Source organism: Anopheles marshallii, chromosome 3, assembly GCF_943734725.1.
Source record: "Anopheles marshallii chromosome 3, idAnoMarsDA_429_01, whole genome shotgun sequence".
NCBI lineage: Eukaryota > Metazoa > Arthropoda > Insecta > Diptera > Culicidae > Anopheles > Anopheles marshallii.
The window spans coordinates 83,661,312-83,804,521 of record NC_071327.1 but is presented as its reverse complement, the minus strand read 5'-3'; the positions used below and the strand labels follow the sequence as shown (position 1 = coordinate 83,804,521).

General features: G+C 47.3%; 8 protein-coding genes across 10 annotated transcripts; 5 read left to right on the top strand and 3 right to left on the bottom strand.

Moving 5' to 3' along the window:
* The first annotated feature begins 20,331 nt into the window (after window positions 1-20,331).
* LOC128712194 (uncharacterized) lies at window positions 20,332-22,187 on the top strand. The gene is made up of 4 exons (XM_053807090.1): window positions 20,332-20,370; window positions 20,551-21,294; window positions 21,370-21,661; window positions 21,742-22,187. Exons 1-4 carry the CDS (start codon window positions 20,332-20,334, stop codon window positions 22,185-22,187), a joined length of 1,521 nt encoding a protein of 506 aa, XP_053663065.1.
* Window positions 22,188-31,368: 9,181 nt separating this feature from the next.
* On the top strand, window positions 31,369-46,064 carry LOC128711304 (multiple C2 and transmembrane domain-containing protein). Its single transcript, XM_053806171.1, has 15 exons — window positions 31,369-31,516; window positions 41,162-41,364; window positions 41,423-41,942; window positions 42,009-42,151; window positions 42,222-42,413; window positions 42,752-42,900; window positions 42,979-43,297; window positions 43,369-43,565; window positions 43,665-43,845; window positions 43,961-44,139; window positions 45,000-45,119; window positions 45,340-45,439; window positions 45,523-45,629; window positions 45,704-45,911; window positions 45,984-46,064. The coding sequence occupies exons 1-15, from the start codon at window positions 31,369-31,371 to the stop codon at window positions 46,062-46,064; spliced, it is 2,847 nt and encodes a 948-aa protein (XP_053662146.1).
* Window positions 46,065-74,089: 28,025 nt separating this feature from the next.
* On the top strand, window positions 74,090-79,725 carry LOC128714350 (mucin-12). Its single transcript, XM_053809224.1, has 4 exons — window positions 74,090-77,926; window positions 78,010-78,183; window positions 78,249-78,577; window positions 78,651-79,725. The coding sequence occupies exons 1-4, from the start codon at window positions 74,090-74,092 to the stop codon at window positions 79,723-79,725; spliced, it is 5,415 nt and encodes a 1,804-aa protein (XP_053665199.1).
* A 292-nt stretch (window positions 79,726-80,017) lies between these two features.
* On the bottom strand, window positions 80,018-80,935 carry LOC128713969 (mRNA turnover protein 4 homolog). The gene is made up of 2 exons (XM_053808843.1): window positions 80,908-80,935; window positions 80,018-80,838 (listed from the first exon to the last, which is right to left on the bottom strand). The coding sequence occupies exons 1-2, from the start codon at window positions 80,933-80,935 to the stop codon at window positions 80,018-80,020; spliced, it is 849 nt and encodes a 282-aa protein (XP_053664818.1).
* A 13,142-nt stretch (window positions 80,936-94,077) lies between these two features.
* On the top strand, window positions 94,078-97,418 carry LOC128711311 (14-3-3 protein zeta). Of its 2 annotated transcripts, none has more exons than XM_053806179.1 (6): window positions 94,078-94,139; window positions 94,224-94,337; window positions 94,426-94,552; window positions 94,627-94,750; window positions 96,050-96,213; window positions 97,218-97,418. In XM_053806179.1, the coding sequence occupies exons 1-6, from the start codon at window positions 94,078-94,080 to the stop codon at window positions 97,371-97,373; spliced, it is 747 nt and encodes a 248-aa protein (XP_053662154.1). In that variant the 3' UTR covers window positions 97,374-97,418. The 2 variants fall into 2 exon arrangements, with proteins under 2 accessions (XP_053662154.1, XP_053662153.1); XM_053806178.1 differs by lacking the exon at window positions 96,050-96,213 and adding an exon at window positions 95,169-95,332.
* Window positions 97,419-104,634: 7,216 nt separating this feature from the next.
* Window positions 104,635-111,858, top strand: LOC128715671 (ATP-dependent 6-phosphofructokinase). Of its 2 annotated transcripts, none has more exons than XM_053810582.1 (6): window positions 104,635-104,781; window positions 106,163-106,659; window positions 108,794-108,902; window positions 110,113-110,301; window positions 110,367-111,652; window positions 111,717-111,858. In XM_053810582.1, exons 1-6 carry the CDS (start codon window positions 104,635-104,637, stop codon window positions 111,856-111,858), a joined length of 2,370 nt encoding a protein of 789 aa, XP_053666557.1. The 2 variants fall into 2 exon arrangements, with proteins under 2 accessions (XP_053666557.1, XP_053666556.1); XM_053810581.1 differs by lacking the exon at window positions 108,794-108,902 and adding an exon at window positions 107,798-107,906.
* A 912-nt stretch (window positions 111,859-112,770) lies between these two features.
* On the bottom strand, window positions 112,771-113,375 carry LOC128715073 (uncharacterized). The gene is made up of 2 exons (XM_053809956.1): window positions 113,184-113,375; window positions 112,771-113,109 (listed from the first exon to the last, which is right to left on the bottom strand). The coding sequence occupies exons 1-2, from the start codon at window positions 113,367-113,369 to the stop codon at window positions 112,771-112,773; spliced, it is 525 nt and encodes a 174-aa protein (XP_053665931.1). The 5' UTR covers window positions 113,370-113,375.
* A 3,395-nt stretch (window positions 113,376-116,770) lies between these two features.
* On the bottom strand, window positions 116,771-129,903 carry LOC128713284 (uncharacterized). The gene is made up of 8 exons (XM_053808143.1): window positions 129,884-129,903; window positions 129,112-129,218; window positions 124,773-126,420; window positions 124,180-124,309; window positions 123,882-124,112; window positions 120,046-123,812; window positions 119,745-119,968; window positions 116,771-119,658 (listed from the first exon to the last, which is right to left on the bottom strand). Exons 1-8 carry the CDS (start codon window positions 129,901-129,903, stop codon window positions 116,771-116,773), a joined length of 9,015 nt encoding a protein of 3,004 aa, XP_053664118.1.
* Between the last annotated feature and the right edge of the window lie 13,307 nt (window positions 129,904-143,210).

Genomic DNA, 143,210 nt, shown 5'->3' with positions numbered 1-143,210 from the left:
ATGATGCTCTTCAGTTCAGTCAAAGGAAGGAAGAAAAAAACAGGTGATTCGAGCTCAAAATGAATACAAATAAGAGTGTGAAGTGAGTGTACAAGTGTTTAAAAGCAAGAAGATTAAAAAAAAACACCAACATAGTTTTATCGTGTACATAATAAAAGGGTTTTGATAAAAAAAATCTGAAAAAATTACTCGCACGCCAATGTTATAGCCCTTCAGCTTAATTTTTCTCTCGTGCCCGGATGGATTTCGCAAAACAGTTTGCGGACCCACCGGTGTGTAAGATGCTGATAACCAACCAGCACAAGTGGGCTAATGTGGTTTCCGTGTCTTTTCGGTCGTGTTCTCGGGGAGCTTAAACGTTTGCCGTTTCCCTTCGCACTGGGCTAGTGGATCTATCCCCTTCACTCGGGTGGTGTCTACCGTTGGGCATAATCCTGCAAGGCAGGCAAGCACCACAACGAACCGCCTAACGCTCGCAAACATTAAATTATTTTCTTATTTAGCATTTCCCGCTCGCAGCCAGCCGGGAGACTCTCGCCCGGGACGTTTCCGCTTTTCCCTCACCTCCGCGTGGGCCAGATAGAGGGTGAGATGACAGTGAAATATTGATGCCTGGCAGCGAGAACACTTGGCACAAAGACGACCGGGCTACGTGTATGAGAATCGAGCGAAAGAGACGCACGAGAAGGATGAGTGCATCGTGTAGGAAAAATCAGGAAAACCACAAACCACCCAACAACTTATGCAAGCCGGGGCCAACAGTTTGGATGAAAAGGAAATCCCCTTTGCGAGCGGAAACGAAGAGGAACCCAGAACGGTGACAAAGAAACAGTATCAAATTAAAACACCGACACATACACAGCAGTGAAGGCGAAAAAAAAACCGACCACATCCCACAAAAAGCTCAAAACCTCGCTTTGACACTTCCGGTGTTTACTTTAGACGTCTTTTTTGTTGGTTTGCTCTCTAGCGTTTCGTTTGCTAGTGTGAAGTGTAAGCAACGGGACGGGAAATTCATTCATTCTGCTACTCGTCCATCAATCCACTGTCCTGTGTTTTGTTGTCGTACCACACACCGCACTCTACCCCGAAGGTCTGTGTTTGGGAGGAAATTTAACCAATCAAATAAAACTGAAGATAAACTTCATCAAAGCATGCCGATGAGGTTGAGGCAAGTCCAGGCAGGCAGATCGAAATAAAACAGTTAAACACACTAACAATCAATACAATCGGCTCGGTAAGTTCTTGGTGATGGTCCAGCAATACCCCGAGGAACGGCGTGGACGTGTGGACAAACTAACATGTTTCGTACACAAAAACTGGGAGCTTAACGAGCGTTCGTAGTTTGACATCAAAACGACCCTTCCGAAGGGGAACAATCGCCAAACAACGAAAACTGTTAGATCTTCCACTCTCCGTTTGTCAAATCATCTAAAGAAAGGACGCCAGCCAGAAAGGTCCCGCGTGTGGTGTCACGTGTCTGTATGCGTCCTTAGCTTCTAGCACAAAAATCTCACCACCACTAACAACCTCCAACCCAAAACACCGACTCCGGGAACGGCACAGCCGTAGTCGTAGTGACGCTTTCTCCCCCCTCAAAAAAAAACCATACTCAATTTTCCAATGAATGAAATGAAAACTCGCCCCTAGCAGAACTCGCCCAGCATGGATTTGGCAGTGTACTCCACGTGAAGCCATCAGGAAAAAAAAAATCCTTAGGGTGAGCTCAACACACAAAAGAAGGAACGCGTTCTGGTGAGGCACATGCGCACAGGAGACACCGTGCCAAAACTGAACCACTTGAAACCCATAACCAGAATGTTGCGCGCGTGTTTCCGAAATGTTTACGTCCTTGATAAGGGGGAAATTCCTATTACGAATTTTCCCGCTCGGAAAACTCGGAAAGTCCACCTCCACCAATGCGAAGTTCGCGACATGCGTTCAAATTTCCCAATGGGAAATAGCTGAGAGGTATTTTCCGGTGTCCTTGCGGCAGTTTTAAAGGGTCCCCCTATTACATCCCTTACTTTATTTTGTGTGTCTGGACGTTGTGTCTCCCGGCAAAGCGAACCAGTCCCCGAGGAGCTCTGGGCGAATCGTTTACGATTAAAAAAAAACGCAACGCGTTTCACTAGAAAATACTGTACTACATGTATCTCCCATTGTACTCTTTTCAGCTACAGCAGGCCATGGAAAAATCACCAAGACACCAAGAAACGTCGAACCGTAACCCAGCTCGGTTACGGTTTCGAAATCCATTCCATCAGATTAAATATTCCCCCAATTTTAATATCGGCACCAAACAGTAAACGGATCGGGCAGCAGTCGTAAAACCTCCCACCAAACCTTATGTACAGCGCTCCCATCTGTTAATCACCTTTTATAGCTCACGGTAGCACACGTACAGCACACGGTACAGTACGGATGGACCTAAGCGTCCCTTTTTCCATCCCATTTTCAACCAACTTTCCAGGGTCGTCACAGCTTGTGCCGACGGCTATGTGTCATCGGATCGGATTGAACTCCTCGGCGGGACTTTTCCGAACGACCAGCCATCGTGCGTTAACTTTGATAAATTCGGCAAAGGTTTGGAGTCGATGTTGGAGGACTGAAATGCCGGGAGGCACCAGTTTGCTTACCCTTTTGCTGTCCTAAAAGCGGTATATTTCCCTTGTTTTTTTTTTTGGGGGGAAGGTTGGGTTGAAATTAAATTTTAAACAGTATGTCGCAATGAATGAACCAGCCCCGGGGTAAACACAACACAACCTGTTGGGACCGAAACAAGATAACGCATGTTTCGGTGTACAAGTGTAGTTGCAAAGTGTAATAGCAATTAGTGAGCGCATGAATATAACAAAATATTCTACAACAAATATTGACCGTAGTTCTTCGGCTATTTCCATAAATTAAGTTTTATTAGCCTTTAGGCAAAGAGTTCCTCTACGGTGAGCGAAATCTTGGCAAACGCAAACGACATACATTAGAGCGTCTTTTCCCAGTGATAGCGATCGTCCATACCCAAACAAACCCTTTATTATTGCGTTGGATTTTATTACTTTCGGTCTGATTCCTATCATCTTTCTTCCAGATGCAAACGAGAGAATTTAGTTTGCCTCCAGTTATGAAGAATATCTCACAGAAGATCCACCGGAAATCCCACCAGAATGCCCCAAACACATAATACAGTGGCTTAGAAACGTTTAGCTCTAGCGCTGCGCTGCTATTGCAATGTTTGCCCGTTCCCGTTCGTCATCTTCCCACTTTCGGAACCGAAACCCCAAAACGGAAAATCAACGCCACCCAAGCGGGCCGAGTGTGGCAAACGCGCAAAGAGAATATTTATTTGGCGCCCGGCCAATGATAGCCGCCGCTGAGCCGTGGAGATACGTTTTACAACAATTGCGTTTTTCTTACGGTTACGGGAAAAATTTATTGCACCCCGGTGGAACGCTGATGATCGTAACAGTGCCACAAGCTGGACAGCCGGTGGTGCTGCTGACAGCGCGACACGAGACCACGGCAGCTCGGTGTGTCTGTCTAATTAAAAAACATTGTACCTATCGTACCTTTCATGTACCACCGACCGATTCCATAGATTTGTGCCCGTCCACGAACGTCGCAAAACGTCCAATCCGTGGCACGCAGCGTCGGACGACGAGTGGCTTGAGTAATAGCCCACGTTCGACAGCTAAACACCGAACCCGAACCAATCCCAACTGCTGACAGACACCTAGTTTTTTGTTTTTGGTTTCATGGCGATGTGATTGGGAGCAAAAGTGGTGAGAAAACTGCCAGTCGCGGTTTCCGTTTTCCATCACCCACGGTAAGGGATGAGCCGGGGACGCGCTCGTTCGGGGAGGCGAGCAGAGCAGAGGTTTGAGGTTTTGCTTTGATTTTTGTTTGGCAACTGCTTTTCGCCGGTGTGTACCTCGGTGGTGGTCATTGTTGCTGACCGCAAACGTACCATTTCTCGGTTTTCCACTTTGCTTTCCTTCTTTCTTTTGGCGTTGTTTTTTTTGCACTTTCCCACCGACGGTGGTTTCACGATCTGCCCCGATGGACGCACAACACGCAAGCGGGATGGCATTTTTAGGGTCCCAGGACGGTGCTTCGGTTGCCCTCGAAGTACTCGGTTCCGAGAAGTAGTAGCATTCATTTACGCGCTTTTGCGTCTTCGTGGAGCGAAGATGTAACGAGAATGGACGAATGTTGTTGGCGCGATGGTTCTCAAGTTAAAGGGGGAAATCGAGAAATTAACGCGTGCTAAAAGCCGTGAAAAGCGAGAAAAATTGACGAACCGTTTTGGACAGCATCATAAGTATAGCGCTCATTCCGGAATCGTGTAATAGATTGCTACAAAACAGCAGTCGCTCTGTAATTTCGGGGGGCAAATAAGCTTGCGAAATAGACAGCAGCAGAACCGATAACAAAGGATCGAACAGATCGCGTGGAAGACTGTAGCATTATGATGTAGCAAAGCTGCAAAGAACTGCCGTTTATCCGGTATATTTTATTCGCAAAAACTCCCTACCCACTGAAACGCTGTATGCAAGAACTATTCTCTTCCAAACACTGCGTTTCCCCGCCACGACACACCGGATGACCGGTGCAGGAAATCTTGTGGTGCACTTTTGCACTACAATTGGCGCATTCCAAAGAAACCCTCAAGCAAGACAGCTCGCCCCGGAATGCGCTCCACATCCTTCAAACTGCGCTCGTTTGTTCTTTGACGGCTTGGCAACGCTTCTCATGACGCCGCCATCACCGCACCGTACAAGCGCACCCAATCGTCCTCCGTTCTTCGCATCGTTATGGGGTGTTTTTTTTTTCGCTTTGCGCAACTCCCCACACTGCCAGGTCCTTTCTTTCCGGTCAACCAGTTCACTCGGAATGCGCGTCCGTTTATCGGACAATTTGGAGCTCCTCTTCGTCCGTTATAAATTGCGCCTGCGCGATCAACTTTACCCCATGGAGATCCTGCACCACCACTGCCCGAACTCCGGAGGGTTAGTTCCTGACCGAGTGGGGTGGGATGGAGGTATGGAGGTAGCCAGGAAGGAGGAAGGTTCACGGGGCAGGAAGTTTTAAAGCATAGTAAGACGAATGTAACGCATCAACGCATCGACATGGTTAAGCATGAAAGACCACTCTCACGGGATGCTCTCACTCGGGGCTCCACCCGGGTTGGTGAATGTTTCATCACGTACTTTCATCTCTTCTGCTGACCTTCTTACCCACAAGTCAGACCAACCTTGCTCCGAGTGTCCCGAGTTTGCCGCCCGTTCGTGTCCATCAGCCCAACATACACACACACAGCAACCTCAACTGGCAAGTAAAATAATAATTGTAATAGCTTTGACCCGAGTGTAGGTCGGTTGCTTTTGCGTTCGAAAATGGCTCCCAACTACGGTGGACACAGCTCTACTGCATTCAGCTTTTGTTCCGCAAATCAACAAATCGTTCCACCAAAAGATGATCTCCACTCAAGTATAACTTCAATTTGGTCCATCAAGCAGCAAATATTTCATATATTTTACAATAATTTTCCTCGCTGCTTGTTCTTTCTTCATTGCCACATACTCGGGGGACTGACGTAGCAAAGCAAAGGGAAAGAAGATAAATAAAGCTAATTGTCCAAAGTCCAGCATGTGCCCGTGGTCTGGACGTGATGACAACTGGCTGGAATGTTGGAAGGCCTCGTTGCACGGCCAAGACCCGGAGACGGAGGAGTCCCCGATTCGCATCGCCGATTTGTCGTTGCCGTTGTTTCGGCCGCCGCTAAATCGGCCGCTCCAAAATCAGTCGAATTAAGAAGATTCCAGCGCGTCTATGGTCCACTCTTTCTCCTGCTGGTTCGAAGAAGATTAACGTGTCGTACAAATGAAGGCCGATGCTGCGTGTCGAATGGACTGTCGTTGGATGTTTCGTTATTATTCGACGTTAACGCATTCGGAGCCGCATACATTGGACGTTTGGAGCTTCGGAAGGTAATTTTTTGCGCTGTGGGAATATGCTCGGATGTTAAACGATGCCCGAAATCCACGGGACCTTGGACGGGGACGGAATTATTCGATCGTTTAATTATTTCTACTCCCTTGCTGGACGATCATGTCTTCGCCTTCATCCGACCGAAAATGATTGCTGCAGCGAGGAAAATTGTGCGTCTTTAATTCGCCATGACGGATGGATTGGACCGGAGTTTGGAAGGAAGTCGTGCCGTACATGAAGTCGTGCGGCGACCTGGCGGGAAAATACGATTTTCATGCACGATTTTTACCTCGCCGTTGTACGATCCCTTCCCATCCCGTGCCAGCAACGGTTCTGCCCAGAAGAAGTGTCCCTCTTCCAGTAGCTTCCGTTCTTGTTCTGACGTCTTTTCGAAAGGCGCAATCCACGAGATGTTGCCCCCATGTTTCGGTGTGCCCACAGCGACTGGCCGCGGTTGGGGAAACGAAAACGATGAAAATTATCATTCATCATAGCACCATTTCTGCGGAGCGTAAAGACCCTTACAACAACAACAAAAACCTCGGAACCGAGAAGATCATCACAAGAACCCTAAAAGTCCGTCATGCCGCAGCATCATTTACCGTAGCAAAAGACAGTTATTACGGGAGCTCTCTATCGCTGGCACGATGTACGTTGGGTGGGGGGTGGGTAGTTCTTGAAGGTGTGAGTGTATATGCGTGGTTGTACTTGTACGTGATCGACGATCGTTCCCGGTGGAATGACTGCTTTCCGAGCCGTCCAGAATAATAATCACGGGTAATGGCAGCAAGCGTCAATCACGGCATAATTCGGGCTCGATGATGCGCGAGACGCCGTTTACATGATTTTTTTCTGTTCTTCTATTTCGCTTCATTCAAACGAATACGTTGCGCTCGAGCTTCTGAACCGGTGAGTCTCGTCACAACGCGCGCGAGCAGCATAAATTGATGCCTATCGACATGACCGAACCAAACCACTCCCAAACCGACCGTCTGCCGGGCCCGCGTATCAATCGGCCGTGTTCATAAATCTATCTATTAAAGTCGATGGCGTGGTAAACGCAGCGAGACAAAGCGTTCCTAATAGAGACGGCAGCAGTTAACTGTTGCGCTGGATGGCAAAGGACAAACCCCCCGAGGAGCGAATTGGGGGGGGTTGAAGAAATTTTCAACCAAACAGCCACAGGTTCTACTTGACCTTTTTCCAGCCCAGATCTGCCGTCGCTGTGGCGGTGACGTCTGCGTTGGGTTTAGGAAAATTTCTTCGAAGCAACAGCAATTTGTTCAATGAGCTTCATCCGCTCAATTGTAGCCTAATTTTTGGATGGCTCATTTTTCTTTTCACCAGCCAATGGGCAAGCCACCTGGGTCGGAATGCGTCGCACTGGACGGGTTTAGTTTTCACACCTTTTTCACCCGATGCAGCGCAGATGGTTATTTCCCACGTAATAAAGACGAGTTTACGTAAATACAATTTCAGCGATGGAATGCGATTCCCTCCACTAATGACAGAGAGGAATTGTAATTTGAATGGAGTTTATTGTTTATTACTGATTCAGGGGATGTTTGGAAAAAGGAAAAAATACTTGGGCATGAAAAAAGGTGTCAAAAGCATCTTCAAATAGAGGTTGATTAGCAGTCGAGTGCCAAAGTGTTTTTGATCAAAAGTGTTCACTGAACCAAGTCTTATCCATCTCCAGCTGAATCAATTCCTAATTTTCCAACCAAATCTAATTATCAGTCACTAAAAATAGTTAATACCATTTTCTTTAGGTTGTGGGATTTCCTATTTATTTTCTCCAACTCAAACAATGATTGTAGGATAACACCACTGCATTTGGCAGTAGGTTAATTATATTATCAGTCAGCAATCAGTGGTTAAATTTAAATAGTAGCTTCACGACTCATTCCCACGTCGTCACACGACAGTCCCAAGAATGATGTTTTTCACATTTCCAAACCATCAACCGAAGATGGATCGGTCCAGTACACAAACACGCGGTTTCATGCATGATCACTTCTTTTGTTTTGCCATGCTGCCGAAACCACCGAAAAAACATTCTCAGCCCGTGTGATCGCACGTGATCGTAAAGCTAAACACTAATTACCCAGTGCCTGTGCCGATAGTCGGCATGCCGGTGTGGATAAATTGAATCATTAGCGCATTAATGTGTGGCATCTCCCGTGTGGCGTTGGGAGAATTACGCATCACCCGTGTTTGTGCGGTGGAGCCCGGAACAGAACGAGCCCCGGGGTGCTGTGGAGCCACCGGAGAAAACCCCGAAGAACGTTCCGCCTTCGTTTCTGCGCCGGCGCCTAGGCGCGTTATTAATTGTCTGTTCGCCGTTGTTTATCGTTTATCGGGGCTCATTTGGGAAGCACCCCTGCCGGGTCGCACGGAATGATACCTGTTTTTCTTTTAGGTGGTGCGTGTGCTTACCCCAGGAAGACACGCGGGGTCCTGCGAAGGGCCACGGAACCATCGGTTCCACTCAAATATATACCTTTGGAGGTAATTTTCGCTCCCGTGTCGAACGTTTCGGTGGTCCATTTCTATCGCCGCCTTCCTTCCGGCAACCCGAAATTCATAATCACAGTGGACGAATCAAACGATCTTCGCGTGGATTGGAACGCCTTCCTCACGCGGTTCATCGTCCTGGGTGGTTTTGTCACCGAATGTTCCCGAAATTAGTTCGACCTTCTTTTTTTTGTTGTTGTTTGTTTCCCTCCTTTCTTGCATTCCATACTTTTCGATGCTCGAAGTTCAAAACATTCCACCGTTGCCGTTGAAATTCGATCGTCTTAAAATCGGTACGCTCGAATGAGATTTGAGATGCTGCGTTTTACGATCAGCTTGACAGTGGAAGAAATATTCACCCGAAAAGCAATAAAGACGGATAAGCAGCGAGTCAATTCCCCGTGCAAGCGCATGACCATAGCCTGATAATTATTTTATGTGGAAATATTATGAACTTTTCCGACCTTCGATTGTGCTCCGGATCGGTAACGAATCATCAGCTTTTGATAGACCTTTAAATATTGATCCTACGTTTAATAAGGCTGAAGAATTTCTGGGATTTTGTGGAGATTGTTTTTTTCTTGGTATACGTTTTGGGCAAATATTCATGGACCATGGGGACGTTAAAGCTTATTTATGAGCGTTTTGAGAATCATAAAGATATGAAGAAATAGGTATGGGAAATGAAATCAATATTCATCTCGCGTAGCGAATCTAATCCGCTCCCAACGTTATTGCTGATAAAATGCTCAGTTTTTTTGAGACCTTTTGGTAGCCGAACGAAACAGGTTGTCAAGCAATGTTTCCCAACGCCAAGTCCCCAAAGCAAATAAAAAATCCCAACCATAACGTTTCTGAAGACAAACGACTAAAGCGTTGCAACCTTGTTGCACAAGAGACTCGCATGCAAAAAAACAAAAACCTGCTCCACGCTCATTATTCCAATTCTCCGGCTCATTATCGCAAACGCCGGTGGAGTAAAAATGATCGACGGTGTCGAATGGTTTGTCCATTTTTTTAAGTGCATTCCCATAAACCATTCCAAGGTTCCAAGTACACTTCACAGCTCTATGTGCGCGGGGGTCGAGTGAAGGACAGTTTTTGCCCTCCGCTTCAATCCGATAGCTTCTGCCGAGGTCTTTCAAGAGGTCCATCTTGCAGAGGACCAAAAAACGTCAGCAACGACAGCAACAATAGTCGATCAGGTCTCGCTGTGTCTCTTGCTTATATTTGTTGTTTATAATTCTTCGCAAACTTCCATGCCATTTTATCCAAATCCCCATTGTGCAGCGGCACTCCGTCGTCCCCAAAGTGTCCTCTGTCCTGGCAACGAGTGCGAACTGTTGCACGGCCTCATGCTCATCAACGCACGCGAAGGAATTCCGCATCATTATTGCGCCATCGCAAAAGGAAACTGGACCGGAGAGCGGTTTTGCAGGCTTCACGCTGGAAGCACTTGTTGCAAAGCTCACAGAATGAGGCATAACTATCTTTATGTAGCAAAAAAAAACAAGCGTATAGCGTGGAAAACATTAAGTTGACTTACCTTTTTCTTGCTGCGTTGTCGTGTGTGGAACTGGCAGGAACAGGTCACAGGATCGTTCTGCAGTATCCTTGCTCCAGCTGCAACGGGTTTGGTTCTTGCACTACATCGACACACAACTGCTTCGGACAGGAACAAATTCACAACCGCAATCTATTCTGTGTTGATTTACACTTCGGAATAATGTGATCTTTTCGCTTTTTGCTTTACGCTTCCACGCTTCCCCTTCACAAGCCACTCACACTAGATACGCACTGGTAAACACTTTTTGCCTTGGTGCAACACTAGCCGCTCCGCATCACCACTCTGAGGCCGCGTACACCGCGCACCAACAACTTCTAATATCATTTGTACACCGAATGCACCAGATCGCTAGGCATTTTTTCTTTCTGCCCGCGGTGCTCTCTTGCTCACTTCCCACCCACTGCTACTGCCACCGCTGTGCACCTCAATGCATTGCAGTGCACCAAGTGCACCGGCGTACTCGCACTCCACCAATTGAACCTGCCGCGGCTGCGCCGGAACACGCCAGGGCAGGGTTACCGAACTCGCGATCGCGATGCTGCACGATCCTTCGCTGCGTCGTGATCGACCAAGTTTTCGAGTTGATCGAGAATTTATTGCCTTATCCCGCACGCGCCGGAATTCGCTGCCCCGTACTGTTCAAACACCACCAAAACCCGACCGTTTCCTGTGGAAAAGGTAGAAAAATGGAAATTAAATACAAACTAACGCCGGGTTTTTGTTTAGAACGAAGCGAACCGCACACAACCGCTTCACTTTCTTTCCATCGGCCGCAAACGAGTACATTTGGCTGTTTTCTGCTTTCTCTCCACGTCTGGAGGAAACATCAAAGAGGGAGTTGCGTTCTGGGGGCCTTTCTTCAACGACAACTAAACAACAAACGACACGTGCACTTCAGCGGTTCACCATCGCCATCGTTTTATATTTATCCTGTACGGGTTTTTCGGGGCTAAGTGGACCGTTTTTCCATCTTCCTGATCAGCACACGCGAACACGCAGATGATGGATGACGAAATGGAAACTCGACGATTGATGAGCGCGCCGTGTAATTACGCATGTGGAAGCGGTTGAGAGCAAACAAACGAACAAAAAAAACAACAACAACGACAGACGCGTGCATAACGACGATTACGATGATAGAGCAATTTCTGCGCCGATGTCCATTTCTGGAGAAGGCGGAAGTTTCACGGCGGTTTTTTTTTTGCTTCGCAATGAAACGCTTGCCATTGTTTTTGGCGCTTTCATTTATGATCATTTTCACACATTTTCTATTAGTATTAATAGCCGCTAAAACACAAAAACACACACACATTCGTAACTGCATGCGTCGATTGGAGAATGATATGTTAATGACATCAAAATCTTGGAACTCTTTACCGTCATGTCGCATTCAGCCCCTAAATCGGTTGACAGTTTCAGTCCAAGGATAGCCTCAAGCGACCAACCTCCATCAGCCAGAACGGAACAACTCCCCGTGCAACATTTACGTTGACATTTGAAGCCCGCGTATGCATGTGACAACAAAACGTTCGAGGAGCATCGGCCTACCCACCCGACCGATCGATCGATGCTCCGGCCGGCTGATTAATCGATTGATCTCCCATCGTTCGCGTCGAAGCTTTCGCTGGGGAGTTGCATCGGGGAAGTGCCGGGGCCCACCGAAGGACGACGCAAAACTTGTTCGCCGGGTGCGAACTGTACCAACACATGCACCGCATCACCGTTGGCGGGACTTAACCTTTCCGCGCGCGGACTGGGAACAGAAGAAGAAGGACGTGGCAGGTGCTGCAGTGGCGGTGGATGATTCGCTGCGGTGTTGTTTGCAGGCTGGAGAGAGAAAACAACCCTCGGGACCGAGTTTTTTCCCTTCCCTGATCCGATTCGGATGAAAGATCGAATTTTCCACCCGGCCGTTGCGTGGCGAGAAGAAAAGCTCTCTCGCTCGCTCGACCAACTTTACAAATCAATCCATCAACGCGCGCAAAAGCAGGCAAGACCGCAACGACCCAACACGGCCGGGCTCATCGAGCGAACGCTTTTTTTGTATCGGTTTTGTTTCAATAAAATTCATCAATATATTGGCCTGTTCCATCGCTTCTTTTCCTTCTGTGCAGGTAAGTGTATGAGTGGTTCGATTCCTCCGCCGTGTGTTCCATCATCACGTCTAAAGGAGGAGAGGGGGGGGTAGGGGGGAATTTTTTTGTTGTCCATACTGTTGTACGCTTCACTTTGCTGGCGGAAAATGCCGTCTGAAAGCGGCACAGGACGGGAGCGCCGACAACTTGTGCGGGGTTTTTTTGCTTTCTGCCCGTTTGCCTCCTTTTTATCGTACTTTATTGTGGCTTTTAATTCATGACCGATCATCATCGGCTTATAGTGAGAGCGCGAACCGTTTCCAACTGACGATGCCCACCGGGACGACCGTTGGAACGTCAAAATTCAAACACTTTGCACCAAACCGGGTGGTTGACAAACTTCAGGACAACTCTCTGTGTTTTCATAGAATCTTCTTTGAAGATATGGATATGCCTACGGATAATTGTTCGGCAATAAAAAATAGTTGTTTTACTGTTATTTCGAATTAAAATATGTACAGATTTAAAAAATTTCCACATCAAAATTGGAAAAAGGGCAGTTGAGTAGATCAGAAAATCCTGAAACCCAAAGAAGCAACTAACGCAAGCTTGCAACGAAAAAGATCATGTTATTATCTTGCGAGACTATTGCATGATGACTTGATATAGACCTAACCTAACTCTCTTCACATCTCTCGGCGTGTAATACGATCCGAGGTGCAATCCGTTAGCAAGGTAGTTCTTCTGGTTTTGTTTGCCAATCTGTCTGCGTAGAGCATGTCGCACGAACGGGAACGGGAACCATGCACATTACCTCCCACGTGGCACCGAGAGCGAACAGTGTGACCAACCGGAATGTGTGTGTTTTAATATGGAGCGCGTAAGACCGATTGGTCATCGTGTGTGATGAGCCCAACCGTCTAGAACGCAAAGATCCAATCATCATCTCGCTTGTCAATCGGTGTCAATGTAATTCGCGAAAGAAGCATAGCATCTCACGAGCACGTGCATGGAACCACCCTGTAACTGAGCCCTGTTCCGGGACGCCTCCATTCCGTGATTGATTTTCGGTACATCGCTTGCGATAAAATAAACCCTTAATGTTTGTTATTAAAGGAAAAATATATCAGTCACCGTTATTAGCCGTTCACTCTGCAAGCAGGCGGGCAGCAGAAACAGAAACATTAGGACAAAAGATTCACTCTGCAACGGGTGGAAAAAGGTAAATCAAAACGGCTACACACAGCACAACGAGCGAAGGGAAGAAAAAAAAAAACACCACGCTGGATGAAATAATACTCGGGCATGACCGGCTCCGGTTTTGCGGTTTCCTTCTTTCCTGCGCTCCGACCGACACAAAGCGCTGAAGGATGAGATGATGGAGCGCATCGTCTCCAACCCTCCAGCCAGCGAGCGCTCCTGTCCACCCTGGGAGTACCGTGCAAGCGATCGCGTTTCATCGACAGTCCCGACGACGGCGTAAGAAGCAAGGGGTTGGCGATGCGCAAAAACCGGCACACGCGCACTCGTCAGCCAAGAATGGTGCGCGCTGTGTGCCGCTGTATGCGTTAACCCTGGCACTCCAGCATCTCTTTATCGTCCACAGGCCAGCACCGGGTTGTGTGTGTGTGTGTGTGCGTTCCGTCTCGGTGGTGGTGGTGGAAATTCCTTCTAAATAAATCATGTTTGTATTGAGTACCGTATGTTGACTTTACGGACTATAATTAGATTATTATAACCCGAGCGCCAATTGCGGCATTTGTTGGTTTGGCTGTTTTACTTGGTCGAGAGACGGGCCTCGATCGTGGCCTTAACACGGACCGCGGCAGTGGAAAAAGGACAGCAACACAGAACCTTCCCGGCCATACGGTGGAGGGAAATTTATTCGTACGCGGGTGGCGCACCGATTCGTCTGTGGCGGAGGCTTAGGAAAGCGGGGGTGGTGGGAGGTGAGGGTTGCAGACATTAAGTACAAACTCCGGGTCGGTTCGGTGAAACCAACGGAGCATTCACCGTCCATCGCCGATCTGTTCCCCCAGCGTTTCGGGAAGGCTTTTCTGCTCTCGCTCACCATCCGGAAGGTTCACTGATCGGTGAACTTTTCCGTTCGGTTTGGAATAATTTACGGTTTCGGTTCGGCTTCGGGTATCCACGGCTTCACTTACGGTCGATTCTTCTGGACCGATAACTTCAGCCCGGGCGCGCGATTCCCTGCGACTTACATGCACGTCTTCCAATTTTCCACACCATGACCCGCAAACCATCCCGTTTTTGCCCTGTTTTTCAACCCGCTGAGCACGACCGGCCGGACATGTCTCAATCAATAAGCCTCCGGGATCCGATAATTAGTCCGCATCGATGTTAATTTTTTTTTTTCCACTGATGAGGCTTTGGAGAGATTTTCCGCACTCGACATGAAACATTCATCACGGTTGGTGATTCCCTCCCAAAATTCCCCCCCTTGCAAAGTAAAACATTGACCCGAGTGTATTGAGCGGGGCTCCGTTTCTTGCTTGCCCTCCCGTTGAAGTCGTTCGTACGGTGCGACGTACGGACAGCAAAATTCCTGTGCCCAGATTGGTCCTACACCGACCGAGACAATGCATTCAGATCGGTGACTTTCTCTGCATGTTGTGCCAACATTCGTGCCATATTTGTGCCTGATTGCGTTTACTTTCCTTTTCCAATTCCCTGCACAATGTCCTCGCCAGAGAAGCAAACGAGATACCCATCGCGCCACACCATTCTATTGCCATTTTCAATCACAATCGATCGTCCAAGGGGTCGTTTTGTTTGATTCCGCTTTGGATGTAAGATAGCTCCCACGCTTTGTGTGTTTTCTTGTTGCGGGGTGTATTTTTAGGACCCTCCCAACGAAGGAGGCGTTGCGTTGAAGTGATTTACTTTTTCGTGCCTTTGTTTTTTTTTTTGTGTGGTGCCCATAAAACCACTTCTCATTCCGGGGTGTGTTCGCCGATCGAGCTTTCCGTTCATGAGATGAAAGCAACTGACAGGAGGGCGGAATCGGGATTCAAGATTGACGAAAATTGCTCCGAAACCAATCGATTTCCAATCGACTCCAACGCCACCAACACACGCAAACACCCCGCAATACGCACTTCACGCTGGTGATGGATATCCACTTCAGATAATGACCCTCCCCGCGCCTGGTTCCACAACCCATCGAACCCTGGCGAGTGTGTTACGTGAAATTGGGGTGTATGGGTGCACCGAACAGAAGCACAAGAAAACAACATACAAAATACAAAAATAAAACAAAAGCTTTCTGCTGGAAGTAACAATTTTGCCTGTTTCGAGAGGGGAGGAGGGAGGCGAAAAACTCAACATTTGACGCAGCATCCGAAACCCGGCAATGACGATGAGCGTGATGATGGCGATGATGATGATGATGATGATGATGAGCTGCCAGTAATTGACCAACAATCACCACATTACTGGAATCTTGCGTCTTCCAACAACTACTATTAACGAAGAGTGCTCTCCCCACACCACACTCACACATAGCGCGCACACACATACACGAACACCTTCTTGTTGGAATTGTTTCAGCGCTACACGCACGCAATCGCACACCAGACGCCGGAGGTAACGTCTTAAAAACCGCACCAAAGTAAGCACTGCCCATGCGCGGCTATTCATCCATTTTACCATAATCCCATCGATCACAGTAGGCACGCAGCCGTTGTCTCGACAGTGGAAGAAGAAATTATGATAATGATAGCGTTGCGGGTGCGATCTTTCAATTTCCACTCCGTCCTGATAAGCCGTCCGAAGGAAGTACAAAGAGGGTTCGATTCTATGACTCGTTTTTGGTACTTTCCGCATACATTAAGTTGCTTTCGATTTCGGACTAGTGCGGGCGAGCAGTTTTTTTTTGCTGTCGTTTGGATATTCAAGATTTCACTCCATGCTCCTTTTATGTGGAGAAGTGAACAACCTCGTGATTTTTGTTGACAACATGTTGCGTTTTACAGCCGCTAGTGCGGTGATTGCTTTCGCTACTAGGTTGTTAGGCCGCTAGGCCTTCTCCTTCTCCCGTCGCCGTAACTCAGCTGCGTAATACGGAGCTGAGCATTCACACACACACACACGCACACACGTGGGCCCCACTCGTGGAAAGAGTCGCAAAAGGCGCAATGAGCTCAGAGAATGTGTGACTCTTTACTTCTGTTTTGCACTCTCCACGGTCTCCACGGGCGCAGCAAACTTGCTTTCGAGAAGGACAACCACCCCACACCATTCCCCACCACCCAGCATCTACCGCGCGGCTATAGATGCGGGTGTGGGGAAAGGAGAACGACGGATGCTGCATCATGCTTGGAAACTGGACACACGAGCAAAACTGGATATTGTACTGTACACGGACGATGAAGTAATGCACATACACACACGCGCGCTCGCACTAGTAATGTTGCTCATTTCATTAGCAGGCAAATTAAAGCAAAACACTGCTCAGCACACAGACATTACGCTGACAGACCGAACGGGGTTTGGACCGGGTGGATGCCTGAGGACCACGGAATTGACCGTACAAGGACGGACACACATGTGAAGAATAGATCGCGCGCCCTGTTGCGCGAAACGAGAACAACAAACCGCCTCGAACTCGGACACACGCAAATGTCACCCATGTGGTACGCGTGGTTTCTCATCCTCCGCTGGTGGACGCGATCTCGGCGAGCACAGAACACGAACCCGAAATTCCTCCCCCAGCGCAGTACGGCGGGGACCGGAAGCTGTTAGATGTTGGTTTTAAAAAAGCAAAAACCCCACCGTCAGCGAAACGACCTTTCCTGTGTTGGTGCTCTGGACGCGGACCGAAAACTCAACCCCGATCGATCGCAGACACTTGACCAAATCAGGTTTGAGCAGAACAGCCGAAAGGGTCGCCCAGCGCCCGGGCGGGATGAGATGGATAAAACGAAACGGAACGGTGCAGCAAAAAGGAGAGTGTGCAAATAGATACACACAGTTGGCCACGGCACGAAAAGCGAACAGAAAACAAACGACAACCGTCTTCTTGAAAGGGTCAGTAGCGCTGCTCTTTTGCCGTATTCCTTCACAGAAGTCACACACAAAGCGCCAGGTGATTGCAATAAAATACCGATAGGGAACGCGCTGCTGGTCCCGATCAACGGTTGTAGCAAGGACTGCAGACTTCACCGCAACCTGCCGAAGTCAAACCGTTAAGGATCAGCGAGTGAGTCATCTACACAGGTCACTGGAGTGAAGCATTGTCACGTGGAATCTCCCCTCGTTTGAGCACTTTGTACGGTGTTTCTCTGCATACGGTTAATCATCAAACGTACCAGTGCTATAATTTTAACTCACTTTTCTCACTACTGACTATTTCCACATCTGCACTGTTCGATTGTTTTGAAGAGTTATTCGGTTTTACGGAAAAAATAACTCTACAGCGACCTCCCACTTTCGTTGTTCGCTTCGAGATGTGAAAGAGAGAACTGAATTTAATGTCGACAGGCTACGCACGGTTATGCTACGCGTTCCCTATGCTTTGCAGGGGTTTTCTGTCATAAAGCAGGCGTTACGAGAGGTTTCATAATTAGTTTGTAAGTGAATAAATTGATTGAATACATAAAAAATTAAATTATACTCTATTGCTTTTACACTTGATGGTTTTTTGTGCTCTCACTCATTTGCATGTCTCGTACTAATTTCGGAAAAAAATATTTCATTTCAGCAAACATCATTCGCGCAGTCGAAAACCCCTGCAGCTTGTAATACTCACACATTTACGATAGAAACGCGAGAGAATCAGTGAGAAGCATCATGTGCGCTAAAGGTAACCGCACACGACTTTCTTTCTCGATTCGGATTTTCGAGCCGTGCTTGTAAAAAAAGGTAAATTTCTTAGGAATTTAGGAAATGGTTTATTATAAAACAATATTCTAATATGTCAATAAACATTATATTTCAACGAAACCCGAGCAGTCCCATTGATTTCAATTATTGAAATGGAAACAGTGTAAAACCGTGGCTAGCGTTATACGTTAGTGTTACCATGTTACACCACGTGCGATGACTTGTGCAGCGCCATCTGTTTGTCAAACCTTTGAAGCTACTGATATTTCAGTACCACCATCGTTTCCGCAGGAAATTCACGGTGAAATTTGAATTTGAATTTATAAAGTGACCGTTGATTGCCACACAAATTCAAACTCCTTCTTCCTGTTGGATTATACTGTCTGCCTCAAAAGGGTTGTTGGTAATGACAACTAACGCAAAATATTAAAGAAATTAAAGAAAACAAAAATCGCATACTAACTTACGTGCTCAACACGTACTTTTCATAGCCTTTCATACCCTGGATCGTTGGAATCTGACACACTTCGGACAGACTGTTTACTGGAAGAGAAATACGTCGCAAACTCCGATAACCATTGGGCTACCATTTCGTGAAACGACGCACGAACAATTATCGCACACAATTCATTAACCATCGCAAATGGAAAACATCTACAGTGTCGAACTCCCCCTTCCGGCCGAAGCGCAGAGCTCACAACACTTCCCTAGCACCTTTTTTTGCATTCGCGACTGCACTGCCCAAGCGCTATCGATCACCGAATGCATCCAGTTGCGAGAGGAGGCCGTATATTTACAAACGTTCTGCCTTGGAGCACTGGCTGCAGCCATCGCCGCACCCCAACAAAACTTCGTACACGATCGTGAATGTGGGGATAAGCTGTCTTAACAGGGCGCACGCGTACGAAGGGTGTCAAGAGGGATGATATTTTTGCAAACACCAAAACACACAAACCGCGACCCCAAGATTACCTCCGTTCGAAGGATGCATTCGTTTCAGTTTACTTCGTCAATTCACTGCAGGTGCACAGTCGGAACGGTGGCTGCTGGTGCTGCTACTGCCCTTTAAACCTGTCGAAGCTTTGTACTGTTACGGTCGTCAGGATCAAACCGAGAAGCGTAACCGGGCGATCGCATTTGATCGTTCAATGTGCTTCGTCGATTTTAAAAGTGATTAGTTTACGGTTAAACAGGTGGTAATACTGCACAAGTTCAAAGACTTAACGAAAAGCCAGAAGAAAAGGAAGAGCTCAATCAAAGAAAGAAACAGAGCCCGCCAGTAGGTCAGGAAATGTAACTACATTATTTGTCACCCACGTCTGATCGAGTGCAGAACGACTCCAAAAAAAAAGGCAGTCGCTTGCCTGTGCGACCTATAAGTGCACTCGGACTGTGTGTTATCAGCGGTGCGCCTGTGATGACCGGAGCCCGTTTCTGTGATCTTTCCTGATCATTCCTCGTTCTAGTGTGCATCCCTGTTTGTATGCGTGAGTGCTTTTATTGTGCGGGTGATCGTTAGTGTTAGTCGGCGCAAGTTGTCTTCTATCTACTAGTTGCCGTCCGGAGAAAGCAACGCGTTATCATTCCTAGCGCTTCCATCCGAGCAGTCGCTTCCCGCGGGAAGCTGTGAAGGTGTCGTAACCAAAGGTAAGACAACATCATCAACGGCCCCGGGAGAAGCCCCCGGTGGCCAGACTGTGTGCCCCAGTGTGCCGCGCTTCGGGTGTTTATACAGGCTCTACTATTTAATAAACCCAGCCGACATGCGATAATCTCTGAACTCTCACTCGCTCAACATGCACGCGGTCTTTGATAGTGGTCAGGAATGGAATTTTGCTTCTGAATGATAGCAACGACTGAAAGTCAAAAAACGAAATAAACCATTCCAAACCCAATATTTATGAACTCACCACACTTTGACGAATGACCCCCCAGTAGCGATTAGGTCAGTTTTGGAAGTGATTTATTATTTTTTTTACAACCCAATCAATTTGTAGAACAAAGATTTAGGAGCCATGCTGCCGCTTGCTCTACCTGTTGCGTCGTCTTGTGTAGTGGTGAGCATCAGCTCGCTTTGCCGGTTTGGTTGGTAGTAGTAAAAACTTACAGCACCGTAAGCTATTAGCCATCGAATTAGTATGATGGCGCCCTCCTCCACACACGTCTTTGCTCGCCTACATACGCTGGGAGCGAACTCTAACCTCACTTATCATCTCAAACCCCGCAACCACAGATTTGATCGATACGATCAACGGGCAACCTATTGTTTGTACCTTTGGGATCGACCACTGAGTCAGGGTGTGACCAGCAGCCGCAGCAGCAACACCTACCATAGAAGTCATGGGAAAGACCACGGCGATCAGTACGGCCGACGAGCAGGTAAGGACACAGGGGCATGGAAGGTGGCAGTGCCAAGTGACAACACATAGCTAGCTTGCAACTGTAGTTCCGCCGGTAGACATGTTTTGATTGGTCACCCTGATAACACACCGATCACTTTGTGATTCTTTGCATTTACGCTTCCCATTTCTGCTGGACTTTCGATCCCGCATCCCGCAGGAGATTGCCGAAGCACGCGGTACGACCGTTCCGGACATGCTTTACGATGTGGTGGCCCGCGCTGCAACAACATCCGTCGGCCAGTTCATATACAAACGCGTCGATAACTTACTGTGGACGATAGAGAAAACGGCGCGATGGTCGCTTCCACAACCTTCGCCAGCTGCGGTAAGCTCCAAAACGTCAGCAGCCGACGAGAGCGAAGACGTTGGCGGTAACATTTCCGGCCCACCGTTGATACGGCCGCTGCCATGGTTACTCTTCCTACCGGCACTGATCGCGCTGCGGATAGTTCGTAGTGCGCTTTCCATGGGTGCTCGCTTCGTTGGCCGGGGTCCCGTGCTACCCTCGTCCGTGGTGGGGTTTTTGCAAAACAAGCGACGGAAGCTTCGTGCCCTTAAGTACCGTGGTCAGCGATTGCAGAGAATCGCCAAAGTCGAGCAGGAGGCGGATCCCAAACAGGTGACTTGGCTGCAGCGCATCATTCTACCGCTGCGGATGGTTATCTGCACGCGCCCCTACAGTACCTTCGACGCCAACTCGGACGTAGCCCATGCCGTCATATTCCGCAACGATCGTCCGTCGAGCGCTGGACAGAAGCGTGTTGCCTCGAAGAAGCGAAATCTTAACCAGCGCGAAGCGGAAAGTGCCGAAGAGGAGGCAAGTGATGAGGACTCGTTCGAGGATGCGGGATGCAAGGAACTGCTGGACAAGTACGCACACGAGGAAGATTCGAGTTTTAACGTAAGTATCCTCGCGAAAACCGTAAGCATTGTCTTCAAACGATACCTTGTGTTTTGTTGCCCATTCCATGCTCAGATGGAGGATGCTTCGTCCGTCAGCTCTGACGGTACCGATAGTTCCCTTTCCGAAGCTGATCCGTCGCCCAAGAAACCTACGCTCGAGAGTGACAATATCTCACGGCAGCAACAGCAGCACTCTCAACCGAAACAAAACGGGGGCCAGCAACCATCGTCTAAGGCCGATACTTTGAAGCGCTCGTCAAGTGAAAATAAGAATGGCGTCGATTCGCAACCTACGGCCCCAAAGTCTTCCACCACACAAAAGAATATCAATGCTGGCAATCGATCCAAATCAGCCGCTGATTTGGGTAAGATTTTTTTTCTCCATATTATCAGCTGATAAACCATTCTCTGACTTGAATTTTACTTGCTAATTTCACCGTTGTAGAAAATGGAAACGTTCCCTCCTCTCACACATCTGCTCCGGACGGCAAGAATGCTGGAACCACCAGCATGTCCATCAATACTACACCTTCGAAGAGCATCCCAAATCTTTCCAGTTCGCCCGAAAACAATGAAAACAAACCGATCAATCAGAACGTGTCTGGAGGGCCAACCGCATCCGTTGCTGCTGCTGCTGCTGCTTCTCAGATAAAATCACCCTCACCGACGGTTCTTAAGGCTACGGGGGCCAAGCAGTCCCCAACCATGAGCGAGGTTCGCACTAACTTTCACCAGCAGAAACAGGCGAGTCAAAAGCTCCTCGCTTCATCCGGTTCGGCCGCTCAGCATCAGCAACAGTCGCAGCAATCTGCACCACAACAGCAGCAGCAGTACGTCAGCAATGGCGCCAAATCTCGCAACAAGAAAGGACCCACTCAGCCCGTTGCTTAGGAACCCAAGTTGATGGGGTACACTACCTTCCGTTACATGCTCGTTTCTCTGTTGCGCTGGATATGTTATAATATTGTTGTAATATGTAATTTGTCTTGTTTATGTTTGAATAATGTTTGGAATGGGTCTGTTTTGATTCTTCGTTGTTTTACTGTAGTTTCGCTGTAGCGATCGTTAATAAATTTTGCCCACAAGCGTCTTGTTTCATACTCTATTCAACGTCGTTTCATTTCAAACTGGTCTTAGTAGAAGAAAATATAGCGTTTCAATCAGAAGTTATCCTAAGAGAAAATTTTGTTTGCCGGCACAACGGAACTACAAAAGCATAGCCAACAACAAACAAAGCTGCGGTGTGTTTTTCTTTTATCGCAAGAAGCATTTCCCCAAACGGTGAACCTTCAAAACGCAGTGTGAGTGAGTGTCGTTTCGATTGCGCATGAAAACTGGCAACAGCAACTCATGCCAGCATAACAAGAGACAACAACCATTTCTCGTCTAACGCAGAGCGTACAGTTCGTTTGTCAACCTCAACGGCACAACATTGTTTCGTTCCGGTTCGCGTTCGTCATGGGGCGCTATCGTTGAATGCATTTCGGTGCATGTATTCCCCCGTGTAGGTTTGTTAATTGTGACACAATGCCAGTGATAGCGTGTTGTGCTATGTTAGATCTCGTGGCTAATCGCCGTCTTTTCAAAACAGTTTTCCCAGCGATAATTGACACAGACGACGACAGACAGGCAAGAGAAATTACCTGTTTCTCACCCATCTTCCTAGTCAATGTGTCAAGATTACGCTGATGAGTGATTCTTCGATCGTCGTTCATTGTGATGGTGTTTAGTGGTGGTTCATTCGCATGTTGTACTATTGCACTCACTGCTCCCGACGCGCCTTGGTCTCCTCCCCTTTACCAACTAGCAATCAACGATTTATCAATGAAAAATGCATTTTAAGAGAACTACTATGATAGTAATGCGGCGGTACTCAAACAGATAGCACCCATAGCATTTTTAACGACCTACGACCTGTGCTTTCGATGTTCGATATGGAATTAAAATTAATTCCAAATGTGTTGGAACTTGTAAAGCTAACGAAATACAACGGTTAACTGCAATGATTACAACAGTGCACATCATCTGTACAACACAACACGCATACATTATGCACAAAACCGTGTTCATTTTGGATGCACTTGGCTGTGCATGCTAATAGTGGTGATTGCAGACGCAGTCAGTCGACCGCTGGCCGTTTACTGCGACGCGAGATACGAGATATACCCTCATCTGCTCCCAGCGTTACACACAGTACACCTCATGTGAAATGAAGCATGTAACGCATCAGTAACGGGTTTCCCCCTTTCTGCGGAGGCTCGCATAGTTCCGTGCAGCTAGTTTGCATGACTTGTTGGCATACTGGGATTCCCCGTGCCCGTACCATCCTTCGCCCTCGTTTCCTTAGAACAAGCTAAAGCATCTGTGTGAGTGAGTAACGCGCACGCGTTTCCAACGTGGTTGTTCGATTGCTCTGCCGCTGCGAGCTTCGCGAAATATGGTTCTCTCGATCAGGTTTTGCCTCCCCAAGTATTTTTAATGGAGAGCACAACAAACCAAAACACGGTTCGGAAGCTTTGTGTGCAAGTGTTTGTTTATTTTTTTTATTTCGCTTGGATTTCCTATCTTCCCTTGCGAATGCGTGTCTCGGGGATCGGACACGCTGTCCACGGAAGGCCTCCCCTTGCAATGTACGCGGAGAGCCGAGAAGTTCTGCGCTAGTCGTGAGTTCCCCAACAGAGAGCGTGCTCTTTCAGTTGAGATCAAAACCGGGAACTGTGCGGAACGCGTATGGTGCGTTCGTGGCCTCATCCGCTGTTTGGCCGTCCAAATCTTCCCTTTAGCTGTCAAAAACGCTTGTTTTGCTTGAGGAGACCCAACCAAAACTTCAAAAACCATTCAACGTTTCGCTGCTTGGAGGTTAGTTGGTTTTCAAGTGTTTGCTGTTCAACAGACGCGCATTTACGTTGAGTCATTTCGCGACGGTCATCAGTGCATCTTCGGTGAGAATCTTGAAGAACGGATTCGCCTAACAAATCGTGCGTCTTTGAACGAACGCTCGCAACTGAGCATTCGTTCCGCAGAGTGTGCCTTCCAGGTGAATCACAGCAGCAGAGCAACGTGATTAGCGAGAAGGCTGGGTTTTGTGTGATGTTTTTTTTTATGTGATTTGTTCACCCGGCTTGACCCTGTTGGGTCGATGCTAACCAACACACAATCAAGTGTATTGTGTCGACAAACGCAAAGCCGTTTGCCGAGTGTTCCAGTGGGCAGTGAATGATTTTTCACACGATTGATGGTACACGATGGTGAGGAAGTTTTGGCGTCCAACGCGGTGAGCAGTAGATGTACAACGATTCGACGTATGTGAGAAGCTAGGCCCACTCAGTACCAAATACATCAAAGATATTGGGCCAGGCCTTTCTGATGGGGAAAACCCCTCCTGATACTTCTACTACCCACCGTGTGCTTCGTTGGCGAGCTGCTACTAATTCAAGCTAGTTCTCCCCAGTAATCGAGCCCAGTTACGGGTGAAAACACAATAATTCATTGCGAAAAGCAGGCTGCAAAGTGTAGTGTAGGCCCGTTTTTTTTTCGTCGACAGCAGTCGCACCCCTCAATTAGTTTAAGGTCCCGTTTCGCCTTGATGTGACGAGAGTGAGCGCAAAGTGTTTCGTGAGTGCGTGAGTGATTCTTGCGTGACAGTACACCACGCGGTATCATGTGTCGTTATCGTTGGGGAGTCATAAGGATACGACCATGCGTTCGTTAAGCAAAGGACACCCTTTGGCCCATTCATTTACTGCGCGCTGTTGTGTGTTGGTGTGTGGTTTTATTCTATTCTTTATCTTTAGAAAGTGATTACTTTAGTTTGGTATCCTTTGTGTGGCCGTGAACAAATCTGTAAGGCAGATAGCTGCGGTGGTAGTTGTTAGTTGTGTTACACTTTTCTATAAAAACAAAGGTGAAGATGTAGAATAGAGCCAACGAACCGAACAAGCATCCGAAACAGACAGAATGCTAATCAGTTTAAGTGGGAATTAATGTATTCTCCACCGGCTTTACTTTTGTTGTTCTCGACAATAAGTCACAGGTAAGAAAGAAACATACAATTTTACATTCTGTTGGGTACAATCTGCACACATACAAACACCAAACGAATCCCTATTCGGAATGGTAAACCATGCAACACCGTAAGAAGAAAAACTCAACTCTCGCTTGCGTGTCCTGCGGTGAAAAAGCAGACCTGCACCGTGTTGATGCGAAATTAATTGGAATTCGTTGGGTTGCCCAAGCTTCTGCCACGGGCTCGTGTCTTCGGTCTCGCGGGAAATCCCAAACCACCGAAACCGGAACCACACGAAGAGACTCACGGGTTTCCGTTCCACCGTTTTGTTTGCTGTAAGGTTGACAAAATAATTACTTTCCATGCTCCTCCGACTTCCGACGAAACGACCCCTGCAGTTCCGGCACGCACGGGTGGCGGGAACGCAGGAAGGTTAGGATGTCCTTCTGGCGCCACCGAGGTGCTAGTTGGTCATAAAATTTGCGAAAACGCTAGCGCGCGTAGACGATACACCAATACCCCCCCCCCCTCTCGGCGACTCAACCGGAATGTTCGAATATTCAGGCGCGTGGTATTCGTGTCTAAGAGCATACGCTGTTGCACATTTCCCATACCTAGTAACCACAGGAATCTTGTGTGCGTGTGTATGTGTGGGCCGGCGGGTGAATTTATGCAGTGAAACATTACACCAATCTGCTCGAGAACTACCTGCGAAGCATGGTTTTTCAAGGGGTGAGAATGCGTGACTAACGTGCAAAATCCCTCGGGACCTAATCGCGACGGTCTAAGATTGCCACATGGTCCAGTGAGCTCATTTAAACCCTTCACACAACCGGACGCAGTACACGCACGCAGCCATTGCCGTGTGGCATGCAATGAAAGGAGAAACAGAGCTGAGAAGCATAAAATCTAACCCTCATGTTTTTTTTCCACTCCCCCCCCCCAAAAACCATGGAACCACTCCAATCGGACACAGCCCCAAAACGGTCGCATAATTAATCAGCAAAACATTGATTTTTGGCCCACTCCCCTTCTCCTCCAGCAGTGTCAAGGACTGGCGGGTTGATTCCTTTTCTCGTCCCTAACGGGGACCAACGATATGGGTTTATACTTGATGGTTGATCATTCGGGGTTCTTGCTTTCGTGCCAGTATGTGCAAGACCCCATCATGTCCATGCCCATTGCATCGACTAGAACGGGGCCACACAAATCGCATGTTGGACGCCGTTTGTGCTGCTGGCTCGTGTTGTGAATTTCCTCTCGGCCGTCGTACACAGCACCATAATTATCTCCGGCCACCACTAGCCAAGCGGGATCGTTAGCTCTGGGTACAAGATTTCGATTTTTATATACCATGTTCTTTCCATTTTGGCTCACTCGGCCGTGCCAGTGGAAGACTTGTTTTGTTTGTGAACATAATATCCATTAAAGCAGCAGCACGTTATTTATTGTTTTTCATCGGTTGGTATTGAGAGAGGACAAAAAAAAAGAAACAATAATTAGACATCAGATTCAAAATTGCAATTAATACACCCATTATGGGACGATTGTCAATATTGCGTTACGTCAGCTTGCACACGTATTTGAAATGTGCATTTGATAGAAATATATAACGTGGAACTTGATGCAACCCTAGAATACCTAGAAATATCTCGAATGCTTCTCGATATAGCTGATTGAGTAGACGCGTATCATGCGATAAGCGATCTAATCCATATCACAGTCAAATACTTTTCTTCAACCTTCGCCGACACCGTGCTAGTGACACATTCGCTTTCGTTTTCACACTTTACTAACGAGCATCACGTATCAAACAGGCCACGTACACCATGCCACGTGAACATTTTCCATTTCCAGGCATCGTGTACGGGCGCACTCCTTAGGAGTCGACTCTGCCTGGGTTCGGCGGTTTGCGATTACATGAGCCTATTATTATTGCACACCGATTATGCTTCACTTCACGCAGCTACGATCCTACCTGCGGGCAAAGCGAAGAAGCAAACCCCAAAATTAGACACCAAAAGGATGAACAACATGTACGTGAAGATGTTCGTTCCGTGATTTGTCCAGGATTTGCTTTTATATGCATTTAATCCCATCGTGGTTTCTTTTCGTCAAGCTCCACACAAAGCGACAACCATGACGATGCTCTGATGATGTTGATGATGGTAATGATGAGAAAGGCGACGATGATGCCTGGTGATGAAATATCATCCGTCTCGAATCGAAACGCTCTGTGTGGTCGTCAGGCAAAAGGCCGCCTATCGCTTCGGCCGGATACTCATCCTTTCCCGAAGCCACGTTGTTACTAACTCGATTTATGATTCGATTTGTTGGAACGAGCCACTTTCCAGAACCCCCACCCTCCCTCCCCCCGTCCGCCATTATGCTCCCCCTTTTGGTGGAGGTTGTGTATCACTTAGCACAAGACCTTTCCAGTTCGGGTGGGACAAATTTCTTCAATTCTCCATAATGTCTCGTGCCGAAGCAGTTCAAGTAAAGGACGTGAAGTCGCTTGCCATTTGGATCATTTACAGGGCATGATCTTTTTATCTCTTTCAAATGGCCTATCCTCACTGCTTTGACCCCTGCCTCCCTCGGATTACGTTTTCTCGTCAGCCTCTTTACGGAGTGACGCACGTGACGCCAACAGTCACCAGTTTGGATTGCGGTGGACAATACTGTTGATGCGCCCCCGGTGGACTTGCGATCGTACAGCGAATCGCGATTAATGGCCACCGATTTGTTGCTATTTATTCGTAGCAAATTCAAGCGCCCCATTTTGACGAGTCTGTGGCGCGCTGCACAGCCACAGTGGAACAGCCGAAGCATGCCGTCTTGCTGTCAGAGAACGTTAAGTTTTCAATTTACAATTCAAATTACCAGCAGAGCAGCAGCAGCAAGCGAAAGTAAACCCGCTACATGGTGCGCAGTAAGAGTTCACGGGGAAAATGAAACAAACCTTGCCAGACTTGGTGATGATAGGAGGACGGAGCCTATCATGCGACCGTTTCATCCTTTCAGGGTTGTCGCCGACATGTCCTCGAGCTATTTTTCACTGCTTGAGAACTGACTGGTGGTTAGAACTGCGCGATTGTACTGCTTCTAGAGCTCTTGGTCTTACAACTGCTCGGTCGCCTGACGATGGCTACGTTTGACTGCGGAAAGTCACTGAGGAGCTACTCGTGCTGTCCGCATTCTGCTCTAGTCTTGTATTTCGATTTTTTATTCACCCATCCCTGCTCACCACTACTGCAGCGACACGTGGTACGCAATCTAACGAGAGTTCGGTTAAATGTCGCCCAAAAATTAAATTTCTTTCTTTTATTCCATTTCTAGCCGTCGCTGATGACGTAGGCGGGGCCGGGGACATAGCACATACAGGCACTCGTCTCGGAAACTTAATGACGATTGGCCCAATGCCAACCAAAAACAATTGCTGCTGCATTGTGTCCGGAGGGGAAGGGGGGGTTTTCACTGCTATAATGGTCGGCGTGTTTGCTTTCCGTTGATCGATTATGCCGTTCCGTTGGGATGGGACTTGGAGGGAAAAAAAGGAAAGTGAAAAACGTCACCCAACATCAAGACTCACCCGATGCCCAGTGTCGGCGATGGGGCGGCGAGTTTTATTTCCTGCGCTGGTCCGCTTACAACGGAACAGGTGTTAGCTGGTCATGTGGTTGTTTGACGCGCTCGGTAAAACAAATTCCAATAAAGTTCAACGGACGATCCGGACGATGATCGTTGCTGAGGAGCATTTCTGCTTTACTACAGCCTGGTAGAATGGGGTCGTAAAATGTTTATTTGTTAAGACCAACACCACACGTGTGGGACATTTGATTTCGTTTTCAGACAGCACACTCTAAAGGATTTGCTGGGAAAAGTTCATTATCTCTACCGTCTGAAACGTACAATTTATGTTCGTTCTGAGTGACAAGAGGTGTCACTTAAGTTTTTATGCAATAGTTGTTTTTTTTTTTGTTTTTGTTGCAACAACCCCAATATTGACAAGCTAAGAAAGCAAATGGCTCATAATTCAATGGGAAATGGGAGTGGAAAACAAAATGATTCATTTAAAAGCAGGTTGATATTGATCGTTTTCAATTTATCTCTTCATTCTCCCGCACTTCTATTTCGGTTACTTTAAAACCAACACCGACAACTCCCAATTGAAAGAGCTACGAGGCTCAAACCAGCGTAAAATTATACCAGACAGGTGGTACAAACACTTCCATTTCCACGTCGTGTATCGTATAAAAATGCGCCGAAGGTACAATACTGCCTGGGCTCTATAAATTGGTGCATGCAACACGAATAGGCACGCAAAAAGCCACCTAATAAAAAGAACTAGTTGCAAATCAACAAACGCCAGTACCTGCGCCCGTATGTTTTCCCCATGCTGGCGGCCACTTCGGCTTTTTCGGTTGGTTGAGTCTGACAAATATGTTCACCTTTTTACGGACACGGGTTGAAAAATGGTGTCAATAAACCAAATTTGCAACTGGTTACACTCGAAGCCACCCTCGCTTATGACGACAACTCGACATGAGCGCTCGAACTTACTCGAGGAGTTGTCGGTCGAATTATTAACCCTTTGGATGGAAGCGGGAAATTATAAGTATCATTAAAAAATTTATATTATCAAAGTAAACTCCAATAGCATGGACGAAGTACCAAACCCTCCACTAACAAAGCTTCTTTCTTGTCACATTCTCTCCAGTTTACAGAATAAAATCTCCTTCGTCAAACAGCTCCCATTCTCACGCCAACCATCATCAGTTGACAACTTCAATCAATTTGCAGCTCGCGAAGGATAACATTCGCGGCATGAAGAAGAAACCGGCAGGCCTGTAAACGCGAGAGCCACGACAATGACAAAGGAAAGATAAAAAATCGAAACACGGAAACACAGCAACAAAACACAATTCGCCAACGGAAGTCGAACAAAACGCTTCCGCATTGTCTCACACCGCGGTGGTGGAAAACCGTCGCCGTCCCACAAGTCGCCCCGGGAAAGAATTTGCAATCATCAAAAAAGGAAAAGCCGAACTGTGCAACACCTTTTGCCGCGGGCAGGGGACTAACAAACCAGCGCCGAACAACATCACCAGCAGCAGCAGCACAGTTTGGAGCACATTTCCCGTGAAGTTGGAAAGAAAAATGTGTCTCACCGTAACGAATCCTTCGCCGCCTTTTGCTCCTTCTGCGCAACGGCCCATCCTGTTTGGCCTTTCTTCAACGGTGCTTCCGAGCGGTGTGGCTCGCTCGCGGACCGTGCAACAGTGCCAACCGAACCAGTCACTTTGCAGTTAGTGTTCGCGATGGTGTGTGAGCTCATCGATTCCTTCCTCTAGGCCTTTTCTGTCCGCCTTTTTAACACGTTCTTTATCCACTCGTGAAGGGCGTGAAGCGCAAACAGAAAGAACTCCTTCGCTCACTTAAGCTTTCGGGGGTTGAGTTATACCCATCCCTGGTGACTCATTTGCTCCTCCCACCCGTCTCTTCTCCCCTTTTTTCCTCCTGAGCTAAACGAAAACGATGCGTGCAAAATGAAGTGTGTCCGCGCTCGGGCCGGCAAAATGTAGGTGAGCGTTGTAAAAAAAAAGGACACGAAGACTGTCGGGGTTTAGATTTAACGCGGCAGAATTCTCACGAAGAGCTGCTAAATGTCATAGCGTAGGAACAACCCGCGTTCGACAACCGCGTGTATGTGTCTTTGTGTGATTGTGTATGTTTATCTTGACAAAAAAACGGACGAAGAACAACCCTTAAGTGACTGCAGGACCGAATCTCCGCGCGCGTAGACCAATGCAAACAGTGCTCAATATCCATCCTCGAAAGCACGCGATCGTCCGCCACGTGGAACAGGGCGCGGAATAGCTCAAACCGGTAGACAAACAAGCGTTGGTTGGGTGTTGACGGTAGAGAAGCACTGGGAAAAATCACAAAAACAAAACACATCGAAGAGATAAGAGCGCTCGCCAACATCTGTTCTGGCCTCGCTTATCAGCCACAAAAAAAGGGAAGGCGAGTTGAGCGTCATCGTTTAAGCAGATACAAGCAGTAATGGCGGCAACCGCATGTTCCACATCGGTCACACCTGGGGCAGGAAGTAGCAGCCTCGGTGGTGGAGGAGGAGGTGGAGGAATGACAAGCATCAGCACTGGAGGTGGAATGGGTGGTAGTGGAGGCGGCAGTAGTAGCAGCGGAAGCAGTAAGTATCGCACTCTTTCTCGTTTGCTGTTTGATGTCGTTGCTCTTTGCTTTCTGCTTAGTGTGTCCTTGCTAGATGCTAGCGCCATGGTTTGTGCCTTCGCTAGCGCATAACTTGACGTGATACACTGATAGTCCACCGAGTCCGCGTGTGCGTGTCTCCCTCGGCTGTAGACGCTAACAGGCCCGGGTAGTCGCCTGAAGGCCCCAAATTGATAATTAATATTTCACGAATGTTAAATGACTCCGGGCTATTCAGGTTCGAACTAGATGCTTTCGCTGCTTGCTCACCATTCGGCCGAGACATTCCCCTGGTGGGAAGAAAATTCATTGGGGAGGATAAATATAGGTTCTACAGAGTTATGGTCCGTGGTCCGTAGAACCCCATACTGCTTGATGGACGACATTTGATCCAACGACACTCTCTAGTCCCCTTTGATCTACACGATAGTGCTAAGGAAAGGCCAGCGTTAAACCGCAATTAATTTTAAAGTGAAAACAATGCTGCACGTGAAGGTGTTGCAGCAAAAAAAACACCTCATGAAATAGTTGATCAACTCGCATACTGAATGGAGTTTCAGGTGTTTTTTAAGCAAGCATTATAGGAGTAACACAAGTACTTTGAGGGATTTTTTTTCACGGTTACGACCTATACACCAAGAAATTCAAGGTCGAGTGTCTGCAAACCCAAAAAAAATACACCTTATTTCCAGACGTACGTACGAAAGATACAACCTAACGGACAGTCTCAAATTAAATTTTAAATAACGCCCATGAAGCGTGGATGTAGCTAGAGCAAACATAAATAGCATAACATAATAATCATCCCAATAAAAAGTAAAATAAAATCAGCCATCCCTAATCCAACGAGGGTAATGAGACACTTCCACTGGGAGAGACATTCGGTTTTATACCACTTGCGGGACCTAAATTTAGCAACTTTAGATATTAGCAAACCGTCTGAACGGTGCCCTCCATCGCCTGGAAGTTTGTATTTTGTATGCTTTTAGACTGAAGCACCATAGTTAACGGCCCTATGAACCTTGTGTACACATGCCATGGAGTGTGACCCGCAGGGAATCATTATTCACAATTATTTTACACTTCCGTCGGGCTAAATGTGGGCTCTAGATAGTGTGCTGCGGCTAAACAATAGTATTTTCTTGCCCTGCACCACGAGCTGCTCTATTGCAGCTATTGAAAACTATGCTGGCATAATTAAGCAGCGTTCGATGCAACACGTCGCCTTCAATTGAACCCGCCGAGTATTAGTACTTGCCCGACCCTAACCCCCCGTTTCCCATTGGGACCCAACATCCAGGGCGCATAAGCTATTGATTGCTCCACAATTACCACAAGCTGATTAGGAAAAGTCGATCCGACGGAATCGATGGAGCTGGCGTGCTGAATAATAGATTAGTAATAAGCTTATGGAGGCGTAGGGACGCACATTGATGTTGTATGGTCGAAAGGAAGCGTGGAACTGCAATGAAACCAATATTGTACAATATGTCTACCTCTGGTGGACTAATCAATGCACAGAAGCCATTAGATGGAGTAGTAACAGGTGTTAGATTATAAGAGATTAAAAGCCATCTTCACTACATTTTTATGGTGATTAGAATGGTATAATCTTCCTTTAGTAACTCTTCGTAATGATTTGTTAAAATCCTATTTCTACAACGGTACATCTAACTACTACCGGTTCTATTTGCACGCACTGTTGAGTCACCGACTCTCATTTATAATTCGACACTCTAATCGCAAATTCGGCATCAGTCGCCGGACGGTCACACATGAGATCATACATTATTCAACGTTTTATGACACCCGAAGCACACCCGGTCGCCATGCCGGAGAGGACGAGGATGTTTGGAATGTGCCGTAGCCCAGCCCTTTAGCACGTGGATTTGACTCGCGTGCGTGTCATGATGGTCGGCTGGAAAATACGCTACGCTTCGCCAAGGGTTCACTGCAGGATGGGGATGGAGCTTTCCGTTGTATCTTTTGCAGCAACTCTCCGAGGGCACTTCGGAGGGCCGCTACTCAGCATGATATAGCCACCGGTGGAAAATAAGCGAATGAAACTAAACGAACCGACGACATCGCAACAGTTGCACGGGAAGGAGTTAGTAATGCACCAGTACCGGTACATGTTGGGGTATTCGTTTCGTCAGCAGTGTCCCCACGTCTAGCGTCCGCGATTCGCGTCAGGAAGACGTGGTTTTGCATTCCTACGTAGAATTTGACAATGGTTTTTTTTTGCACGAAAAAGTTATCCTTTCACGCTTATATCATGCGATGAAACCGAATGACACATTTACTCCGAAATTGTACCACGTCCTGCCCATTGCCAAAGCAACCCTTCGAAGGTGTAGTATAACATTTTCGCCAAAAACTCTCTCCATATGCTGCTGGCTGCTACATAATTTATTGGACCATTCAGAAGATACCGGATCCCGTTCGGCGCTTACTTGTCCGACCCTCGGGGGCCACTGGAGCATTGGTTTGCAATTTACCTTCCGGTCGATTCGAGCACAACCGCATCGTCTCTTCTTTGCCGTTGGCATCCAAATAATGGAACTCATGTAGCTCAACCGTCATAAGACACCTCCATACATCATCCGAACGGCTTCTCCGTTGTGCATGGAAATGACTTTCCGTTTTTGGACAGTTTTATCCGACGATGGTCTGGATACCCCCGCACAGTGCACAGAGCCATCGCTTTTTCAGGGTCGAACAGTGCAGATTGAAAATGTAATTCAATTTGAGTAACATCGACCGATCGATGCCATGCACGTCGTTTGACACATCTTCTCGATTTGGGTCGATATTTTGGAGGAACAAAAGTTTGGATGATCCAATTAAATGCGCTTGCGGGGACCAAACAAAAAGAAAAACAAACCCCCACCTGAAGTTTGCAATCAAGCATCCATGACATTACATCCCCGAGGACTTGAGTTATATAGTAAAAAGTCTCTCGTCACCCACGAACATTCAGTTGCTTTTTAAACAATTATTGCACCGATCGATGAGTTCAACTCGTAATGGAAAAAAAAAATTGTCAAGCTGTTGCCGCTTCGACCCAAATTTGTGTCGATTGTCACAATCAAGGCCCGTCTAAAGCACGTCGCAGCCCGTGTTACAGTTCCATTCAGTTCTGTACATAAACACTTCAACATCCCATCAACCAATCCTCCGTCATATTCGCGCTCGAACAGGGACCACCCATGGATGTTTATAATAGCATGAGCATTTGACATCGGGAAAGCACATCCGCGACTCGTAGGATGGCATCATTTCGATGTTCGCTTGGTATGAATCTTATTCCCACTTGAGTTTCTCGTTGAGGCACCGGTGTTACGTACGCCATTGCATGGATTTATTGAAATTCTGGCCCGAATCTTCCGTTCTGTAGGTCTTCAGAAGGATGCTGTTTGTCAGCCTCGAAGTATGCTTCGAAGGGTCAAGGTCAAGTGTGTTTTGAAGCTACTGTTTTGGGGGTTTAGTATGTTGTTATTTTTCAACATTTCAACTACAGAATTCCAGACAGGAGGATAATTAATTTTCCATCATGTGTACTCCGTTCGCAATGGAATGAGCAAACCCTTTTGTAGGAAAGTAATACACAAAACATAATAACTTATCAGGTTACTTGGTTAATTTATTTTGAAAACACAGCATACGACGCTGGAAGCGCAACATTTGTGTTTCGTGATTTGTCCAGCATTCTCTTGCACATTGCGGCGCTGCAATCTTCTAGCCACGTTCATCACAATTATCGTACGATTAACCCTGTAAGCTGTGGTATCTCTTTTCTACCTTCACTAATAGACGCTTCCCCCAAAACGCATACATGAACCCATTGCATCGGCTGCGTGTGTTTCAGCAACATTTCCACGCTCGGAAAAAGAAAAAGGCCGGCTTCGTACACCAGCGCCAGTCGGAGCATGAGCGGAAAATTCAGAAAACGCGCCAACCGCTCACTGGTTCACTGGCTTGGCCGGAAACATTCTTTCATTCAGCGCCAGCTTGCACCGGTTGTGCCGCTTCGGTTCAGTTTTTCGTCGGCCACGGAACAGAGCGGACCGACGTGATTCGGCGGCATCGCTACACGTCCGGTTACAGTTTCCGGGTTCTCGGGCACCCTGTACGTCGCATAGTGCGTGTGTGCGTGAGAGTGAGAGAGAAAACGAGCGAATTATGTGTGGCGCTAAGCGTGTGAAAATTACTCACGAACGTGTAACATCACCGGAGGAAAAACGTGCAGCCCGAGATATCTTGCATTAATTAGTTTTCACGTGACCGTTGCCGAAAAAATCGCAATTCCCAGCCTGAGACCGGTTCGGCTGCACGGAGAAAAACGTTAAGCAAAGCTCCTTAAGAGAGTACACATCGCGAAGAAGTAAGTGAAGCATAAAATCACTAAACCCGTCACATCATTAAATCGAAATTATCCACTCCCCGGCTCGTGACGTTTCACAACCACAATCTCCGTAATGACTTAAATCCAGGCATTTCAAGAGCAATTGTCCTCTAATGACATGTTTCTAGTCAGAACGCTTTCACAACCATAATTTGATGGAGTTCCATTTTCCATTCTGTGCCATCGCGTTCGTCATGAAAGTCTTAGGCAAGAACATTTGAGGGGGAAGCATTAGAACGAAGTTTCATGAAAATCATTAGAAGCCGGAAAATTCATTCAAAAATTAAATTCTTTTTATCGGTCACTTTAACCAACTTCCGTTGGAGTGTCTCAGCATCGCTAAAATGTGGGTCAATTATTATTCTCGAACTGAGCTGACCAAATTTAAATTCTTCATATTCTTTTTTGTGCCCCTCGGTCAAACCTTCTGCACAGTGTCCGCGTAGCATTACACAATGTTTTTGCGCGAGAAACAAGACAAAACACCAACCCCCTTTTTGGCGAATGTGGGGGATGCCCGGTCGGTAGCACGGGAAGATAAAATAATTTATAATTTTCCACCCAATGGGCAAATTGTATATCCCATCGGTTTCATTGGACCATTTCGACGCCGGTGCTTATGTTTAAGGGTATTTGTCGCGCGTCCTCTGCTTTATGAGCAACGCATATTTTATCGCAGCTTGGAGCACAACCCACCAACCAACCAACCCGGAGGCAACAATCGTTCCGGCTAGAGAACTGGTTTGCACTTTTTCCGGGGCGATTCGAAGGCACGATGAAAATCGAAGCGACGAAATTGGACGAACGGTTTTGTTGTTCTGCTGCCCGCCCCGTAACACAATCTGTAAGTCTTTATTTATTATTTCTCCGGTTGCTTCAGCTAAACTTTGACCTTCTGAGCTGGAGCTGGATATCGCTTACCGGCTGGTACGGTCATGTGACACTCAGCCCCCGGAACGGAGTATCCCAAAAACTCGCCCACACCATCGCACGAGAACGAAAGTGAGGTGAAACAACAGCATCTTGTTTATGCTTACAACCGGCGTCATCATGCTGGTTCTTCCGATTGACCGGTGTGATGATCACAATGATGGCGATGATCAATGCCGATGACGTTTCGGTAAGATAAACTCCCGGCGATGATTCTACACGTACGCAGGAAAAGGAAACCATCTCTGCTTGCCCCACCACGAACACCCGGTCACCAGTTTCGTGTATTTCTTTCTACGTTGTGACCAAAACCTGCTAAATCCATGTTCTGCGGCAGCACAGAACGCGGTGGCAGCAGTTCCCGTCGTGTTTACTTGCTCGAGCTCGACATGTTTTGTGGTCTTTGTTGGTGGGTTTTATGTTTATTTTTGTCGCGACCGTACCCTACAGGCAATAGGCAAATGCCAGGTTTTCCACTCCACTCTAACTACATTTACTGGAATTAGTTTTTCTTTCGACTATGTGGCCGCCGCATACACTGCTGGTGGTGGGAAAATTTTGACCCTAATCCTACTATCTCCGGTTGAGTGGCTTTTTTCCTCATCTCTACGATTGGTGAGACAAATACGAGTTACGATTTTGGCTGTCCTGCCGCAGAACAAATTGTTTGCCTTTCACCAAAACAACCTTAAGGAAGACACGGGCCGGAAATCATGTCCGGAAATCGGTGGGTTTTGCTCCAAAAACGATCCGTCCGTCCCCATGGGATTTCCTTGGAACTAAGTCGTATTTCAAGCAGAGAGACGCGTTTTTGTCGTACCAGCACACACCGGGAACAGATGGACTGTCTATTTAGCGCCCTTTCTTCGTGCACAGTTTCTCACACTTCATTTATTATTTCGCACCGAGGCGAGAAATGATTTATGGCGAACCGTAAGGAAACAAAAACGACGAAACGCTTCTCGCACAGGTTCCAATTTTGTTGATTAGAAACGATACGGCAGTGTGTTTGTCGCCATCGGAAATACAATGAGAACGAACGACCTCCCCCAATAATCACTCGCTTTTTCGCCCAACCGGCATTTTAATCTCTGGCCCACCATACCTGGCATCAAACAAAGCAACAAACATACTGACCGGGTTTGGATGACCAAAGTCCATGGGTGACCTTAACCTTCATCTTGTGTTGCTGCTGAAGCAATTTCTGTTTCTTATCTTGTGGATTTTGTTTTTCCACCAGTTCAACCACTTTCCATGGGTCTTGGCTTCAACACCACAATTTCTAACGCATAGCAGAAGATCCTTTGGAATTCGAACAACATACTCTCAATTTACGGTGAAGAGGATGATCCTTGAGCTGAAAATTCCGTGGATAAACAGTAATTTGAAATTGAGACATTAATTTGACACGACCATAAACGGTGGCATCTTCCTCACCGCAACTTTTAACTGTGGACTCTGATGCTTTGGGTTTTACGTGTCTTTCTTTGCGTTAATTCAGCGTGTAATCCATGCGCATCCTCAATCATCTTGTAGGAAAATTATTTACCGCTTAATATTCTGCTCCATTCCGCCGGGTTGGTTGGCTGTTGGGTCTGGCCAGGGCTTCTGGATTACCTAACCCTTCCGTAAATCAACAGATGTTTGCCTAGCCATGTTTGCTTGGGTCTGACATATCAGACAGCCCATGCCAATCACATTTTCCACTGCCCCGTTCCCAAGTCAGCCGACCTTATCGCCAGGTCGAGCTGACCCAGCGGTGTGGTTGTTGATTTCTACCTACACCCGGCCAAAACTTCCGCAGGTGCCGCAACCGTGCCGTGTTTTTCAACACGCCAACGTTTCATTTTCTTAGATTGTATCATTTTCAAAGTTTCAAAGCAACCTTTCGTTCACTTTTTTGGGAGCCGAGGGAAAGGAAACTTTGCACCTTGAACCATTCGACCATTCGCAAATATCCACCCTGCGCTCAATTTGGCCAGTGTGGGTTGACGATGGATCGATAAATGTATAAATTCACCAGTTTTGTGTTTCCTTCAGAAAGCACCACCGAAGCGGTCCTGTTGCTTCTTTATCCACGTGACAGACGATTTAGCACCTTCCCGAGGGAAGAATTTCGATGTGATGAAAGATGATTGCAAAAAGAACACACACTACACGGGTAATTGGTGCGATGATGGCCCTTGGTCATAATTTAACCATCACCGCACCGCCACACCGTCATCCAGATTAGGTTTTTGAGTGATGAAAAAGGAGATTGAACGGAGGTCTCTTCATGCGGGACCACCTAATCTCACCCGAGTGCGTCTTGATTAGCTCTCGACGTCACGGACCGCATACATGGCTGCGGTGTAATAATCGTTTGCCTGCCTTAGCCTCACTTAGTAATGGTCATCACCGCATCTTCCAACATTTCTTTAGCCACTTAGCATCTACACTCTCGTGTGAGGATACTCTTGAATGTAATTACTATTACGCCCAAGTAAAGGATTAGTAAACAACTAGCCCTTCACAAACGACTCGACTCTGATTTGGTAATTATGGACCTGGTTAAGGGCTGCATAGGCACTGTTACCATTACCACCAGCACCAAACATCGGAAGGAAACGACCATAAAAGTCCTCTCAGGCGTGCTAAAAACAGCTCTCGCCACCAACCACGAACGAACGAAGTAAAGCAACCATTTTCATTCGACCGGAAAGTAAAATGACACAAACTACAACCAGCAGCACAGTGTTACAGGGAGTACAGGCACAGCCATCTGAAGGCATTTCGAGACGTACGGGGAGAAGAAAGAAAAAACATACACGAACGAAGCCTAACAGCTTTAAAGTTTTCAAGTGCTCTGTAACGGTAAAATATTTATGCACCAGAGCGAGCAAAGTTCCATTCTGCTCGATTAAATCCCTGTATGTTTTTTTATACACGCATACACGGCCCGGCCTGGAGCCTGGACCCACTTCCTGTCACATTGTGTATGCGTTATCCTTTCTTTCATGCACAGACAGACAGCTCGGTTGGTACATTTTGCCACATTTTCCATCATGCCCCGTCAATGAAGCATTAAATTAAATCGTATCAAGTCAGCTCGATCGATATAATCCACGGGCCGCTCTGCTCGTCGCCATCGAAGAGACGTGTAAGCGCTTCTGCAATCAATTTCCCGCCATGGGCATTATTCTTTTTCGCATCCCTGTCCATATTAAATCGTTTCCAGCGCCCAAGCTCAGTCCCGCTCGCGTAAAACACAATCTAAAATCGCTTCATTATCGCCCATTAGCTCGATCGAACGGTTTTGCAGCGCAAAACTTTTGCCGCACAGCACGGCGTCGTGTGCGGGATCTCTTTCGCCACCTGTTGATTTTTGTTGCGATTCTCATTATGGATTCCTGTCAATATACTTTACGACCTTTCCCCCGGTAGCCAAACAGTATGGCCGCTTTCGCTGCGTTCAATAATTATAAACAAACATCACCTGCACGGGCGCATTGCGGAGGTATTGGAGATGATGCTGACACGGCAACAAATGCCGGCTGGATGCTGTATCTCAGCAGATTCATCTCGAATAAACACAATCATGCAAAACTCACAACCCCTACCGACGGCTTCAAGAGCATTTTCGGAGAAGCGGACGAAATTTTGGAAGCCTCGTTCACCGTAGAAATGCTTATGCGTCCTTCTTAAAAGTTTGCGACGAGTTTTGTGAAGTGTGGTTGTTGTTGAGTTTTCTTTCCGAAAGCACAGCTTACAAGTTAGATTTGTTTGCCCAAAAAAGATAGTTTTCGTACAGGGTAGCATATGCTCTATGGAAGAACAGTGATGTGCTTGTGTTTCAAGAGGGGTCACAAGTCATACGAGTTTCTATTTATAGCATTCTCTTCAGTTTTGCTGTGCAAACAGAATCCTTTCTTTGGAAACTTCTTCCAACTTTCCATTGCCTTACTGGCGAATGAATACAAAGTAAAGTTCTCGTTATAAGCAGACAAACCATGCTCAAGATAATTAAACATAACCGGTTCGTGGGATGTAAGGACCATTAAGTAGTAACTGACAATGATCTAACAACATGTATCCATGTTTCCCGTAGTTTGTAGAACGAGTTAGTGTCACATGATAAATATTTCAATTAGCTTATCTCTGTACTTCACTGTCTGTATGCTGGCGTGAAACACACGAACCGTCCGCTTGTCCTTGCGCAACTCACCTATGCTTGCCGCATACGCAACCTTCTTCCACGCTCCACCAAACAAACAAACAAAACCCCGCACAATGCCATCCTCAATTCTGTAGAACGTTCTCGACTGAATTTAGAATCCAAATGCTCCTCGTTGCGGAAACACCTGAGTAAGTCGGCGTCGGAGCTCAGCTGCAACGACTGCGGCGGTTCCGGTGACTCTCCGCAGTCTTCGCCGCAGCGGGCCCGTTCGGCAAATGTTCCCACCATACCGGCCGGAGTTATACAACGAACGCACGGATTTTTTAACACACTAAGGGTACGTGTGTGCGGTCGCAAGTAAACATAACACTCACCTTGAATCATCCACTCTTTAGCACCGATGGTCACGGGGGCGCAGTAAGGAAAGACTACGCGGGTCACTCGGCCAGGAGCTCGAGGGTCGTCGGGACAGCCAAAGCGACTACGCAGCCGACAACAGTTCGGCAGAGCATAGCAGCTCGGCTACACCTCATCAATCGCCTCGCCATCGTGCACAGACACTCGGGGATTCGCCACTGGCCAAAGGAGCGGCAGAGAGGAATGCAACGATGAGTGGTACGGGAGGGGTGGGGTCGATCAGTGAGGGGGCGTCTACGTCCGGTGTAGCTAGCGTACTCAAGGTGCTCACAACGAAGGTGGACATCGAAACGACGGCAGGACCTAGCGGGCTGGGACATTTGACAATCGGAGGACTGCCGAAGGTTTCAGAAATTCCCGGACCTAGCGGGACATCCGGTTTGAGTCCCGCCGATGAACAGCAACGAAGGCGAGAAACGCAGCTAAGGCAACACTCCTTCTTCCAGCTCCGAGTTCATCTGATCAGTGGCCATGGACTGGTGGCAATGGATAAGAGCGGTAAGATTAGCCTTCTGCTTTGGATGACTTTATCTTGACAGTTTTGGACATCATTCAATGCCGCAGGAACGAGTGATCCTTACGTCAAGTTTAAAGTTGGAGGACGTTTGCTGTACAAATCGAAAACCGTTCATAAAGACCTAAACCCGACGTGGGACGAAACGTTCGTCGTGCCAGTGGAAGATCCCTTTCAGCCTATAGTAATTAAGGTGATGACTGTCCTTGCCAGGACCATGAGATGTGATGTTCCGTGACTGATCCGTGTGCTTCTCCAAACAGGTATTTGACTATGACTGGGGCCTTCAGGATGATTTCATGGGCTCGGCCAAGCTGCACCTCACCTCGCTGGAACTTAGCCGAGCGGAAGACCTCACGATCAAGCTCGAAGATGCCCAACGAGCATCTAAAGACCTCGGAGAGTTAAAACTCAGCGTCACCCTATGGCCAAAGACGCAAGAGGACAAAGAGCAAGTGAGAGCCCTCTTTCATCACATTCACACCACACTGTCCGCATCAATCTCCCTGTCCCGAGGCAACCAAAGCGTTCAATCTGTTGCTTTCACTCTACCGTTTGCTTTCCTGATTTGGTCATCAACTCTTTGGTTTCCTTTGCAACCGCACCGCTCCATTAGCTGGGCCCGTTTTGGTCCCGATCGTCTCTCGCCACCATGTACACGACCGCCTCTTCAAACTTAGGTTCAATCACACGTTTTTGCACCCGCCCTAGGGTGTGCTCGTTGTTTTCTTTCTGCTCTAAAATCGCACCACCTCCCGCCTCCCCGTTTTCCGTTTCCGTTCACGCTCGAAAGTACTTTCAGCGCAATCCGAAGCTGGCCGATGCGTCACGCCGTCTCAAGTCGCAGATCTGGAGCTCAGTCGTCACTATCGTGCTGATCGAAGCGAAAGGACTCCCACCGGATGCTGAAAATGGCCTCAACGATATCTATGTCCGATTTAGGTAAGTGGCGACACCTGGACACATTGTCACTGGGCATGGTCTGTAGCTGAGGGTGGTGTCTATTCGGTCTCTACGTAGGCTAGGGAACGAGAAGTACAAGTCTAAAATTGCTTACCGCGCACGTTGGCTGGAGCAATTTGATCTGCACCTTTTCGACGATGACCAGCTGCTGGAACTGATCGTATGCGGGAAGTACAACACCTACGGTAAATGTACGATCGATTTGCGAAGTTTACCTCGCGAGCGTACGCACGGCATTTGGCAACCGCTGGAAGAGTGTACGGGCGAGGTCCATCTCATGCTGACAATCAGTGGGACGACGGCTTCGGAAACCATTACCGATCTGACGGCCTACAAAGAGGATTCCAAGGAGCGTGCACTCGTCCAAAGTCGATACGTAAGCGTCTTGGTTGACTTTCCGATAAATCTGCTGCCAAGTTTGCTAAAATTGTTTGAGTTCTGTTTCAGATATGGCACAAATCGCTACAAAACATGCGTGACATTGGTCATCTCACGGTGAAGGTGTTCGGAGCGACCGGTCTGGCGGCAGCGGACATCGGCGGTAAATCCGACCCGTTCGTGGTGCTGGAGCTAATCAACGCTCGACTGCAGACGCAAACCGAATACAAAACGCTCACACCAAATTGGAACAAAATCTTCACCTTGTAAGAATCGCATTACGCGGCTTGCGAACATACGATCCTGGCTGGGTGGCTTACTAATGACTTCATTGGCCCATTGTCACCTCGTTTATTTCAACCTAGTAACGTAAAAGACATGTCCTCGGTGCTGGAAATCACCGTGTACGACGAGGACCGTGACCACAAGGTGGAGTTCCTGGGTAAAGTCGTCATCCCGCTGCTACGGATACGCAACGGTGAAAAGCGCTGGTACGCGCTGAAAGACAAAAAGATGTACACCCGCGCCAAAGGCACCCAGCCTCAGGTGGGTAATAAGTCCTCTCTCTCTCTCCCTCGTTGCAACTCTTCACGGTTTTGTAGCACGCGCGTTCGTGAGATGATTAAATTTCTTTCGCATTTGTCGTTCGGTTCGGTATTAGATTCTGCTGGAAATGACGGTCATGTGGAACAAACTGCGAGCGGCACTGCGAGTTCTCGAGCCGAAGGAGGAAAAGCTGGTACAGCAGGAGGCCAAGTTCAAGCGGCAGCTCTTCCTGCGCAACGTCACCCGACTGAAGGCCGTCATTATGTACTTTATCGAAGTGGGACAGTTCGTGCAGTGAGTATTGTACCATTGTGCACCACAGCAAACCTCAGTGAGAGCATGTGACACCATCCGAGAAAACACATAAGGAAGCTGTCCTCACCGACGACATCGTTATTGAAAAGACCGGCAATTCATAGTTAAATTTATGCCGGTGTTTTTTTTCTCTCGGGAAAATATTTTTATCACCCCTTTTACCAACTTCTCAATTTAAACAGCGTGTGGATGCGAAACAAGACAGAGCGGATCCAAAAGCGGAACTGAACATCCTTATCGCGTCACACGCCGGAAAGTGCGAGGAAGCAAACAAAATGGAGGTGCTTGAATAGCATTTGCATTTACGGCCGCCTCCATTCGCCTCCTTAATATGCTGTTACGGAAAAGATTTTTCTTGCGCTTTTGCACACTCCATAATTAATGCAGATTTGCTTTTTACAATTGCTGGAATGGAATTCATCACTGTGCTGTACAATGTACCTACGGAGATGGAGGCGCCTGGTACTCATCGTAAGACATGCTTTATGCATCTTTGATTTGCCTCCTCCGTTTGTGTGCCGTTGCAAATGTGCGATAACATAAAATGATGATTCAATGTTATCTTCTTTACTGGAGAATTGTTTACGATTCTTACCAAATGATAAAATCTACCAATTCGAAACCTATCCCCTGGGGAAGAGTCAAGGATTCGATTATCAATTTATAGCGTGTTTTGTTGCCCACGTCGTGCAACGAATCGGAATCGATACAAACAAAATCACATCCTCAACGAACACCGAGCAGCAGCAGCAACGCAAACAATGCCCAATTCCGGCCGAATCTAACTGATACTAATGTTTTTCGCTTCCCGTTTCTTCCTAAACCAAACCCGCCTTCAGGAGCTGCTTCGAGTGGGAATCTCCGATACGGTCGTTTATAGCGCTGGTTTTATGGGTTTGTGGATGCATCTGGTTCGATATCTCCACCATACCGGCGGTCGCCCTGCTGTATTTGCTGAAGTAAGTAAACCATTACACCGGTGTGGGTTGTTTCATGTTTGTTGTTGTAGCTTGCAAATAGGATGCAGGTGTGCGGAAATCCAACGCGAAGGTCATCTTGTACTCATATCCAGCCGCTGCTGCCCACGCAAGCACCCAAGCATGAAACATTAATTATACATTGCGATGGTGCATCTAACCCGCGCTGTGCTGTTTCGCTGTTTCTCCTCTCGTTACTTAGGAACTGGTTAATTCGATGGCTTACAGGAAGCTCGTCCCAATCGACGGCGGACGAGTACGATGTGGCGAGCGATGATGAAGACGAGGAGGACAAGGAAAAGGTAGGCCAACAGCGGTATCATCGTTTATAATTGATGTGGTGCACAGCTGATTGCTTGATTATTTAACCTCACTTTCGTTTTAGGAGGAGAAGAAAACAATCAAGGAACGGCTGCAAGCCATACAGGAGGTGTCGCAGAGTGTACAGAATACGATCGGATTCTTAGCATCGCTGGGAGAGAGTGTTAAAAAGTACATAGCACTTTAAAGTATAGTCTTGTTTAGACAAACATCAGAATATCACGTAAATCTTTTTTCTATTTCAGCACTTTCAACTTTTCCGTGCCAGAGCTCAGTTGGTTGACGGCTCTGTTGCTGCTGGCCGCCTGTCTCGTACTGCACTACGTCCCTATCAGGGTGCTGCTACTGCTGTGGGGTTTGGTTAAGTTCAGCCGAAGAATCATTCGGCCACACAGTGTGCCCAACAACGAGGTGCTAGACCTTCTATCTCGCGTTCCCGACGATGAGGAAATTGTAAGTTGGCAAACGCTACTGGCGGCCTTCAGCTACAGCTTGAAACAAATCCCATTTCTTTACCCGTCGTAGATCATGTGGCGTGAATTACCCCTACATTCGACGCCCGAACTGGCCCGGCGGGATCCGCGAAAGAAGCATAAAGTGTCGTAATGTTACCAAACTACCCTGAAGCGCTACTTTAGGGATAATCTCAAAAAGGCCCTGCACGTCAGCAGGGTCAAACCAAATGCAAAGGATGTATAAAATGCAACACCAGAGAACGAATCTAATCGCATTCACGTTTCGCTCATTACTTGCTAACGGCTAACGGAACCAGTGGCATCTTCACCTAGCCGAGGCGCGTACTCCAGGCGCGGCAAGCTCCAAATACTTCCATTTCCATTGCTAGCGTTAAAGAAAAATTTATCAATCAAACTTATCAAACGTATGCTACCTAACCGGAACCCCCGACGATCGTAGACACTAGAAGAGCATTCATTACATTTCTCGCTCTCTCTCTCTCAATTTTATCTCTTTCTCTCTCTCTCTCTCTTTCTCTTGCTCTCTCATAGCTAGGAAGTTTTAAAATCCCGCTCTTAATAGTTAACTTGCAAGCTTTTATACTTTCTTGCAGTGCAGACGGCTAGAATACCAAACCTTAGCGATAAAGATACCCACATACAACCAACAAAGAAAACGATGCAATCGACGACATTAAAAATAGTTTAAAACGAGGAGAACAGTACATGTACAAGAAAATAAACTCCAAAACTAAAACGAGAAATCACAAACAATATGGCTGTATGGCTTGTACAGGATATAATAGGAAACAGTTAGGCATCTCTTGTCTTAATCAAAACTAGGAACTGTGTAGCGGTCGAACATAAATCTTTAAAGTGTTCCCTCATTGCCATTGCTTCCAACAGCTCAAAAAGAGCAATCCTACATAGTTCAGCTTCAAGCACACTTGCATTGTGGTTCTTTTGGTTTAGCGTAGACTTCAAAACGTTCGAATTTTGCTCTCTCGACAACGCATTTCACTGTTCATCGGCCAAATCGATGGGAACCATTTTCGTCGATAAATTCCGTCCAACGTAGAATGAAGCAAGGAAAACTAATTAAGCAGAGCGGAGTAACATCTACCTTAACAGATCAACAACGAGCACTGGTTCATTTATTAAGTTCAGCTGTGTGTGGAGTTCGGATTGAAACAAATGGAAACAAATGAGCTAGACTTAAGGAAAGGTGAAGGAGAATGTAACAACGGTGATGGTAGCTAGACAATGAGCTTGATGATGAGTTTCGTTCTAGATGCAGGCAGTCATTATAGTTATGCAATATTTATGATCAAGAAAGAAAAGATAACGATGGCACGATATGAAACAATGGTTTATCCGTTAGCGAAAGACACGTTGCTTATTAGAGTAGGTAGTTCAGCTCCACCAACTCCAACAGCTACTACCGTGTCATATGGCAGATATTGGCATCTGCATCTGTAGTTTAAGCAAAGCAGCTTATAATCTAGCAGGGTATTGTATATTTTTCTCACAATTTAAGCTATCACAATTGATTCAATCAGCCCGCACTAAGCGCTACACCTTCAACGAGTACACACTTTCAATAACACTGATTGCGCACGCTCATCAATTACGATCTTAGTGCAATTATACCATACGATCAAATCGGTTTTTATGCATGTTTTTCGCTTTCTGCGTGTGTCGTCTTAAGTAATATGCACTGGTGATAAACGAACTAAGAAGCACAAGAAACATGGTTAAAAGTCTACTTCCAAGGGCTAGGTCACACCGGCGTGATGCCTTTTCCTCATAGTTTAGCGACATTTTGTTAGGCAGAGCAAACGAATTATTCTTGTTATCGATTAACGAAGCAACACCAAACCCCGATCATACGTTTAGCATTCAACACACGCTTGAAGGAGGTGATTTGTGATGGAATCTTGAGAGAGGAACCCATGCGAGGACGTGATCACCACTAACGACAGATGAATCCTTGCTGAAAGCATCCTCTCCTTGCTGTTAATTAGCTAGAGTCAAATTATTTAGGCCAAAACGTTTGCGTAACTTTAATAGCGTAATACAAACACCACTAACAATCAAATTGCGTCAAAAGCAGCCAGGCAAAGGAGTGGCAAACGAAAGGGGATAAGTAGCTCTGTTTGACAACACATGTCTTGGTCTTTGTTTTCCTTCACCTTGCATGTACAAGAGAAATTGAAGAACGTTCTTATATTTACCGTTGTTTGTTAGCATAGGCGAGGAAAACGATGGAAATCGTATCGTTTTAAGTTATCGTTCTATCGTGTTGTCGACCGAAAGCTTAGTTTAAGCAAACCCGAATATCGTTACCAACAGCTCCAATATCCTCCCGTACTTCTCTTCCCACTCATGTGATCTCAAGCTTACTTACCGATGCCACCAAATGCATGGTGGAGCAAAGGTTTTAAATACAATTAACTTAAGCAAAAAACGCAAATTAGTAAAAGAAACCCAGCGTAGTTAGGCGATATAAACAAATTCATCATACGCGTAATATAAAACCGCACTCGGGAAAGAGCTCGGGTGGTTTCAAGTGCAAAAAAAAACATTGACCAAACCGGATAATAGTACGAAAAAAGCAAGAATACTTATACTATCTTCTCACTCTCATCACTGCAAAGTCTTCTCTTGTTTCAACTGGTGGTGGCTGAGAGAGGATGGGAATAATATCGCACTCAAACTGTAACGCCACAATTGTACTTTCATTCGTAAAATCATTGTGATATCGAGTTAACTATGTTTCATAATTCACTCATGCCTGTACTCTACTGCTCCGAGGGTGTGTTAGAGTAGAAAAAGAGCATATTTCTTTTCATATTCTAGAATTATTCAAATGCGTTACCAAGTCTCCGGGGAAGCAAGTTTAAGGATTAGATTGGTTGCATTCTATATTTTAACAACGTAACTTTGAATTTCTCGTAGCATTGAATCTAAACTAACGATTTTAGTTTGCTGTGGTTGAGCTTACCGCAAAGAAAAAAAAAAGTCACAATCTATCAAGCTTTCACTACTCTAATCTCCAGTAAAACGCCGAAATAGAATGTTATTAGCCGCCGAATAGATACAAAATCATCCAACGCCATAGAATACACGCTGACTAGGTAAGACGCATCGAAGGACATACCATTTAGATATCAACATAAATCTATTGCTCGTTCTGCTCGACCCCAATCATTCACCGTTCTGAAGAAAAGACATCACAACTAAAACTAGATTTAAGCAACAAATTTATACACAAAACGATTCACCACTCTGTTCACATCTCACCATCGCGCAAAAGCTTTAACTCACGAAACTCATTCTCACCGCACGTCAAAGTACGTTTGTTCATCAAATTGCATAAATAAAAGAAAAACACTAGTACTATTCTCGCCTCACAAGTATTCATCGTAAACGAAGCCGCATTGTATAAAACAATAACAACCCAGTCACGTCGGACATCCTCACATTCTACCATTAGGAAAAAGCAGAACATAAGGTTAAATTACAATAACAAAAAAAGATTGTTATGCTGAGTTGTTGTAACGAGGTGCATCAAACAACGATTTCTCTTGCGAATACACAAAAACAAACGAACAACACAACACGGTTAACCCAATCCCACAGACACCTGGAGCAATAGATTATGGCGCAAGATGCCAGGAAACGATTGATTGATTTGTCCTCCCGAACCCCATGATGTTTGGCGTTGTGTTATGCGTTCGTCCGTTGAATATACAACTTACATTTATACACCGATACGATTATTCTAAGCAAGGAGTTTTTTCAATTTTTTAACACTTTTTTGAGGTAATAAAACAAGAACGAACTAACGAAAAACCCCCCTTACGAATGACACCGAAAGGGCAATACATGTCCAAAGCAAAAAAAACGGAACGTTTTATTTTTGTCGAAAGAACATTCAGAATGCGCCTCAATGTAGGCAAACAGATTAACAAAATGGCTTGGCTTGAGCTAATCAGAGATGGTCTTTCTGTGTTCCATTTCTCCCTTTCGCATCATAATGATGTAATGATTGCTAGTTTCCGATTTTCTCCTTATTAAACCCAACCCACCTGTCAGCTTCCTCAAATGGTCGAAAGCGTCATTCAGCCTGCATATGTTATCTAAGCCCTCTCGCACTCCGCGTACCGCTTTGTTGAGCACGCCAAAAATTAATTTGTATTTACGACAGACATATCTCCCGTTCCGGGAAAGGCAATCTGGACAATTAGCGTCTCAGTTACGCGTCACAAGACATGGAAAACACGGCACAGAATCCGATAAAGGCCTTGCGATGGGAGCGATGTCATTTCGCTCGTTTCACAATTTGTCATTTGTTGCACACAAAAGGCGACGGCGGCACTAATGTTACTGTGAGGATTAAATTGCACACCAATCGGCACATCATCGCATCCGACATCCTCGTTTGGGGCGTGTGCATCTCTTTGGCGCCAGATCAATTACCGAACACTGGCACCGAAACGGAAATGGCAATGGGATCCGATGACATAACGTCCCTGGCCCTAATTGATCGGAATGTGACTGGCGCACCACGATTGGATCAGTGGAGAAGGACCTTTCCTTTTCATTGAACCTACAGTGAATAGTCGGCATAGTTTCCTGTCTCCGTCTCGCTTTCTCTGCGCGTGATTGATTAATTATCCACCTTCTGTCTTTCGGTCTCAAAATTCGGTTTCCGTTTTGATGAGCTGATGAATCTATCGCCAGTTCCCCGAGATATAGTTGTAATTAAACACGGATAAAGCAGCTACACCAACATGAAAGACCAACTCTTTACCAGGCCCTATTGTCGGAGTGATCGATTTTCAAATTCAATCAACACCAATCAATCAGCACATAACATTCAAACAGTCTTCCTTCCCGTTTTCCCGTACTTATTTTTACATCCGATTAATCGATCCATCAACGTAATATGAGAGGCAAAACACTCGACACTACCCAATGCCAGCCCTTTCGCGTAACTCGAAACCGACCTGCCTCGTTTGGGAACAGATTGCAGCCGATGCAGATGGAATAGACAACGCAAAATAAAATAAATAGCCAACGTTCCGCATTTCTGGATGCACCTGGTCTGGAATGGACCCGGCCTGGTTGTCGGCTGGTCTGGCGGATGATCTAATAATAAATTGTTTTCGCTTTCAATTGTGTGCCGGCAGCGCGGACGCATCTGTAAACATAACGATATCGAACCAATATGATTAAACATCCATTTGTTTGTGTGCCACGGGCTATTATGCGCACCGCCGGTCCAACCCGTTTTGTCTGAAGCAGCGCACACGCACCGAGGCACAGATTTTAATCCAATCAACAATCAATCGAAACGGGCGAAACGATTTGATATGCAAAAGAAAAGTAATAAAGCACACTCTTTTGATGAAGAAAAAAAACAGGGTTACACCTTCATTGCAGGGGGTTTTTGATATTTTATTCCGAGGTCTTTATAGGAGCTAGCTCTTATTTGCACTAAGAATCCGTGAGGAGATGTAATATGGAGACGTAAAATATTATGGACTGGTCATGTCATTACAATGACACACGACAACCCAGCTCGTGAAGTCCTGCTAAGTTGTCCACATGGACAGAGGAAGCGTGGTAGGTCCAAATTGGATATTGGGTATAAAAAGGATATTGGATTGGGAAACCTTGAGTTTAAGCGACTCCAGCAACAGACCAAGACCACTAAAACGGTTGCAACGCCTGATAAGATGAAGCCAATTTTCATTAGAAGATGTACAAAATTCAACTGTTAATTATTATAGATGAAATTTTGTTTACAATGCTCAACATTTGAGTGTTATGCTCAATGTTATGTTCAACTCAACAGCTTAAATGACTGCATGAAACCAGGGTACTGAGCAACCCTGCAGCATTGAGCAAACCAACACGCAGCAGCATTTACCATTATCTCCCAACAGTAGCACGTGTTACATGGGCAGTATGTAAACAAATTACCCGCAAATCATACCAACACTCCTGCCCTCCCAACAATGATAATAATGATAATAATGGTGTTGAAATTGTTCCCAATTCTTCCAATCGAATCGATTGAGCCCGTTAGTAGAGCACACATTTCACCATCATCAGTTTTGGGTCACTTTTGGGGTTGATTTTTTTTCGCACCCTTGTTCACAGTGTTCGCAGGGTTTGTTTTGTATTTTCTTTTATTTAAATTCCCAATCGATTCGTTCGTAACAGTTTGTTTTCAACGTGCCTGCACACACGATCAGTGGATCGAATTGTTTTAAGTCGATCGGGAGCTGTTGGTTTTGAAATTGCTGTTTTTCCGTTGCGAAATTTCCCAACCCAAGCATCTTAAATCGATTAAATGGACGTTTTGAATTTGGAAGTTGCGCGAAGATTCATGTAGATGATACCGAATGTTGCGTAACGTTCACATGCATTTGGTTTGCAGGATGCAATGGGAATATTTTCTCATGCGTTGTAACTTCTTTGCCCAACCGTTCAACGGGAACGAACGCTCCAGCTGCGTTTGTCGTCTATATTTCCTCACCGCCGCAGCAAATTTTGAATTTGTGTTGTGGATTTGGTTCTGCCAATGCGAAAAACGGTAAGCTTCACACATAACTGCATCGGTCCACTTTGCTCCGAAGTCCGACGCGAGTGTGATGCAATGATGCGCATTAAATTCAACCACTGCGCTTAGAGTGCAGTGCAAGAGAGCGAGATGGCAAGCAAACATGCAACAGCATGCAATGTGTGCCTCCGAAAACCGGTACACGAATGGCGGTTAAATCCGGAATAGTGACCCGCAAACTCTCTGCGGGTCCTAGCGGGACGTCACGTAGGGCACCGAACCAACCGGCAGTGGGTACTATATAACGGGGCCGGTTTATGCACCCGCGGGAATGGTATCACTAACGTATAGCCCCCAAGATACCGCCGACAGTCCTTCTTGGGCCTGCGTGTGTAACAAATTTGTGCAACTGTGTGTCTTCGATCGTCGCTTTATTAATGTTGTCAAATTAGCTTATAAACGTGAGCAACGCTTTCCGCGCGTTCCCCAAGGTATTTGGGACCATTCTGTGCGACTCAACAATGGTTATACACTTTTTTAATAAAGAGAAAAAACTCGTGTTGTGTGCCATCGGCAGCGCTTTCTCGTGCATAACTCTATTATTCAATTATCGCACGCTGCAAGCCACCATTCTCAAACAAAACAAACCAATACGCAATATTACGATGATGATTTATGTTTGTCCACATCGTCATTTTCCCCTGCATATGCCCAGCAATCTCTCACTTTCTCTCACTCATCTTACGAACAGCATGGAGAAATTCATCAGCCAGAAACGGAAACCGAGGGAGCGATGGTAGAAAAACCTTCACCCCGTCGGCTCTGCATATCACTGCCGTCCGTTCGGGGGGGGGCTTTGTTTTTGCTACGGGGCCGAAACGATTTGGGAAGAAATTCAATCATGAAAAATGACACCCATATCTGTCGCGCTCTTGTATTTGCCAAGAGAAATTCCGTTCCCTTTCTTTCTTCATTTTACCCTCCTAAAAAAACGCTTACCACCCCACAGATCCAGCGCTTTCTTCCAGCGTTCCCGCCCAACGCGGACTACTTCCACGGCACATTTACGTAACACCGAAGAGGTCGCCGGTTCAGCACCACGGTCGCATGTCACGCGGGTTCACCGATGGGAACAACACCGTGTTCGCCATCGTTTCCGGTCCGGCCCGAGGCGGTAACAGCGTTCAAGTGTTGACGAAAGCAAGTTTGAAATAAATAAATCGAATATTGACATAAGGTACACGCAGAAAAATGATTCGTAAAAGGCATCCCAGGAAGCAAAAGATGCGAACGGGAGGTGAAAAGGTCACACGGGAAGTAAATAATGCCGAGCCGAATTGTGTTCCACACTTTCGAAAATAATTACTTGCGGTTCGAGTGTTTATCGAACGATGAGTAACGCGCAAATAAATTTTGATGCTGTCAACTCGATCCTTCCCTTCCGAAGGTGATCTTCAGCAAACATACCCCACATAGTCCACATAAATTCCTACCTGTTGCCTCCAGAGGAAGAATTTCGGAAGTTCGGTTCAACCTTTTTTTTCACAACCTTCAACCCCGCTGGAGCTATTTCCAATTTGTCGATCGCGGCAAGATCGTGCCACCACAACCTGGTGCACAAAATTGGTAACTTCGCAGTGACGTTCCCTCAAAAGAAGAGTGAAAGTGTTTCGAAAGATACTCTCCGGAACACTCACCTTCTACTCGATCCCATTGCCCTGACTTTGCGCACTGTCCAAATATTGCGCCACCAGTCTCGCTGGACGTTGTTGCGTTATTATTTGGACACGAACGACACGGACGACGAACATTAATTCGATAATGTAGAGAAAACAAAAAAACAAACGCATGTAAACCAACATGCAAAGACATATTCGGCATTGAAATAAATGTGTTATTAAAGCAACGGCGATGCGAAGACACCAACTGATATTTTCATAAAATTATTTTCATCCCTTTCGAATGCTTTTCCCGCTTCCTCTCTCTCTCTCTCTCTCTCTCTCCGTCTCTCTTTTTCATCTCCTTCCTAAAAACTATTTCTTTCCTTCAATCATAATTAAAGCCCAGATCACGCGATGCAATGGAAAATGCATTTTTTGTTTGCTCAACCTTCAGCAGTGAGCTCCGTTGTCGATGGGCAAAATAATAGCGAGCGCGCCACGTAACGATGCGACAAAGAAAATCAATTAATTGGCGCTTGATACCACAAGACAAGGGTTATTAATCCATTGTGTATGGCGTTGCTTGCCTCTCAAACACCTTTTAATTCCTTCCCTGCACGCCAGCCAGAATATCTGCATAATAATGTTCGCTCACATGCTAAAACAAGTGCAGTGCAAATATCTACACCACTCGGGCCATTTGCCATTTGTTTAGCGCTATGAAACCACGATAAGGATAAATACGGTGGGATTACCCACGCGCACGGTTTATGGGAGGCCCATTACTCCACCTTGCCGGTGCCATGTTAAAGCGTGCCAAAATCATTGATCTCGCAATGGCAGTCGGGCGGGAGCTCGGCCGAGGAAAAGTGTACCCATTTTCCAGGCTAGTAAAATTAACGAATGGAAATTTATTTTACTCGCCCGCTCACCTACCGCGGCATCGGCAAGCGAACGTTCATTGACTTCTGTGTAGCAGCGGTGCAGGCACAGCGCCATGTACCGCGGGGGGAAAGCACAAGTCAGGCCATAAAATCTGTCAACATAAGCCGTGGCTCGGGCACGGGCAGCAGCGAATGAGGAAATATGGCTAATAAATTGACCGTTGGCTTCTTTACCAGCGGAACGAAACAATCCCTTCGGCGTGGGATCCAATTTTATGACAACCGATTTTACTTTCCGTCTTATCATAATTGAGCTCGTAAAAATTATTTCCAAACTCGCGTAATATTTTCCATCCACCGCCTGTGTTTTCTGTTCTCATCGTCACCGCGTGTGTCTCATCGCCATTTTTCGTTTTACTTATCACACGACCAAACATGGGGGTCGGTGTGAAATGATCCCGATTCGTTGCTGACAATTGACCGTTGTATGTTTTTTTCGGCATTTCGTTTCATTTGCTTTTAATGTCTTTATGGACCGGCGCAAGTTGCATCCCAGCAAAAAGATAGAATTTTAATGCGACTCAAATGAAAACATTCCAGTGCATCGCACCCAGGAGTTGGAGACACTTTTGATTTCGTTTGTTGTCGCCGGTTTGTAATGCATCTTGCAATTATGCTTTAAACCGTCCCTCCGATAGATTAACGTTTTCGCATTTATTATTTCAAGAGCTGACCACTGGTGAGAACCACTGCAAAAAGATCACTGAGAAAGACGTTTCCATTATGCATGTATTCATACAAAATATCCAGCGCATTAATAGAAGCTATTTAACCACCATTGGATCGACTCTTCTTGATTGACCTCTTTACGCGTCTGCTGTTTTAACGTGTTCGTGTCCAATAAGAAACGCGTTGCTTCCGTGCCGACAGCTGAGCAAAGCGACGGAAAAGAGCTGAATGTATATAATCCACAGTCGACTACAAATGCACCGGACCCGCGCAAAGATATTGCGCAGGTGGTGATGTAATGTAGCAGAGACCGAGCTCACCTATAGGAAGTGGCGCAGCGGCGCAGGTCGCAGGGCAACTAAGGTATCTTTACGACACCGAGAGCGATCGGATGGCATGCGATTGGATCGGTTTCACGCACGTTTCAGTCCCCAAGCCAACCCGAACCCGTCTTGCACGGAAGGAACTTGACGCTGTACCAAAATAATATCACCAAACCTGTCAGGATATTTCGACTGTCGACTACTTTTACTTTCTTTCGCCCATGCCTCGGGAATAATGAAAGCAAAAGAAACAGAAGGAACATATTTCGATGCAAACAGGGGAGCAGCAAAAAGACAATATTCCGGAACATTGGTGTATTCGGTTGAAGGAGAAAGCAATCGGTTTAACAACAACAACAAAAAAAACCTTGGCTGCCATGCACGAGCACCGGAAAATGGTTGGCTGTGATCGGTGTTACACGGTGACTGTTGACCGTGTCACCAACACCGCCTTGAACGACAGGCCGGTAACAATATCTATTTCCTTTCCAGTGCTTCATTCAACCGTCCGCCCACCGGAAGCAATTGTTTTCTAATCGACCGATCGGAGCTATGGGGATGGGAAACGAAGCGCGGATGGCAACCTCGAGATGGTTCAATAAAACGTGACCCGTGTGTTTCCCTACAAGCTGCAAGAGTTGCTTGCAATTCAGCGCCTCGAACTCGCCTGGGCTCTCAACGATAATTGCTTGTTGATAAACGTCGAAGTACCATAAATCTGATGTTCTACCTATATAAATATTACGATCGAACTAGATCTATAAGCTTCAACCTTAAGCGTTGCTTTCCTTGCCAAGTACTTTATACCCCAACCGATCCATCGCTCGAAAGGGTATTGTTTAGTCGTTTTCCAATAGACAACAATTGACCCCTTTGGCGCTCCTTGCATCGTCACCAGGTTCGTTGTCTGCAGCAGAACCATCAGAACCTTGATCGTAAGTAAAAGAGATAAATAGCTCATGACATTCCTCGTCCCCGCTGGGGAGCGAGACAGGCAGGAAGAATGGAACGAAGATCGCACGTTTTGGACTGTACTCTCCCTTTTTCCGTCCGTTTGACCGAACGCGCACCGAAACTAAATCACAACGCGAAACCAGCGAACCAGCGAACAAAAGACTTCAATGTCAAGCGCATCGCTGCAATCAAACGACGAACCCCTTCCCAACGTACCTCATAAGAGGAGCCACCATCGATACGGTTAGAGCTCGCGCGTTCATCTTTAAACTGTGCCACCTCCCACAGTCGAAACTTATAAAGTCGGGGTCCTCTTGCCGGCTAAGCGCAAGGGCAAATGCATTACCGTTTGGGAAACCTTCGATATTCATCACGGGGGACCACATTCTCCAAAAGAGAGAGAAAAAAACGATAATTTGAACTTGACCCTTAACCTCCGGGCACGAGATGCCACCGTAATCCATCAGGCTTAGGATTAATTGCGGGGTTTACAGACGACTATAGCGACCACCATCAGCAAGCGATTTGCTGATTGAAGAGTAATAGCCATCGCTCATCGGTAATAAATTAAGAGCACTATGAAATATTTCCCTTCTTTGCCTGCCCCGGCGTTGCTGAAAGTGAATTTTCACTCAAACTAATAGCAGGTTAATGGCAAACGATTTGCAAAACAGTTGGCTAAGGTTGGTCGAAATCCGGTTAGAGGAAAGTTTGAGTCGGAATGATAACATCATCAGCAACAACAACAGCGCAAATGGCACAACATTGTACCCAGCGGACGAACAATCAAACAGGCATCGGGTGAGATTTCTATGGGCAGTTTATAATAGAACTGCTAATTGAGTGATAAAATTGCCCCTAAGCTTTCCACAATCAGTCTGCAACATCATGCCCACCCGATCGATCCGTTGTCATCGTTACAGTGGCACTATTTGATTGAGTTACGTTTGTGCGGTTGTCCGTACGAGCTCACACATCGTGCGCCTGTTAAAGCTGGAATCTGATGGTTGATCAATCGAACTTTGCTGAAATTGGAATCAAAGCTTTCACAATATGTACACACTGCGCCACTATGGACGATCGGTGTGTACTCGGAAAGGCTTTTTGGCAGGGTCATATTTAACAGGAAATCATACATTTTAACATACGTTACACGAGTGGTCAACGTATATGACACCTGCTAGAGATCTCTGACGAAAGTTATCTCTTTAGAATGGAAATCTCCAAAGTGCCAGACAGAACATCTCATTACCTGCAGAGCATACGCATTTCGAAACGAAACCGTTCTACGGCAAGAAGTCCCTGCTAACCTTCGAGTTCCAGCAGTGATGCTGCAAATGGAAGTACGCCAGCATCAGAATGGTGATAATTGGTGAGCTTACTGACAGCTGCCCGGCCGGTATTAGGATCGTCATTAGACGTACGTGTGCGCGTCACGCTCAAAATGACCATATTACATCACGTCGCTTCAATATCCGCGTGCAGACGGGCGACAACCAACCCGACGTATCGCCATCAACCTGTGCGACACAATCCGGTTTACCCACTCCGAAACTCCGCTACGATCCGCGTACCCTGAATCGATTAGACACCCGACGTCTTGATGGCGACGATGGCGTCTTAGAAACCGGGTCTCCCCTGGCGTATTGTCCACATTCCGCACGATGCGATAAGCGTGTTTTGCGAGCACGGCTTTATCCTCGGGATACACACATTCTCCACTCCCTCCCACCCTTTTTGTATCACAAGGATCATACGCTACACACGGCTTACGCAACGTGCGTGTGTGCGGTTTTTGTGCCACAAACTTCCTGGAATGCGTGCGCAAACACTCCCTTACGAAGTAAGCGCAGCGGTCGCGTAATCTCGATACCGAACGGCGTCAAACGTCGCGCAGTTTCGCCACATTGCGCATCCATCCACGTACATTCGACTGCATACTGCATCTTCTCTCCAATGGCAGAATATCCTTTCGCTGACGAAATTGCTTCACCGGCTTGGCATCTGTGGTCAGTCAAATAGTCTGTAAAGCGCTCACTTCACTTCGACTTCACAGAATTCCAACTTAAAGAAAGCCTTAATCATCTGCCATTTTCGTATCTCAGTAGCTGTGATGATTTCGTAATGCTTCAACTCCACAACCTACCAAACAAACCACCTGCAAATGGGTGTGGTGTGCCCCAATAGCCTACACCACCAACGACGACGAGGAAAAGGGCGACCCATTGCGCCCTGCAGGATTGCGGGCCCACGAACTTTCTCTCTCTCAACCAACGTTGTCCAAGCGTTGCAACGCCCTCGAGAACAGGTTTTTCGGAAGTGAAGTGAAACGGCCGTTACCCAAAAGCAGACGTGTGAGCCACGTTTAGCCAAGACAACAACCCCTTTTTTTCGTACTTTCATCACTTCCTCCATAAGGATGCTGCGCAGAAGGTTGCACTCGGTCATTAGCGTGTTTTATCACGCTGTACCAAGGCGACGGCGAAAGAGAAGGTTTGGCTGCAAACTCGATGCTGGAAGGCGTACGTCACTTTCTGGGGAACAGCAAAAAGCAAGAAGAGATCAGCAAGCAATTTTGCGTGGAAGCAGGAAAGAACCGAAACACAAACAAAAACACGCCACTGCGCACCCCGAAGATCCGGCAATTCGATAGCGAATTGCAGCAAGGTAAAAACAAAGAAAGCTTAAGTGACCAAAATAGACCAAAAGTAGGAGCGCTAGAAGAAGCTAAACATGCACAAGCAAATGCATGACTCCCAAACGACCACATACCAAGCCGAGTGGCATGGCATGTGCTTTTACCTGTTGCATTTGCGACCAACAGCTCCAAACACTCGGACGATCCCGATCTAGTAGCGCAGTGCATGCAGGGGTACTCCGCAACGCAGAGATAATAGTATAGATCGCAAACGATTGCAGATCATCGGTTCGGCTTGACTGCGTCGGACGCAAGCACGCAATGGCGCTGGAGCAGTGGGCGCTGTCCACTAGGTAGAAAAGGGCCGTCCTGCAGTACCATCGCTCCAAGCACCTGCATCAGCCAGCATAGAAATGTGGTTCCACCGTAGAAGCATAAATCATATGTAATTTTTCACCGCGGGAAATCTCTCTCTCTAGTGGGGTGATGCAGAGGCCCTTCGGTTGCCCCAGTGCAGGTTAATTTGCGGCTTTTGCGCGGCTTTCGTTACAGTTCGTTCCGGTTTTCTTTTGTCTTTCCGTTTTCGTTCGCGCGTTCTTTCTCCGTCGCGCGCGCGTGATGTGTGCGAGCGCAGGCGGTCGATTACAAAGATTATGAGAGCGGTTCCCAATTTCCTGCCGGTTCGTCGCTGTATGTGCCGGGTGCTTTCGAATTTTTACCCGCGCGTGGGATGCTGAATGCGCTTTAGTTGTGCCGTAAGTGTTTGCCTTGTTTGCAGCGTAAAGCGAGATGCAATATCGCATCCGCAAACGAGGGGGGGGAATTCATTTCGAATGGTTGAAATGTCTGTGGAAAAAGCTTTGGTTATGGGTGACGCTGGCAAGTAGTATAATTAAGTGACTCCACCTTCAATAATATTTGTCATAATGATAGGACACTGGTAATGAGTCAAATGACGTTATATAATACTTGAAATATTATTCGATTTCTTATTTCTTAGCCCAATTCTATATTGTTATCTACTTAAGCGCATTACAATTGTAGCTAATTTTCTCCGGCCAAACCAAACCCCCAAAAACGCTGCAAAAGCAGTTCCTCATATGAAAAAAATTTACACCCTTGCCTTCTTTGGACGATTACCGCAACGACCACGAGTACGAGGTGATGCGCAGCTGACATAAAACAAGCTAAAACATTGCACCACCACACATCGTTCCGTTTCCGACAGTTAGACCATTTCGCCCGTCTGTCCGGCTGTGTTTTGTGGTAGCTCGCCGTTACACCTTCTGGCCAATTTATTCAACACCTTGTGTAATGGCTGAGCATTTGTGTTCGAACAATATCGTTAGATGTTTGCTGTCACGCTGACGTCACGAGACTACAGACATGTACTTTTTTATTACAAAAAACCCCGCGAGGGTGCATAATAGAACATATTGATTATGCTTGATACTGTGGATACTGTGTGGAAAAGGCTTCTTATGTAAAATATGCAATCGCAAAGAAATGTTTTCACTTTGCATAAACGCACAAGCTTCTTATCGCACGGACTTTGATGGTAGACCGCCGAAAGATGCTAAGGGCAGGCACGCGATCATATTTTCCAGCCGACAGTTGCATTAAAAGCTTCACGTCAGCTTAACAAAAAAAACTCTTCTTTATGTTCTGCTGCTTGACATGAGAAGTGTGTTCGCGTTTCGAGACGTTCTATTGTACAGCTCTAGACGCTCGGAGCACCCACCGATGACATAACTGTGCCCGAATCACAAACATCCACCCCCGAAACACACAACGAAATGCAAAATCAAACACACACCCAACCCAACATATTGAACCCGGTTTCGCGTGGCTTAGTACCATCATCTCGTTCGTCACACGGTAGCGCACAGGGTTGGCAGGGGTAATGGCGTGAAACGGAGGTGGAGTTGAAATTGAGCTGCTTTTTACACCTCCTCACTGTGTGCCCAAGGGATGAGCGCACTGCTCCATTGCTTCATGCAGGCAGAAGGCAACGGTATCACAGCAAGACCTCCCACAAAACGCCTCCCCAAGATATGCGGTTGATCGAAAGATCACAAAACACACGCTGCCAAAAGATAGACCATCAACAATGATGCCCCCGAATTACCCTCCCCCGAACCCCGACGCCCACCACTCTGCGTCTTCTCTCGCAATCAAATTATGTGGTTTCGCGGTGATGGAAAACAGGTGCAAAAGCGATACACGGTGTGGTGCGGTTGCGAAATGTGAGTACACGCGGTATGAATGGGTTGGGATATTTGCATGTTCGCTTTTTTGGAATTATCTCAATCGGCCGTCTATCGTCGGTTTCGGTGCATCGTTTCTAAAATGTCGCAATACATTACCGATCATCTGGCGATCGATCAGATTGTCGATCCCAATCTTCTCGGTTATCTGTTGCGGTTTGCCGACGACAATTGGGCTTATTGCAGGAGGGAGAAAACGATAACAAAACCGCAATGTGCATTGTTAAACTAGTTTCGTTAAAAAGAGTGGTAGATCGTACCATTTATGGGACGTCTGTCCCACTGAAGCCATGCCAATCAAGAGAGAAGAAATATGTTGCAATTTCGCACATCTCTGTGATTTATGTAGACCTCAATATTGTCGGCAATAATGATAATAATTAAACATCTTCATTTGGTAGAAAAAGAACTCGCGAGTACGCGCATAATTTACGTTTGCTGCGGAACACACGGCACAACTTCGACGCCCAAAATAGGGAACAGTGGGTCAGGCTGTTTCTGTCACTTCGATCGGTTCCAAAACTTGATGGAACACTCGCACCATTACGCCACACTTGTTGATCTTTCTTCTCACCCAACAACTCTTACCGATTACTTTGAGTCACTCAATGGCGGTACTAAAGTTTACGGAAAAGTAATCTTAAGTACAATGTGATGTACTGCTTTCATGGCGAGCAAACGCTAGTACACATACGACCATAATTATGTGTTTTAAAATCTCTCTTTTACATCGTTCCTCAACTACGCCCAGCATCATCATCGTCAGATGACGACACCCTCCCGGTTTGAATAAAATCTCATAATCGAACTTTAAAAGCTAATCCCAGTTACATCGCCGCGGGAGAAAGTTTCAATATATGTACGGAGCCGGCACATTGCTGTTGCCGTGGAGTGGCCACCAACAAATTGAATGCTGCAGGCTGAAGAAAATGACTGGCGAGCAGTTGAAACACGATGAGATAAATCTTTACCGACGGTTTAAAGTGCCTGTTCAATGACATTCCAATTAACTTCTGGTGACCTCTCGAATGACCCATCATTACTCAAAACAAAATCAATCAATATCTAATATAAGGTTGATGCACACGACGATAAGACGATGTGTGGTACGACATTCTTGAGCAGGTGACCCTTAATATTCTGCGTAACGGTCCATCAGCTCTAATGCCTTGCACTTATCCACCCAAACTCCAGGTGCTCCGTCAGTACAGCCCCTTTTCACAAACATTCCAGCGTCAGCGTACCTTAAATCGAATGGAAAAATGTCGTCGGCCTTGAGAGACGTTCGGATTGCCGATTTTACACCGACTTCCCTTCTCTCACCACGGTTTGTTTAAGCCTTTCGTGCAGATCCCGCATGTGTCATGCGTTATATCATTTCAGTTTACGATTTGAATCATACACGCTACCGATCCTGACGCCTCACCTTGTGGGTAAGGCCCGGAGTATCCAAACTATGAAGACTTTTTGCTTTCTCTTGGACAGCTAACTTTATGAGTGATGAAGTATCACAGAAGCGTCGATCACTCAAACACCCAAAACAGTGTAACTTACTTGTCAAACGTCCCAAATTAAGATTACAGTTACGGTTAACATGGAATGCCGTCGCAAGTCCATGGATGGATCATACTAGGACCTCACAAACTCCACCAACTCCAAGAGAGCCCGTTTAACCTCTTTAAGATGCTCGTAAATATCCATCAAAGACTCCCAATAAAAAGCGGAACAGCCTGCTAGGCACGTTTGATCCCTCGCCCTAACACGCAACGCATGCACCCACCAAAGCTCCGGGAGTCCCCCAAGAAGTCGTCAAAGCTCCGAACCAAATCCATACATGTTTCACGCGCTTCCCCACTCGAGGTGCACCGTAACCGAAACACCGCGAACGACTCCGGCCCGGGTGGGTCTACCTGGAGCTGCAGCCAAACTCGGCGAAGGTCTGCGCGAATGCCTTTCTATCTACCGGCGTCGATCGGAGTCAGTCTGCGCTTGGACACGCTGGAAGCAACACACGCAACGCCATCGACACCACTGCGAGGCGTACGATTCCGCTGTTGATCGTTGTTGCTCGCGCTCAAGCACATCGATCTCGGCGAGCGTTTTACTTTCAAACGGTTGCCTTTATTTGGAGGCAAGCTACGTTTTAGAATTTCTGACACACTTTGGTGCACCGCAAGAAACTCCTGTGACATTTTTGCTAACTTTGTGTGAAACTATCTCAAGTGATAACCAGTGCTAACCAGTGACTGAGCTGGAGAGATTGCAACGAAAGCGAAAGTTGCAGACTCTTCGTCATATTCGTGAACGGTTCGTACCATTCGTCTGAAGCAAAACCGGCTAGTGAAGTGCGAAAAGTTGGTTCTCTTTCTGTTTTTTGTTTGTGGCGTCGATCATTACTCCAAATGAAAGTGCAAGTGTGTTGACAGCTGCGATGCTGGTAGAGTAGTGTGACGTGCTTTTTTTGCCATAACGACACGCTCAGGAGTGTACAGTTGCGACGGCCACTACGCATCAGAACAAATTCACATCAAATTAGCGTCAGTTTCGATGCTACTCGATAGACGAGTGTTGGATGGTTAATAGCGCACTCAGAGCTTAGTAAAGCGAGCTGAAAACATTTATCTCTCCGAAACCAGTGGGAAACTATTTCAAATTGAAACACAAAAGTGGTAAGTATGGCTTAGACGTGGATCAAGTTTTTTGCTGTCTATGCTTTTTCCCCCAACAATCTAACTTGAACCACCCCTGTGTGCCACCAAAAATGTGAGCGGAACCGGATGGAAAACTCTGGTTCCGAAAGTACCAGCGAAAGTGCAAGAAAGCATGACATTCGCTTGACAATTTTTTTTACAGGTGGAAAATGAAATAAGCAGTGAACACCGAAAACGACCAAAATTTACAAACGTTGCTGCTTTGTGCTTCCCCCATTCCCACCGGGGGACCATTGGAGGTCTTCTCCATTTCCACTCTGCACAAGGCATTGTTGCGACATTGGTGTGACATTTTAATGATTTCTTAACTGCAGCCAATGGTTATACACCTGCCGGTTTCTGAAGCTTAAAAATTGCCTCAAACCCGGCGAAAGGGGTTTCCACTGTTTTACTAAAACACACGGGACACGCTGGAATTAGGAGAACCGTTTCCTTCATCATGTTAAACGAAACGATGACAAACGCGGCAGCGCTATTGGGAAACGGCCAGCAGCATGCACATACAAACAGTGAAATGCGAAAATGTGCCGTTTTTTTTGCGTGAAAACATTTCCATTTTCTCCTCTGTTCGTAAATACTCCAACGATGGGGCGAGAAAGCGGTGAAGGAGCCTGCGGTAGAAATTCCTGTGGTCAGTGCAGCGTAAAATCCCGCCAGAGTTCGGTGGATGCGTTTTTTTGTGTGTGTTTCCCTACAACCACTCTTACACTTTATGCTTTAGCTGTGGCGCCATCGTTAAAACGCTTATGGACGCATTTAATGATTGATTAGCTTTCTAAAGGGTGGCTGGGCAAAAGATGGACACAGCCGAACCACACACAGCTCCTCGTCTGCCTCCTTCAGGCAAATAGGTTTGAGAGCTGCACGCGCGAAGAAAAACTGCAATATGCGAATTAATTTCCACCGAAAGATGATGGGGCAGCAAGGCGAACTTCATTAAGGCTCGCGTGGATGCGAAAAACATTGTTCATTGCTTTTGGATGAACACATAAAGCACGCTTCATGTATGATTCTTGCGATCCGTAATTTAAGGTGAGTTGATCGGCACCTTTTATACCTGCGGATATGTTTAAAACATGTGCTTAGATTTATGTGTTTCATAATTGATTTCCTGGGCAAAGGAGTTGAGGACACAACGGAATATCTCACCATCAACATCCTCTTATTTTCCTCAGTCTTAGAACTTATGTTTGATGAACAAAGAGAGTATTAAAACGAGACGCAGATCAACTTGAGATGCTGAATGTCTGCAAAAGCTACCAAACCGATGTTAAATTCTTGAAAGGCATCACACTTCAACCTTGTGAAGTTTTTCGTACCTTAAATGCACTCTTCATTACTTAAAGTAATCACCGTGAAGACGATAAACAGCTTCGTTTTTTTTTTTTTGTTGTTGTTGCTCGCTCTCCATCGGCACCAAGGTGAGAGTGAGTTGTACTTAAGTACCTTGCAGCACTGTTAGGCGTTGCTAAAAATGCCATACATACACCTTTTTGCCAAGTGCGCAACGCATCTGAGCTAGGGCTATAATGAGCTTCAAACATTTTTTTTTTTTTTTTGCTGTTGTGCGTCTCTGCCAACTCTATGGAGTGAAACGCAGCCCAAACAAAAGCGTGCAGCCCTCGTACGGTGGCAGCATCCTTCCAAAATCCTTTCGCCGTCTTCACGCGCATGAGCTACCACAATCATCTTCGCATACTCGGTGCGCAAGTAGTATAGCAGAGAACGCAGCACAACTAAAAACTGTCGGGCCCCCCAACAGCCCCAGCAGCAACGGTAGTAGCAACAGCATCAATCACGCTCGAGAGCACTCCAGGGCAATCTGTAGCAAGCAAACAAGCGACATCGCGCGTTGATGAAACCTTAACAAACGGCTGACATGGCGCGATTCAAACAGCTACAGAAAGAACCATGCGGCATACTGCGGACATTAAAAAAAAACCTGGGCGAGTTTTGCGGTCTCGTGCGACGATTGAAACATTAATGCCCCGTCGCTGCCGTTTGCCGATGCACAATTGCCTGTCAGGAGGTTCCGTTTTTCTTTTTTGTGTGTGCAGATGTTGTTGTATGGTTTTACAGTAATTGCTTCATCTTTTAATCTCCTCCCTGCGGTTATGTTGTGTTGATCGATGTCACCGATGGGCCGAGGGCAAACGTGTGCCGCGAACGATCATGTCCGCAGATGGTAATCTGCAGCATCATAAAGATGTTCAACCAAGTACCATTGTCCACAAGATGGTGACGAAGACTACGGGGTATTGAACCAGATGGACAAACCGTGGACCAGATTTGTGCGCGCAGATAGACAAAGGAATAATGAAGTATCTTTCCCTTTTCTTTATCACTCTGAAATAGTTCGTAATGGATCACGAAATTAATGAACCATTAAAGTTTTTACACCATGCTGTCACGTACAAGAGAAAAAAAAATACCCAACGACATCGACTGTGTTGCGTTCGAATGTGATCTCGATGGGCCGAACGTGGGATTTCACATGATCACCATACCCATTACATCACGATCCCGCGAACACACCAGCATCCACAGCAGCAGCAGCACGTTCGAGCACCGAACGAGAATGCGACACTTTCTCCCACCGGAACCGGATTTCTCTTTCTACTGCTCCAATACTCCCCTGGCCACACTGGCTCCTTTCATGCTGTTCAAAATCGTGCATATTCCCAATAGCGATACGCATCACATCAAACCGTGGCTCTTGCGCAATACGCACACGACTCGAATCACTGGGTCCGGTCGCACAATGTCGTCCGTCGTCAGTCTTTCAAGGACGCACCCAATTCCGGGGAAGCTTAGGATGTTGAATAACCTGGGTGCTCCCGTTGTCTACAATTGTCATCTGGAATGCGACTATACACCACCTGACAGCCTCCGGGCGATTGGAAGCAGCTGGAAATTTGGAGCACATGACACAACACACGTCAAACCTCTATTATACAAATCTTGGTCTCCATTTATGGGACTTTAATTGCACGGAGTTATTGTTTGCTTCGACTTCATTCGATGGCTATCACTGATATTGGAAGTGGTTTTGACAACATTAGAGGCCTAGTTTCCCTTCCGAACCTGCTTCGTAACTATATGAAGCTGGTAGTATTGTGTATATAACATTCAAACACGTACTGGACGAACGATATGTTGACTACCAACAAAATAAACGCCATTCGTTTTCTTCCGCCACGGAAATTCTACGGTGAAAATTGCGTTCAATTACACTATTGACGGGCAAGCATTTATCAGATGGGCAATGGGGCATCTTATGTCCATAACCTTCACAGTAACATTGAAAATCATTCTTCCATTGTTTTTTCCATGCTTTTGTGTACAATTGTTAGGCTTGATTGAATGGCAGTGTACATGTTGCGAGGGTGGTCACATTTTCCTGCGATCGCGGAAATACAATTGCTAGCTGCCTATCAATGGCTTCAAATTATCGGAATTTAATTATTACGCCATCAAATGAATTACCAAGCGGCGAAACATTTATCAACTGGTCACGAAAAAAACAGAATAATTCGTCATCTTCATGCGTAAATCTAATAGCGAGTAGACGACCGGAACCGTTTAATTTACAAAACCATAAATTGCCACCTGTGTTCGCTGATTTCGTTGTTTTGTAATTTAAAACAATACACCACCAAATGCTGTACATAAGTCATCACATGCCGAAAAAAGAGGTAGATCGTCGACCACCGTGAAGCGTTAAATTTTAAAACATTACTCCAAACAAACCACTCTCATTCACAGCAGGCTGTGAAGTATGCAGTGTGCGTCTGTGTGTGAAACATTACGCTACCATTTCGCATCATTCGCCGGCATCAATCATCAGCCTCGTACGGTTTTAATTTTGTTTTCTTTATTTTATGTTTAAAACATTTTTGACACTTCCAAAACGATGGTACAACCGGATCGGAGGGAACACCCTGTAATTTAACCGATCATGCCAATCTTGTTCGCGAATGTGCAATTTTCCGTTCCCCCATTTCTCTCCCATCTATCCGGTGGTTACCATCCCCGGGCAGTGGAGTTTTTTCTTTATCGTTTTATTAAAATCGAAATCGAATTTAAGCCTCTTTCTCTCGCCGGTTCCCAAACCTGCGCCAAACAGAATCGAAAGAGATAGATTCCGCAACACGAATTCGGGTGGTAAACATATTTCATAATCGAAGGTGAAAGTGCTGCTTGCTGCTAGAGATATTTACATCCAACCCGAGAACCATTCCCCATTCCCCCAAGGGGCAGTAAGCGATCGGGTCCTACTACCATTTCTGTGTAGCTGACCAACACTCTGAAACCGCAGCCAGAAAAGCGTATATCGCTGGTCGCTCGTGGCGCTGGTCAGCTTTCGCTTCTGCTTTAGTTTTCGTCACTGCAAAAAAGGATCTTGTGGTTAAAGCAAGAGAGGCCTAATTAATAATCCATGTGATGCCAATGGATGGCAAGCCTGCCGTGGCTCTGTTCATTATGAACAATCTCGATTGTTTCCCCTATTTACAGGACGAACAAGAGTAAGTCCCATTTGTCAAGTTCAAGCTCGATCGTGATCACCGTATAAAAGTCGGATCACGCTCGCTGCTGCCATAATGGAAGCTAACCTTTAAGTGCCAGAAATTTAGGAAAACTCAAACAAAAACGAAGATTTGTACAATTTAGTAACAATTGAGCCATAAGATAAATGCATCACTCATAAATCATGTTTCAAAACACTGTGTGATTCACGAAATCAGATCCAATGCTGTTAGAAACTGAACAGTTGATGTTGAACGATGCATATTTTAAGTCATGCCTCAATGAATTTCTCAATTGTTGTTCGGTCGCAATACACCCTTCTCTCGCAAGCGAATGTTTACTTAAATGGGTGTACAATGCGGTGCAGTTAGTAACACAAACGCGAATAAATACACCTACACACACCAACGCAAAGCAAACAGCGACATACAGGAGGCTGACTTCACCAGCAAAACCCTCTTGGGTCCGGTTTCACTTTCATCCCAAGTACAGCATTCCAGCCTCCGGTGCGGGGTTTACCCTTCCAGCTGCCAAGGCTGTCTGGCGTTCACAAGTTGGCGCTTTTGTGACGGTGTCAGATTAATGTGATCAATATGGGTGCATGATTTGGAATTATTTCGTGCCTGCCCCGGCTCGATGGTGACTCATGCAGACGGTAGCAGTCCACGATCGAGTGCATTCGGCATGGGAAATCGATCACAGTGAGTCATTTGAGGAGCAATGGTTTACGTGATCCGGTCAAGGACATGTGGTTTCCAGTCCTTCGTCTTGTTAGATTTCTCAGAATGATATGCAATCATTTCATCTCCTGCTTACGTGCTTCCATCAAAGCATTTGTTAGCATTTTGCACTTATTTATTTACCCACATAACATCCATCAACAGTAGAAAGGAGATGATTAACGTATGAAAAACTATCAAAAATCAACATCTTAATTTGACGGCAACTCAGCACACACGGTGATGGTAATAAGGGTTGGAAATTTATTCATATCATGCTGGATCTACCATTCCAATTTCCCACCCGTGAAAGGTCTTTGATCGATCTCGGTTTAAGCAGCTCTAAAAAAACCCACCGATCGGCGCGGGCAGCATTTACTCTCGGTTTTGCTCTGAATGGTATCTGCTACACCCGGTGAACCAACTCACAAAAGCCGCTACTACTACAATTAAACATTTACACCCCCAATCCTTACACCCGAATCTCATCGGAGTGATGAATCTCATCGGGTGATTTAATTATTCCAGCTGCTTCCCTTCCCTCGTCCATCGGAGAACCGGAAAAGAGAAGGAAATAAAGCTTCACACCCCCTAAAGCTGACCATAATCGATTGAATAAATTTCATCATCCTCCAAATCTTCATCGCCGTCTCTTAACAGGGTGTGTGAATTATGCCGGCCTTTGGGCGAGTGATCATTTACCAACCCGTGCACACACCGCCGCCACCGTCACCATCACCAAATTAAATCACACAAATATGAGCTCCACCGGGGTTCGTTTTCTAAAGCGCATTTAAATCTTCTCCGATGCAAAACGTTCGACAGGGCGCTAGCGCGGGGGATGAAAGCTGACGATGTAGTGACGTGTATTATCGTCGATCGCGCTCTCGGGCGCATGTGATGCCGAAGGAAAGTTCACTTTCTATCGATACTTTCCAGGTGAGTGCGTGTGTGTGTGTGCATCGGTGGAAACAATGATTAGCATTGGTGTGAGTTTTAGCGCAGGAAAAGTAACATTTTTTATCAACAGCCAAGCGAGTAGCAATGCAGTAGATCCAACCGGGTGTGCGAGTTGCGAGTGATCCTTTACGATCATTAAAATTGAGCAACAAATTTTATACCGCATCAAAAGAAACCGATAACGATTGTAACGGTAGCAGCTCGGAGGTAGGAAGAACACACCGCCGGGAAGAACGTAACGATCATCTCCAAAATAATCGGCTTCCAGCGTGCAGAGCTCCATAAAAGAGCGATTCTGTGAGCATTTAAAAACGCATCCAAACAAACAGCATCCATCAGACGTAGGATTAACGCGATCGGTGGTGGTGCCCGGCGATCAACCCGGCGAGATCTTGCGTGTATAACCGAAAGCGAAAGCACGCTCCCATTCGAATGACATAAACGATGATGGCATTCTGAAGCAGGCCCCGATGATGATGATTTCCACTTAACAGCTGGAGCTCCGAGCTTCAATTTATATTGACCATCCACACCCGGCTAATGTCTAGTGAACGAGGAAAACCATTAACGTGACCACGGCTGACGACGGCCAACCAGTGGGAGATTTCTTAACGACTTCTAATCATCAGCTACAAGCGCTGATGGAAATCCCTTTTCTTCCTGCTTTCAAAGTGGTTTATTTTGCCGAGCAGGCACTAGTTTCCTCAATCAGAACGTAGAAGATCAGCCTGTCGAGGTGGAATACAAACGGCTTGGAAACGTTGTAATCATTTGTTCTCGCATTCAATGCACGGGTACCATGAAAAGTTACACAACGGAGATCTTTGTGTGAACATCTAGCAAGAAAAAAACCATTGGTTGGGATCCTGGGGTCGATAAAATAAAGTACCCGGGATCTGAAGCGGGCCCTGAATGATGTGCCCAAGAGTTTGCTTGAGGTGAAGAAATTAGCCTTCCAGAGCCCTTACGAGTGCTGTTGTAATGTCCCGATCCGTACAACATCGGCAGCAGTTTCCAAGAAAGAAAAAAAAACATCCGAAAGAACGCGATAATGTGTGCAGTGTGCACTGGTGGCAGCGAGGAAGGCAGCTTATTTCCCACGGATTATTATGACACTTGTGGCGTCTTGCAGCTTAAACCCATCTCCGGGTCTATGGCACGAATGACGCCCCGTTGAGGCGGACTTTGCTCCCTTGCGCCTTTTTTACACCAATTGTTTAGGTCTTTTTCCATCCCCAAAGCTACCCCCCAAGGGGAGATAGAAGCCCAGGGTAAACACAATGCAATTGCCTCGGCTTTTACTTTCGTTTGCAAAGTCATCTTGTTTCCCATTGCGACGGCAACCAAAACCACCTAGGATTACAATTTCATTCATCGGGCAAAACGCAAACAACGGCTGTGCTTGTTTGCATGTGAGTAAACAATGGCATGCGGGGACAGGGACCGGAAAATTGGGTGCAAAATGGATGCATTCCGGCAGGCCCATTTTTTGCTAGTCTTCTTGTGCAAGTGCAAATGGCAAGTGCTGTTTTGCTCCTCGGTTTCTACACTTTCGCTTACGTGGAAGTCAAAGACATTGGGCACTTGGTTGGCTTTTGGTAACAGGCTTAAATCAACCTGCCGTCTATACCGTATCCTTGATTGTTCTCAGTAGTGAAGGTATACGGCCACATCTTCAAGGATAAATTAACATGTTATTCTGGTTCTGACACTATAAAGAATTAATGCACACTTTCAGTAGAAGTAAACCTTCTAGCCCAAGATACTCCGAACGAAACGTTCACACTCACTTGCGAACGGAGCGAATGCCTTTCCGACAGGGCGATTCGATTATTACTACCAACCGACCTGCTACCAATCACTTTCACCTTCAATGGGGCACGATCGGGAGCAGTACACGATGACGACATGCTTCCCGGCTGTGAAGGGTACTTTAGGGGCTGATTGTTGTTGAATGGAACCGGATTTCTGCCCGTTTTGCCTTCCAGCAGCCCGGAAAGCTCCCAAGCAGAGGCGACATTAAAATCAGATGCCTTCTTGTCCCGCTCTTGCGTCCGACATTTTGTCACTCCGGCACTGGCCGGGTTAGGGGAAAATTCATCACACATGCCACACCGGGAGGCCGGATCTGCGCTTGCAAAAGCAAATAAATAGTTAAGCAATCTGGAAGTCGTTTCGCCATGCTACGCCATGCTGATGTACGGAGGCTGCTGTTGGTCGATAAGCGAACAGACTCGGTTGGCTTGGATGCAGATCAATTTCTCATCTCCCAGCAGGATGTTACGCCGAACCGCAATTCCATACGCAAATGTAGTCCAATGAGATACTTATGTATACCGGTCTTAGTTCCGGTTGCTAACCCATAAGCGGTGGCTGCTGGACGTAACTGGTACGATACGATAAGTCAATCGATAAGCTAAGTACTTTGCGACAGACTGCTTAAAAGCTGTATGCTGTAGCAAAGATTCAAGACGACAGCCAATTGAAGAGATTAGTTTGTGTGTGTTACAGCTCATTTTCCTAAATATACTTCTGCACTACATCACCGATACTAACGTTATGGAGATTTAGTGAAAACAAGCTGCAAAAGTGAAACGCCTGCATGTAGGCTCTTTAATAAACCGTTTGAGAACAGCAAATCGGACCAAAACTTGGCATAGGCTTTTCCCCCAGCCAATGCTCCAACTATTGCAACGCTTTCGAGCATAACCAACACCCCCGGGACAGGTGGCGCATTTTACGATCTACTTACCGGGATGGGATACATTTTTTCTTTCCCCACTGCCGCTACTCTGCGCACGCTTTCTTGCCGTACCGGGTGTACCGCGTTTAGCCACAGCTGAAATCATAGGAAAAATGCACTTTTAAACACATACACACGCGCTTCCCCTTGTTCCATCAACTTACCGTGAAAAGAAAAGCGAAAACACCCACACACGGCCACGGCCACCGTAATTACTGGCTCTTCACCACTGCATCCGATATTGAAAGACAATACGAGTATGACACGCTTCGTCAAACGCGTAACAACATCTTCAAGAAAGCGGCACTATGACGAGAGCTGAACATGCACTGAACAACAGCAGGGCGCTGCTTACGAACACGCATACTTCAACATTCAACATTAATTAGCATTGTAGCAATTAGTATAGCACTGATATAACGCGAGGGTTTTCCCCCTTTTCTTTCTCCCGTCCAATCGCAGGACAGCAGCTGCACAACTGCAACGATGAGAGAAAAACGACGAACCTTAGGCCTGACCTTGGGTACGTGGGAGTCAACCACACTGACGGCGCTAGCGCTAGTCGCCATCACGTTATGTCCGCTTGTATCAGCTGGTGAGAGATGGTCACGCCAGTTGACGGAATTCACTGGTGGTCCGGCGACCGGTAACGACTGGATTCCACTGTCTCGACCCGGTTCCGAGCGTCAGGCTGGGGCTCGCGTGCTGAACTATTTCACCGCCCCTCAGCAGACATTCCTCGGTCCGGACAATGCGGCACAGGCGCAGCAGCACCATTTCACCTTCCTAAACCATCAATTTCCGCAATCGAACCGCTTCTTGCTGCAGCAACCTCCGCCGCCACAGCATCAACCGACCCAAGAGCTCCTGGAGCAACCGTTCCATTTGACCAGCTTCCAGCGCACATCACCATTTGTGGGACAAACGATACAACATCCGCCACCTCCACCGCCACTCCCTCAGCAACCGATCTCCTCGACGAACCCCTTCCAGCAGCAGTTCCTCGCGAAGTCGCCCGTCTCGGAGGCACTAATCCAGGAAGACAAGCAACAGCCTCTACAGCAGCACCAGCAGCAGCAACCATCGATTCTCGATCAACCGTTCTCGTACCAGCACATACGCCAGCCAGAACTGGAGGCACAGCCGGCCGGTCCACAATCCGGTCCGAGTGGTGGCGCCGTTTCGCAAGAAGAAGTGCAGCTACTCTACGTGCCTGTAGAGACACTGTACAACCAGAAGCAATCGCAACCACCGACCGAGAACAATCGCTTCAATGCGCTTCCGCAACCGGTTAGCCCATCGTTGATAAACGATTTCTACACTGCCGGTACGACCACCACGACGCCGAAGCCACCGCGAACGAGTGCGGCTACCTTTGCGCCACGCTACACCAGTGCTCCCGAAACGCCCGCTCCAGCACTGTCCCGTTCATCGACGACCACCTTCGGTGGTGCCTCATCAAAGCCGAAACCGAACCAACCGCCACTGGCACTGTTCCTCTACAACGATGGCCGCCAGAGCAAGCTTTCCACCGGTGACGCACTCGGAGGGCTGAAGAACATCAACGAGATCGCGGTGCTGGACGCGTTTGGTAAGAACTCGCCGAAAGTCTTCATCGGACCGTCCGGTTTGGCACCGTCCAAGAGCTACTCCCGATTCGATTTGCCGTACCTGTCCAGTGTGGATCTTTCGTCAAACCGCGCCAACCGTAAGATCGAAGACCTTCCGTTCTTCGTGGCTCCATTAAGTTACAAAACTCCCAGTGGATACTCCAAGATTGCTCTTCCCCCGCCACATGTCGGCTCGATAATCGTACGTCAAAGCGGCTCCAGCAGTGGAAATTCCTTGGAGCACAACACCTTCTACACGAGGCCAACGGTGCCCAGCAACGTCCAGTATTATACGCCTTCGACCTTAAACTTTGGCGATGATGCCAGTCCAACAAAGTCCTCCGTCACGTTGGGTGCCACCGGAAAGACGATCTACGACGCAGATCACTACACCTCGCCTACGGGTAAACCAGCCTCATCTGCGTCCTCGAATGATCGCGGAGTTGGACAGTACAGCTCGTTCAACGGCCCGAGCTCAAGTCGCCATCCTAGCGTAAACGAGGAGTACTTCAACCTCGCCAAAACGAAGAAGCCTACGACGAGCGCTGTTCCTGCTCCGACCACTGCCAACTATCCGTTCCGCTCATTCGGCAGTACTCGTCAGTTCGATTTCAAGCCTATGCCAGACCAAAAGATCCCGCCATCGTTCTATCCGCAAGAGGAGGAAGATTCTACAACAACTCTGTTGGCGACAACTACGACGACAGAGCGGCCCACCACGGCTCAGTTGCAGTTTGAGGCGGAACGCATGAGAACGCATTTCCGTGAGGAGAACTTCCGAAGTCGCCGCCCGCATCACCATCAACCGACCACCCCGGCGCCACTGATCGAAAGCAAGCCGCAGGAACAGCAGCAGCAGTTTGTGCACAAATTCAAGCTAGTCGACTCGGTTCGGCCGAACAATGTCAAATCCTCAGTAGTCGACCACGGTTTCCTGGATTTCTTCAACCCTCCCTCCCAGCAGCACACGGATGAGATGATCAAGACTACGATCACCACAAGCCTGCCGGGTAGCGGCGGTGTCGATCGGCAAGTCATCCGCAACAACTACTTCACCGCGTCGGCCGCTATCAACGAGGACAGTGGAGCGAACAGACACAGCAAGTATGTCAGCACGTACTACAACCCATCTTCTACCGCTGCCGGAACTACGGCTGGAACGACGACTCCGTCAACGTTCACAACTCAGGACGCATTCTTCCGCGATTTCGACCATCGCAGCAAGTTTTACGAGCGTGAACCGAAGTATGAAACCAGCTTTCCGACCACCGTTGGTACCACCGGCACAAGCTACATCAACAAGTACAAGTACGAGACGGATTCGTTCAACGATGCGCCACGCTACTCGGTGGAAGTTATTACGACCAGCGAACCAACTACGGTTACGGTTGAGCCAACGCAGGGCACCACTGACCAGCAGCACTATAGCATTCCCTCGGAGTTGCCACCGATCAGCGCCAACCTCCCCGGACTCGTGAATGCCCTCATGGACGACCAGTGGTCTCCGAAGACTCCGGACTCTGCGTCAACCACTGGAAACACGCGTGGACCTCATTTCCGCAAACAATTGCATCGTACAACGACGGCAACTTCGGCCAGTGACTACGCGGCAGAACCAGCGACCACAACTACCAGAAGACCTCTTCAGCGGCAACGTCGACCACATCCTTCGCGTACCACTCCGGCACCGACTTTCACCGGCGAAACGGGTGACAACTCGGGTCCTAGCACGCGAGCCCCGATCTCCCGATCGCGATCACGCTACGTACCGAACAATGAGGAACGCCCGGCCTCACGCGGACGTAGCCGCAGCCGTACGACAACTCCACGCGGACCACGAAAGGAGGAAGAGAACCTGGACTACCAGCGAGATGTGCTCAAACAAAACTACCCCGTCATCCGTCATCCACAGGGACAAAGTGCCCCCGCGCCAACTACGACACCTCCTTCGACAACGATCGCTACGACGCCTTCGACCACTCTTAGCTATCAGGAAACGTACGAAGACCCGTCCGAGCGCCTTATCTCCACGACCCTGGCTAATGAGGTCTCGCAAGATGCGGCAGACCCTCAGCAACAGGTGACACGGAAATACTCTACGTATTATAGTGATCCGACCTACGAGCAGGAAACGACCGCCACGACGGTCCTGCCACCGCAAACGTCGAGCTACTTTGTACCCTCGTACAGTACACGCTCGCAAAGCGTGGGCGATGAAGAAGAGTACGTTCGACCGCATGAAGTGATTCCTCTGAACCGTGATCCGGAACCGATCCATTCGGTAATTCCGCTGCGCTCGCAAACGCCCGCTACGGAGGTCACTCCTCAAACCGCTCCACCAGCCGTCCAATATCAGCCAGTGACGGAGAGCGAGGAAAAACTCACCATCGCCTACGGCCAACCGATGGAGGAGGCGATGGAAATCAAAAAGGTGGAGATTACACCACGACCCCGTCGACCGGGGCTTGTCTCTCGCCAGCGAGACTCCCAACTGAACTACGCATCACGCACCACCACGGAACGAACGACAACTGTCCGCACTACAACCCCCGAACCGGCCACATCCGGAGCAGGTTCACGCACGGCATCCGGACGCAGACCGGCCTTCGTGCGACGGCCTTCGCGACTCTACGCCACTACGACCGCCAGTCCTACCACAACCGCAGGATACAGTAACGAACAGCAACAACAGTCCACGCAAGGATCAAACATCGTACGCACAAACAGCCGCACTGCGCGCCACCGCACCTAATCATGCGCCAAAACTAATCGATTTCCCTTTTTTCCCCATTGCAGGTGCGTACGAAGAATCGTCAAGATATCCTGAGAGGACGTACACGCCGACCGACGACAACGACCGAACCGGCGGCAGCAGCAACAACCGCCTCTCCGGAGGCTCCGGTGACGCGAGCTTTTGGAAGGGGCAGCAATTTGCGTCGCGTATCACCAACATTACGCTCCCGACAGGAGGTAAATATTGCCGTACGGTATTGAGTGAAGCAATTCCAACATATGGATCTGTTGTGTTCCCGTAGCAAACGGCCGCAGCAACCACACAGCAACCGAGCACGGCAGCATCATCGGGCAGCGGGCCACGATTCCGCATTCGGGAACGCACCCGCTTCAATCTGCAGCCGCAGGAATCGCAGTGGTCCACGAAGCTGAATCAAAACTCCTTCCAGCCGGTGCTGAAAACCGAATCGCGTGCCAACGATCTTGAGGAAAACGTTTCAACCGAACCAGAGCCGGAAATCGTAACTGCCGCCCGGGACAGCGAGATGTACTTGGTAAATGTATCGTCTAATTACGGCCAAAAGGATTCCAGCAACCAGGGAGCGAATGCCGAGGATAGCACAGAAAACAGGTAACTAAAGCTGGCCAATCACACGCGGCACCCATTAATTGATGTCCTATCTTCCATTGCGATCGCTTCTTAGTGTTCCCTCGTTTGCCGACTTGCTGAACGATGTTATGAAAGATTTCATCGACGATAATAACCAGAAGAAACCGGATCGCGACAGCGACGAGAAGGATCAGGTCAGCAGCGAGGAACAGCGTCGGCCCGTGGCCAACTTCCGTAACAATTTCCTCCGTAAGCGTGGCCGCTCGAAGGTGGTCGATTCGTTTGAAACGGCCGAATCGCAGCACATTAATCAGGCGGCGCAGGTCTACAATGGACCATCGCCCTTGGGCGAATCGCTCAAAAGCATCGACCATGTGGGACTTTCGGGCAAGAATGTACCCCAGCAGGTGAGCACGAAATATGCCGACCAGCAGCAGGAGTTTGATGAGCAGGAAAATACGGCCCAAGAACAAGCTACCGTAGCACCCGAGGAGGAGGAAGCCAAGGAAACCGAAACGGAAGAAGCTTCGGTAGAGATCGTCACAGGGCTCGCGGATGTCGGTACAAGCACGGTGTCTACGCCAACTACAACAACCACAACCAAGCCAACGGAGGACGCGCCCACACTGGCTAGTTTGGAGCAAACCTCCACGAATCTGTCACATCAACAAGATCGCGCCGAAGTGACCACCGAAACACCCGCTACCGGTGAACCCGTCTACGATGACGAAACGTCGTCCTATCTGCTGTCGGATGATGAAGAAACGAAAAAGAAGGTATCGGACGGAATTTTCGCAGATGTCAAGAAAACGATTTCCGATCTGTACGAAATGGCGGAGCACGATTCCGAAACGGAGGAGATGGTTGATGGTGGCGAGCCGGCAGGCGATGATGAGATCGAGGAGGACGATTTCCGTCCAACGGAAGATCCGTTAGCGCTTGGCGGTGCCAACGATGAGCCGGTTGCGTCCACGACCGACATTAGTCCGAGCGAAACGCAATTCATCCAGGTTACCGCGGAACCGCCGGCGTTCGTCAATCCGATGGGTTCACTCGTTATACCGACGTCTGTTTCGAACGGGATCACACACGAAACGGAAATCTGCTACCGGGGCCGTTGTATAAAAACGGAAGACGACAAACGGAAGCGAAAGTTCAAATTAAACTAAACACGGACGCGAACCTGTCAGCGGACAGTTCGAATAACAGTGTGTGTTTGTGCGTGTGTCGATAGTCTGTACTAAGTGTAGAGTCTTATTTATTTTAGTACTTAGCTCAATAAAGAATGATCGAATCGAATCCTCCGACAGCCGCTGTTGGAATCTGTTTCTAAAAATTACGTCTCTCATCGATTTTTGTGTTTGTGTGAATATCCTAAGCAGGAATCCAGAAAATATCTGACAAGGTATAGTTGATGTGGGGTACATTTTAATTCACTTTATTTGTACGGCATAAACGCCTCTACTCATCATCCGCGTCCTCATCGTCATCCTGTTCCATCGCTTCATCATCCTCCTCTTCATCGTCGTCCTCATCCTCACTCATGGCATCTTCCGATTTCTTCTTACCCTTGGAATCCGAAACCTTCACTGGCTTTTTCGTCTTTTTCGTCACCTCAATGTCTCTCTTGTTGATCACCTCGAAACCGTCCTTCTTCGTGTAACAGCAGTTAATAATCACCTTAAACGTTGCCATCGGTTTGCCAAGCAGCTTCAGAATCCTGGCCTGTTCCGGCGTGAGTAGCTTACCCTTCTCACACACTGTGTATTCTTTGTACAGCGTCACAATTCCGCGGTCCAGTTTCGTAGGCATTCCTAGCGACCGCAGGTGAGGTTCTATCGCATGCGAAAAGTCCTTCAGCGGACCCGGCTTCAGTTTGACCGTTTTGGTCGCCCGGAAGCCACCACGGGCGAACTCTTCGGCCTGGTACGAATCGAACCATTCCAGCACCGATTTCTTGCTCTCCGACGTGAACAGCAACCCGCACTGTCCGATCATCTTTCCTCGCAGCCGCTCCATACCCTTCTCCAGCCTTATGGACTCATCGTTCTGATCGTTCTCATCGTCGTTGATCAACTTCAGCCCTAACTGCATCACACGATTCTTGCCGAAGAAGAACCTTGAGTTCTTCCACTCTGTTCGTACATCTTTCAGCTTACTGTTGCGCATATTTTGCACCGAAAACAGAAATATGTTATCGTACTGCTCCCGGCATTGTTGTATATCTTCGATGATCTGTTGTTTGTTGGACAGACCTTTTCGGTCGGTCTTCGTGAGGGACACTGCGTGTAGAAAACAAACACAGCATTAACAAGGGCAATGAAATCTGGGGTCGCCTTAAGCATACGAACCTTTCTTATCTCGCTTTGATTTAGGCATTGCAACTAGAAATTAATAACTTTACACAAAACTATGCTCAAAAACGTGGTATGCAGGGCTTCGATGTTTACAGTACGTTTGAAAACATGTGAGCTTTGACAGATCAAGCTGCTGGAACAAGGTTCGTAGACATTTCCGAAACCAAATGTCCGACAACCTGTCCAACTAAATTTATTACTTTTCACAACATTTTTACTATCAGTTTAGCTTTCAAATAACATCAGTATCACAACTTCAAAGCATCAACAAAACAAATTTACTAGTACTCAAAAAAAACATGTTTGTTCTAAATAGTTCACACAACGGTCAATACACCTTGTGCAGCACACTAGGAATTTCAATCCTTTTCCCCCGTCAACTTTATTTTTTCGTGAAACGGTTTTTTGCCATTGAGACTATTTTTACTGAAAACAGTTTTTGATCCTGTTTGTATTCTAGTGAATATGAGACAAAAATAATGGAACATTTTTCAACCAACAACACTTATAGTAATTCCTCAGTTCGGAAAAAACACGCTTTCAATTACATTCATCGATATCATTAAGATCGTTTAAAGGACATTTTGCTATGTTCTTGAGTTTTAAACATTCGCATTAAGGCAAATGACCCTGTGTGGAGATAAGACATGCAATAAATGTGCATCTTTGGGTTCCATTTTTCTGTTGCATTTTGCAACCCGATTTGAAAGCCGAATTTGAAACGGGAAGCGTTTGTTGAAGCGTTTCCGCAGCTGTCAAATTTTCCATTGCGCTGCTAATTCTTCTGCGAGCCGTGTAAAAAAGTCGTGTGTGCCATCATAATTTTGTACGTTTAACTATTGCCTCTTCTTACCAAAAGTAAGTAAAACTGTGAAAGTTCATTCCCAACTTCCCTGGGGAGCTGAAGTTACGGTCCGGGCACGACGATTGTGGGGGGTTTTCGAGGCCCAAAGTCTGACCATAAAATCCGGGGTGGAAAATTTTTTCTCCCGGTGTGACGCATCCAACACACACCCCGTGTCCGTGTCGGTGTGTATGTCAGGTCAGCCATTTTGAGAGAGAGAGTCTTTGGGCGACGACAGCGAATACCAGTCGATACGGTCATAGGAAGTGCGTTCGAACGCCGGTTGCTGCAATTTCCCTCTGGTTCCCGGTACTCTAGGGTAGGTTTTTTTTCTGGCCACCGGCAAAGGTCATTTATGTGCACATTCAGAGATCAGTTTGGTAGCAAAGGAGATCTGAAGGCGATTCGTCCCAATCGTTTCACTTGAACGAAGTAATCAGCACACGCTGCGGAACGGAAGTTGCCCATTCAGGGCTCGCGTGAGTTTGACACGGGGATGAATGTTTTAAATGTAGTTTCGTCGCTCGCCCTCAACATTTTCCGCTGCTTTCTTCGTCGCTTCATGCATTTGTCACATCCCTCCGGGTTTCTAGGCCTGTATGGTATGGTGTGTCGCCCATTAGTCAAGGAATTCGCGTGATCTTCGTGACAATGTGTGCGTGTAAGCAGGCGCATTTTTTTCTCTACACCATCGTGGGTCATCACCTTTCGTCGTGCGTTTCGTGCGTGTAGAAATGAAGTGTATGTATGTGTGTGAAGTTGTGTGTGCGACCGTGGAGGAGACGTCATTCCGTCGAACGGCTGGTTGACACGGTGTGAAGGATGGGTTGAGGAAGCAGTACAGCATACGCGAGAGGTGTGCAACCAATACGCCGGGGGATAAGTGAGCATAGAATTCAACCCCGAATCGTCACCAACACTAGCACGCAGTTCGGGCAGCGTACTGCGGTTGGAAAGCTATACGCAATTTATGGTTCTTTTTGTGAGCTAACATAAAATAGAATTTGATTTGATAATCGATAGATGATCAAGATGAGAGTGTGTGAGTGTGTGCGAGCAAGAGAGAAAGAAGGGCGAGCGAGTGTAAATGAAAAAGAACAAAAAATAGAAAGATGGTGTGATGGTTGTGTAGGTAGAGCTACTATCTTGACCGGTGCAGGGGTGGTGGGATGGTGGTCGTCATCTTCTCCTGATGAACGGTCCCGATTTTCCGCCGTGCTGTCGTGGGCTGGCTACATCCGGCAGGCAAAATAAAATGTACGCATGTTTCTCGGAATGTCGGCTGTCCCGCTTCATCGCATAGTGAGTTTCACGCGACGGATACGCGCCCGATGCGATGAGGATTTTCTAGAATTTTCTCGCCTACTGAAATCCGTCTCTTTTGTCTGAACGTGAAAGAGACAAAAGCAAGCATAAGTTGCAATGGGATGGGGAGCACCTCGTCACCTTCACCTCCTATACCGGTTACACCTGTGCCATGAGAACGAGGAGATGGTGGCAAGAGAAAGCCGCGGGAAGTGGCCGAGACAGAAAAGAAAAGAGAGCACAAGCAACTCTTTGGGCGAAACTTTTCGCGTTGCAGTTTCCGGCCACGGGCCACACCTGTACCCCTCAGATGGTGGTGGCGATGTTGGAGAACATCATCTAGTCGCGCGCCGGAAATGCCCCATCGGTGTAGGGACTGTGTGACGCCGCGCGTTGACACCTCCCCAGAGTAGGCACGCGCGGACACACCGTTAGCGATGCCAGAATGGAATGGAATTTTTCTTCAATGGAATCCTGGTGTCTCGCTCTGTCACACTCACCTCCAACTCGCGCCTATCTCTTGTAGGTGGCGGCATGCAGAGCAACCTGAGATGTAGTAGAAGCTTTTCCTTCACTTGATTCTCGTTTTTTGCTCGTCGTCAGATGCCTTTTTTAATAGCTCTATTTCCTTCGCTCCGCTACTAAGTGCCTCCCATTCGGTCGCATGCGCACTCGGGATATGTCCTACCTTCTCGCTCAGAAGAAGAAGGGGTGTAAAGGGTAGTATAATGGCTGATTAGTTAGCGGCGGCGACATGCGTCCAAAAGGGGTTGGAGTGCGTTGTAGCCCGTACGATGTGTGAGTGAGATGCAGTAAACGCAAAGCGAAAGAAGCGCTCGAGAGAGAGGGACTGAGAATGCTGATCTAAGTATGCGCGCACGTCGGCATAGCTGTGTTCGTTAACGTGCATATGTATATGAGTAATGGGTAGAACGTTTTCAAGGCTAATTCGATTCCGAAGGTGGACAAGACGCACGCTAAAAAAAGAGAAACAACAGGCGCATGCTACTACTGCGCCGCTATATTCACGATGGTTTTGTATCGCTTCCAATTGGGGACAGCGATTTGAACGGTCTAAACGTCGGAAAGGGATGCACACCTGGTCCGGTTGAAGGGAGAGCAAGGAGCGTGGCAGCATCGTAGAAAGGTACACCCGGCGGGTGGTGGTTGGCTAATTGGCCCCCGGCCCGTTTGGAAGGACACTGCGAACACGGTGCTGGAACGACACAACACAGAGAGAGAGAGAGCAGAGAGGAAAAGTTGGAAGGTGGAAAAGTGCAGGTGGCAATGTCGGAGTCTCCATTACGACACGATTGCCGGAATGGGTTTCCAGCCGGTTGCGCGAAGTTGGTTACGGTGCACACGCGAATGGCCTTGAGCAGTTGCGACAACATGCTCCAGAACATTGTGTGGTCTCGCGTGTGGCAGCCATCGAGAACACAAGGCGCGAGATATCAGCAAACCAACCAAGACCACCACCACTCTCTTTGTCGTCCCTTTAGCCTAACAGAGGCGAAAGTTTCGTTGACACTCTGTAGCGGAGCATTCTCAATCCGGTTTGAAGCTGTCGAAGCGGCTGCTATACGTCGCCAGATGGATGTGTAAGCCGTATCTTCTTCAATGTATGTCTCCCTTCTTCTCGACAGCCCCAAGAAGGGTGTGGTTTGTGGAGAAAGTATAAGCGCCCATTCCCTCCCAGGATGGGGGGTGCGACATGGTGCGCAAAAACACATGCCTTGATAATGGAAGCGAAAGCAACCGTCCCGGAGAGAGGCGTAGGCGACGACGCGCCAAGCATGACGCCGATCGAAGGTCTAGCCTCCTGAAGCATTGCGTTCGTATGGAAATGAAATTGACAGCATCGAACACATCATCACAGCTCATCTCCGTCGGCTGGATCGGTGGATCGCGGAGACCGTCTTCAATTTCAAACGTGGGACTGTAGTTCCACATCACATCATCATTTTTATGATGGCGACAATGATTTACGGAGCACCACGATAGGGAAGAGCAACGACGGGGATGGAGGGAAGGAAAACACGCGGACGTACGCGCGTATCCAATTGCGCGAGCGCGCTTCAACGCAAAGACGCCATCGTTGACGTTTTTCGGTCATATATTAATAAACCTTCACGCCAAACTTATGCCGGGTGTGCATGTGTGGATTGGTTCAATCGCGTCTCTAAAACAAACACCCGAGATACATACGAGCGAGGTCATCTCTATCGATAGCTCTGCGTCTGAATGGCTAAAATGTGCTTTACTTCAGTTGTGGACGAGAGTCCCTTCCTCTTAGGCGGAGGGGACATATGTACTCAAGATAAGAACCCGTGCGCACGAAGTTGTGCTGCGAGTCGGATCGGCTCCTACCTGGTCTATTCCATTGCTCTCCAATGCACACTGATAAGATATACGAATGCCTCTTCGCAAGAGAATGAACCCACATACACAACCCAACAAAGTGGACTTCTACTCTGGAAGTCGAAAAACAAACCTTAGCCGGACAAGGACAAAGTGGAAGAAGTAGCTAGCATCTTTTGGTGCTGGATCGCTTGTGTGGCCCGCGCTCTTGCTATCCCCCCCCTTCAGGGTATCAATTAGGGCTACAATTGCGTATCTATATTTCTTGCCCACTATTAACGGTCGATGTGGCATCCGTAAGTTAGACCCGAAAAGGTCTTTCGATCTATTCCGTCGTCGTTCTCACCACCTTGATTGCTCCCTAAAGAAACTGTGTTTTCCTGTACGTGGCGATTGCATAATTCTTGCTGACGACAAAAACATTATCACAGATAAGTAATGAACGAGCGGAGCGGGAAACGACAACGATTGTGTCGAATTGCGCCTCGGTGAATATGCTTGCATTTGGTGGTACCGCTTGAAACCGAACCGATGCGAGCTGAGAATAGTGGATCCTTTTTTCCTGTCCATCCACCGTGACACAATTCTGCTTTCTTCCTGCTTTGTGCTGGCTTATAAAGTAAAGGACACAACACAGCACTCCATTATAACCCTCCTGGCACTTCATTAGGGATGAAATTTTAAATTGCTTTCGTTTCCAGCCTGCGAAATGCTCGAGCCTCTCTGGCACTTCTTGTCTTTTGCTAGAAAAACTCTAACTAAAGGATGCTTATCATGCTTTTGCTGCATGACGACGAAAGAAGAGGGAATTGTTGTGCGCTACCACACACCGCCTTTGCGCTACATATTTCTTGCGCACTCATTACCTTCAGGGAGGACGAACTAACAAAAAAAGGACTCGCAACATCCGTACTGTAGACCGCCAAAGAAAAAAACACCCACTTCCACCCCCAGGTGCATCTCGGTGACTCTTTGCCTTGGGGGAATTTGTTTCGTTTTTGGGCTGCTGTGGATGTTGTTGCTGTACTTTCAGGCATTGTTTTCACAAAGCGCACAGGAGGCCGCACAGGGAAGAAAAGGATGAACCCCGTTCCGTTTGCCTCACAGCGAGCGTGGCCAATGTTGTTCGCAAAAGTTATTGCAAACTGAATGGCCATTGAATTTTAATGAAGCTTTCGTTCACCTATAAATAGCGGAAGAACGCCTCTCGGGGGATGTGTTTTTTTTTCTTCTCTTTTTATTGCTGGTGTGCTGTAAGAAAATGACCTCTTCTCGGTGTGTCATGGCACGTGACACGGGGGGTGGGAGCGAACGACCGACTGGTAGAGCCGGTCACAGCGAAAAAGCAACATATTGTATAACTTTTGCACAAAACTACTGATGATGCGGTGCGGCGAAAGTTGGAGCGTCGTGAGTAGCGTGAGAGCTGAAGATGTCTTTTGTCATTTATGTGTGTCATCTTAAATGCGCAAGGCTCTCCATGCAGCGAAATAATGAAGATGAGGCTGAAGAGGAAAACCTGGTACTTAGACATGAGGACACGTGCTCACTACCTCGTGAACAGTCTGCACTGCAACTCTAGCAGTTGTGTCCGCTCTGGGGAAAAGAACTTATAATGGAAAGTAGGATTGGGGTGCTCCTCGTCATTTTGTGCACCAAATGCAAACCATGTTGACTTAGGTCCTAACCTATGCCCAGATCCTTCCAACATCCAACAAAGATCCATATTGTGTGGCATGTTTCTTCGCACCTAAGGGGACATGAAAATTCTTTATAGCTCGGCGGTCTGATGGCTTTTTTAAGGACTGTCTAAAAAAATATATATAAAACGCATCTTGAATGTCGTGAGTTCCGTAGATGTGGCACACGGGGGGGTAATAGCTGCGCCGTCGCAGTTCAGCCATATCGCGTTATCCTGGTACTCTTGCCTCCCAGTGTTGTCTGGTTTTTCTATTGCTTCATACCGTTATTGCATAGAGAGAGAGAGAGAGAGAGAGAGAGAGAGCCAGGAGCGCAAATGAATATGCTTTGGTCACATTCTCCACCGCTGTGTGTACCCACACATTAAAAAGGATGTATGAGATTCCAACCATCCGTCCGCGAATCGATCGGTGATGGAAGAAAAACAGATTGCTTTGATCATTAAAGTGGCGATGGGCAGATTGCACGTAGCACAAGGGAGCTCTCATGAAGGTATAATAACCCAACTTCACTCTAATAAGTGGTCGTTGTACAGGTAGTTTCCAAGGAAACGTGCAGGAACGAAGGATCCTGCACTCATCAAGGATTTTTTTTTTATTCGACATCCTTATTTGGTGTTTTGTCCACACTCCGGATGTGGGTATACGCATTCGAAGTATGGACATCCGTTTCCATCCAGCCGACAGCTCCTTCCACAATGTTCTGTCCGGCTTCTTTTCAGAAGGTGTTTGGGGTGTGAGGATTTTCTGTATCTGCTTCACATCGGGTGCTACATTCTCATGAGGCCAAATTTTTGCTTTATGCGCACGCGCATCCAATAAAAAGCAACATTCTCACTTATCGTCACCTCCACAACACCACGATACGACGATGCGTTCAACATTGGTATCTCACTCTTTCCCACGCACTTGATGTTTGGGGGAGCAATTCGGGAGATGCCGATTGTTCTTCCAACGATGTGAGCGAGAAGCTGACTGTGGAAATATAAGGGGACAAAAAGAGAGTGCCAAGCGGTATGCCCACAGGTTCAACTTGGATCGGTAAACGAAATCGCGAAAAGCCCCTAAGTGCTCCAATGTCCCAACCCCAATTGAGCGAGAGTTGGTGAGAGCGAGAGAGAGAGAAGGTGTGTGAGCCATCCTCACGCGCTTGCCAGAGCGCCACGCCAGTGTCGGTATTTTTGAACGAAACCAAGCGGGGGATGACGTTCGGGACCAACCATCTCGGCAACCCAGTGCCAGAGTCTCAGTCCCGGAGTTCGTGCGAGCTTTTCACGACGCGTTCGGTTTTTCTGCGTGCTGCTGCCTTCTGCTCATTGTGTGCGGTCTGTGTCTATAGTGTGTAGTTAGAGAGTTGGCTGGTTTTCGCGTCGTCCGTTGGTGGAAAAGCGGCTCACCGAAAACGTAGGTTTTCCGTACCTGGGAAGAGTTTATCTCCACAACCCGGGGGATGGGGAAGGGTGAGACCAGGGAAAAGGAGAATGACGTGAAAAGAGACTTTGCGTGAAAATGCTACCACCACGGCTACCACGTCTCGTCTGTAAGGAATTCGCTCGATGCCATCACCGCCTTCTCTTCCGTATCGCCATTCTCCAAACCCCTTCCCACTGACCCAGTGTGTGGCAAATAATTGGAGAGGGGATCTTTGGGGACTAACAAAACCTGGCGATCTTTCCGCAGTTTCCTTCCAACGCGATCATGACCGTCGCGTACCTCCTCCGGCGGGAGATAAATTTAATAGGGGGAAATTTATCTGCTGGTTCATACTTTTTTATAGACGGAAAATGGTATCCCGGTCGGAAAGCCAAACGGGGAGGTGCATGCACAAAGATGGCGGCGTGTGTGTGTTCTGAGAAGGAATAAAATTCCGACACCTACCACGACGCACTTCCTCCTTAGCATAGCAACAGAGCACTCGGTCTCGGAGGGAAACAGAAGAAAGTACTCTTGGCGTATATGCGCCCGTGCGTGCGTGACTGTTGTTTGGTGAAATTTTTCCTCTTTTCCGCTATCTCATTATGTGAACCTTCCGACGACGGATAGATTTTCTTGGGGGGTCGGCATTGGTCATTCGAGATACTGTGCGCTCTAAGGACCTGTGAGTGTGTATGTGTTTATATGTGGCGCGTGTGCAAAAGGGTCGTCCCATCTGTTCCAAAACGCTGACGAACAATTTCGCCTGTGACTACTGAGCTGAAAACAATATTTGATCGAAAATTCTACGAAGACTTCATGCATGTGCGGTAGAAAAGCGATCTAGTTGCCCAATTGATCAGCCACGTGGGAATAGATGTGGATTATTCCAAATATTTGTTTGATGTTGTCTTTAGTGTGTATGTGTGTGTGTGTGTGAATAAATATTGTCTAATGAGAGCGCAATTATAGAAGGAGCTTCCTTAAGTTATGTTGCGCGTAAATTATCCGTAATAATGAAAAAGGACTCTTTAAACGTGATTTCAAACAAGTATCGTGTTCGACCGTGGGCGTAGAATGAGTTCTGTGAGCTTGCGCCTGATATCGATTTTTCACCTCATTTTCCCAACATCATCATCACCATCATCAGCGTCATCTCCTCTCTGTTGGCTCGGCTGGTCTAGATAAGATCTGGAGCTGCAGAGCACCACATCGAGTGGAGTTACTCCAGCTGAGTTAAAGGAGATGATTACAGAAGAAAACATGGAATATGCATTTGGGAGATGAAAACCTATAAGAGAGAGTAAGAGAGAAAGGACGAGAGCAAACCCACCGGAATCAATCAGAAGAATCCGTCGGTCACGATCGCGTTCGATTGAAGGGAGGTGGGTGGTAGGAGAATGGGTGAATCAATAAGGCAATCTATTTCTATCTTGCTGTTTTTCATTCCCCATTCTTCGGATGCCGAAAAGGAAATTTGAGGTCCTGTGAAATGGCTGGCAAAGGGGGACAAATTGTTTTCGGTGTTTTGTCTCGAGGCGGAAAATATTCCTTCTACGATGCGAAACCCCCAATCAATGATGGCGAACAGATCAAGCGGACGTGTGTGGCGCACATTTGACGTCGGCTGCTCATCAACACGTACACACACGAACCAACTGTGGCCAGATTTCCCAGTCACAGTTATCAGAGAATGGAGGAAAAGCAACCAGCTCACGAAGCTCCACCCAATTCCGACCGGGTGACTAACGCCGGTAAAACTTTTCTTTTTATTATTTGTGCGATAAAAGAAACTCCGTACACACAGAGGTAGAGAGATGGAGGAGTTGTGTGGTGCCACCGTAAGCCGGGTGAGCATGAAGAGGGGAAATTTGGAGCTTGGGTGCGGTATACACCAGCTCATGATCATCATTGGCATCAGTTTTCTTTTCTATTGCTCCAATTGGGCAAGTTTTCCACCTAGTAATAGTGCCGTTGTGTGCATCTTCTGATTCCTCCGACGTTTGTGTGCTGGCACGACGATTGTGGATGAAAGCAGAATCATCGAAAAAACGAATTGCGGAATGTGAACGAAAGGCACACACATACGCGCACGGATAAAGCTGGCCGCCGCAGCAGATAGCACGTTAACGGGACACTTCCATACGGGAATAAAAGAAGAAATGATGAAGCAAACGCTCTCGCCTCCGACGGCACGCAGTGTGGACATAGCAGGAAAGGAACGGCAACACAGAGACCCGCTGGTGTTATGTGTTATGCTGCAGACAAACGCCGCGTATTGTGTTCGGAATTGAATGCAGCAGTCATCATCACCGGAGAGCAATTGGTTGGAATCGTTTCCACGTTCTTGGAGAGGTCCTCCAGTACCCGCAACTTGTCATGCAATATTCTGGGGCTATGCTTCATCACAATATTGCTCGTGCTGAAATGAAACATCCGCGGTTCTGATAATTACAATCCACATTCCTGGCTGCTGGCTATTCATTCGCCGGATTGTTCTCTCCCACTGACGAGACTCTGTCTCTCCAATAATGATATTCGGTGCAGTCGGATTTCCGATCCAGATTGTTTTTTTTTTCACGCGCAGCTGGCTGACTGCCCTTTCAGGGCTTTTTCAGGGCCATCCCACCACTCACACACACACAGCAAGATGGCACCGAGTTGTGCACAGAGCGGATGTGGAGTAGGAGGGTGTATTTATGAAATTATTTGTTATCGATTTTCCCATTCGAATCCACGCACGCGACGACAGTGACGACTGGGGCGCACTAATTCCCGCATGGAGAGTTCCGCTTCCGCCTTTCTGCTTGCAGTTTTGTTGTTGCCAGGGGTTACATTTCTAACCGAGCAACTCGATGTTATCGTGATATCTCATTAAAAGTTTTAAGAGCTTCTTGTATGCCACCACGGTCGGGCCCCGGACAATAATCGACACGAGACTACCCCCTTCGCCGCGCGATACACTGGCCGTCAGCGACTGGTGTGGTGTGGCATTGAATGGTTGATGCCTTTTTGGTGCGCATAAAACCCGCGCTTAACATGGTGCTCGATTCTGGCCGGTTTCCTTCGGCAGAAAGGGTGGAGAATTGATGAAGGTGGTCGCGTAATTGACTGTAGAGAGCCGAGTGCGCTCGGTAAGGCGATGGAGCAGCATGGTTGTTAATAGCAACACATCACCACACCACGCACATATATGCAAACGCACGGCGATGACTCACGCATATGGGGTCCGGGTGTCGCGGTGTCGTTTCAAGCAGTGTCACATACAGGGAGACCGTACAAAAAAGAATAGGGCCCCAGCAGTGCAACCAGCCGTTCCTTTGGAGCAGATTGAGCAAGAGAGCGTGAGCGAGAAGGAGCGAAAAAGAAAAGAGAATATTAGTGGGTAGTTGTTCGGTTCCGCCGCGTGTCATTCGATTAGTTAGATTAGAAACGTTGCAACGGCCGGAAGACGGCACTGTACGGTCATAAAAAGGTACTGGAGAGAGAGGAGGCCCCCGGAGAACGAAAAAAGCAGCTGGGAAGTTCATCGCCGATTTCGGGCAACGCACACTCAAAAACCCGGTCGAGAGGTGAATAACACTGTTTTACTGGCTGGATGAACTAAGCCCCCTGCCCGGACTCCCAGTTCCTATCCCGATATCTGCCGGAGCTGCGACTCTCGTGTGGTGTACCGTGTAAAGTAGGAAGAGGAAAATGTTATTTTAGATATTTTCATTTCCCTCATATAATAAACCATGACGCAATCTTGCGCCCCCGGATCCGATTCGATGATCCAGTCAGCCAGTAGTAGCAGTATGTGCGTGTTTATGGACTTACTTCGAAATATTTAACTGATACGTCAAGAGTCTACCACATGGAAAGGGATTGTGTGTGAGGTTTTCAGTGAGCAAAGAAAGTTTGTGGAGTTGTAGTGGTCAATGTCGTTTTTTGTTGGATTAATATTCCTTTTTTTTGTGTAATCAAAGTATACATTGGGTGCCGCACAGAGGAATTGCCAGACGCTTTCTGTGTGTCCTGTGTGGTCTATGTGCGTAGACTCTCATTCTCTTCTCTGTCCCGTGTGAGTTGTGTGAATGCTCCCCACCCCATACGCCCTCCATGGCTTGTGTCACATCTTCCCCGTGTCGTATTACGTCATCACAGAGAGCGCCGCCAGAAGAATCACGTTTCTTGCTAATAAGCTGGGTACTAGCAAGGCGCGCGCGTTACCGTGATAGTGTGTGATATTATGTGTCTGTATGCGTATTGGTGTGCGTAGCAAAGGAAGGGACCTTGGGTTTGGGTAAATGAGTGTAATGGATTGGGCACTTTAAGCGTACGCGTAAAGACGAAAAGGCGCATAACTGAAGAATGTCGGACCGCTCATGTGTGGGGTTTAGTCATCGAGGAAGGAAAATAATTTGTTCTGCACGAGCCACTGTCATCACCGTTGAAAATGGGGTGTTGCTGCTGCGAATACCGTTCGATGAAGCATCATCGCTGAGTAATGGACAAACCCAAACCTCACTCATCCTTTCCCTCCAATACAACAGCTCGTAAATAATCCACAGAAGCTGTGTGTTTGCATTGCAACCGATGTATTTAAAAATACGCTTTGCAGTGCAGCTCTCCAATCTTGTGCAGTGTTCTCCATCGAACGAGATTCCGACTAATGTGTACAATGTGCCTTATGTGGTGTTGCTTTTTTCTCCTTCTGGAAGCGTCCATAATTTCTACGGTTCGGAAATCCTTTTTCACACGCCCGACACACTCTGGTGCAACAACAGAGTAGAAGCGGTAAAATATCGATCAGCAGAGCACACACATACCGCTGCTGCTGCATCCCGACACACCTCTCCCTTAGTGGAACTTTTTGGGGGAGACCTCCGACGTTGGTGAGAGCGCAGGCGAGATTTTGTCGTTCTTTTTACTCGTGTGTTCGCTACCCAATCGATACGCGGCCCGGATCGACTATTTCCAGTCTTGGCAGGAGGCAGCCTTGGTGTGGTCAGTGTCCTGATTCCACTGCGGCACAAATATTCATCTTGCAGCAACTGTGTACTTAGTAGTGTTCCTACCTACAGGCGAGCGAATGTGTGTGCGTAATGCGTACTGGTAGCGTGGTGCGGTGGTAATCGTAGTAGCAGTGTCTCTGCAACCAGTCAGAAGCGACAAAGTTACCGGGTTTGACAGCATTCGATCGAAGTACGAATTGCAAGAAGATTCGCTCTACCAGCAGGCTGGTAGTGAAAATTCTGTTCAGTTCAAAACCTAATGAAAGTCGAGTACGGTGAACATATTCTACTGTTGTGGTTATTACTGAACTGAAAGTAGCGTTCTCATCTGTAAGTTTACGTGCATGTCCGGCTATGCAAGAGAAGGACATCTTATTTTCTACAGCTAATAATATAAACTCTTCGCGTATTTCTCGGGAAATTTCTACGTTTTTAGCTTGACCCGTTATTCAGTGGCTAACAAATGTTCGTTTGCTTCTTTTTCTCCACAGGAAGTTTCTCTCGTTTTAAGCTAGTGAAAAGAAGCTAATTCAGAACACTCAACATGTCTACCGTTGACAAGGAAGAGCTAGTTCAGAAGGCAAAATTAGCCGAACAATCTGAACGGTAAGTGTGTGTGTTGGTTGGCTTTCCCATGGAAATATTCGTGCGCTTCGAATTGTAACTCTTTACATTTGCATTTTTCTTCAGGTACGATGATATGGCACAGGCAATGAAATCAGTTACAGAAACCGGTGTGGAACTGTCAAATGAGGAAAGGAACCTACTGTCCGTTGCTTACAAGAATGTTGTCGGTGCCCGAAGGTATGTGCAAACGAAATGATAACGCGCAGATTGAAGGTGATTCATAACATCCCGTTTGTTGTACACCAAAATTATCCCCCGCTCACAGATCGTCATGGCGAGTGATATCGTCGATTGAACAGAAAACTGAATCCTCTGCCCGCAAACAGCAACTGGCACGAGAGTACCGGGAACGAGTTGAGAAGGAACTGAGGGAAATCTGCTACGAAGTCCTGGTAAGTGGACGGTCTGCAGGAGCGATGGAATAAATCGGCAAATTTACGCTCATGGTATTTCCATCTCTACATAGGGTCTGCTGGACAAATTCTTAATTCCCAAAGCCAGTAATCCAGAGAGCAAGGTGTTTTACCTCAAAATGAAGGGAGACTACTACAGATACCTAGCTGAAGTAGCCACCGGCGAAACCCGCCACAGTAAGTCCATTCTGTTTATCCAATCGTTAACGTGACGCAAAGAATAGAATTTGTGCTCACTGTTTACACAGTACCGTTGTGTACCAACAAACACACTCTGTCCCGATTTCCTTTAATACTGAAACATCCTCTACTACCACGTTCCCTTCCACACGAAATATCCTCCCTTTGGCCACCATTTTTCCCTTTACTCCAATCTTCCCAAACTCGTGTCGTTATCACACACAGTGGAAAAATACTAATTATATTCGCACATCTTTATCTCTTCTATATTCATTTTCCATTCGCTCACATTCCGACGTCGCCGTGTTTACGTAATGCTCCGACCGATCCGGTGCGGTGTTTGGTGTATGTACGTAATATGGTGCACGGTGTTTGTGTACTTGCATATGAACACCCCGCTCAAACAAACTCACAGCCGTAGTTGACGATTCCCAAGCCGCGTACCAGGATGCCTTTGAAATTAGTAAAGGCAAAATGCAGCCAACACATCCTATCCGATTGGGTCTCGCGCTCAATTTCTCAGTCTTCTATTACGAGATCCTAAACTCTCCCGACAAAGCCTGCCAGCTGGCTAAACAGGTCAATTATTATGCTTTCAATTCAAATGCTGTAAATCTAACGTTTTTTCTCATTTTGCTCCCGTCCCGGTGACTTAAGCCGGGCCAATAAGCACTTTCAGCTCAATCAAAATAAGTAGAATACACACTCGCAGAACGCGCTTTTGGCATATGTTTGGTGGTGGTTGTGATTGGTGGAGAGAGGGCGTTTGTAATGTGATGTTTGTTCCGATCTGATGTTGATGATGGTGATGATGAATGGGTTTTGTCGTTGTGTGAAATCTGTCCTAATTGCCAAAACACACTCTATGGTGAGAGAGCACACGTTCAGATTTGCATATTTTTTCATGTTTACTTAACAACATTTATGTTTGAAGCACTCGGGCACCCCGGTGGTCTTTGGCAAGCTGCTATAAAGGTGCGCGGAATGTTTCATTGCTCTGCGTTGCTGTCTGTTCAATCCGTCATTATTGAATTTTGCATACCTCCCCAGTCTCCTCATAGTTAAAGTCTCCTCTGTCTTACTGAATAATTGATACGTTAATGTTCCACTCGGTTCTGGTGGGTTGCCATTCCCCCTGAGCTAAACCTCCTACATTATTAACCCCAAGAAATTATTGCTAATATCTTTGCAAAGAAGAGAGTACCGTTCACCAGAGGCAGGCAGAGATATGCTGGGCACATTGAAACGTTCTGACTCCTCCAGTCTCTCTCTCTCTCTTCTTCCTTTTCTCTTTAGCTGTGGTTGAGGATTCGCAGAAATCGTATCAGGAAGCGTTCGACATTGCAAAGTCGAAAATGCAACCCACGCACCCGATTCGGTTAGGTCTAGCGCTGAATTTTTCCGTCTTTTACTATGAAATCATAAACTCTCCAGCACGGGCTTGCCATCTGGCAAAGCAGGTTAATGATTCGTATTTTTTTCCTTTTTCTATTAATTTTGTCGTGTGTTTTTCTTTTCTTTGTCAAACTCTCAATTTTGATTTATGGTTAGGAGCATATGTATGTTCTATTTATTTTTCTATTTATTTTTAACAAATATTTGAAGCTTTTTAGTTTGCAGTTGGGAAATCGTTATAATTTGATTGACTCAATTCATTTAAATGTTTTCTTTTTTCGGCAAAACCATCCTTCATCCGTCGTAATTTGAACGACTTTTCTGTGATACTCTAATGAATGTCTTTACTGTTATGATCTTTCGTTATTTGTCGAAGCTGCTACACTTCCCGAAGGAAGCGATTAATTGTGTTTGTTGAAATTTTTTGTGTTTTTACTAAATGCTCATCCCATAAAATGTGTTACTAATCCAGAAATAATCATTTGTCTGATGTTGCCCGATAATAACACGCTTGTTTACCTATTAAGTGTGCCGCCCTGTTGATCATTCCATCATTTGTTGGTATTCCCTGATTTGTTTGTGATGATCCTAGAGACGAAAGCGTATCATAAACAACGCATACTTAACAGATGACTTTGTTGCCCGTGTGTTTCTATAGTATCCGCAGTTTATGTACTAACTCGATGTAATCCATCATACGCAAACCCACCAAGACCCGGAATTCGATTGCGGGTCAAATTCATGCACCCGGCATGTATTCGCGCAGCTGTGATTGTTGTGTATTTTATTTTATTTTGATCGATTGAAACAGGGCTCAGGGAAGCTTGTACGTTTAATTTTTGTAGCCTTGTCGCAAAGGAGAACATTTGTTCTTTCTTTGGAGATAAGCGAAAATTTTATGAAAATGTATATCTAATGGAGAATTGAAATTAACGTAAATTTTATCTACATTTCACGATACCGCCGCTCCCCATAAACAACGGTGCTTCCCATCCCTGGCGACAAAATGGATGGGTTAACCTGATGTGTGCTGGAATGTCTTGAAATGATATCAATCCCCCGGAAACAGGCATTCGATGACGCGATTGCTGAGCTGGACACGTTGAACGAGGACTCCTATAAAGACTCGACACTCATCATGCAGCTGCTGCGAGACAACCTGACGCTGTGGACGTCCGATACCCAGGGTGACGGCGATGAACCACAGGAGGGTGGCGATAATTAACCAAACTAAAATTAAAGCGATACAAAAACACACACGCAAACACTACCAACATAGACACACATACACGAACACACACATACACAACTATACTACTACATAACACGAACACACACTTAAACCATAATAGAAATTCCTTTTGACTATTGATTAATACGAGAACAAAAGCGGAACAGCAGATGAAACAAACTGCAATTGCGTTGGTAGTAGAAGAAGCGAGCGCAGAAAAGAGAGTAGCTTCCGCGAAATAGCAAAAAACCGTGCAAACACTAGCATCCGAAGAAGGCCGTAAGAAAAAAGGGCAGCAACAACCAACCGCAGCGAATAGTGTCTCACAGCATCAGCAGGCAGCCAAATGGTAGAGGTGTTGAGAGTGCGTAGTACAGGAGATCATGTCAGGCTAGAGGAAGAGACACATTCCGCTTTATCGCAGGCACACGCAATCTTGGTCTGTTTGTATTGGCGAAAAAGATGCACTAGTTCAATTTCTTTTTGAACGGACAAAGTCAAAACCACGGCAAGCCGGAGAAAAATGATGAACATGCACATTATGGTAGCGAAGCCCGGAAAGCGGAAGTAGGCACGCAAGAAGGAAAACTCGCTGATCGTCGTCATCTGTTCAGTCGTCGCACAGAGCCAGAGAAAGATAGACAGTGTGTGTGTGTGTTTATGTCAACGAGGAAAATTCAAGGAATTTGCCTAATTTTGATGCTTTTCAAAGAGCACGAAATAAAGGATTGGTGTCACAATAACAACAAACAAACAAGCCAATATGAAGAAAGAGAGACGAGAGAGAAAAGAATGGACAAGAGCTATGTCTCTCCTACGCATGTTTAAAAAATCGAAACGTGAAAGAAATAATTGTTCATTGTTCTCTTTGCACTGCAACTGTAGGTTGTGCAAAGGAAACTTCGAATGAAGCGAGCAGACACACACACGCACGTATCTTACACGGTTCACAGTTCATGTAAACGGTGCATGTTCATGGAAAAATGGAGAAATTGACATGTTACTGAGGCAGAACGGACGTCGTGGTAAGATTAAACGATCGCGAAAAGGAAGGAAATAGTAGGGAGAGGAAGAAAAACGGAAGAGCACAAGCGGAAAAAGTCTGATCTGAGCTGATATGAACGATATGAGTGGCAAGCAAACAAACAAAACTCAACAACTACATGTTTATAATGTATGTTCTATTGCTATAGTCCCTTCTCCCCAATCCTGAGAAAATCGTCCCATGCGGTGGATATATGTGTGTGTGTGGAGATGTTTCCCGATCCCTTTGGAACTTTTGTCGATTATGAATGTGTGTGTGATTTGTAGGGAGCTGGGGGTAGCGTATTGAAAACACAACAAATGGGGGCATTTCTGGAGGATGTTCATGAAGTCGTTATCTGCATGGAAACGCCTGCTCAATACTGTGTTGTGCACGTGGTTTTAAGACACCGTGTATATTGAGCATTGAATACTCGTAGTTGTAACAAGGACATGCGACTAATGTGGAACAGATTTTGGATGCGCGGCCATGCGATTCCTCGAATCGAATGTCTTCGTTGCCCTATTTTTACGCGATGGTTAACCCCTCTCCCAACCGATATCTGACCTGTACCAAGCTCTTCTATAAATGTCTACTTTCAAAGCAAACTCATATAATGCCCAAACCAACACAAATCCCAATATTCCTTTTCCAAAGTACTGACCACTTTCAGTATTTGTTGCACACACTCGTTGTCGGTCGTGTTCCCCCTTTTTGGATCTTCTATCTTTGGCCACAGTAGAAGGATCAGTCGGTTGTGTGTCGTCCCTATGTGTGAGTGTGTATATTTTAGTTTACCGGCGAGCGCGTTCCCAGTTATTGGGCCAGGTGTAGGTTGTCCGGTACTAGCCGTTAGCGCAACACAAAGACAATCAGCAAGCGGCCGAACGGAGCTCGCCGGTACAATTTGTCTCGGGAAAAGGCTCTGCCTTTCCGTTATCGATACACACTACTAAAAGAAACGATATGGCATGGCCGAGTGAAAAGATGATGATCATTATGTGGTGTGCTGGTGTTTCGTGTTTTCGTATATGCGCTGAACAAAGTGTCGGGTTCCATGCTTTTTTGAACAAAGGAAGAAGGAACACCCAAACAGATATGTTAAAATGCGATGGGATATGAAGGAGATAGCTAAGTCTTTTTAAACTGTAAGAATGTGGCCAAGGTACATGTTGTTTCTCGTGTCAACAGGTTGCAAAGCAAGGTTTTTGATGGGAGATAGATGTTTTTTTTTTTCATTTTTGTTTGTTGTGCGAACTGCACGTTTGTGGCAGCAGCTCAGCGAGCTACCTGGGATTAGCATGGAGGGATAACCTAGTTTAATATAAAATATGAAGCAAAACTGTCGTCTTACATCATTATACAGCAACATCAAACCCGAAGCAAAGCGCAGGAAAAGCCTCCTCCCTCACACCCCTACCATCACGTCCCAAATTGGGGCTGGAATAAAGGATTGTGAACTTTGCCATCTTCGAATCGTCCGCGAAAACCACCATCGCACGTGTGCGGTATTCGAACCAGGAGGACTATTTACTGCGATAGTAGGATTTGTATGTGTTGTAACGCGAGGAATTAGACAGAGAGAGAGAGAGAGAGAGAGAGAGAGAAAAAAAAACAAACAAGAATCATGTTGAAGAACAAAAGAACATCAAATGGAAATTATTACTCTTGTAAAACCAACATCAAACAAGTCGTCGTCGTCGCCGTCGTTTAATCAAATAAAAGAGCAGTAAAACAAACATGTCCCAAAAACCGAGAAGTTTTACAAATCTAAACCACCCGTTGATGTCAAAAGGATAAGGGAGAACTTGGGGAGCTGCTACTTCCCTCGATGTAGGAGACGATACACACGAACAGAAAGAGGGTAGAAATCACCCTTACTGTCCCAACTACACACACAACATGCATAAAGAATGTGCACACACTCTCTCACGAACTTGTACACACATACACTGAAAGAAAGCGGAAAAGCCTAGTGTGCTAGTGTTGCCAGCCAGCTGCATTAAGAAAATTCAAAGCCAACCCAATTTTCCCCGCAGAAGAAAATTCGTGCGCTCGGTGCCACACTACTACAATACACTATTAATGCTACTACTACTACTACTACAGGCAAACATGAGCAACACTATTTGTTGATTTCGTGATACAAGGATATTTTGTTTTCGCTCTATTCGTGAAACAATAAAAGGAATACATTGTAAAAACCAAAAACTCTAATGGACGCAAGGCTTTCCCCCGTACGTGTGTTTGTGTCCGACAAAAGGGAAGCAACATGGAGCTATGAAAGTAAAATTGCGGCACTGTGTGTTGCTATAAAACCAGAGACATTTAGCCCTTGTAAATGAAACGGATTTCCACGGCACCAATTTGCAGGGTAAAGGACACCCACACATACAGAGGATAGCGGATGAATGGGTTGTGAATGAGCAGTAAACGCGAAAGCTGACATAGGCATGAGGGAGAGATATCTCACCTACCCAAGAGGTAACTCTCCTACACAAAGCCACAGTCACTGTCATGTAACAACATGATAAAACATTGAAAATAAAGCAACATTATGATGAAACAACCAACTCGAACCAATGTCCCGCGGAACAGCACACATTCCGATGCTGTGTCTCCCTGTTGCCTGGCGGTCACACTTCCTGATGGACAATATTGTAGCGAAATGGATTAGTTAAATTCCTTAACACGCAAAACGGTTAGAACTCAGCTTCGTTTACCGTCAAAAGTTAATGCATTCTAAATTTGGGGATGAATTGAATATCGATGGTTCCAAGTCGGACCCAAGCACCGTGGTTCTCATTCTTCACATTCCTCCCAAATCCGTACTCTGAACATTGGACAACTTTTGGAAATTGGGATCATTTATTGTACGGATATCCAACTTCTACAGCTAGTGGTTCTTCGCGTTCTTGATAGTCAATGCGGAAGGAAGTCCTTCCTAGTAGATAGGAATACTACTACCAATACTCCAGTAGAAGATACTGCTTCGTCCTTATCCCATTCAATCGTCCTTCCTTCCTTTTTCATCGTCCACTGCTACATCCTCTCTATTCAAACAGAAACCTGAATAAAATTGTCAAAGTCTGCAGTCGGGATATCTGGGGCCCAGTACCCAGTAGTAGCAAACCAGAACGCTCTTTGGCAGTGAAGAATCTTTAAAACAATACTATTTAAACAAACAAACATGGTGATCGATAGAGTTTCCAAGTTTTTGAAAATTGTTCATGGTTTTATCTTTGGGTTTTCTTGTTCCTTTGCTGTGTCACAGCGATAGCGCGAAGTACTCCAAACACGTACGTTAACGACATGAGCAGAATAGTTCACTTTTTCAGATGCATTCTATATTGTTAAACCAGCTTACAGAGCAATGAAAAATGGATTTAAAAAAACTAATAGAACCGTAGAAACAACAGAGCACATCCAAACACAGACTTAAAACATTGACAAACAAGCAAAAACTCAAAAACACACAGAACAGTAATAGCAGCAGCAACAGCTACAGAACCGTTCTTGTTGTAATCCTATGGCTCACAGAGCAGCAAAATAAGGCTATCAAATTTACAGGAAGTTGGAAAAGTACGAATTAACGTTTCAGCAGGTTTTTGCAAACCATTGATGTAGAGATAAAGAACTTTTCGAACTTAGGTGTAAGCTGATCGGAAGTTTTGAGAATGCTTACAAAATGGCTGAACAGGTACGGTTAAACCGAACAGGGGAGATAAAACAATTCTAAAGCAAGTAAAAACCCAAACCCTCACACCCGCGCTAGTATTCCACAGTTAAGGCAGCGCCAGGCAATTATGTAATTCAAATTCCGCTTAACAAAACTAAACCACACACAAAAGTTAGAAGCTTGGTGAGCCAAAATCCGTTCCTAATCATTGGGGAACGTTTGAACTTGAAAGGCAGAAACCAATGGAGAAAGATCATAGACGAAGAGCGAAGAGAAGCGAGGACGACAAAGAAACCGCAGTAAGTAAGCAAAGTAAATCAAACTTTGTGTGGTGCTTACTGGACAAACAGAACATAAACAAGCAAACAAATGAAGATAACAAAACCAGCAGCAACCGCAGCAGCAAACAAGCGTGCGCGCGCCTCAGTGCATGAATATAATCATCTTCGTTTTTCGGTATTATCGCTGTTTCACATTCTCTATATTGGTTGTATCATATGTGGAAGATAAGAAAATGGAGAAAACAATAAAAAAATATATAAAATAAGTATAACACGGGGGAGAGACATTTAAGGACGATCCCTTGCTTTGAGAAGTAGCAGTAGTTGTTGTTGAATATTTTTGTTCGAGGCACAGAGCTCATAGCATATTATTCCAATTGAGGTTCATTCGCTAGACCTCACCGTAGAAGTCTATTGTCCTTGGAAAACTTATCAGTTTATTGATTTCCAATTGACTGATTGAAAGTGCAAACTCAACGTATTTGCCAAAATCATATCTCTTTCTTTCGTAGTCAATTTTGAGAAGTAGATTATCGTGAGTACATTTCTCAAATTCCTTGAGATGAGTGGTTCTACAGTGCAGCTGACATCATTGTTAGCATTGAGCTGAATCACGGACTTTAACACACAGTCTCCAGCCGTTTATTTCACTGGCTTTGTGTTAATGTTTCGTCATGCTTGCGAATGCAATGCTGGAAGAGAGCGAAATGAATCACAGGTTCAATAACCGCCACTTTTGAACTTTTTTTTCTTCTCTTGACAAATTGCACGTGTCATGCAGCACGTTTCGTGGAAGAAGAAAATTTCATGCAATTTTGTAACCGGTTTTCAGAGATTGTCCCATTCATCAGGTCATGATGAAATTTCGTCTGATCATTGTGAATTTGTGTGAGATTTGAGAGACTTTTTTTATTTACTTCCTGAAGGCCACGTTCTAAAAGATTCAAATTTTTAAATAATTATTACATGATGATGAAACACAGCCTTCATGTGAAGAAATTTCGTGTATATAAGATTGAACGACGATCAGTTGTTGAACAGGGTATACACGAATTATATCGAAAAGAAAATGTACCCACTTAAATAATACATAAAAGGCAACAACAAAATAAAAGAAATTCAATCATTTGTATTTTCTTTTCCCCGCACGCCGGCATTTGATAGCTGTCAGTTAACGCATACAGGCTGGCCCATAAAGTGCGAATAGACAGATGACAATCAAAAGCAAAAGAAAACGCCAGGGAACTATACATCCACGCAAATAATTCTCTGAAGTACGTTTTTGTATCAGTTTTATCTTATTTGGAACAAAATTAGTATAAATCTTTATTTTTATCACACATTTTTACCGAACGGCGTAAAAATGATTGATGGAAAGTAGGCACCAAGGAAAACTGTGCGCTGAGCTGTCAAATTGCGTTTGATGGTAGTGGTAAGTAGCAGTGCATCGAGCCAACCTGCCGTACGGCAATCGCATAAACATTGAATTTGCTTATAAAGTCACCTTGAAATGTCACCGATCACCTTTGGGAAGCTCGGCTACTAAAAAAAGGAACCGCCGTTTGTGTTCGCTTCTTGCAGTTGCGTTTTTCACACAACAGACCCAGGTGGACGACTCGCAACCGAGAACTCACAAATCGGTTCACCGTTCCGGCCCAGTGTGTGGTATATTTCGCAGTTCAACGGTGAGTGTAGAGCGGTGGAACTCGAGCCCTCTAGCCGTGCGGGTAGGACGAATTTGATGCGCCTCTTTGGTTGATTAGCTTTCCTACCAAAACCAGTGACTCCCCACGAGGCTACGATGAGATTGGTGCAATTATTACAATGTAGAAACGATAGCGTTCAGGAGGATTGCAGCATGAGGAGCACACCGGTGCCATGTGATATAACTTTGCGAAAATGTGCAAGATCCTTGTGCTGGTGGTCCTTTTTGTCCGCGGTTAATAGCCAAGTGGTTGTGATAATCCTAAATAAAATCAATCCATGTTGAAAGTCTAAACAATTTTACTGCTGGTTGGGTTGTGCAATCTAAGCAAGTTTCTTCTTCGTGCTACTGTTACCAACCATAGAAATGATTAAATACCCTGTGTGTGCGTTGGTGTATGTGTGCGTGGGTGTGATTACTAAATATGAAAGTTGTTCCTCTCTTTTTCTTCCTTCTTCTTCGGACACTTCCGCCGTGCGTTAGCAGTAGAAGAGGTGTGTGTTTTTAGTGCACGTGTGTGTGGTAGTTTTTGCATCAGCTAAAAGCATCTTTACCCGTGAAGCAGAATGTCGAGCCAACCGGTACAACGGTTTATTCAGTTTGGAGCCCACAAGGGCAAGGGTATCGCCGTCTTCACTAGCGGTGGCGATTCTCAGGGCATGAATGCGGCCGTCCGAGCCGTGGTGCGCATGGGAATCTATGTTGGATGCAAGGTAAGTCGCAGGAATCATTACGAACTGGTTTATCATGCCATCATCATTGACCAATGCTTACACTTTTCATCGAAGGGAAACGTTCGCGACGGGTCAATTCAGATTGCTCGAGCGCAAGATAGCGCCATAGCCTCATCACAAGCAGCTAAATATATCTTGTCGTCGTAGTCGGTCGGTTTAACGCACACGCATCATTGCCATCACGCACAGAAGAGCAGAAGGCACCGGTGCGGTGGTCAAGTTTGAAAGTTCAGTGCTATCAATTGAACTAACAGTTCGTCCATGTAGGAATGTGTCCTGCCGGCAAGGATATGTGTTCGCTACATCCGTCCTAAAATATCTCAAACATCACTCGCATCATGAATGAGCGACGGCCAATCGTTTGACCATGACCGTGCCAAAACATGACGATCCTAATCCCACAGTGACAACATTTGCTGCTTGTTGATGTTGTAAGAGCAACGTTATCAGCATGCCGAGAACTGGCATGCCGTCCGTTTGGGACACGGCTGTCGCTTTCATTTAATGGCAGGCCGCTGAACGTTATCGATAAGCTCTATGCAAGAGTGTTTTATGACATTTTATGAGTCTAGTTTTCACTTTCATGCCAACAAAATGTTTACTTTTCGTCTCGTGGACAACGTAATGATGCGGGAACATCGTCGAATTTGTGTCCAGAGTTGTTTTGTCGAACATATCCCATCTTGACCTATAACGAACCAACAAACCAACAGTTCAATTGACCTATATTGGCATCGAAGAGAACTTAAATGACCTTCAGACGGTCATAATATTTATATGCTCCCATACTCAATGGACCAGCAGCAGCATACACCCACCGGCTGTGAGAAGTTGTATTTGTTGGCAATACTACAGGAAGGAAGGTCATCGCAAAGGTGAAACCGTTCAAATTGGAACAATTGTGGAGTGACCGAGAGCTGGCGGGATTACTTATTGCCTAACGGGGTTTTGTTTAGCCAGTTGGGGTGAGGGTTTGTCTTGTTTCGTGGTGAAGAGTGCTATTTATAAGCACAAATCTCAAAAGAGAGATTTCAATAGGACGAAAACAGATGGAGACGCCAGGTTGCTCGTATCACGTTAAAGCACTTGCCAAAAAGATTTGTTTTTACGTTTCACTAACGCTCCAGAGTCATTACCAGCATAGGATGTGTGCAACACACACAGTAGAACAGAAGGAATCTAAATGTAAAAATATGGCTTTGTGTGTATTGTGTAGTGATGAGATTACCATTATTTGCGGTCAGATTTCTCCATTTAGTAGCTAATTGGTGTTCATATGATCAATCTAATTAAAGGAAACGATTCAACTACCACATAATTCAGCCTTTCTTAACTAATGTTTACCCTCCACCTTCAACAGGTTTACTTCATCCGCGAAGGCTACCAGGGTATGGTGGACGGTGAGGACAATATCGTCGAGGCTAACTGGTCATCGGTGTCGAGCATTATCCACCGGGGTGGCACCGTAATCGGTTCGGCCCGCTGCAAGGACTTCCGCGAACGTGCCGGTCGTCTACAGGCCGCCTACAATCTCGTTTCCCGCGGCATCACCAACCTGGTCGTGATCGGTGGCGATGGTTCGCTCACCGGTGCCAACCTGTTCCGGCAGGAGTGGGGCAGCTTGCTGGACGAGCTGCTGGCCAGCAATCGGATCACGCAGGACCAGCGCATCAAGTACAACAGCCTGCACATCGCCGGTATGGTCGGATCGATCGACAATGATTTCTGCGGTACCGACATGACGATCGGTACGGATTCGGCACTGCATCGCATTATCGAGGCGATCGATGCGATCGTCAGCACGGCTTACTCCCATCAACGTACCTTCATCATGGAGGTTATGGGACGTCACTGTGGGTAAGTGTGGGCCAACGTTATTGCACAGTTGAACTTTATCACAGGTGTATCCTCCAGGCGAAAGAAATCGCGATGATATGCTAATGGTTTTATTCTTTTTTAAAATTTCCACCATCGATTTTTACTCGACGATTCGGTTGTTCGTTACCTGTCGAACGTTTGAAATATATCGTTTTGCCCTAAAGTTATCTGGCGGTCGTTGCCGGCGTCATATCCGAGGCCGACTACGTCTTCATTCCCGAGTCTCCGCCGCCACGCGACTGGGAGACCAAAATCTGCGATAAACTCGAACAGGCAAGCGCAATCACACCCATCCAGTCACGCAGCCAACAACACTGCAGTTGGTTGTGCAGCTCCTTCCTGGACACCCTTCATACTTGCATTCTTGTAGTACTCACATTCTCTTGCTACCTAAAGTTGAAATCGGAACCACTGATTCATGTAGCTCACAGTATAAGCTGCCATGGGAATGAATCATTCTCCGGGTGGTTTTTCCTCAAAACAATTCCTTCATTCTTCTCTTACGGAATGAAGTAGAACGCGCTGCGCACGCTATAATTGAAACTAATGATCATTTGTCACTAAATGCACCCGTTCGATTTTGTTTCCCAGTTATCTTGTGCAGAATGGACCCGTCTCTTGTTGTCGGTGTTGCTGTCTCTTCCGTTTTGCTCATTGAAATGTCTTCCATATTAACTGCGAGTTATTCCCCTTCCCCCCGCACCCCGAATGGCGTGTGTTATGAACTCTTTCTCCCCCCCCCCCCCAATAGGCGCATGCAGTGGGTCCTTAACATTCCTCTAATTGACTTGTCGGTGATGATTATGAACCTTATCGAAGAAGACTGTCTCTCTTTGTTGCCCTTTGTAGAATGTCCTTTTTCTTCTTGATTTGTTTTTATTTTGTCGATAACGATCCGTTTTCCACCCGGAACCACAAACACATATCGGCTAATGATGCATCATCCTACATTTAATTGGTCTTTCGATTACGTTTTAAACCCATCACTGGAGCGAAACAAAAACAGCTCCCGTACAAAGTAAAGAAAGCGACACTTGATCATCAGCGATAAGATAAGCGTGCCATACACCAAAATTGCTCCACTCCATATCGTATGCATTATTCATGTTCTTCACAGCTATCTGGCGGTAGTGGCCGGTCTGTGCGTCGAGGCCGACTACATTTTCATTCCCGAAGATCCACCGAAACCCGATTGGCCGGAACGTCTCTGCAAGCAATTGACACAGGCAAGCAAATTGGGGACAGCGAACGGAAGCGTACATCATACCCCCATTCACAATTATGCTCAAAATTCCAAATTATCGCTTTAAGAAAACAACACCACCGCTTCGATGTTTTACGCGATGTTCAGGATTGCTATTGCTAGTTCCAAAGATCATTCATTGCACGAACCTCACACGATCATGACCGCGTGGTGATCACACAGATTGGCGAAACTCATCGAAACTCTGAACTGGTTGTTCGGGTGTGCATGAGCATCTTTCATTACCCCACACTCTACGTGCTGTTACAACATTTTACATTGCTGTGTTTTGTTTTGTAATTTTGTCGTTTTCCTATTACTTAACCAACTTTCTGTTGAAGAATTCTAGATTTCCGTCACATTAAGAACGTCCATTCAATAGTGTTCACGTGTCATGTTCATATTTCCAATGCCTATCCATCCATACACAAGAACTGATTGGTCGAATTGCAAAGAGATATGCAAATATCTGTTAACTAAAATATAAGGCCACACTCAAACTATCGAATTTACAAATGTAAGAAGAAAAAGGGTATCGAAGACATTTTACTTACGTTGTTTTATTTGTTATCCTAACTGCAAGAGGGTGTCCTAATTCTTGATGGAGACGATCGGAACGAGTTTGCTTTGACAGGTGAAATCGTGGAATCGAATGTGATCTGCACTGATCTTCCCCAGGTTTAGACAAATATGTACACCGCCTGTCCAAATTTCCACCCGCCAAAAAAAAAAGAGTGTGTGAAAAGTCAACGTATCTAACTAAATGTTGTACACATTTCTTTCCCTTTAATTCTGATCGCTACCAAAACCATAACGCATTTCTCTTCATCTTGATCACTACTACCGTCATTATTATTGTGTGCATTGTAGTTACCTGGCCATAATGGCTGCTTTAGCTAGCGAGGCGGACTTTGTATTCATACCGGAAGATCCCGTTGTCCACAATTGGCCAGAAAAGCTATGTAAGAAGATCCTGCAGGTACGCAAAACAAAAACCACTACTACTACTACTACTATCGTCTCTTCTCCCCCCCCAGAGACCCTCTCCCCATCTCCGAAACCTTCCTCAGGGGATTGAACAAAATCCGCTGATCGAGGAGAACTAATACCTGATATCTGATGTGAAAACTGACCTCCAAATGGATTCCCCTTTTTCCCCTTCCAAAGTCCTGGTCCACTAACGTTTCAAAGGAATTTTTTTATGCGAAAGTCTATCTTTCTCATTCACGAATAGATATGACTGCTGGAATGGGACGGAACGAAGTAAACGAAGCTAGAATCGTTATTATTTACCATGTTGCTTGTTAGAAATGGATTATTTCAGTGCTTTGTTAGCATTTGAAAACTTGCTTAAGTCTCACCTAGCGAATGTAGCACATAATACCAGAGAAGCCAGCAAATGTAGATTTTATATCATTATTCCGTTATCATTGCAGAATTACTACAAAAGCGTATACACATCATCAAGTTCACGTTATTGTTTTCTCATTGTAGGTTAGCATGCTCGTTAGCAATGTGTTTTCTTACATTGGTGTACTAAGCCAGCTTATGTTTCGCTTTATATCGATGATAGACTTTTTATTTGTAAGAGCTTTAATATGGTTGTGTTTTGGTTCTAGTGATGCTTGGAAAATTCAGTAAGAATCACTTCAAATTGTATGTGATCTTGAAGAAGTCTATTGTCCGTTTCACTTAGAGAATTTAAAAAATCAGCCTTCTATCTTCAAATCCTTCTTTGCTTGCACCGTTGTTCTGCCAATGCTTAGTTAAAATGCTGTGCCAGCTGTTTGTTTGTTGCTGTGATATGCTTTTTCCTTTCACTTTTACTAGCATAATTTACGATCTTCGGCCAGTGATTGGATCCAAAAAAGATTTCAGTTATTCAGATCGCGTAGAATTTACTGCAAAATCCAACCTTATTCGGTCCTCCCGGTCACATCCGTCACTGAAAGATATTTTTCTTTTCGTGTGTATTGTTGCCTTCATTTGGGCATGCATTTCCCGTTTCTACCGTTTTTGCTAACCCCTTCAGCCGCATTCCTTTATCAGAGTCACATCATACCTACATCTCATCACGTCTTCCACACTCACCGTTCAGTACTTTAGCGAACGATACCAAAATCGAAACCGTTAAATGATATATTGTCATTCTATATCGTCAACGCACACCCATCGTATCACGACGACAGGAGCGTTCTGCCGGGCAGCGTTTGAACATCATCATCGTGTCGGAGGGCGCAATCGACCGGGACGGCAATCCGATTACGGCGGAGAAGGTCAAGCAAGTGGTCGTTGATCGACTGCAGCAGGACACGCGCATCACCGTGCTGGGTCACGTGCAGCGTGGTGGCAATCCGAGTGCGTTCGATCGTGTGCTGGTAAGTAACTCACCTCAGGTCCTTTCTGCAACATAAACACTCAACTACTTCCTTTCACTTCGTAGGGTTGCCGGATGGGTGCGGAAGCGGTGCTGGCACTGATGGAAGCGGACGACAAGACGGAACCGTGCGTTGTATCGCTGGACGGTAACCAGGCCGTGCGAGTCCCACTGATGGAATGCGTCCAGCGAACGAAGGCGGTGGCGAAAGCAATGGAGGATAAGAATTGGGAGCTGGCAGTGCAACTGCGCGGTCGTTCGTTCGCACGCAATCTCGAGACGTACAAGATGCTGACGCGCCTGAAGCCACCGAAGAGTGCTTTCGACGAGCAGGGCCGTGGTGTGGGTGGCTACACGATGGCGGTAATGCATATCGGGGCACCGGCCTGTGGCATGAATGCGGCAGTACGGTCATTTGTCCGCAACTGCATCTACCGTGGCGATACGGTGATGGGCATTCACGATGGCATTGAGGGTTTGGTGGCGGGTCACATCAAGAAGATGGAATGGTCCGACGTGACTGGATGGGTGGGACAGGGCGGTGCCTTCCTCGGCACGAAGCGCACACTGCCCGAGGGTCAGTTTAAGGAGATTGCCGCACGGCTCAAGGAGTTTGGCATCCAGGCACTGCTGATCGTGGGCGGGTTCGAGGCGTACCATGCGGCTGGCCAAATTACGGATCAGCGCTCCAAGTACAATGAGTTCTGCATCCCGATCGTCGTCATTCCGTCCACCATCTCAAACAACATGCCCGGCACGGAATTCTCGCTCGGTGCCGACACCGGGCTGAACGAGATCACGGAGATCTGCGACCGCATCCGCCAGTCGGCGCAAGGTACGAAGCGGCGCGTGTTTGTCATCGAGACGATGGGTGGGTACTGCGGATATTTGGCCACGCTGGCGGGATTGGCCGGTGGTGCCGACGCGGCCTACATCTACGAGGAGAAGTTTACGATCAAGGATCTGCAGCAAGACGTGTATCATATGGCGTCGAAGATGAGCGACGGTGTCCAGCGTGGTCTCATTCTGCGCAATGAGAAAGCGTCCGATAACTATAACACCGAGTTCATCCATCGGCTGTACTCGGAGGAAGGCAAGGGTCTGTTCTCCACGCGCATGAACGTGCTCGGCCACATGCAGCAGGGTGGTTCGCCGACTCCCTTCGATCGTAACATGGGCACCAAGATGGCGGCCAAGTGCGTCGAGTGGCTGGTGGAGCAGCTGAAGGCTAACACGCAGCCGGACGGTTCGATTAAGGCGACGTCCCCGCAAACGGCCTGTCTGCTTGGGCTTGTGCGCCGTCAGTACAAATTCTCCCCGCTGAAGGAGCTGATCGGTGAAACAAACTTCATGTAAGTATTCACCGCGAGTGGGGAGAGGTCCCTGTTAATTGCAAACTTCACCATTCCATTCCAGGCAGCGCATCCCGAAGCACCAGTGGTGGCTGAAGTTGCGTCCGCTTCTAAGAATTCTGGCGAAACACGACTCCACCTACGAGGAGGAAGGCATGTACATCACGGTCGAGGAAGAAATGTCGACCGATTCACCGTGCGCCTAAGTGAAATGCCGGGAACTCCTCCGGAAACATCCCAAAGATTCCTTCTCCCCCCACACCTTCCTCCTCCGGAAAGAGGCAAAACATTACCTCCGCAGGTTGCGTTCGAACAAAAACATTCGGAACATCCGACGAGTAGTCGAACAATCTTTCGGTGTGCTTTCGAAAGCTTTACAATTAGTTAACGCAATTGAGTTCGTAGCAAATGACCGAAACGTGGGGCCATGTTGCGGGGATAGCTCCCGGTCCTTCTTTTTTGTGAATTGGTTTGTTTAAGTACTATTTATCGTTTATCGTGTTATCCGTTTTTGTTTCGTGCTTCGATCTTTCATGTGTTGTTTTCGTTCCTGTGCTAGTGAAAAGTATTATTACAAAATGGGTTTCAACACCGCAGTATAGAGGAGCGTGTAAAAGTCACTCGGTGAAAGGCTATCGATACCAAAACAAACGGCCAGTGAAAATATCCGGCAATAGTGCGTTATTGCTCTGTGGATATGTGCAGTGCAGATCATCTCTCCCTCCCTCGCTCACCTCAAAAAGCAAACGGAGCGGTGAAGTGCGATGAGATGATGAGGTAGTAAGCAGACAGAAGCTAGCTAAACTCGTAACCAATAGTTCCGATCACAAACAAACGCCCAATGATCCCCCACTAAAACCCGCCACACAAACACACATAGAACACAGTAAAAAGGCAAAGAACCTAATGTTAATGTACGGCTAGCAGCAGCGGCTCGTTATGAGACGTACGTGTATAATTGAGATATAATAAAAAGATTTATTGTTGTGAGATCTGATAGGCTTTAGTAGCGAGGTGGTGTGCGGTGGAGATGATTACACGATCACAATGTTCTTGCCCTATTTGATCAATGTGGGCCACAGGGTAACAAAATAACACAATTAGAACGCGGAGATGCTTTAACATTCCTCTCGAATTCTTTCGAGAGTTGTCGATCGGTGTCGGCGTAGCTGCGGCTGATTGGAGCCAACTTTCGGCGTCAGGGGCACGATCGCAATGTTCGATTGTTCACCGAACGATATCCGTGCCCGGCTACCCTGGGCACTGTGGCCAGGTCGAGCACAGTACCAGTGTTCCACCTCAGCCGCCACTATTAGCGATACTGCATCGTACTGTTGATGCTCGATCCGGAACGCATCGCTGTTGGAGGTTTCGATGTACCAATGGAAAGCCTGCAGCAATGGTCGCGGTTGTCCTTTGCCGATCGTTCGTAGTTCCTCTGCCAGCACCGCATTGTACTGTGAAACCGAAGGAAACGGACAACGTTAGCACTTAAGGTCTTTACGTTTTAAAAGAATTGTTCCCATCGTACCCATTTGTAGTGTTTATACGCCGCCACACCCATACTGTTCCGTTCGGCACGCTTCGTCTGAAGATGTCGCTGCAACTCGTACAAACTAACCGTACAAATGCTGTCCAGCGTAACCGAAGGGGCCTTTCCGGCAACCGGACTGTACGCCAGGAAAACAACATCGACGCGCGGTATCTGAGAGGCCATCGAGAAGCGTTCGCAGTAGAGACACCGATACACAACACCACTTTCGATCGTGAAATCAGAAATGACACCGGCTAACAGCACCAGCCGTAGATCGAAAGTGATCAGGAGACTTTGAACTGGGTACCTGCTGGGCAAGCTGCGCTTATCAGTTACACATACAGATAAGCGACCCTGTGGATGACGCATGTGTGCATCGGTTTCAGATCGTTCAAGTCAGCGGTGTCAAACTGCGATCAGTGTTAAAAATCGATTAACAACATAAGAAATCAAAACCATCCGAATTAAGGCATGATGACAGTATTGAACGCTTGTTTTCTAGGCTTTAATTAAACAACAAAACCGAATCTCCTGTTTTCCGTGACGCTCCCCAATGTATAGCAATTCAATTTGACTTAATTGAAAAATAAAATAATAAAACATGTCCAGCTTACCAAATCGTATTGACACACCTGACGAATGGGAAAGATAAATGTGTCACCCGCAGTTACCTGCGTACGGCATGGGCTCCTGCGATGTACCAAGTGCAATTTTTAAACTTTTCGAATGGTTTTCGCAACGGCCGGCCGAGTGACACCGGGTACATTTGCTACCAGGCTACCATGCAGCTTGCAGGTGTGCTCAATTACTCCTTTGCCCACTCACGCGAACGGATTACGCACACTGCTGATCAGCGTCTTCTTCCCCTCGCTGATAACAACAGATGCTGCCGCTTGGTCACGCAGCAGGCGAGTGAAAAGGTACAACGGCTAGGTGTGTACTCTCAGCCTCAGCGATGAGATGTCGAACATGTTCTCCTGTTACTTCGGATCGGAAAACGAAGCGGATTGAGTGGAATTTTTTCGTAATGCGGGATTTTGTGGCACCGTCGTCGAACGAAATGGGAACGAATGCGATGCCAGGGGACCATGTTTTCTGGCAGTCGGCATCAACTCACTGCTCGCGGTGTGTGCGGGAACGAAAGGTGAAATGATCGTGAGATTCATAGCAACCTCCTTGTCGCTCCAGCTTGAATCCATAATCTCATTTTGTTTTTCTTTCTTTCTCTATTTCTTTAGAACAACGCAAAACAACGGGCTTCCTTCGATTCGTATATTCTCTTTATGTTCTTTCCACAGCGAGTGTTTTGTTGTTGTATATATCATTTAAATCGGCTTACACAATAGAAAGGGGGCTTAGCTGATAGGATGTTTCAATCGTTACACCACTTGCGTGTGTGTTTTTTTACAAAATATGTATATGTATATAATGTTTCTTCATGATACGCACGCCTGTGCGTATGCTCATCATAAATATGCGGTGTATATATGTTTTAGGAGGTTGTGTTTAGCTGTTTTCCAGGACAGGATCCAATTCGCACCATGTTGCACATGGCCCTAATCAATCCATTCATCTGTTCTCGGTGTGTTATCTCTCAGGTGGTTTGTCTGTTTGTTTTGCTGTAGTGGGGTTGTAAAACTGGCTTCTGACTAGCGATACAGGTGTTGTACGCTCTCTGCTATTCGTAGGAAGATCCGAAGGAAACTGATTACAAATTAGTGTTTGCTGCACTTGGAAGCAATCTATCGGTCGGCTCGCTGTTCTCTGTTCCAGCATTATTGATCCATTTCGTCCTTAAACTACCATGTATATGACTGTACGTATGTTACCATCATGCTACGCGCGCGTGTGTGAGTTTGTATGTAAAAATCAATTAGTGCATTCTCTTCTTAGTCTACCTTGTTCTTATCCCCTATATGTATATATATCATTTTGTTCCATTCATTTCCACAGTTTGACACGTTTTTGTTTCACGTTTATCGCTTATGTTCTCTAGCATTTCGCATTGCTAGTTTGCTGTAGACTGGGGGTGGCATTACCCTATTTGCTTATCGCTTAACTAGGTGAAACAGGTTTGATATTACGGTTAGCATTAATATGGCGTGTGTAGCAATAAACCCGATGAACCCAAGAAGCAGACGGCCTACTAGATTAAACCCATCAGCACAGCACAGCACTGGGCACAGCTCAAAAGGAAAGGGGAATCCAATTCAAACATCTCAGTATCCTTCGCTTTTCCTGCCCAAAAGCGAAGGGGAAAACAAACAAGTAACCAAGAATTGCACAACGTGCGTGGAAGACAAATAAGACGAAGAGTTGGAAGAAGTGCTCCCGTGCTTGCCAGGGACACACTAAACGGAACGGAAAGCGCCTATAAGATATATCGTCTGATCGTTTGTATTTTCTCTGCTGTTTTGTTGCCTGGTCATTCAATGGTATGATATGCAAGACGAGACGTGTCCACCCGGTGGATTGGCCTGTTGTTGTTGGTGGTGGTGGCGATGACGCCGACGTGAAAAGGGAACTACAAAACTACACGAAAACTGTGTTAAGTTTGGTCTCCATCAACTGGTAGTACAAAAATTAAAATCGCCCATCACACGGTGAGTGAGCGGCACGCAAAAAACCGTATGCCCGTATAAAAATAGATGTATATAATTGATACATACATTTTGTGTATAAAGTTTAGGTAATACGTAGACGTTGTTCTATGCGTATATAGTACTGGTTATCGCTTCATTTACGAGAAGAGTCATCCAGCAATCCAGCAATAATGCTCTTCGGCTATTCGTGTGATCAAATTATTCAAGAAAATATACGTCTTGGTCTGCCATTCCTGTGGTGATTTGTGTGCTCTTCACAGCTCTCCTGTCCCACGATGACACTCTTGTTTCAGGTTCGTTTAGGTTCATAAGTTAAAAACGGACGCTCATCAACCGGTACACTACTTTCTCTCTACTTCTCGCGTACTCCGCGTCTGAAAAGGGTTCCGCTTTCAATTCTACCTCTACCAATCTAATAAACGATATGCTTCACTTTGTTTTCATTTTTCATTCGGCATGAACCATTCACGCGGTGGACTTTCCTTACATCCAGACCAGGTCCAGGAATTCGATAGCGATGCTTGATTCAATTCACTGTATCGTTTGTGTACGGTGTTGGTTCTTGCTTCTACGTATATCTGCTTGAATGATGTTTCTTATGCAATGAGCTTACGACACGCACCTTCCCGGAACACGGAACGCAACCGCACCGTACTACTAGCGGTATATCTTCTATCACACCTCGGAACCACTTTTGGAACCGATCTTTACTTGGCTGTGCTAGTATTATTCTGCTATTGTTATACTGCTTAAAACCTATTCGACAACGGGTTGATCAAATCAAGGTGTCCGACCCCAGTAAAGAACACTAAACTATTCTAAATTTTGCATTTAAAATCCACTTCATGGCTTGCTTGGCACAACGCTGCACTTATCGAGCTAAAACTGCATCACAGTCCACCATTACCGAACACCATCTTGGCGTGGCGGTGGTGGTGCTGGTATTAGTAGTAGTATCAACTGGTATTCATCGCCTTCGTACTAGCAATTGCTGCTCGCAGCTCCTTCTACCGATAGGCAATGTTTCGGTGCTGCTGCGGGTTGGTTAGGAGCCACTGAAGTTCCTTCCAATTCGGTCACGTACCGGACACGCTTTGCTTCGGTATCGTCGGAACCCGTTGCATCATCCGATTTTCGCTTCACGTTGTTATTAATGTTCCGCTGTTGATCCTCATCGCGATCAACAACTTCAGCATTCATCCCATTCATCCCTGTCATCGGTGGCTGGGAAGCGTCCTCTTCGTTGTCCTCGCAGCTATCAGTTTCGTTGCCGCTAGTTCCTCCGGCAGTGCCGGCACCGCCACAACTACTTGAAGAACTGCTGCTACTGCTGCTGCTGCTACTACTACTACTGTGAGTACCATTGCCTCCACCAGGTAGCACCTTTGCAGGATCCTTGACATTGAGGCGCGTTGCAAGCCGCTTCAAACTGGACAGCGAATTCTCACAATCTGACGTATCGATCTCAGTGAGGTTTGTGCCGGATCGTTCAATCTCGGTGTATGTTCCAAACGGCAGCTTCCCCAGACACTCCAGCTTCAGGACGTGCATCTTGGAGCGCAAATGTTTCGCCAGATGGCCGTGAATGCGGAAGCCCACCTCGCAGTCACGGCAATAGAACGGTCGGGGGTTGCTGTCCGTGGCTACACCAAACGTCGTCGTCATCGAGACTTTGTTACGGTGCGTTGCCGACCGTTCGTGCTTTAGGTAGAGCCCTTGTGATCGAAAACTGGTACCACACGGTTCACACCGATACTTTCGCTCCATGTAGTGGATGTTCATGTGAATGCTGAGCTGCGACTGTTTGTGGAATTTTTTGTTGCACACCTCACAAACCGGACGTCCTCCATCTTCCTGGTGCATTGACGCGAAGGCACTCGGCGGTGTACCGACAAAGTCAGACGCGTTCCCACGCACACCGGTGGTTTTGAAGCCTTCCTCCCCAACCACGACCACTTTACGAGCAGGAGCCACAATACTGCCGGCAGCACCGACCTCCGAGCCTGGTTGTGGTGCCGCTACAGCGGGTGCCACCGGAGCCGGAAGATTTCCGCCCGAAGAAGACTGCTGTAGTTGTTGAGAGGCCGACGAAACTGCGGCGGGTACTTGAGCCGCCGTCCCTTCCGATCCTCCCGCAAGTGTCTCTTGCTCAGTTGATACGACACCAGCGCCTAGTGAACCCAATGCACTCTCACTTTCCGTACGCTTACGAACGTTCGTTACCGCTTGTGCCAGCTTCAGGTACTCGGAGGCCAACGTTTTGGCGCTTTCTGGCACGGGAGGAACGACTGCTTTCGCGTGCGAAGAATTTGTACTGTTGCATCTAGGACGGGAAGTTGCAGCAGCTTCCGATTCGACCACCGGTTGTGCGCGAGACACATCGAGCTTCAGTGAACCTGCGGCGATTTCGGCCAGCGTGTCCATTGGTGATGCGTTTTCCGATACCAGCGGACAATCGTTGCCCATCATTCGTACAGAACTGATCGTAGCGGGCTTAGCGCTGTTCGGAACAATCTCGCCAACTGTTTTGTCTTTCTCCAGTTCCACTCCTACCGAAGGACTTTTCGACTCGCGTTTTACTGCGGGTTCCACCGCTAGCGGTGAAGACCGGTGTCGTTCGTTCTTGCCGCTGAAGATTCGATAAACACGCTCGGTAGATGTCGTTGCTACCGCAGTGGCTGTCGAACAGGTAGTGTTGGAGGATGCATTAGCTGGTATCGTCGCGGGACAAACGGGTGGTATGGTAGCTCCCAAGCCCGGTGGTGGAATAACTGCTGGCGGAGGTGTTGCTTTAGCGGCTATGATTGGAACTGCCACGCGGGCAGCAAGACTGTAGGCTTCTTCTTCGCGACGCTGCGATACAACTTCGCGAACAACAGGATTACAAAGCGGATCCGGAATCGGACTCTCCCTCATCGCAATGCTACTGCTGGTGTTGGGTTTCATCTGACTTTGCTTGATTCGCGTGTCCTGCAAAGCGCGCTCCTTCAGGTATTCGTGGAAGTATGCATTTTCATCAACACCAGCACCACCGGGTGTAGCGCCGCCGGTCGGTTCGAACGGACCGGTCACTAGCGGAATTTTGTCCGTGTTTGAGACAAGGGTAGTTAGCAGGTTGGCCGCACCAGTTATCGGTGCTAGCACATCCGATACACGTACAATTACCTGCTGCTGCTGCTGCTGCTGTTGCTGTTGGGGATTAGGCCAGTTGTTCTCGTGATGCGGTTGCAGTATCTGTTCACGATCGTACCGAACATGCGCCGGCGGATGATGCCAACTGTTGGAAGCTGGCTGCGATTGTAACGGCGTTACCATGGCGAGTGGTTGCTGTGGTGCACGGTCATACGGTCCGTGCTGTACCGACGCGTTCGGTTGCACCGATTGTGGGCGTGCTTTCTTCGTCAGATCAATTGGTCGCGCTGTGTCGTCCTCATCGTCCGCATCTCCGGCTTGTGCAGCCGCTTCGTCGCTAGCCGAGGGGAACGGTCGGTCGCCGTCACGACGCCGTTTGCCCACATTCGGATCGGAATAGTACTGCTCGTGTTTCAGCAGGTTAAACTCCACCTTTGGTCCACCGCCGTAGGTTATGATGCGCCTCGGTGGCTCTGTCTTCGTTGTACTCGATGGCGATTGGGGACGAAGCTTTGGAGAGCTAGCAGTGTTGTAACCATGCCTCTGTTGTTGTTCCGGTGTGAGATAAGAATTTATATGTTGCGTTATGTATTCAGCGACAGCTTCCGGCTCTCCGCCAGCTCCCGGAGCACCAGGTTGCTGCCCTGTGCTGCTGCAAGCCGACGTTGGACGCGTCATCGAAAGGGATAATAATCCTTCGGCAGCCTCGTGCTCCGGTAAACGACTTTTAAGTTCTTCTGCGAAAACGAGAAGCAAAACACCGTTAGAAATGAGAAATTTCGAGGGGGAAATGTTTTTGAAGACACCGTTTAAAGATACTTACCACTGTCATCAGTGTCATCGCCATCGGTGTCAGTAGCAGTATCCGAGTCGCCCGGGATTGTTGATGTTCGCTCGCTGGAAATCGACTGTTGGTCTCCTTCGATATCGATATCGGCACCATCATCGTCCACATGCACAGGTACCGGATTCAGTCCCAATTCCTTACACTTCTTAAAGTGGCTCTTCGACTTCATGTGCTTCGTCAAGTTTCCTTTCGTTTTAAAGCTAAAGAAATAAAAGAGATGCGTCGGAATGAGTCAAACGAAATACCAGATTGGAGGAGGATTATTGGTTCTACGTACTGGAAGCTGCAGTACTGGCACGAGTACGGTCGAACGTCAGTATGCGTTCGGATATGCTTCTTTAGCATCGAAGGTTTCTTGCACCGTATGCCACATTCGTTGCATACGTACTTTCCGCGACCTCGTCCTCGCACGTACGTGTACTCTTCGGTGCTCTCGAAACCACCGGAGAGTGCTCTTTCTGCCGAGGCACTGCGTGACGGATGCCGAGTATCACCACCGATGAGAATTTCCGACTGTTTCGACTTTTCGCTGTACGGCGACAGTGAGCGGCGCTGATGATCGAAAGCACCGATGCTAGACACCGTCGTAGGGGGCATAGAGTTGGTCGGTTGTTGCGATGCTAGTGATGCCAGCACGTAGGCCGGTGGACAAGGTACGTTCGATTTCACCTCAACCGGACTTACACGAACTTTAAACTCGCAAGACGACGATGACGAGGATGACGGAGCTGCAGAGGAGGTGGGTTCTCCCCTGTATCTACCACTACCGGAACCGGTACTACTACTGCTGTTAACGACAGTCAGAGGGATTGTCTTGGAACCGGCAATTGCGTACCGTCGATCACGATGTTGGTTAGAGTCGTACAGTGACAGTACCGTCACTTGCTTTAGCCCAAGCGGATGCGGATCATTCTCCGGGTGCACCTGCCAATTGCTGTACATGGAGAGTTGCTTCGATGTCTGGCAATAGAACGGCTGAGTCTTATTGACAGTACAGTAGAACGGTTTCGTGCTCGATTTCAATCCGATGTTCGTGTACGCGTGCCCGTTAAAGTAAAGTTCGCGACAACTCTTCGATGGGCGCGGCGTTTCGGGAGAGATCAGTGGCATCGTGTTGTTTGTGGGCGTAATACCGTGATGGCGTTTCGGCGTGAACGTTCCTGGTTTTAGTGGCAACGTATTTGGTCGCAGAAATCGATTCGGTTTAGATGGTGGAGCTGTTACATTATCTTGTGCCGAAGAAGTACTTCCATCTTGAGAGGCAGACACGGCCGGTGGTGGAGGCGGTGGTGGTGGTTTAATCAAAATATCCGACTTGGCAATCACTGTTTCGAAGTGGAAATGGCGCACTTCGTCCGGCTTCGAAACAGGCGTCATCTCTCGCTTTCGGGGACTTATATTATCGGCCATACGGGTGAAGTTGAAGCTTTTCTTGGGGGCGGGAGGCGAAGGACTGCTGAAATCGAGTGACTGTTGTTTCGCCGGTGACCAAATTTCCGATCGGTTGAGCCCATTTTTCGGTGTTCCCGTTTTCTTGGACTGTTCTACGGCCACGGGAGGCATTTGTTCACCGGATGCTACAGTATAAGGGCCTCGAGACCCAACCGTAGCCAGCAAAGAAGAACTACCTATTTGGTGTGGTTTATAGTGTGGCATCGAGCTAGCGTCGATGTTCAGACCAGTGGCATTGATGCTTGGCACGGTAGTCCCAGGCACAACGATGGTTAGAAGCGATTGCGAATTCGTACAACTTTGGCTAGTTCGTGTCGAAGGCATCAGATCCATCTGTGGGCTGGCGGAGGAAAGTGTATTCGGTCCGGGAATACCTTGAACGAATGGAATCAGCTTTCCACCGTGCACTATCTGGGATGCTTGGCCTGGAGCAGGAGCCGCTGGCAACGTTAGCGGGTTATACGCCGTAATGGAATTGATGGGAGGAAAATGGAAGTGTGTTGGTGGTGCTACTACCGGTTTCGGTGCAACGGTTACGATCGTGTTTGATCGCGGACGAACGGTTGGAGGCGATTCTGTGGGTTTTGCAATCTCCATTAACGTTCCACCGGAATGCAGCGTGCGGCGGAAATGAAGCTCTCGTTGATGAGACTCGTCGTCCTCGACGTCCACGCTGCTGTTGTACTGCATGTACGTTCCACCGGAGCCATAACGATGCACATTCATCGGTCCCGTTACGCTGTCCGTTGTCTTCAGTTCCCCCTCACGGGAGCGTTCAACAACTTCGACTTCACCGCCAAACAACTGTAGATTGTTACTAGCACCAGAACCGGACGCGATCGCCTCGGATGTGGGCGGATCAACCGTACCCACACGTGCCCGCTTTGATGATCCTTCATTCGAGTCAGGGTTAGAGTTAATCTTACGCGGCGACTTTCCACTCTCCACTAACCGTGTGTTTCCAAGCAATGGTCCTGGAGAGGGCAAAGGGTTTTGAACCGTATCGATAACACCTGATGTTTTCGATCCTGATGCGCTAGCGACAGTTTGCGATGAAGATGATGACGATGACGGTGAATCAGCGGCGGTCGGAAGGGTAATGTTTTCCGGTTTCACTTTCGGTCGCGTAAGCTGGGATTTGGCAAGCTTCGATAATGAGGATGGATTCCGTCCTGCCGGTGGATTTAGTGAAGAACGGGCTAGATTTTTCAAGCTGCTTACGGACCTCGAACGAATGTAGGATGCAGCCGACGGTGAACCAACCGGGCTGATCGGTGCGCTAGACGATGCCGAAGGACTGTTTAGTGAACTGCCGCCGCCCTGACAGTAACGGATCATATGATACTTGAGCGAATCCACGTCGCGGAACGATACGTTGCACATTTTGCACGTGTACAGATTTTCACCATTCTCACCATCCGGATTCTGCACTACGCCGAAACCACGTGAGTTCAACAGTAGATCCTTGATGATCGAGCGTTCCGGATTTTGTGGATGGTTGGCAACGGTTAGTGGAGGAGTTGGTGTAGGTGTCGGTCGGTGTGGTCGATCCGCTGAGGTTATCTGAGTGGATGGTAGTGTCGATACTTGAATGTGCAACGGCACATGAGGTGGCTGGGATGCAACTGTGCTTACAGCGGCTATTGAAGTCGCGGTAGTAGTGCAAGCGGTGGTTAACGACAACAGTGATCCAGAGGTAGAAGAACTGCTCGCAACAATCACCACTGGCGATGGTTCACGTGTGCGTTTTCGGTATGGAGGCAAGGGATGGTGCTGTTGGATCCCTTCTGGCGATTCTTCCGGTGGTGTGGGTGCCGGGACCGCTACCAGCAATGACGAAGAAATAGTGGGAGTAGGTGTGGGAACCGAAGCTCTAGCGATGACCTGCACAGATTCAGCTGTGTTTGCTTTGGTAAGATTCAACGGTTGAAAATGGATCGCTCCGTCTCCCATTGAGGAACTATTGCTACCGCTTGGCACAACAACGCTCTCCGGTCCATTCGATAGATGGTGGGATTGCTGTAGATGACTTCCCATCACTGGAGGAATACCACCCAGTGCAATCATTGACCCGGGTGCCGGAACCATTTGCTGTTGCTGTAAGGCAACCATCGACTTCGGCGTCACTACCGGTTTACTGTTTAAATTTATCACATTTGGCTGTGCCTGCTGCTGATGCTGATGCACATAACTTATGTATTGATGCTGTTGATGTTGCTGTTGTAATAAGTGCTGCTGCTGCTGCTGCTGCTGTTGGTGAAGCTGCTGTTGCTGTTGCTGGAATTGCAATTGCTGCATCTCTTCGGTTTGCCGCTTGTGGAGCAGTGCATTTGCTAAACGAGAAGGCGCACTGTCCTGACTAACAGCCGTATGCTGCAGACCACCAACACCAGCACTGGTATTGTAGTTCGCCGAAACGGAGTTACTCGATGTAGCGGCTGTGCTTGAACCACTCACTGAAATGCCGCGACTGATTCCGGTTATTTTGTGGTACTTTTTCTGTAGCGGCGCCTCCACCACCTCGACGATGGCTTCATTTTGCGAGATCAGCTTCGAGATGTGCTGCTCGAGTGATTCCACATTTTGACCGTTCTAGAAACGAAAACATGCTCTCGGTTATTTACTCCATACTTTACACCTGAATTTACTAATTACACTCACCAAATAGTGAGGTACCGTCGGAGTTACGCTGTTAGACGATCCGCCAATAACCGATGGTCCCGCGGGTTGCTGAGCTCCAGAAGTGCTTCCTCCGATCAATCCTATGTGAGGTTTGTTATCAAACCGGGTATACAAAGCAGCATTGTGGAATTTAGGTTTATAGGGTTTCTCCATCAGCAGCTGCTGGGGCGAGTTTACGCGATCATCCATCGGTGATCCTCGATAGTTCATCTGAAACGTACGATCCACATTAATTCAGACTCCTGTGTTGCGTAGTGCGGAAGGTTAGTGAACTTACTATTTCCGATCCGCTGTTACTAAGCTCCTTATCGTCTATATCGGACCCTCCAAGAGAACCGCCGTCCTCGTCCAGCAGGGACAACCCGGAGGTATCTTCTCCTTGGCTTTTGGATGCGTGCGCACGGGAGCTGCAAAACAATATATGCTTAATATATGAAACATCTAGACTACCAACAAAAAATCTATGATTGTAATCGGATAAGACACTGAAAAGTGTACATGAAGCAAATAGTTTTGCTATTTGTCACGAGTTCTTCACGAGGACCCCTTGCACCGTCGGTACATATTTCCGACGCGAAGTAAAACGCGTTCTCACAGCTGCTGGTATTGCGCCAAACAACACACAACGCTCCACTGATAAGGAAGGAAATGCGTCACGAGAAACGCAATCAAACCGCAAGCCTATGTTAGATCACTCGATGCGAATGGAATGAGAAGTACAGACGTATAGGTTGTACGCATTGTACGCCGCCTTTTCACACGACACGGTCTGACACTGTTCAGTGTGTTGGATTATAATTTACGCTGCAAAATAAAACCCAACTTTCCAGAAGCACCTTTCAAAATCTTTTCCAACCCAACGCTACCTACCGGCGATGTTTGTAGAGATTGCTCTTGGTCTTGAAGGCGATCTCGCACAGGTCGCACTTGAACGGTCGTTCGTTCGTGTGGCGTCGGATGTGTTTCTCCAGCACCGACGGTTTGCTACAGTTCATCTGACAGTACGGACAGACGTACCGGCCCGTAGGTGTCACGGTGACGGCTGACGGTCCACTGCTGTTCGCGACCACTGTCGCCGATACGTGGTTGGTACTGATAATGGTCGCGTTGCCGTTGTTGGTGATGGTATTGGTGCTTAGATTGGCATTGGGCACCCCCGTTGGTGGGGACGGAGAACCCGAAGAACCACCGGAAGACGAAGATAGGCCGGGGTGTTGCGATCGAACCGCCACCGTTGGGACGCCACCGTTAGCGTACAGCAGCGCAGACGGATGCGGATGGTGCTGGGACGCTGGATAGCTCACAACGTACTGGACCGCGGTAGGTTTGTCGACGGCACGATTCGTCAACGCAGCTATCGATGCGACACCTAAATCACAGTTATCGTCAATTTGGGACGTCGCCGACCCGGACGATGGTACGCGCGCCACTGGCGGCAGCAACACGGCACCGTTAGCACTGAGGTTACTACCACTGTGGAGGCTAATGTTACTGCTAACACTATTACTATTACTACTGCTGTTTCTGATGTTGTCGTTTGCACTGTTTGCACTGGTAGGATGGCGGAGTTGTTGTTGCTGCGCCGAAGATGGCCCCTGAGAATGATGGCCAAAGAGCAGCGGATGGTGCGGATGCACGAGTAGCGACTGGGGAGGGAACGAAGCAATGGCAGCCACTCCAGGATGCAGCGATGGATGGAGTTGATGATATTGTTGCTGTTGTTGCTGGTGATAATCGAACGCGGCAGTGATACCGATAAGAGCCGCTCCCCTATCAGCCGTCAGTGGTGGCGGTGGACCAAATTTGTCCGCAGGTACGCTGGACGAGACGGGGTGATGGTGCACGGAGAGCACCCGATCACTGCCCTCCGTCGTCACGCCGCTTCTGCTACTGCCCGTCGACACGGCAGCCACAATTTGCGACGATTCATCACCGACGCAGCGGTCTGCAGCGATTCGCTCCGCTGCTAATGCTACGCTCGCCTCGACGGTGCTCAGCTCGTACGATCGTACCGACGTCGGCCCGGCTGGGGGAAACGAGTTTGTTGAGCATGTGGACACCACCAACGGTTGATCTGCTGACGCAACGGCATCTGCTACTTCGGGCCCCGGTCGCCCGTTCCCAGTGATCGTTGCTGTCGATGTGGTCGTGGACGATGTGATTGTAGCCGCCGTCACCGCCAGTTGCTGTTGTTGCTGCTGCTCTTCCTCTTCCGCGAGCGTGGCGCTGGCGATACGCTTGAACTTCTTGTGCAGGTACTTGAGGTTCGTGCTGGAAGTGTTGGTCGTGGAAGTCGGTACTGCTGCTACCCCTACTGCGACACCCGTCGTCAGCTGACCCTGCCGTTCTCCGCCACCATCACCGTTGGTGCTTTGCGTTGCGTTGGACAAATACTGCTGCTGTTGCCGCTGACTCACTGACGTCGCTTTGCCTTCGGTGCGGTGGTTTGCTATTTCCATAGCGGGTTTAACGCCACCATTCCCTCCACCTCCACCACGTCCACCACCACCTGGATCATCTAGATTGATAGCATGATAGAGAGAAAGAGAAAACAAAGATCAGTACAACGGGAGATAATCGAAGGAACAGCAAGATCTCCTGCACAAGAGATCACGAAAGGACGTCCCTTCACAGTTGTAGTGCTACTGTAACTACATACTAACAAACAAACTAAAAAACATCCACACGCGTCTGTTTGCGACTTTTAACTACAAGGCATACAGGTCACAAACGCTAACCTTTGTCCGTACGTGAGCCATCACTCGCGTACCGTAACATTCCAACCCCGAATTCATTGATTAGTGTGTTTGAGGGTTTACAACACCCAGTGTGCAAAAGGTTTTACTAGTGACCTTGCGAGCAGAATATGCGGAATAAATGAATTGGAGTTACAGCTAATTTAGGAGCATCGGCGTTGTAGTAAACAAAGCAATAATGGATGTGCAGCTCACGGTGTCGCGGTGTCGCGGTGTAACGCAGTAACGCATGGCTTTAAAAGGAGCAAACCACCATCAATCTACGCCAATTGACACCCACCACCAGTGACAGGCAGTGCGAACTGCGGGCAGAACTCGGCTTGATTCGTGCACAAGATGCATCCATGCCGACTGCAGTGCTAGAGCGGAAGGGATTTCTTTTGCGCCATGATTTGAATCCATAATGCTCGCTACAAACGACACATTTCCAAAGGCACAGAGAGGGGGGCAAACACACGGCTCCCGCCTCGTTGGTTGCTGTGTCGAAGGGCTGCACTAGAAACTGGTTTAAACGAAACGGGTGTTGCTGCTCCTGTAGCTGCAGAGGAGCGCCAACAAAATATTTACATGAGAAGGTGAGGTCCGGGTAATGGCACCCGTTAGACTGGGCGGCTCTTGGTATGTGGCGGCACGAGCAAACTCGTTCTTCACGTCAAAGGCGAGTTCTACCTCAGAGTTGGCGAATGTGCGAAACGCCTCAAGAAAATCCTTTTGGACACTCTGCTAAATCTAGTTCAAAGTTGGTAATCTCCTGGTAACCTGGCTCAAGACTAAACACAATGTTACCCCACTCAGTCGGCACACACACACACACCACACTCTGGCCAACCCAGGAGAGCGAATGAGATAAGCAAACAAAAGCGGGACAAAAGTAAAAGTCCACTGTCGATCGATGTCGTCTTCGGTGTTCGTTATCGGGCAGTTATCGGATCGGTTCGCCGTGCATTTCCGCGATCGCGAACGTTCCAACGAAAATGTTGGCGTGACTTATGCTTTCGACTTGCTGTTTATTGTTTTACTCTTTTCTTAAGTCGTGGGATTTCCCTTACGACAACACATTGTGTTTCGCGAAAGCGACGGAGTACAGCACGGCAAAACCGACTTCGAGGGGTTGGATAGATAAGTGGCAGAGAAAATCCATTTAATCACCGCCGTACCGCCGGAATGTTTGCCGCGGTATGATTGCATTTCGTGCGTTGATAACACACACCCCAAAATCATCCCGGTGTGTTTACATCCCGATCACTCCACCCCAATTCCACCGCATACCACGATTTTATCTTGCGTCAGGCAAGTAGTGAAGTGAATCATCACCATCGCGAAAATCATCGGTTGGAACTCCGTGTGACCGGATCGTTTCCGTTCAATAAACAGCAACAAAAAACACTGCTGGGCGATGCTGGTCTCGCAATACACCCAACAACAACAACACACACACACCCATCGGATTCTGTTCTCCGACATCAGCTGCGCAAAATGCAAATCAAGGGAATTACCTCATCCCGAGCTTCTCCACACCATATTGCGCTGACGTCATTCGCACTTGGAGCGCGTATTGTGCTCTCGGTGCTCAGAACATCCGGATGCAAAGGAGGGTGGGGGTGCGGGGGTTAAGATGACAGTAGACGCTACGGACGGGACGATGGGCCGATCAGGTTCAGGTTTAACACTTATGCAAGCATTTGCAACCCCAGACCCAGACGTACGATCGAACGAACGAACGAACGGTTGCTTAATAATTGTTTAACGGCGATTGCAGTGATGCTGTGATGCGATTAGTTCGAACCAAAACGATCTTTGTCAATGTCACGTTGTATTGTATGTTTCATAACTGCTTAATATAGTGCGCTTATATAATGTATGCGAGGGTGTATAACAGTTCCATTACATTGAAGTGCATTCCCAGCAAGAATCGGATGTTTTCCAAAGATGTTTTTTTCTTGAGACATTGGCGAGTGTTTCATGCAGAACACGACGGACGGCGTATAAGTCTTCGTTTGCTTCGTTAAATTTCCATTCGCTTTTCGCGTGCATGTTCGCGGATCGAGCCAACGGATCAATTACCAAACCCCCGCGCGGCTTCGCTCGATCACCAATTCAACCGACAGGCGACACCAGAAAACATCTGCCCCGGTCACACACACACACGCTCGTTGTATGTGTGTAACACATCGCATGTGCCCGCGTATGATCTGTGTCACGCGTGCGGTGGAAAGAGACGAGAGACTGCGAGATTAGGGGATGACCGTCATTTATGGACTCGCGATCACCAAACACCTAGTTCCAGTCCACCCTCACTCCCAGCGTTCCATTATCGACCGACTCGCATCGGAGCGCTCGCCCAGAAGCGTAGTTTCTCGAATAAACAACACAAAACGCACACACATATTGAAAAAAAAAACAACAACCGTTTACGCATACATTGGTCAATAGTCAGCACGCGCGATTTCAACCTCGACCTCTCTCGTTCTCTTTCTCTGTCTCTTCTTTACACCACGCGAAGGTTGAACCCGGGCGGGGGTTGGTGTCGGGGAAGGTGAACACGCTTGGGGTGGAGGTTCTGGTTGACGCAAGCGTTGTGTGTCTCCCACGTCACGTCATCAACGCAAAACAAGCGCGAAATTCACCGCGACAACACACGGTGCGCGCCGTGTGTCCGCTACGGGAACCACTCATCATACACACCAATGCGCGCATCGAGGGTGGAGGGTGGTTTCGTAAAATCGGCAATCGCAACGAACGAGCTCCCGCACCGCACACCGCAACCCCAAGGCAGCACCCCAACCAAAGCTACCCAGTGGGTGGGTGGAATAGGGTGGGCCGGGTTTTGGGAGGCAGGAGAACGAAGGAGCAACGAATTGCCAACGGTGTGCGCCATTCATCGAAAGGCACAAAAGTAGCGAAAAAAAAAACCCGGTGCACACGACGATCATCCGATCGAACACGGGGGGTGTAAAGAGAAGACAGGCAAAAAAAAAACACACACATCCAAGCGTACTGTAGCGCCAAAGGTTTACCTGTCGCGTAAACGGCGACTGGTAAGCTTACGTGGGGAGAGAGAGAGCCCAACCTTCAAACCCCATCCGATGTGTCGGAGCTCTGTTATCGCTCGCTAAGCCCGCTCGGACGCGGACGGGTGCTATTTCGAACGCGAAGTCTTCGAACGAAACTGACCAACACTCACCGTTGGGTGGGAGAATGACAGAAGCGCGACGTTGCACGTACCCATGCAAAAATTCATACATCACCTAACCACACACAGAGACATACCAACCCCTCCCCGTCAAGCATCCACCACACTCAGTTCGTCAAAATATTGCCCGCCATTAAAATCGGGGGGAACCCGATAATGGACGGGCGTCTGATTCTTTCCTCACACGAACGAGTGCGTGGTGGCACGAACGAGTTTGGGGTGCGCAAGAATTACGCGGGCTCCCGGCGCATTCGCCCTCCACCCTAATACGTGGCTGTGTGTGCGGCGGCGCCCCAGTTGTACTGTGGCAGTGCTTTGTGTGTGGAACCGTCGATGCCGATCATACGAAAATGAAACCATCCGCGCGTAATGATGGACGGGGGAGCCCAAGACGATGTGTTTAAAATTCTTTCGGATGACATTAAGTGAAGCATTTGGGGAGAGAATTCAAAAGGAAATTCTGACACTTGATCCACTAAGACGCATAAAATTTACGCCGTTCCTAGACGCAATGTCCAACGCTTGATTCATCAACCTTCAGCGGGGGTGTTTTTGCGCTAGTTCCTTGTTTAACTTCGCAGAAATCTACTCCCCATTCGATGGAAACGCGAACCGTGACAAGGAACGGTTCCTCCCCAACCCTTCAACCCCACTGTCCCCTGTGACGGGCATGCTTCCACTGCAGCTTATTTCGCATTTTTAACGCGAGTAGGCAGGCGCGCATTCGCGTTAATATATTTTTTTGTTTTATTGGCCATTTTTCGCATCGGTGGCTACCACAATCCCCGCGCGTCAGTGCATTTCCTTTCAATTTTTACAGACACATTCACACACTCTGCAGCCATGCACACCCCCACCAGAATGCAACAGAATCTTGTCCACTTGTTGCCAATAACATTCTCCCCATTCTCCTCCCCCTCCCCCCTCCAACTCAACCGAACTCTCGCCCATGCGTCACCCCAAAAACGGCTTCAGCATCGGGGTTCAACTTCAGGCGTGCCAATTCGAGCACGCAAGCAAACGCGGCAAACCACCGCCAGACGCGCGGATTCCCCGAGCGAGCGAGCGAGAGAGAGAGAGAGTGAGTGATTGTTTGCGGTGTTGTGTTGTGTTCGATCGTTTCGGATCTCTGCTCCTTCTTTACGATCGATTCTTCTGCGGCCCCGGACGCCAGATCATGAGTAGCAGCAGCAGTAAAGCAACAAACAGCAAAAAGGTATGTGGGTGGCTGGTTGCACCATTCGGGGACCACGAGAAGAAGTGAACACGCGCGCTGGTTGTCATTCGAGTTCTTGGGGAGGCGCACTGCTCAGACTGAATGACGGGACGGCGGGGTGGTGGGAGTTGGTCGCCCGTTGAGAAGGTGGTCGAATGCCAAACGCACGAGAAGGGTGAATCAGGGGGGTGTTGGCTCGGGGTTTTGGGATCGTATGGACGGTAACTGCAGGCGTGGTGAATGCTATTTCCATCCACAGCACACACACACACTGAACGCGCCAAATGACCATCTGTCCAACGACCGACTACGAAACCGAACAACTTCTTCTGGCTCCGTGTGACAACGGCAAACGGAAACAACGTGACAACTTCCTTAGGATGAGGAGTTGGACGAGATGTCCGGAACGTCACCGATATGCGGTGCAAGATGAGTTAAATTGGTGCAACTTCATAATGCAGCAGGAAAGCGGGACTAATCGCATACCGGAGGTAGGGGGAGGGGAGAGGATAGGACATCTCAATCAGAGCCGAGAGCAAAGTCCAAGGACAGCGAACCAACGAAATTGACCGCCTATCGTCCGCGAAGCCATTTGTAGATTGAATGTGAGTTGTTTACAGCGACTCGAGCGTAGGGTGACTACGACAAAACAGAACATTCCCACTGCTCAGCGAGAATGGCCGTATGAATAATAGTTTAAGCTGTACACAAATTAAACGTGGCTTTTGTTTACGTGGTGATTGGTTGGCAAACGGACATACATTCCGACTTGGCATCCAATTTGGATATTACTCCTCAACCCCTTAATGCGTACCTCCCTCCATAGATTTGCGAAGCAAGTGTTCATGTACCCAGCGCGCTCGCTTCTAAAGCCGAAGCAAACTGATCATCAGCTGAGAGGTGTCCGTAAGCCAAAACGTTTGCTAGCGTGTTGGCCGGGAAGCACGATCGCCAGCTTCCCATTTCCCTCGTCCGGTTGTTTGTTTTTTTTTTATCCGCTCGAAACGCTCGATCGGTTGCCAAAAATCCACCTCATTCTGATCAACGGGAAAATCCAAACTCTCGTGCCAAAAACTGTCAAAACGGTTGAGCTTAAACGCTTTCAACGAGACGTGGAATATGTACGCGGGAGCTTAGCTTGGGCGAAGATGATACCTCTCCTAGAGCATGATGTTACTTCTCGTTGTATAAATCTCGAGAAGCGGCCCCAGAAGCAGAGCTTGAACATGTTTAAAGTTTAACCAAACCCTCGACTTGGAGGCTTGGAAAAATGTTCCGAATTTTCGTTGACATTTTACAAAAAAATTACGTACGCCCGCGTTCTGCTTTACGTCATTCATGCAGCACCGCGATCGATCGATCATCCGCCACCCTAAGGAACAGCTGCTTCCGTTTGGCAAGGGGGTGGAATATTTGGCCGTCGAAAAATGCGCGAACCCTTCGCCAAACACAGCTGACAGTTGGAAAGGGGTTGCCACTATCGCACCGCGCGAGACGCACTCGTCCTTATCTTGGACGTCGCACGAGAGATAAAGAGCACGTCAATGTTGGCTGAGTCAATAGTATGGAATAACGGAAGACATTCTAGTGGCAGGCAACTGCTGGAACGCTCTGTGTGTGTGTGTGTCTAATCTCGCACCAGAAAAAAAGGTGTTGCTTTCGGTCGATCGACAGACCGTTTTTAGGTCGATGAGTAATAACATGGCGATAGAACATTGTGTGTGTGTGTCGACTTTGCTAAAACCAAATTCCGCTGGTCCTGGTTCTGGTGGTGCTTTCAATTGAAATTTATTCCACCATTGTATCAAGGTCGCGTGTGACCCAAAAGGGCAATACATGCACACATACGGGCCCGCGCTACCACAGCTCAACCCGCCCGCTGTAGTGGACACGCTTCCAAGTCACGCAACAAATACACACCTAGCAGTGCCGGTGTTTGTAAATCGAAATCGTACAATCGATACACCTTGGAGCGAAGAGAAGGAAGTTGGTCAGCAAACGTTACGCTTCTGGTCGCCTCCACGGTGTATTGATTAACGAAGCGTTCGCGGTTCGCGTTAGCATTGACTCGGTTAAAAATACCTCCTCCGGGTGCTGGGCTAGGGGAGGGGTGAGGTGGTGGGTGTATGCGTTCCTCGCGAAGTGGGGAAGGACGTGCAAAAGTTCGACAACACTCTGCCCACGCGGAACGGATTCAGAGGCAGAGTTCAAGGAAAATCCTGCCAGCTGGTGTTGCTGATCAGCAGTGGCGTTATGGCTATGGAGCGTGTTCCTTTCCGATCTTCGACGGAGATGGCCAGGAGATGGATGATGGAAAGCGTAAAATACACGGTTGTCCTCTTATTTTCCTTACCCCACCCGGCCAGAACGCCACCAGAGTTTCCCCTTTTCTCGGGTGTCTTTGCCCAGTGTGACATGACAATTTAAACAACACTCATAAACATCCCAACCCAACCCCCCGCTCGAGGGTGAGGTGATCGTGACAGGCCAATTCATTCACGCGGCGTCTCGGCGTTGATGTCTGAGAAGCTCCGTCGGTCCGTTGCGCCTGTGTCAATAGAACATTTTCCCCATGCGAAGGTTGCTTCATTGTCGCACACGTCGAGCGGCGCTTAGGGGGGCGGGGGGCCAGGGTACACGATCGTAAAAATCGAAAAACCGCGATTGTTATTTTCGCGAGCCTTCAAGCCGCGTCCCTGTCAAGCACACACACACACCCATTCGCGCTCGAACGCGTGCTGTTGTTATGTCACATTATAACTGTCCCCGACCCCTGGTGCATGAAATTATTTTTGATTTTCCTAGAAATCTCACTCGGCGACAGTGCGAGACCCCCACCCCGTCTGAAGATTGTATTCGTTGCAGGAAAAACAAACGCCAAAAGCAACATCGGCTGACTGTGAGCAACAGAGATCTTACTAGCGCGTGGCCAAAAAAAAAATGCTTCGTAGGTTAAGGGTCATTTGTTTTGCAAGTTAATGATCAATTATCCCGCGAGTTTGATGTCCACGATTTCCGCTGGAAATTCTACCCTCGATACGGCAAACACATGCCGAAACGGCCTTAAGCGGAGGTGTTAAATTGGGAGCGGGGTTGTACCGGCAGTCAGCAACACCAGGCACAGCCCCTGGTCGGTCACGTTCGAAACCGTATCCCTTGGGAGTGGCAAAAAATCGCCCGATTCGCATCTCTTTGCGAATGTCGTAGTGCACCGTCCACCGTCTTATGGGCGGAGGGAAGGGAAAGATGAACCTCCGCTTTGTTGACGCATTTGACAGGGGGACGGGCGGACGGTGTCTAGCAGTGCGAAATAGGAAGCGCGACGAAAAGCGCTGATAACAGGCACTTTTGACCATCGCCATCACCACCACCCCGTGGGGGAGGAGGGGGGACACAACGAAGGAAGCAAAGCGGTGAACCCAACGTCAAAGTCCACGCAAGCCAACTGGACCAACGGACTGTACTGCGATCGGTGCTGTGGGAAAGAGAAAAACCACGCCATTGCGCGTTCCATCCAAGCCGACTAGACGGAATACGGGGGAAGGGGGTTTTGAGTGGTTCCTCTTGGGCACTGATCTTGATCAAATCTCCAGTACTAAACGTGCAGATAAAGTCGTCCTCGGCACTGGTTTCTTACCTATAATGTATTAACACAAAACTCAACTACTTTTCTTCAATCTTCAAGACACTCCACTCAATAACAATAGATTCACACCATTTAAAAACTGATCCAGCTCACTGCTATCTTATCAATCCATTTTTCCCAGTCACCCAGTCAGGCAGTACGGTCACAAATTAAGCCACGGATGAGCCCTCGTCACACACAACCGATAACAACATGTTCCGAAACGCGATCTTGACCGATACAGCCCCGAACAACGGCTTCGAGTCAACAACAACAACAACAAAAAAAACATCAATCAACCAGAGCCGCAAAGCACGCGAGAATCCACCGAACTAGCTACGCTACTCGCCAAAGTAGCAGAGCATCGCAGCAAACACGGTGTGGGAGCCAACTAAAGGGGTTGATGAAACCACCACCACAACCAACGAGCCGGGGCCGCTTGCTCATCCAGCTCGGACTCGAAAAGACTGAAAACTGACTGCTGCGACTGCTGCTTCGCGATTCGACTATCAAGCCGAAACGGACAGAGATACGAAACGAACAGAGAGGGAGATAGTGAGACCGAGACCGAGAGACAGAGCGAGAAAGAGAGAGGGAGTTATAGACGGACACACTCATACACAACATCATCAACAATCAACAATCAGCATGTCAACGCGCCCTCTGACAGCTGATCGCACGAATATATGTATATACGCGCCGAGTGGACTCAGTAGGCGCCCGATAACGCAGCGCAGAGCACAAACCGCGGGAACTTCAAAACCCCCCGCCCGGGGGCCCACCACTTACATCTTGCACAGTTTCTCATGGCCTCTTGTGTGAGACGATCGGTGTTCTCTTCCTCTGTGGAACGTACTTAAGCTCAATTGATAACAGCGTTGATCGAAAAAGAGATACTATAAGGTAGAAATGTTCCATTTATGCAGTGAATTCCACGACGAATTAAACGTGTAACTCCCACTTGACGTCCGTGCATCGTCCGTGAAATGGACTAACTAAAAAAATATAGCTCTTTGACAGTTACTATACTTGTACTCAACATTTATTCACGGTGCTGCTGTCTGTCATGCTGTTGAAATCATTCTTCAATTATGCAAATACGCCAGAACCTTCAAACCCTGCAAATATCCGGAACGACAGTATCAGCTCACTTTACATAGACGCCGGAATTTCTATCCCCTTTTTCCCCCTCCATTTAGCACAAGCTGTTCCAACACAGGATCCCCCCCCCCCCACCCACCACGCCCCACAGTTGGCCACAATCGCATGCATTCTCTGGCTGGAAAATAAATAGATCAATGTGTCTGCCTCTATCCACGCTTCACCCAGAGTGTTCTAGTGGCGGATTTTTGCACGATGTCTACACAAGAATACGTAGCAGAAAAGTCCGCCCTGACACTAGAGCTAGATGGAGGAACCGCCGGGTCTTGCTTTATTTGACTTTTTTTTCCCACCCAAACACCCTCTATGTGCTCCTCCTCGCTGTTCGTGCCAAGGCATGACTCGGGCATGATGGAGCAGCAGTGGCGTTATCGCTAATTTAATTTACGCGCCTACTGAGGGCAAACGTCGTCTATTTCTGGCTCTCTCTTTCTGTCTCTCACACACACACACACACTCTGCAGTAGTCCGTCACGGCCTCGTCGATTAAACGTGCCTGATTCAACAGGCAAACTTTGATAAGGGCATACACTGCACATGATCGAGTAGAACGTTCAACAGGCGAGATTGTTTAACCGGCGTTCTGTGGCCACAGATCAGACCGTTTGGAAAGTCTTACTTACTGCACCTCTAGGCATGTAATATTTTCTTTGGACATTGGGATGAACCACCGACATCGTGGTCCGATCATCAAAAGCTCTTTCTAGCCTATCTACTTCTGCCTTTGATCGTGATCTCATCATCAGCAGACGCCCCGTGCTCTGCTACTACTGTTTGCTTTATTATGCATGCTCACACACCAAATTTCTTACGCTACATACGTCCGCCGCCTGGACACACTCTGCCTGGGGACCTCCTCCTCACCCTTCCCCTCCTCACCATTGGAATGTTGATAAAACTTATAAAGAAGGCTGGCATCATAGACACGTCGTTTCCACACGTTCCGTCATCCACCAAACCCGGAGGGTCTCCAAAACAAACACGCGCGGACACACCAACAATAAATATAGCGCCTTCGAAACGGGGAAATGAAGCTTTGTGACAAGCTGACGTCGCACGATCGATTCCGATGCGATGGACATTTTAACAAAATAGAGAAAAAAAACTGTCAACTCCCTGCGGTGTCACCATTACTCGGGTGAACCTCTTCGAAACAAAAAAAAAATGCACAACGTCCTCGCACAGACGAGGGAGCGCATGTTTTGCTGCTCCACCGAAGTCTTCTAAGTGCGAAACAAAGCGATAAGTGTTTCCTGCTTGAAAAGTGAGCCGGCTGTGTACATTGGAATAGACGAACATTGGCGGCTGCAAAGAAAAGATGACGAATAGGCCAATCTCGCTTGCTTCGCACGAGGAACTGCACAGTAAGTGGGGTGTTGTGTTTATAGAACCTTGCTGTTACTGTTGCTTAGGGAAACACAGAAAACAACCGTCTATCACAATCGAGCAGCATCAAAAACAAGCACATTGTACAGAAGGACACTATCATTTCTCTGCGCGACTGCCAACGCGCAAAGGTCGTAATTTCGACCAGAAACGGTTCAGGTTCAACGGCCCGATTAGTAACTGCATAAAACCACCACAAAGCGGTTATGCTCGGACATCAAGGTCAGTGCCAAACAAACACTAATTTACGTCTTTTGATTTACTGTTAACCAAGACTATATATGTGACTATTTACTGGTGAAAATAGAGATATGAAGTTCGAAACGGACACGTTACCTTTTATTTTGACATCCTTTTTCTCTGTTTGTTTGATGTCCGGACTGTTCTTTCTGCCGGCAGATTCTGTAAAGACAAGACAAACATAACAAAGTTATTATATAACCAACTTTAGTAGCAGTGTATACGATCTTTATCATCCGCACAAGATGTCTTCAGTCATCAGGTTTCATTCATAACTTTCTTTCACACGGACAAACCATTCGTACTGACCTAGTGCATCAGATAAAGCGAACAAAAAAAAAACACTTATCGTTCTTATCACATCACGTAGGGACCATAAAAAAGGGATAGCCATCGATAATGCAAGAACCCCTGCCTCTTCCCGGCATTCTAATCAATCACGCCCGGTTTTGGTGCAAATTCCATCCTTTTTAAATCAAAATAAAGTTAAATCTGGCAGGGAGGTGTCGAGACATAAAATAATTCCACCACATCGATCATGATTACCTCTTCGTGAAACAAAAAAAAAAAAACAGCTTTGCCACCAGGACCATTACATCCCAACCGTGTGCTTTGGGCAGATTTCGGGAAAACCCCTTGCCGATAAAAAAAAACGAAGCTTTTATCCCCCTCGCATAATATGCTTCGCGTTCGCGCATTTACATCAATGCGGCAACACGTCATTTGGATTCCGTCGATTCGCCTCCATCGCGCAACAGATGAGAGATGAATACACTGTGGGCCCCTGCAAACCTTCTCGCAGCGGCGGGTGGAGATTAGATGAGATGCGAACCGGTGAGCACGCGCGTGACAAAAAAAAACCTCTCCGGTTCGTGGGGGCCGGGAATTGCGCGGCACTAAGAACGTGTTTGGGATAGCCCTCTGACAGACGTACACATACATACGCCCAGCCCCAACATGTTAAATCGGCCCCCCTTTTTCCGATGCTCATCCCCCCAAACCCCCCTCGTCTCGCATGCCAACTCACACTGATGTTGGTGGGCGATCATCATGATCAGCAGCACTCCTCATAGCACACGTTCAAAATCGTGTGATTAATGGGTGAGTGAGGGAGGGGTGGGAGTGGGGTGAGGCGAGAGAGGGAGGGAGGTTATTGGAGTGGTAAGAAGCCCCCAACACTTCCTCCAACACCAAAACCGCCCGCTTCACTAACCAGCCGGTTCAATCGAGATCACCCCTCGTCATCGCTTTGCCCATCATCCCCAACTCCCCACTCTGCGGTGCCGTTGATTCTGTGTGTTGTTTCATATCATTTTTGCGCTCATTTCAAGCCCCCGTGTTCTTGCATCCCACTCGCACTGCCTGTTTCGCTCTTGCTACACCGAAACGTCCCGAAGGAATCCCGATGCCGACAAACCGACTTCATTCCCGCATCTTCCTTTCCCATCCGCACGCAACTAAGGGCGATGATGATGATGATGGTGATGATGATGGCGACTGTTTGGCGGCGACCGTTCCGACTACGACGGTTGGCGACTGCGAGACGACGACGACGACGGCCCAAAGAGAATGTGTGTGATCATTTCAGGCCGACCCGGCATCCGTTTCGCCCCGTCGGTTTCTAGGCCCACCGTACCCGCTCACCCGGGCTTCATACCCACAACCTGACCCAACAACGATCACTTGTCGGGTTTGTTGTGTTGTTGTTGTTGTTTTTTTTTTTGCAGCTCAATTTCTTTCCCCGCGTTACTGCTGTGTGTCGCTTGTCTCACGAACGGTTTGGACGGACCAAACTGCGGTGCGTTGGTTGTTGCACAGCCTGGACCAAAAACCCCGGCTGACCAGCATCCCATGCTACAGTTCTCGCACTCTTTCTTGCTCTCTCTATCGCTCTCTCGCTCTCTTTCTCTCTCTTCGTCTCGGTTAAAGTTCTTCTTGTCGGAATCCCGTTTCATTGCCGTTCTCGGCAATTGGCGGCTTCTTCCTAGTAGTGGCCGGTTTTTATCATGATCCTCACGGTGATTCTGTCCTTTTGATCTGGTCTCTGTCCCAAGTGAAGGGTATTATTAGTATTATCATTATTGTTATTATTATGATTTACCTTCTCTAAACGGTTTCTTGAGTCGGAAGCGGTACGCGCGCTGCAACTGAACCATGGGGTTTTAATTTAATTCACTCGTTTCTTGCCCACAACAGCTGCAACATTGGCTTCCAGTTAAATAATTCAAAATAACTTTTTGCGTTAAGGTTTATCGAACGTTTGCAATTAAGTTTTTACATAAAATCCCTTGCCGTATTTCATGAACGTTTCTCCGCAGTTGTATGGTTTCAGCGTGAAGTCACTCGGGGGATTAAAGTTCAGCGAATCATTCCGCTTTCCGAACGCCCTATCCAATGTGAAAACTGCATGTGCAACAGGTAACAGAACGAGTTCTCGTTTATTTCTGTTCCTTCAGAAACACCTTTTGCATTCCTAATCAGAGAAAAGCGATCTTTCGCCAAGGACTCCTGGGAAACAAAAACCTTCGAAGTGGTCGCACTCTTTCACACGTCCCTAGCCGGTCTCCTTGCGGGAGATGTACCATTCTGCTTTACCTGTATCCCGAAGCAGAAGTATAACAAGCAAGCGCACCGTATGTCTGAGCTGTTTCGATCTTTCACATTGACTTTGAGGATTTTTTTTGCTCAAATCCCTGGTACTTATCGCACTTGGCGATTCGATGCGGCCGTGAAAGGGATTTTTTTTGTTGGGTTGTTCGTCTAATAAATGAAGAAAAACATTGAACTTTTTTAATCATGACAAAATCCGTTTACGTAAATCCATTCGAAATTTGCACAGAGATAAAGAATTCGCTTTATATTTATACCAAAAAAATAATAAATATTCCTAAAAGGCCTTACATTGGTCGCTAAATTTTCAATCCCTCAAATTAGACGTTAAAACGGGTTTACGGCCAGCAATACGTTAATTTGATAAGCAATCTACCCTGTGCCGAACGGCGGAAAATTCCTTACATTTGGCCGTCCATATACGGAAAATAGCTATGTTTTACATTTTTTGCTACACCGAGCCATAATTACACAACATCATACATAATCCTGGCTCGTACATTTTGGCGCTAACCGTTATGGACAACTTTTCTTTTCTGTGTTCGCTTAAAGTTCCGTGCAGGAGAATAAGTCGCGCATGATAAGTTCGTGGGAACAAAAGGAATCGGAAAAGGGTTCCAAAAAACACATCCCGGCAAGCGCGACAGGTTAGCAACAATTGGGCACCATGCAAGGTGCACACCAAAGGGGTGACAGGGGAAGAAATCTCAAGGATAATCAATTCATGACAAAGCAGGGCGCTATCGCGCTCATAATTCACAGCATAACGCGGTAAGATTCATCTGCTCACGTGCAGCTTTTTAAAAAGCAATCATATATCCCACTCCACATCGCCCGAACGCTTGGGTCATCACATATGCGTAATATGTTGCTGCTTGTATCAGGCAATCCTCAAACATTCACCCGGACATGGGGACGCGTTTCGGGGGTTGTTGTTTTTAACCGATGTTTCTTACGCCTTTGTTCGTATTTTCTTTTCTTCTGCCACAAACGAGGCATTCCCCAACAGACGCAACAGCCGGACAAAACCATAACCGGTAGGCGATTTGGTCGGAGAGTGTCTCCCATTTCTATCCACACTCACGACGCACCATTACGCATCCTTTTCTTACATTTCGAACAGCAAAACGAAGCTCTCCCCCCTCTCACCCCACAACATTATCAATTGGATCACACGACACACCAAGAGACAAAAGGGAAGGGTACGCGGGGTTAGTGGAATTCCACCCCCGGGGAGCATCCTCACCCTTCCTGCGATGGATGGTGCTGTCTCGCTCTTGCAACCAACGGACAGCGGATAAGACAAGCGATAAGAAATGTGTAAAGGCAGCGAGAAGTCGATTTCCTTCTCACTGCCGGATCATGCGAGCAGTGCAAATGAGGGAACCCATCGGTGGAAAGGCGGAGATTTGTATTTGTAGATGGGAAGAGAGAGAAGAGCCTGTCCGAATCTCAAGCAGCTCACCCTCCCAAACCGCGTGCCCGATGCAGATCATCGGCGAGCATAAGCAACAAGCAGTAGTAACAGCATTGGTGAAACTGCCTCGCAGTGATATAGACGGACGGACTGATAGAAAAGCGTGAAAATAAACCAGTCGGGGGTGATCGAGCAGTAAACCCACGAGCCATCGAGCAACAGAAGAGACTGCGAGAGCAAGAGAGAGAGAGATAAAGAAACACACACTCAAAAAAGACAGCCCTGGGGTCTCCTCCGGATGGACCGTCTGGTTTCCGAGCACGGGCCCGACCACGGCACGGCAGGTTGGCGCCAAAGCAAGCAACACAGCGAACGCACGTATCCGTGGATGGTCGTGCAACTCTTGGTTGGCTCTGGTGAGATACAGCAACGCTGGGTAAAGCGAACGAGAGCCCACAAACCCGAAAGTGAGCGCAGTTACACACTCAACATCCAGCAACCTTCTTCAAAGGTACAAAAGCCGCACGAAATATGTTGAGCCCGTGAGTCAAAGGGTTCGACGACGACGCACAAGTTAAATGGCCCTCGGTCGACCTCCAGCAACCTCCCATCGGCTGGTTGGGGGGAGAGGACGACGCGAGGATCAACACCGAAAGGTAGTCGGGACACCGTCTTTTCTTTTTACGTGATTTTCCTTTACACCGAAATTTCGTCCCATAATGGGACGTGGACTCGGACCGCCCGGGGGCCAACAGAACCGAGAAGCGTTCTTGTTTGTGAATGCCCTCGGTCGGATGTTTCGCTTTACTGTTCTTTCCATCCCATTTTCGCACCATTCTTGAGGTTCGCCGGTTCTACTTCGACCGGTGTGTGGTGTCGCTTTCCCGAACCTGTTTCGCCCAGGCACAGTCATCATCCAACCCATATCGCATGTACGGTTTGTGTCCACATCCATCCAGTGTCCTTTTTCGTTTGCGTTTTTATCGAATCGAACCGATGCCTTTATTTTCATCCACTCCAGCTTTGTCCACACTTTGTCGTCATACTTCTTTTTCACCGAAGCGCTTCAAACCAACAACAAATTTTAAACTCTTTTTGGATAAGGTCGTCGCATCGAGCAAGGTAAAAAAGGGATGCAAAAGAGAATGGACAGGGTAGACAATCGCTCCGGACCCGATTTTCGAATGCGGGACGCGATCAACTTGGGAAAGGGAAATGCATTAGAACAAGTGCATATTGTGTTTGGTGCGTTTTCCCTTATGCGCTTCCTTCGCTTCGTGAGGCAAGCGGATCGGTACAACGAAAATAAAACATAAATAATGGCTCGCATCAGGCTCACATAACGCGAAGGGTAAGGCAATCGGGTAAAACGATCCAAAAGCCCAAACGAACGTGAGAACAAATTCGGGATTTTTGTTGCTGCAATTTTCGGCTTTTGAGCAACATTAATATGCTTCACAGTGCGCGAATGCGGCGGTTGGGTGGTTTGAACAAGTTTTCGCCCTGCTGGGTTGTGGTGATGTGGACAACGCAAATACCGTTACTCATTAGTGAAAGGATATGAAATTGGGGAAAAAAACTGGTTGTTAACTAAAGTAAATTCGCAATTTGACATTAACATCAACTTCGTTGGCGAAAAAAAAGGGAGCTTCTGTGTACCGGTGACCGGTGCGGTAGATCAATTCTTAAATGAAGCGATACAGG

What these genes read in the sequence shown, in the direction of transcription:
- LOC128712194 (XM_053807090.1), top strand. Translation starts at nt 20,332, where the DNA reads ATGGGAAAGACCACGGCGATCAGTACGGCCGACGAGCAG. An exon ending in TCAGTACGGCCGACGAGCAG is followed by an intron (nt 20,371 to 20,550) that starts GTAAGGACACAG and finishes CGCATCCCGCAG; the next exon opens with GAGATTGCCGAAGCACGCGG. An exon ending in AGGAAGATTCGAGTTTTAAC is followed by an intron (nt 21,295 to 21,369) that starts GTAAGTATCCTC and finishes TTCCATGCTCAG; the next exon opens with ATGGAGGATGCTTCGTCCGT.
- LOC128711304 (XM_053806171.1), top strand. Translation starts at nt 31,369, where the DNA reads ATGGCGGCAACCGCATGTTCCACATCGGTCACACCTGGGGCAGGAAGT. An exon ending in GATATCTATGTCCGATTTAG is followed by an intron (nt 42,901 to 42,978) that starts GTAAGTGGCGAC and finishes GTCTCTACGTAG; the next exon opens with GCTAGGGAACGAGAAGTACA. An exon ending in TGGAACAAAATCTTCACCTT is followed by an intron (nt 43,566 to 43,664) that starts GTAAGAATCGCA and finishes ATTTCAACCTAG; the next exon opens with TAACGTAAAAGACATGTCCT.
- LOC128714350 (XM_053809224.1), top strand. Translation starts at nt 74,090, where the DNA reads ATGAGAGAAAAACGACGAACCTTAGGCCTGACCTTGGGTACGTGGGAG. An exon ending in CCACGCAAGGATCAAACATC is followed by an intron (nt 77,927 to 78,009) that starts GTACGCACAAAC and finishes TCCCCATTGCAG; the next exon opens with GTGCGTACGAAGAATCGTCA. An exon ending in CATTACGCTCCCGACAGGAG is followed by an intron (nt 78,184 to 78,248) that starts GTAAATATTGCC and finishes GTGTTCCCGTAG; the next exon opens with CAAACGGCCGCAGCAACCAC.
- LOC128713969 (XM_053808843.1), bottom strand. Translation starts at nt 80,935, where the DNA reads ATGCCTAAATCAAAGCGAGATAAGAAAG. An exon ending in ATCAAAGCGAGATAAGAAAG is followed by an intron (nt 80,839 to 80,907) that starts GTTCGTATGCTT and finishes TTCTACACGCAG; the next exon opens with TGTCCCTCACGAAGACCGAC.
- LOC128711311 (XM_053806179.1), top strand. Translation starts at nt 94,078, where the DNA reads ATGTCTACCGTTGACAAGGAAGAGCTAGTTCAGAAGGCAAAATTAGCC. An exon ending in AATGTTGTCGGTGCCCGAAG is followed by an intron (nt 94,338 to 94,425) that starts GTATGTGCAAAC and finishes CCCCGCTCACAG; the next exon opens with ATCGTCATGGCGAGTGATAT. An exon ending in AAATCTGCTACGAAGTCCTG is followed by an intron (nt 94,553 to 94,626) that starts GTAAGTGGACGG and finishes ATCTCTACATAG; the next exon opens with GGTCTGCTGGACAAATTCTT.
- LOC128715671 (XM_053810582.1), top strand. Translation starts at nt 104,635, where the DNA reads ATGTCGAGCCAACCGGTACAACGGTTTATTCAGTTTGGAGCCCACAAG. An exon ending in GAATCTATGTTGGATGCAAG is followed by an intron (nt 104,782 to 106,162) that starts GTAAGTCGCAGG and finishes CACCTTCAACAG; the next exon opens with GTTTACTTCATCCGCGAAGG. An exon ending in ATCGGTGAAACAAACTTCAT is followed by an intron (nt 111,653 to 111,716) that starts GTAAGTATTCAC and finishes ATTCCATTCCAG; the next exon opens with GCAGCGCATCCCGAAGCACC.
- LOC128715073 (XM_053809956.1), bottom strand. Translation starts at nt 113,369, where the DNA reads ATGGCCTCTCAGATACCGCGCGTCGATGTTGTTTTCCTGGCGTACAGT. An exon ending in CGTATAAACACTACAAATGG is followed by an intron (nt 113,110 to 113,183) that starts GTACGATGGGAA and finishes TCGGTTTCACAG; the next exon opens with TACAATGCGGTGCTGGCAGA.
- LOC128713284 (XM_053808143.1), bottom strand. Translation starts at nt 129,903, where the DNA reads ATGTATGAATTTTTGCATGG. An exon ending in GTAACAGCGGATCGGAAATA is followed by an intron (nt 124,113 to 124,179) that starts GTAAGTTCACTA and finishes CGTACGTTTCAG; the next exon opens with ATGAACTATCGAGGATCACC. An exon ending in TGCCAGTACTGCAGCTTCCA is followed by an intron (nt 119,969 to 120,045) that starts GTACGTAGAACC and finishes TTATTTCTTTAG; the next exon opens with CTTTAAAACGAAAGGAAACT.